Source organism: Telopea speciosissima, chromosome 3 (genome assembly GCF_018873765.1).
Source record: "Telopea speciosissima isolate NSW1024214 ecotype Mountain lineage chromosome 3, Tspe_v1, whole genome shotgun sequence".
Lineage (NCBI taxonomy): Eukaryota > Viridiplantae > Streptophyta > Magnoliopsida > Proteales > Proteaceae > Telopea > Telopea speciosissima.
Window position 1 is genome coordinate 1,472,729 of NC_057918.1, and position 120,915 is coordinate 1,593,643.

The 120,915-nt window shown below is 38.9% G+C and overlaps 7 protein-coding genes, 1 long non-coding RNA gene and 1 pseudogene across 12 annotated transcripts; 3 read left to right on the forward strand and 6 right to left on the reverse strand.

Annotated features, from left to right (window-relative positions):
- Window positions 1-536: 536 nt before the first annotated feature.
- On the reverse strand, window positions 537-33,700 carry LOC122656359 (aspartokinase 2, chloroplastic-like). 2 transcript variants are annotated; one of them, XM_043850839.1, is made up of 13 exons: window positions 33,075-33,700; window positions 32,909-32,991; window positions 32,759-32,799; window positions 26,400-26,554; window positions 18,510-18,659; window positions 18,283-18,378; window positions 17,885-18,001; window positions 9,330-9,449; window positions 9,148-9,240; window positions 8,925-9,041; window positions 1,323-1,439; window positions 836-898; window positions 537-728 (listed from the first exon to the last, which is right to left on the reverse strand). In XM_043850839.1, exons 1-13 carry the CDS (start codon window positions 33,477-33,479, stop codon window positions 582-584), a joined length of 1,704 nt encoding a protein of 567 aa, XP_043706774.1. In that variant the 5' UTR covers window positions 33,480-33,700; the 3' UTR covers window positions 537-581. The 2 variants fall into 2 exon arrangements, with proteins under 2 accessions (XP_043706774.1, XP_043706773.1); XM_043850838.1 differs by having other exon boundaries at window positions 8,919-9,041.
- A 6,879-nt stretch (window positions 33,701-40,579) lies between these two features.
- LOC122654688 (transcription factor ICE1-like) lies at window positions 40,580-44,550 on the reverse strand. Its single transcript, XM_043848898.1, has 4 exons — window positions 43,135-44,550; window positions 42,433-42,660; window positions 41,527-41,697; window positions 40,580-40,891 (listed from the first exon to the last, which is right to left on the reverse strand). Exons 1-4 carry the CDS (start codon window positions 44,302-44,304, stop codon window positions 40,808-40,810), a joined length of 1,653 nt encoding a protein of 550 aa, XP_043704833.1. The 5' UTR covers window positions 44,305-44,550; the 3' UTR covers window positions 40,580-40,807.
- Window positions 44,551-54,307: 9,757 nt separating this feature from the next.
- LOC122654687 (ATP-dependent Clp protease ATP-binding subunit ClpA homolog CD4B, chloroplastic-like) lies at window positions 54,308-70,209 on the reverse strand. 2 transcript variants are annotated; one of them, XM_043848897.1, is made up of 10 exons: window positions 70,198-70,209; window positions 63,374-63,965; window positions 62,821-62,936; window positions 62,590-62,712; window positions 62,304-62,489; window positions 61,310-61,525; window positions 59,573-59,790; window positions 56,240-56,315; window positions 56,061-56,150; window positions 54,308-55,819 (listed from the first exon to the last, which is right to left on the reverse strand). In XM_043848897.1, exons 2-10 carry the CDS (start codon window positions 63,936-63,938, stop codon window positions 54,650-54,652), a joined length of 2,760 nt encoding a protein of 919 aa, XP_043704832.1. In that variant the 5' UTR covers window positions 63,939-63,965; window positions 70,198-70,209; the 3' UTR covers window positions 54,308-54,649. The 2 variants fall into 2 exon arrangements, with proteins under 2 accessions (XP_043704832.1, XP_043704831.1); XM_043848896.1 differs by lacking the exon at window positions 70,198-70,209 and adding an exon at window positions 65,200-65,246 and having other exon boundaries at window positions 63,374-63,975.
- LOC122654689 lies at window positions 57,329-58,764 on the reverse strand. Its single transcript, XR_006331951.1, has 4 exons — window positions 58,617-58,764; window positions 58,365-58,369; window positions 58,327-58,333; window positions 57,329-57,583 (listed from the first exon to the last, which is right to left on the reverse strand). It is a non-coding gene; the product is annotated as an uncharacterized LOC122654689 (long non-coding RNA).
- A 9,143-nt stretch (window positions 70,210-79,352) lies between the features above and the next one.
- LOC122653900 (zerumbone synthase-like) lies at window positions 79,353-80,826 on the forward strand. The gene is made up of 3 exons (XM_043847855.1): window positions 79,353-79,491; window positions 79,594-79,683; window positions 79,921-80,826. The coding sequence occupies exons 1-3, from the start codon at window positions 79,472-79,474 to the stop codon at window positions 80,720-80,722; spliced, it is 912 nt and encodes a 303-aa protein (XP_043703790.1). The 5' UTR covers window positions 79,353-79,471; the 3' UTR covers window positions 80,723-80,826.
- A 1,448-nt stretch (window positions 80,827-82,274) lies between these two features.
- Window positions 82,275-98,147, reverse strand: LOC122655829 (dual specificity protein phosphatase PHS1-like). Its single transcript, XM_043850190.1, has 11 exons — window positions 97,777-98,147; window positions 97,537-97,614; window positions 97,303-97,445; window positions 95,893-96,097; window positions 95,208-95,384; window positions 94,950-95,110; window positions 93,306-94,344; window positions 84,116-84,262; window positions 83,809-84,036; window positions 83,266-83,423; window positions 82,275-82,870 (listed from the first exon to the last, which is right to left on the reverse strand). The coding sequence occupies exons 1-11, from the start codon at window positions 97,849-97,851 to the stop codon at window positions 82,504-82,506; spliced, it is 2,778 nt and encodes a 925-aa protein (XP_043706125.1). The 5' UTR covers window positions 97,852-98,147; the 3' UTR covers window positions 82,275-82,503.
- Window positions 98,148-100,052: 1,905 nt separating this feature from the next.
- LOC122653849 (chaperone protein ClpC2, chloroplastic-like) lies at window positions 100,053-102,352 on the forward strand. The gene is made up of 5 exons (XM_043847800.1): window positions 100,053-100,207; window positions 100,320-100,508; window positions 100,590-100,808; window positions 100,905-101,122; window positions 101,275-102,352. Exons 1-5 carry the CDS (start codon window positions 100,130-100,132, stop codon window positions 102,350-102,352), a joined length of 1,782 nt encoding a protein of 593 aa, XP_043703735.1. The 5' UTR covers window positions 100,053-100,129.
- A 1,165-nt stretch (window positions 102,353-103,517) lies between these two features.
- LOC122653851 lies at window positions 103,518-106,543 on the forward strand (annotated as a pseudogene).
- Window positions 106,544-106,702: 159 nt separating this feature from the next.
- Window positions 106,703-110,444, reverse strand: LOC122654610 (serine carboxypeptidase-like 45). Of its 3 annotated transcripts, none has more exons than XM_043848776.1 (10): window positions 110,134-110,444; window positions 109,738-109,839; window positions 109,515-109,610; window positions 109,159-109,251; window positions 108,990-109,069; window positions 108,431-108,712; window positions 108,164-108,288; window positions 107,474-107,566; window positions 107,255-107,372; window positions 106,703-107,021 (listed from the first exon to the last, which is right to left on the reverse strand). In XM_043848776.1, the coding sequence occupies exons 1-10, from the start codon at window positions 110,387-110,389 to the stop codon at window positions 106,872-106,874; spliced, it is 1,395 nt and encodes a 464-aa protein (XP_043704711.1). In that variant the 5' UTR covers window positions 110,390-110,444; the 3' UTR covers window positions 106,703-106,871. The 3 variants fall into 3 exon arrangements, with proteins under 3 accessions (XP_043704711.1, XP_043704712.1, XP_043704713.1); XM_043848777.1 differs by having other exon boundaries at window positions 109,159-109,247; window positions 109,511-109,610; XM_043848778.1 differs by lacking the exon at window positions 109,159-109,251.
- Window positions 110,445-120,915: the final 10,471 nt, after the last annotated feature.

A 120,915-nucleotide genomic window follows, 5' to 3' on the forward strand; every position in this document is an offset into this window, starting at 1 on the left:
CCACACTCCCGTGAGTCTATCTCTCTCCTCAAAACAAGGGGGCAGAGGTGTCTATTCATATGGGAAATAAAAAGAAAGACTCATGCCAGTGCTGGTGTAGGCCACACTAAACTATCTTCGACTGACCCGTAGCTACTAGGATCAAACTCCAAAGATTTAGAAGTAAATTGAAATTGAACATCAAAGATTTTTCCACGCAAAAAAATTATAATTCAGCATAGAAACTGAAGCATTATCTGTGACCAAAATCGTTGAACAATGAATCAATTACCAGAGTACAACTACCAACATACATAGTAAGACATCGGTCCCCAAAAACTCAAAAGATTTAGAAGTAAATTGAAATTGAACATCAAAGATTTTTCCAAGCAAAAAAATTATAATTCAGCATAGAAACTGAAGCATTATCTGTGACCAAAATCATTGAACAATGAATCAATTACCAGAGTACAACTACCAACATACATAGTAAGACATCGGTCCCCAAAAACCATATGAGAATGCTCAACTTTAAAAATAAAATTACCAGAGTACAACTACCTGCAATGATGGATCAAATTGAAATTAAAATGACAAGATTATCAATCCAACAACGGCGCAGCAGAACTATTCGTGGGTCTACTTCCTGAATCTTGTTCAGAGAGAATACCTCCCTCAAAAAAAGTCTGGTGCAGAGACCTGACACATTGTTCTGCTTCATTGTCATTTACTATTAATGAAATGTTTACCTGGTCAGCAATTAGATAGAGATAACGTGTTAGATGCAAATAAGGTTGTGTACATCTGTGCCTGTTAGTGCATGTGTGTGAGAGAGAGAATGTTGTGTAGGAGAGACCTTAGATGCCCCTTGAGAGATCATTTGGACGTTGACTCCATTGGTTCTGAGAACATGAAATGCCTGCCAAAATATGCATTTTGTAAATGAAATATGGAAGAAAAGAAACAAATAGACATCCAGAGGTCATTGGGAAGACTGTAAACAGTAACACATATTTCTTAAAATTCACCATAGTTCTCGTGTGAAACAAGTCCCCCAGAAAAATATCCAGAGGGTAACAATAAATGCTTTCTGCAGTTGTCCAATTTCACATAGATGAGAAAAATGCAGTGCACTTCAGCCCAGCAATGATACAGGGGAATTCAGTAAATGTTCAACTCAAGAAAATGAAATTTAGAGAGAAAACTTGTAGTTTAGCTGCTGAGGTGAAGCATGCCAGCAATTCAAAATAGGAAAATTTGATAAAAGACGACTTCACAAATTCTGAGAAAACTAAAATTTAAAGAACATTTCAACATCTCATCTCTATAAATAAAATTCACACCTTCTCTAGTATCAACGAAGACCGTTGGACATTCCCGATGAGAGAGATGATTGATCTGTGTTGAAGGAGATGCACAACTGCAATTTTTTCAAGCTCTTCCACGACATGGTCAAGCTCCTGCTCAAATAAGATTCAATTCCAAATAATTACTTCACACAACAAAGTATGTTAGTAAATACAAACAAACAAACAAAAGAGAAAGGAAACATCAGCCCTACAGTAAGCACTCATATAACCATAATAGCTCCATGACTAACTCAAACCCCCATAAATCCCATCATCCTATTTTATAAAGGGCCATAACAATTGTTAGAACAGAATCTTTTTCCCAACTTCAACCCAAGTTATTAACTGATAAATTAATTGGTTTTTGTTGAAGATGAATAATATACTATCTTTGTCAACAATCCCTCATCTCGTCACCTATTTGGCCTAGGTTCAGAGTAGCAAATCAATCCCCAGGCTTTGAACGTCTAGTCTAGAGGCAAAGCATTGACTATTTGACATCTAACGAGCTTTGAAAGGAAATGGTGCCATTTATTTACAGAAATGAAGCCCACACATGCCATAAATACATATAACGCAATACATGAAACACTACCAAAAGTAGAGGGGAGGAACGGGGGGGGGGGGGGGTAAAAGTGAATATTAGGGCATTTAAGTAATGACTGCAAAAAAGAAAAGATGAATAATAACAAATAAAAACCCCTCAAAGTAATTGCTGATACTAACTAGCAACTTGACTCAATATGTAGACTAGTCACTTAGATACAGCAATCCTTCGATAACACTGAGTGGTGAAACTTCTAGGTTACTGAAAATATTCCCTTCTCAACTCTCTTCTAGTCATGGAAGTACCCATCTCAACATTTGCATCTCACCTCCAAATTTATGTAGAGTTACTTTTTCTATTACATAAAGTACAGCAAATAAATCCACCTTTCAAATTGACTGGTATTTGCTGATCAGACATGCTTCTAATGGAGGGCAGATGAAGGATTTATTTTTGGGAAAATTATGTTTACCACCCCTGCAAATTAATGTATTTCAATAACCTCCCCTGTATTTTGAAAAAACCTTACATCCTTATCCCTACCGTTAGATTAGAATAGTTAAGTGATGATGTCATCGTGCAATTTTAATCTAAATGCCTATATTACCCTTAATAAAACCTCATTCCTTATTTACCCCTACTTGAAATAATTAATATTAATTTTTTTACCCCCAAAACACCATCTTCTCAAATCTCAAAATGAAAAAAAATGAAAATCAGAGGAGAACCTTCATCACTCTAACAGAGGAGAACGACAACATCTCCATCATATGGAAAATAGTCTTTTGGTTTCTACTCTGATTTCATATTTGCAATTAAAAAATATATATATAACGTAGTAGAAACCAGACCAAATTTTTGTTGGTTTTGACAATTTTTATGCGGATTATCTTCATTCTTTAGTTGTTCCTGCGTTTTGCTAGGGTTTGGGGTTAAGATTTTGTGGATCTAGTTCTTCTGCAGGGATTAAAAATTTATTTGAATAGGCCGATAATTTGGTGTATCAATTGCAGATTGATCTCTTACATCTCCTATTGGAGTTCACAGATGCAGATCTTCGTTAAGACCTTCACAGGTAAGACCATCATCTTAGAGGTCGAGAGTTTAGATACGATCGACAATGTCAAAGCCAAGATTCAAGACTAGGAGGGCATCCCCCCCAACCAGCAGAGGTTTATCTTCGCTGGGAAGCAGCTTGAGGACTGTCGCACTTTGGCAAATTACAACATTCAGAAGGAGTCGACCCTTCACTTGGTGCTCCGTCTCAGGGGAGGAATGCAGATCTTTGCAAAGACCCTCACTGGCAAGACTATTACACTGGAGGTGGAGAGCTCGGATACAATCAATAACGTCAAGGCAAAGATCAAGGACAAGGAGGGAATCCCTCCTAATTAGCAGAGATTAATCTTCGCTGGCGATTTCAAGGTCCAGAAGGTGAAAAATGAAGTTGCCGTAACCGCTCCATGCTCATCCCCAACTGTTTCTTCCGCATGGGTTGCTCCGCTGTACTCCTCTCCAACCATCATGCTAAATACCGCACTCATAAGGGCGCCGACGACTGCAGTTTAAGTTTTATTTTGGAATTAATAAATCGAATCAAGAATCAAGATTAATTGTGTTGTGTTATTATTACTGGATTTGGATGAAGAGGAAGAAGAGGAAGGAGGAGGATAAAACTGACTTTTCAAATTAATAGGGAATTCGGAAGGGCAAAACTGTCTTTTCAATTTAAAACTAACAGAGTTAACACTCAGGGGTACGGACATAATTAATTAATTTAGGGTAGTAGACGTAATAGATTCAAACTACAGGGGTGGTAAACGTAATTTTCCCTTTATTTTTGGAGTGGGGTTAAACAAGGTTGATAAAGGGGTAGTGTTAAGAAAGAAGATGCACAGCTATGGAAATCATCTTACAAAGGCTAAAAATATCAATATGTGGAATCAGAAAAAATTATTTCTGAGGATCGCACGGGGCCATCTTTGACGCAATAGAAGTAGGATGGGCTAGATATCGCTCTAGCACAAACAACCTCGAATCTACAAGGTAAGGGATAAGGACGAAAACGTCAAATTTCAATTACTTTAAAGATGAACTTTACAAACCCTGAAGAGACCTTATATAATAGGTCAAATACAATTCAAAATTCAAAAGTGCGCTAAAATTCAAAATATTGCGCCAACATTCAAATTTGAAATTCAAATTTCAAACTTCGACAAGTTATTTTGCCTTCAAAACACGCCCCGATGGCCAAAAAATGCATAAATCAGCGTCGTTGGTGCTGATACCGGAAGAGCTTCCCGAGATCTTTGATTTGATATATGATTCAACCCATCTCACTTAATACCTCCGACTACTCTGGGTGGACTTTTGCTGGTCCAACCGGCTCAAATACTCCTCTAATATGTCCTCTACATCAATCTTATTCCGACTCAAACGGAGAAATGCATTAGAGTACCGATATGTACCATGTGTGTAAATATACATATATGGTAATGTTCATCTCATACCAAAAACAATTCATTTATGGATATATTATCAGGAGCTCCGTGCATAGTCCCTTTCCCTCCAAAACAATTATTCATTTATGTGAAACAAAGGATATGGGTTATCTAAACTTTAGATTCCTAATTAAGTTATGAATTTAGAAATAGAAATCATTGGCTCTTATTCCGACTCAGATGCAGAAATGCACTAGAGTACCGATATGTACCATGTGTGTAAATATACATATATGATAATGTTCATCTCATACCAAAAACAAGTCATTTATGGATATATTATCAGGAGCTCCGTGCACAGTCCCTTTCCCTCCAAAACAATTATTCATTTATGTAAAACAAAGGATATGGGTTATCTAAACTTTAGATTCCTAATTAAGCTACGAATTTAGAAATAGAAATCACTGGCTGACATCTATTAGAGATTTCCCTGGTCTTCCATATCTTACAGGAAGCACCTCCAACGGCAAAATTACATATTGGAATCATAGTACATAGATTAGAACACTGCTCACATGCATTCCCAAAATTCAATTAGGAACCATCTGATCCAATGGCTTCCTCCCGTTTATTCATCTTGCTCAATGCTTCTTAACTACAGATAATCTGATTCTATGAAATCACCAACAGGCTCCAATGTGAAATGCTACCAACTCATGAGGAAACCTTTCAATAATCCTCACTCTTGATGCATCTAACATTATGTAGGTTTTGTATATCTCCTAGAAAGTCTATAAAAATCTTTCCCATCGTCTATATTATCAAATGATGCGAGATCGCTATTAAGGAAATACCACTTAGTCCAACCCAAAACCAAGGCATTAGGCGGAGATGATCCAAGAGTATATTATGACACATCCAAGGCCCCAGATAACCGAAGTGGGACTACACCTCTAACTACCAACATGTCAACACTCCCCCTCACGTGTAGTATACCCGTGTATATACATCTTAAGGAGGGTAACAAATAGACTCGGCTTTGATACCATCTTAAATAAAGTGGGAAAGCCCACAAAAAAACACTTGTGGATCCAACACAAAACCTTAAAGCATTAGTGGAGAAGGGCCCAAGAGATATTATGACACATCCAACACCCTAGATAACCACCCGATGTGAGACTATACCTTTATAACTCCTAACATCTCAACAATTGCTACGTGACATACAACAACGTGCATATGAACTACAAGCTGTCTTAGGTTTAGATGCCCGTGCTGTTGAGAGTATAATGCCATCTGATGCAAGTTGTGAAGACATTAAGGTAGATAAAGCTTTACGTTCCTTACTGGTAATAATGTTGAGGAGGCACTGGTAAGATGAGCTCAACCTTGCATCCTTGAGAGTGAGCGATTTGTAATGTCTAATGTCAGTAATTTTAGAAGTCAATGTCATCATGACTCTTCTACCCATAGTCTAAGGTTTGAGACTTGTGAACTTCCAACACCTTCTGTGGCACCAACAACTCAATCAGTTCTGCTCGCAGCCTCAAGAAATGGCCCAAGCTGCATCTGTGTCATCTGTCTCTAAAACTGGACCAACTAAACTCAAGCTTCGACTTGATGGGGCTCAGAAGAAGTGGGATAGACCAACTCATTCCTCTATTGCACCAACAACTTCAAATTCCACTGTCACGGATAACCGATGCGGGTCTATACCTCTATAACTCCCAACATCTCAACAATTGCTATGTGAGCTGCATAACAAAGAAATTTAGGCTGCCACAGAATCTTCCATGTCACAGCTTAGTTGTATAGCCCATAAGGATTCCACTAGTGCAAGGTTCGAAATTTCAATTTCAAGCCAGGTTTTCAACTTTTCAGTCAAAACCTGGTAAGTTTTGGCGGCAGGTTTTGACTGGCTAGTTTTGAGGACAAAATGGTATGTCCCAAAACTTATGGGGAACCCTATTTTAGGCCCTCTAAACATAGTAGAACCCTTAGATTGGAAAGAAACACACCCAAAACAGTAGTTTGGGTTCAGACCTGTTGATAGTGAACGTTGTACGTTGATGTATACTTTCTCAAATATAACCTACTCTACACAACAACAACAATAAACGCAGCCTTTTCCCAACTTAATGGGGTCGGCTACATGGATCCAAACCAAACAAAGTAAGGAAAACTGAGTTCTAACTAAAAAAGGGAAGGAAAAGACGGAAAAAAGCGGGCTGGGGGAAGAGAAGAACAATGAAAAAGGAAAATGCAAAATGAAAAAAAAAGAAATAGATAGTAAGAGGGAAGAAGCACAGCCCAACACGTCAGGAGAATCTCAGCTAAATGGGATCTGATACAAGGATCCTTGCCCTCCAATAGACTCTGTCTGAGGTCATACTTGGTACAAGGCCTAGACTATGCATTTCCTTCCTCACCACTTCTCCTATGGTCATTTTAGGCCTGCCCCTAGTTCTTTTAGCTTCCTTCAATCGGAATTATATCACTCCTCCTTACTGGGGTGTCTCAAGGCCTCCGTTGAATATGACCATACCACCTTAGCCAACTCTCTCGAAGCTTGTCACTGATTGGGGCACCTCCTAGGTCCGTTCCAGATGATCATTCCGTACTTTATCCTTCCTTGTTTTTCCACACATCCACGTTAACATCCTCATCTTTGCTACACAAAGTTGATCAATATAACATATCTTAACTGCCCAACATTTTGCCCCATACATCATAGCCGGTCTTACAACAGCCCTATAAAACTTTCCTTTGAGCTTTAAAGGAATACGTCGATCACACAGTACAACGGACGCACCTCTCCATTTCATCCAACCCACTTTAATTCTTTGTGAAACACCATCCTCTATGTCACCTTCTTTACTTATGATTGACCCCAGATATCTAAAATAGTCACTTTGCGGTATCTCTCTTTCCTCAATTGACATCATTCTTTTATGTGGCCTTGAGATTGCGGCTCCCTCACCTAGGATAGCTCGGCCTACTCCGGTTTATTGGTGCCCCCTTTTGTGTCGCTAAAACTGAATGTGGATGGTGCATGTAGAGAGAACCCTGGTGAAGATGGAGGGGGAGGGGTGATAAGGGACAGGGAGGGTGTTGTCTTGGCAGCCTTCGCTAATTTCTATGGTCCCTGCACGAACTCTATTGCTGAGCTGCGTACTTTGAGAGATGGATTGAAGTTATGTTATGATTTGGGCCTTTCTGGAGGGGTGATTAATTCTGATTCTGTCTCCACGGTGCGCATGCTCAACCTCAAGAGGTGTGGTTTATGGCAGGGCTGGTACTGGTTTAAGGAATCTTTGGAGCTGATAGACTTGGTCAGGCCTTGCATTTCTTTTGCATATAGGGAGAGCAATAGGGCGGCCGACTGGCTGGCAAATCATGCTTGCGATGAAAGGCTCTCCTCCTTGTTTTGTCCTTGTTCTGTCAAGGCAATTTGCCACAGGGAGAATTCCAACATATCCTGAGGGAAGATAGATCAGGTTTGCCTGTTCTCAGGCTATAGTGTCCAGGTTCTCTTGATTATTTATTCTTTATTGGGTTAGGGGTAAGGCGGCATGTCCCCCCCGTGTATTCTTTTTTTCTTTTTGGGTTTTAATAAAAGTCTAAGGGCTGCCCCGGGTCCCAGGTAATATTAGGGTTAAAAAAAGAAAAGTATCCCCCATAGTGTGACTAAAGTTACACATCATATACTCCGTCTTCTTTCTACTAATCTTAAAGCCTCTCGTTTCCAAGGTTGACCTCCAAAGCTCTAACTTAGCGTTAATCCCTTCTCTTGTCTCATCCACCAAAACAATATCATCAAAGAAGAGCATACACCACCGGACCTCGTCTTGGATGTTTTTGGATAGATCATCCATGTTAAGCGCAAAAAGGTAAGGGCTTAATGTAACCTATTCTACACAAAATTTAATTATAATACACACAATTCAATTAAAATTAGAAACCATTTCATAATTATCAAATGTTATACATGGTTCATTACAAACTTTCTGAAGAGTGAAGAATACAAAACAAGTACCCTCTTTGGAGTTGAAACTAGTGGAATGGTCAAATTTCGACACATTTCGATCGGAACCATGCATTTTATACAAAGGGTTTGTATCATTTCCCAAAACATGGTTGAAATTTCACCAGAACTACAAAAATTTTCAACCGAAGCTTGGTAAGACCCAGGTATCGCACTTGTTTTCCTTTCGACCTTTGTCAAAACTTAAAACTTTCTTGAAACTTCAGTCATTTCAACTGAAATTTTGAACACGTAAAATTTCGAACATTGCACTAGTGGCCACACCACTCTCTACCCATAATTTTTACCCAGAAAGCATCTATGTGACATAGCAAAATTTTCCCTCTTTCCTTTGGTTATTTTAAATTAGAGAATACAATGTTATCAGCAGAAATTACAAGGTACGATTCCCAAATGGGTAGAGTACGGATTGGCAACATCATCCTCTCAACGTCCCAAATCAGAGATGTCTAGCACAGGTATCTAGTGAAACATTTTTAAGGAACCCAGGAAGTGAAGCCATTTATTAATGTAAACAGGAAACCAATCAAATCATCACAAGAGACTGAGGTTCATACACTTGCCTGCTGAATAAGTTCCCTGCTCCAAAACTTTGATGGATCCAAAGTCAAAGAAATACTAACTTCACTAGTAGCAACAACATCAACAGATATGCCCAAATCTTCAAAGATAGAGAAGACCTGGATGTAAGGAGCCAGGCAAATTGTATTAGACTATACAGATTACAGAAGCAACTGAGGCATCAAGAGGGGAAAGAGAAATAAATTCATTAACTAAGTTTCTTACCTTCGCAAGAAAGCCAAATTGGCCAAGCATGCGGGTGCTAACTATATCCAACATAGTGACATTCCGCTTCAACACTATGCTAGTGAGTACAGCCTAGATATAAAAAAAATGACAATTAAATGCTGGTTCATATGATGTTTACCTCAGTGAATTTTACTAGTGAAAAGTCTGCAGCTACAAACCTCACTCATATCCCTTGATTTAGTGATAAGGGTTCCTGAAGCTTGAGGGTTGTAAGAATTCTTGACCCTAACTGGGATATCACCCTCCCTAGCTGGTCTCATGGACTGAGGATGCAAAACCTGCAAAGCCACAAAAAAAAAATTGTAATTTTTTTTTTTTTTTGGTGGTGGGGGGGGGTGGCACTATGTTTATACATAACCAACCATAAAATCCCATTACCACCTATTCCACAGATCCCACTGAAATAGACTGAGAATGGGACAGTGCAGGGGTTACGTATGGTTGGTTTGATTTCCAATCACCACCCCACCTAAAGACTGCCGAAAGAAATAGGATGAGATTAATTAGGTTCTAACGCAAGCACTTGAGCTGGGAAATTTAGAGCCATTTTGGACCCAAGCACTAATGCTGGTAAACAATAGATCTGCCTTGACCAATACATAGTCTTTCCTGCAAATGCAACCTCCGTCCATGAACAATGTCAGTTTGCTATCCAATCCCTGAGTAATACCATATATGTCAAGTGATAGGTATGTGCATAGTAACTGTGATAACACCTAGAAATCACAGTGGTAATATTACAAAGAGCGTCCCAGTGCACGAGGCTCCAGCAACTGCAAGGTCTGGGAGGGGCAAATGTAAGCAGCCTTACCCCCTACTTCGCAGGAAAGGCTGTTTCCAAGTTTTGAAACCGCAACCAACAGGTTGCAATAGCGCTACTTGACCATAAAATTGAAATGAATACTAGACTTTATAATAATTGGAAGACCTCGTAATGCTAACAGAAAAGCTGAGTCAACACCTAAATAATTGGGGGCAAGCAAGTTTAATACTTGATCATACTCCAATAATCCAGAACGCAGGCTCAGTCCAAAAATTGGTCCTAGTTTAGCCTCTATGGGGAAGGGGTCTGGGCTTTTAATTCCTTGGGTTTTAATCGTAATGGGCTGAATTATAAGACCTAAAAAATGGGACTAAGGGGTGTATGAAATTAGTAATTTAATTACTAGTAAGTATTAGTAGTTGGGCCCATTAGCTAATAGTTAGGAATTTGCTTTATTTAAAAATTATTACATAGCTGTCAATCAGTTATGGGGGCCAATTCTGGTCACAAGTCAAGTTAGGGGAGTTCTTTTAATTCGTTTAAGAGTGTCTAAATCTATGGTTGTTACTTGTTAGGAAGTCTATCTTGATTAGACTTCTATTTTGTTTTTTATTTAAAGCTTGTAAACCCACCCCATTTATTGAAATTGAATGGATTAAGAATTATTTTGTTTTGAAAATTGAATTAGACTCTCTCTTCTCTTTCTCCCCCCACCCCCTGATTTTGATTTCTCAGGTTCCCTCCCTTCCCTGCGATCTCTTCTGTCTCCTCTCTCTTCTTCCTCCCCCACGGTTCTATAATTTTCTCTCCCCACAATTCCTTTTCTTCCTGCTCTTTTGTCCTGTGATATTCTTCTCACCCATTCCTACGGCTACTATTGCTAGTGGGATATCTCCCCCCTCCCACCAACCCCCCTATGTTATTTTCTCTGTTTTCTCCTCCTTGTAATACTCGGTTTTCCACTTTTTTTGTGGGCTGTTGCAGGTACTCAAGCAAGGTTATTTTCTCCCATTCTGTTGGCTGTTGCAGTGCTGGAACAGACTTGATCTACCTCACATTCTGTCTTACATCTGAAACCCTATATTAGTTACTGAATACTTGTCTGATTTCAGAATTGTTATTCACTTTCAGATCCATCTTCCCTGGTAAACCAGAATTGTTTTGCCAGCTGTCATATTTGTTACTCTGTTTCTGTTCGTATTCCTGCCTTGCTTAGATCTGATATCTGCTATTCTTCTCTCTGATTTTTAGATCTGAAATTCTGTTTAGCTCTGTATCTGTTAATTACAACTGAACAACCCTATCTATTGACCTTTTGTCCTATTCATTGAATCAGTTTGTTACTATTCTGCCCTTATTTGACTATCACATGCATTAGTCTACCTAGGAACCTGTCTGTACCTGAGATTCATAACCCTTAGGTTCTCAGACTGTGTCACCCAGGAAATGTAAATATAATCAGACTATCATGATTTCTCAAGCTCATCTTGGGATGAATAAAAAACGTAAAGGAAACAAAAGAACCGTTTGGTATATTATATGGGCAGCGATTACATCACCTGCTGGTGAACTAGTTCCCCTATCAAATCACATGGTAGAAAATGGTATCCAGGAGTATTTATATAAATATGCAGTGCCTAAGTGTACTTCTGACAACACCCCTCCCTAATTACTTATTTCTGCTCATGAATACACCGGGTGAATCACCCACAGGTGGGGGAATCATTTTTTAAATTATAAATGGATTCAATGTACGATGAAATGAAGAGCCTATGTGAATCAGCATAGATTAAATGTAAATACTCAATTCATCTTCATTATTTGGTTTTAGGAGGATGGAGATACAATGAGAGATAAGGATGAGAACCCATAGCAGTAGGATCTCTTTACATTGCTTTTCCCAGCAAGTCGACGAGTTCTTTGACACTTCAGTGTTGCACTACTGCTCAGATGGCACCTCTATGAGATCGAATAAGAAAAATTGAAACCAGGTACCTCCAGGGACGACGTTTCAGGTCAAGCTGCACATTGAGGATAAGAAATGACAACCAGGCCTCAGCTGGATACAAATAAAGTGTTTGGATAACCCATCAATAAGGTTTGGTGAAAGCTGTAATTCTAGCTTGGAGGGGATTGAAAGCAGAACAGGATAGAGGAAAGATTGCACCTCAACTCTGGAGAACAGATCACATCACAATATACCCAATCATAAACCCATCTTAGCAAGCTTGGTGAGATGGGTGCCATATCTGCCATTTTCCAGCTGAGATAGCAGTGGAAAACCATGCCAAGGTTTCCTCCCTCCCTCCCTGTGCCAAGTTTAGGTCCAAAAGGATCTTGCCACAAGACAAATAAAGCTTTGATAAATGGTCAAAATGTTGACTCATCTTAAAAATTTATTTCTAGGTGTACCCTAGTGTTAAAAGGATCAGGACTGACATTTGATGCATTGGGGGTGGAGAGAGAGAGAGCATTCAAAGGAGACAGAAAAGAAGATTGTGACTTCTCACTACTCAACCAGTCCCTTATAGGAGAACAAAGACAATTCGAACAAAGTTCATAAACAGGGCTATGCCCTTATTTCAATTTATGTGTTTTGCACCTTATAGTGCAGCAATGTTCCCAAAATTTAGTCAGACATCTTGGATCAGATATTATAAGTCATTTAAAACAAACTGTAAGAACTGAAATCAGAGAACGATTAGTACCAGCAGCGCCCACCCAACTCCCAGTTGAGATTTAGGTAATGGATGTAAGGTAAGAAAGAAGAAGATAGAAGAAGATGAAGAAATGGAGAGGAAGAGAATTCGGTGGAAAAGTTGTGTTAGAGAGAATGTCTCTCACACACCTATATTACTTCACTAATGAGCATAGAACAAATTACATACTCCTCCCTAGGGAGGTAAAAGGGAAAAAAGAGAATTACAACATAAGGCAACTAGTAAACTAACTAGTCCCTAAAATATCCTTACAACATATAAACTCTAACACTCCCCCTCAAGCTGGAGAATAAATATCATGCATTCCCAGCTTGCATAATAGGGTACCAAACTGGAGAGAAGAAAGCCCCTTGGTAAAGATGTCCGCCAATTGATCACCTATCTTCACAAAAGGAGTGCAAATACAGCCAAAGTCTATTTTCTCCTTGATGAAATGCCGGTCCACTTCGATGTGCTTAGTTCTATCGTGTTGTACCGGATTGTGAGCAATGCTTATAGCTGCCTTGTTGTCACAATAGAGCCGCATAGGATCATTTGCAGCAAACCCTAACTCTTGAACTAATCGCTTCAGCCATATAAGTTCACAAACTCCATGTGCCATTGCCCTAAATTCTGCCTCTGCACTGGATCTTGCTACAACAGGTTGTTTCTTGCTTCTCCATGTAACCAAATTACCACCAACAAATGTGCAATAACCAGAAGTAGATCTTCTGTCTGAGATGGATCCAGCCCAATCAGCATCTGTAAAGCCCTCTATCCTCAGGTGATCATGCCTGGCATACAATAGTCCATTCCCTGGGGAGGACTTTAAGTATCTAAGTATACGGTATACAACATCCAAGTGCCCACTCTTGGGGGCATGCATAAACTGACTCACAACTCCCACTGCATAAGAAATATCTGGGCGAGTCATAGACAGGTAGATGAGTTTCCCCACTAATCTCTGGTACTTCCCTGCATCAACAAGAGGGGGACCACAATCTTCTCCTAGTTTGTGATTTTGCTCAATAGGAGAGCTCGCTGGTTTGCAGCCCAACATCCTTGTCTCTTTTAACAAGTCAAGAACAAACTTCCTTTGACATATGTTGATGCCTTTCTTGGACCGTGACACCTCAATTCCCAAAAAATACCTCAAGGGACCCAAATCTTTAATCTCAAATTGTTGAGCCAAGTAGGACTTCAGTCTAGCTAACTCAACACTGTCATTACCAGTCACAATAATGTCATCAACATAGACTATAAGGGCTGTAATGGTACCATTACCACGCCAAGTAAATAAGGTATGGTCAGCTTGACTTTGAGAGTATCCATTCTTCAGAATAGCCTGCCTGAACCTCTCAAACCATGCTTTTGGAAATTGCTTGAGACCATATAAAGCCTTTTTGAGGAGACACACCTTGCCTTCAGCTGAAGGGAACTTGAAGCCAGGAGGAGGCTGCATGTATACTTCCTCCTCTAAGTCACCATGGAGGAACGCATTCTTCACATCCAACTGGAATAGGGGCCAATCCCTATTGGCTGCCAATGATAAGAGAACCCGAATAGAATTGTGTTTAGCTACAGGAGCAAATGTCTCCTGATAATCAATCTCATACACTTGACTATAACCTTTGGCTACCAATCTTGCTTTGTACCTCTCAACTGCACCATCAGACCTATACTTGATTGTATAAACCCACCTGCATCCGACTGGGACTCTTCCCCTGGAAAGATCTACTAATTTCCAAGTACCATTCTTCTCAAGAGCCATCATTTCCTCAAACATGGCTTGCTTCCACTTTGGGTCAAACATAGCTTCAGTGAGATTCCTGGGAATGGAATCAGAAGAAAGAGCAATAGTGAAAGCAAGACTTGTGGGAGAGAGAGCATCATAGGAAACAAACTGGGAAATAGGGTTAGTACAAGCTCTCTTTCCTTTTCTAACAGCAATCGGAAGGTCTAAATTAGAGGGAGGAGGAGGGATATCACCTGAATGAGGTCGGTGGAGCTCAGGATGAGGATCCAAAGAGGACTCTTGGCAGGTCTTCTGTCCTGTATTATGCAAGCCTTCACCTCTTTTGTATGTAATGTGGTAATCTTTCTGATTACCAAAACCATTTTCAACAACAACAGCCCCTTCTGTTTCATTGCTAGCATCATTACCTGAATGAGTATCAGTATCAACAACAGCCCCTTCTTTGTGTTTCCCAATATCAAACAGAAACGGAGAAGTAGGCAAAGGTGGATAGAAAGGGATAGAAGCAGCCTCTTCATTTCCATTATTCTCCCCCTGAAGAGGATGATGAGAAGAAGTAAAGAAAGGAATAGATTCAAAGAAGGTAACATCTTTGGAGAGAAATGTCCTTCTGGAAGAAGGATGGTAGCACTTATACCCCTTGGTAAAGGAGGAGTATCCAAGAAAAATACATTTGAGTGCTTTGGGGTCAAGCTTGGTCCGAGCACATTTATTGACATGGACATAGCAGACACACCCAAACACCTTAGGAGGAAGAGAGAAAGCAGAAGTCTGAGGAGACAACAAGTCTATAGGGGATTTGGAGCCAAGAAGTTTAGAGGGCATGCGATTGATTAAAAAAGCGTGAAGAAGGGGCAGACCAAAAAGTCTTAGGAACATGCATGCCAAACAAGAGACTCCTAGTGATTTCCAACAGGATGGCGATTTTTCCTTTCGCCACCCCATTCTGTTGAGGGGTGTCAACACAAGCAACTTGATGGATAATGCCATGATCGTAAAAAGCGTTGAAGCCCCCATACATATACTCCCCCTTTATCAAAACGAACAATTTGAATGCGAGTATGAAACTGGGTACAAATGAGCTGATAAAAATTTTTAAAAGCATCATAAACATCACTTTTTTGTTTCATCAAGTAGGTCCAAGTGGATCTGGAATAGTCGTCAACAAAGGAAACAAAATACCGATAGCCAGACAGAGAAGTAGTGGGAGATGGTCCCCAAACATCAGAGTGCACAATATGGAAAGGAACATCAGATCTATGACCATGATAAGGATAAGGAGAACGACAATGTTTAGCAAATAAACAGGGTTCACACTTAAACACATGGGAAGAAGGAATGGAAGAAAACAGGTGGGGTAATTTTGCCCTCATAATACCAAAAGAAGGGTGACCCAAACGCTGATGCCACAACATAACAGAGTCAACATTACTATTGTCATTACACCCACATACATATGACTGAGCAGTCGTAAGACATGATGGACATGTATTAAGAAGGTAGAGCCCCTTTTCCTCACAGCCTCTGCCAATTACCCTCTTTGTCACCAAATCCTGAAAAACACAATGAGATGGAAAGAAAGTAACAGAGCAATGCAAGGATTTGGTTAGATGGCTCACAGATAGGAGATTAGTATGAAATTGAGGAACATGTAGAACAGAGTCAAGAGAGAGAGATGAAGTAACACGGACACTACCTTTACCAGAAATGGAAGAATAGGAACCATCAGCAACTCTAACCTTTTCCTGACTATAATAGGTAGAGTAAGAGTCATAACACTGAGATATGCCGGTCATATGGTCAGTGGCTCCAGAGTCAATGACCCACATAGAGGTAGTAGAAGAGCCAAATGTAGAGGCCTGTAAAGTGGAAGCTGGCAGTACACCAGTGTCTGTCTGTAGTCCATATGGAGGTCGCATAGGTGTATCCTCAGTTAACAAGGTGTACGCTCTGGCTCCCCCTCTTTTGCTGCCTGGTATACCAGGGAGATAACCATGAAGTGTCCAACATCTCTCTCGCGTATGTCCAAACTTCCCACAGTGGTCACAACAGAACTTATCTCTGTCATTTTCTTGGGTTGGACCCTGGCCTCTTCCACCAAGAGCTGACATAATGTAGGAATGAACAAAGAAAAGGAAATGATACTCAAATCCAATGGGGAGCATAATTTTCAAACACTGGTAATTGCAGTCCAGGTAGCAAACCAAGCTAATACTTCAACAATATCCAATTCCACCATATGCTTCAAAGTGTAATGGCATCATACAACAACACGAGAGACTCAAACAACACACCTCACCAACACCAAGCAGCTAAAAGTATCACATACCATCTAGGTTGGTAGCCCCCTTCTTCACTAATAGCACCTTCTATCCATTATAAAACAACCCATAATCTTGAAACAATATAACTCAGCAAATAAAACCCATCAAATAGGTTCAATACAGTAGTATATCACAAAACAGTCATTATTTCAACAACTGGCAGCAATATAGAGCATCACAGTTTGGAGTAGCAGAAAAAGAGGACTAGATATCACCAGCTGAGCCTATATAGGCTTGAAAGTAGACTCCAAGACGACTCCACAGGACCTGATTTCATCTCCAACTGACCTTGGATGAAGGAGAAACAAGAAAAACTTCCCAGAACAGGCGGAGTTACTGTAGCAGCAACATAAAAAGTGAGTTGCAGACCTTGGGCTTTCCTCCTTTGCAACCAATGTTTTGGGGGCTTGAAAGGGGACCCTAGGGCGACTCCAATGGGCCAGGTCCAAACTTCAACAAAGCCAAGATGAGGAAGAACAAGAGCTGTTTCAGAAAAAGGAACAGTAATTTCTCGGGTTACTATTCACAGAACAGTATTCTGGGTTGTCTTTCATTGATTTGGGCTTCAAACAGCCAAGTCTTTACATGAAGACCTATCTTAGTGCTTCCATAAGCTTCATCAAGAGATATGGCATGATTTCTTCAAAGTTTTCACATATCAGCCTCTTCCTTGGAACCCCTTTGTAACCTAGGGTTCCAAAGAGAGGGAAAGAAGGAAGAGAGCTTGTAGGACGACTCTCAAACCAGAAACGAAGGTTGCTCTGATACCAAGTTGAGATTTAGGTAATGGATGTAAGGTAAGAAAGAAGAAGAAGATAGAAGAAGATGAAGAAATGGAGAGGAAGAGAATTCGGTGGAAAAGTTGTGTTAGAGAGAATGTCTCTCACACACCTATATTACTTCACTAATGAGAATAGAACAAATTACATACTCCTCCCTAGGGAGGTAAAAGGGAAAAAAGAGAATTACAACATAAGGCAACTAGTAAACTAACTAGTCCCTAAAATACCCTTACAACATATAAACTCTAACACTCCCCCCCAAAAAAATATAAGGTTTTTAAGAGGCTGAACTGACTGCATCCACTTCTACAAGCAAGCATAGCCCTTTGGCAGTTCTTCCTCTACAACAATGCAATAAGAAGCAACAGCATCTGTCAGTCCAACCATACCTGAGCCCCAAAATATGCAAGTTCAGCGGCCTCATCAAAAGTCAAATACGGTACAGGCTCTGCACGGGGATAAATATTGGGATCACAAGTCAATACACCATCCACATCCTTCCAGACCTGCTAGGGATTGAAAAAGCAAACCATATCACATATCTTTATTGAAACATCACCATACAATGTATGATTAAGCAAGTTCAAAAAGAATATATTTAAGCTTCTCATTAAATTTCAACCAAATTTATCCTAAAATATAGGAAACTGTCTTAAATGTCAAAAATCAGTTTAAGCATAAAAAGAAACGGAGCAGCTTATAGAAAACAAGCAAGTGCATGTGCATGCAAATGCATGAACTCTTTGGGGTGTATGCACCCCTCTGTACTAAAGTGTCAGAACTGGACCTGAATTTCACGCAAGCCCAACGCTTTACCAATGGTTGTGGCAGTCAAATCACTTCCTCCCCTACCTAAGGTAGTCACTGCACAAGTTTTCCATCCCTGCAATCAGAAGATTAACATATATCTATCATGATCATAAGACCAGCCAATTGGTTTCAGCTTCTTATAGGTGAGAATGTAAATGATCTCAAGACTGTAAGAATATACACGAAGCATTGTGCCACAAGGACCTTTCCAAGGAAGCCAGTAACAACAGGAATAGCAGGATCACTAATCATATCATGATGTAACCTCTTTGCAACAGCTGGAAAAGTTGCTTCCAAGATATCCGCATTTGTAAAGTCGTCTGTTGTTATAAAACCAATATCAAATGCATCATACTGCAAAAGATTGTGCAGCAGTAAAATTAGCTATTATCACAATTGGCAACATCCTACACAAGATAACAAGCCAGAACTTAATGTGTTGAAAAGACAATTAGAAAGGAGAAGTTTCTGTGACGTAAGTAAGATAGAAGTATGGCCAAAAATGCACAACATAGCTGTAAAGCACATAAGTTAAACCAAGCATGGCAAAAAATGCACAACATAGCCATAAAGCACAATAGTTAAACCAACTGCAACTGAAAACATGAAATAAGAGAACTGTAATTACAAATATAACTGACTTGGCAAGAGAAAAAATGTAGTTCAAGAATCCATCACCAGGACGAGCCAATCTCGTAGTGAGCCTCAACAGATCATCAAAGGGTCCAGCGGACCATAACATTAAATTACCATTCTCTACAACCTGGTCATGTGGATCCGCGGTGGAGTTGACATGTAGATGTATTCTTCTTTCTTATTACACAATCTCCTCTGTTTTTGCATTTAAAGCACTTAAACCAGCCTGATTTCCTCCATACTCTTCTTGTAATGCACCACCAGGTAATACCCAAAACCTGCCCCTTTCTAAACCCTATCCAGCACCTTCAAGCCTACTGTAGACCCAAGCTAACCTTACCTTATTGGATTGTTCCTCTTTAATTTTCTAACGTCTTCTCTATCATAATATAATCCACTCACAGCCACTTAAAATTTTACAAACCCTAACCTTCTCATAATCCCTCACTTGGTATCTTCATCATCCTCTAATCACCAAACCTAGCCCTAAACTCTAATCCTTGTTCTAGGTGGTGTCCTGTTTCACAGTAGACAGAAACTACTCTCTCCTACTGTCCCCTATCATTACTTTCCTAGGGTGGTTTGTTGATTCATCGCCTTCTCTAGGCATCTAACCTTGTGGTAACTCTACTCCTGGGTTACAAATGTCTCCGCAAGTGCCACATGCATGAGACAGGAAGTCCTTGAAAGTTAAGTAGGCCCCTACCAATACTTTAAAACATGGTTCGAGATTTCAGTAGAAATGGTCGAAAATTTACACCAAAAAAAAAATTGCCTTTTGAGGACGAAACAATAAAGGGGTCGACTCTACAGGCATACCAGATTTTGACCAAATTTTCGGTCATTCGACTCATTTCGGCAAATTTCAAGCTTTTGTCCCCTTTCACTTGAAAACTCCAGAACTACTAGAAAACCTCAATTTTTTAGTAAAGTCATTTATTTTGCTACTACCAAGACTAGTTGCACAACTGTGGAGCATCCACCTTAACATTTGGGTGAATTTGAAGCATCATTTGAACAAATTTTCTCAAATTTCGAATTTTCCACATATAGTGCAGTTATGGACTTTGAGAAATTCTTCAGACAGAGGATGACATGGGTGCCTTATATCATAGGGTCCAAAACCAAGCTACCACTTTGAGTGTTCTTTTTCCAATCTAATGCTTCAAACATATGCAAACATGCTTAAACAATCCCTATTAATTGTCTATGATGACACTTTTCGATGATGGTGTACTATTAAAATGTATTTATTCATTCGTATTTCGTAATACATAATTCAATTGCTTTTATTGAATGCTGTGTCTTTTAGTACTAAATTATGTGTAGAACAGCTTATATAAGAGAAAGGATACCAAAACATACAACGTATGGTACCAACCTAGGGTCCAAAGCTAAACTACCATTTTGGGTACTATTTTACGATCTAAAGGATCAAATATGTGTAGATATGCTTAATTAGGGTTTCTTTGAGCCAAAATATGGCCATTTGACCACCGAAATGGCCAACCGAAAGATTTCAGTTGAATTTTGACAGAAATCCGAAATATTTTGGTTTCGGCTTGAGTCTGTACCCAGGTTGAAATTGAAATCTCTAACTATGCTTCTAAAAGCCCTAAGACCAAAGATCACTATCCAGAACTATCAGTCCACTTTGTGGATGTATATGTAATGTACACATCTCAAATTTTTGTATAAAGGCCAGAAAATTACTAGTTCGTCTTCCATAAACCTACATGATATGCTGGAAGAAGATATTATTGAGTGCAACAAGAAGAGTGCTTAGTTTGCAAATTAGGACCTAAAGTAGTTAAAAAAAAACCTTGCAGCAGCCGTGGTAGAAAACCTACCTAATTTGGAAATAGAACATTTCCAGAGATCTTCCCTATTTGTAAGCACAACATTAGACACAGATGCAACATAGCCATTGGGAAGCACATTTAACACAATTGGGAAAATTATCCTATGATGGTCAACCAGATTACAGATTAAATCATCCCGAGAAGGGTCCTAGTTAACATGTGTAAGGCTAAAAAGCCAGGAATGGATTTAACCCAAGGACCATTCCAAAAGAAAGTAGAACACCCATTTCCCACCTGAAGAAAGACCATTTGTTTTAGAGTGGGGAGCATATTGGCGATGCTATTCCAAGACCAAAAACCTTTTTTCCTCATAACTCTAGGATTGAAAATCGAAGAATTAGGGAAATATTTAGCGCTTAAAACCTTAGCCCAAAGGTCCTCAGATTAGACAAGAGCTATATTCCCAAGGAGGTAGTACACTTGTGGTACAAGAAGTAATTATTGCCTCCTCAGCTAAATGGTTTAACCTTTAAGTATCTCAATAATACATGAGGATGATCTTAGATCTATTTAAATGGGCATTAATCAAACAACAGCTACTTTGAAGATTGTTGGAACCGCTTCCTCTAAAAGGCCGACCTTGTAGGAAAGGAAGGAAACAATATGTATATCAAACAGGAGCTCTAACAAGGCGGACTATCCAAAGGAGGACATAGGTGGATAAATAATTCAACACCTACCCCTCCCAGGGGGACTCGAAATCGTGGCCCCTGCCTTCTCTGATACCATGTTGGCATAATCGTGGGTTAGAAAGAAAGAATGAGAGAAAATAATGTGTTATATTCATTGATAGGTAAACCACAAAGAGACTAAACTAGGCGATGTGGAACTAAAACCCACATAGCCCACTTACACTTAATAACATAAGAAAAATAAAACTATATAAAAAAGACCAGAATACCATACCGGATTACATATTCCAACACTCCCCCTCAAGCTGGATTATACAAATAAGTAAAAAAAGAAGATCCAGCTTGAACTAAAGAAAAAAGAACTACTAATAATGCTAACACTCCCCCTTAAGTTGGCGCATACAAGGTACTAATTCCCAACTTGAACAAAATGGGAAAAAACTAAGTTGCAACAAAATCCAGCTTGACAGATGAATGCAGCTCCCAAATAAACCTTCAAGAACTTGAAAAATAGATCTTCAAAACCTGGGCAAACTTGATCAGCATACTTTCACCAATCTTTAACAGTTGTCCAGTAATGAATCTCTAACTGATAATCTTGAAGATAAACAACTAAGGCAGCAAGCAGATGAATCAAGCAGCAGAAAAGATCAAACAGCGGAAAAAATCAACCCAACTGTAGAACCTCATATAGGCAGGCAATAGCCAAACATCTTCAATACTTTAATACTTCAATCTCCCCCTTACGACAAATTCAACCCAATAACAAAGTAAATACCCATTGGCAATGGTGAAAACTCTGATCTTCTATGTTTTGCACCAAGTGTTCCTGCAAATTCTGCTTCGACAATGTCTGCAGGTGTACTGTACATAATCCCCCCCTCACGTGTAGTACACGTGGACATAACAGTGATGATGTAAGAGATAGGGCAAAAACATAATATTTCAGAATTTTCCAAGAGGTGCTAAGGGTAATGGAAAAGGAAGAAATGACAAATTAGAGTTACCATCAACTTCCAAAGGGGTTATGGGTATATGCCAAAAGTATGTTTTGGGAGGTGGTGAAGTGAAAAGAACAATGGGATAATGAAGCATGGACAAAAACAATGCAACACAGTAATCTTCAACCTTTTTCAATCGATCAAACTAATTCCAAAACACCAATCTTCAATGATCAGATCTGAATTATAAAAAAACAGGTCTGATTTTTAGAAGGAGAAGGCACTATTCTTCAAAAACTTGATCGATCTTTACACAAGGAAGAACAAGTGTGCAAAACTCCAATTTATAAACTCCCACATGCTAAATAGAATTGACGAAGATATTTGGACAGCAATGGATGTAAGAAGCTTCAACAAAAAACTTGGATCAAATCTGAATTTATGAATAAGGCTAGGATCAAGCTCTCAAAGTAAGCCGGATATGAACCAAAAAAGCTTCACATAATTGAATAGGTCCGTAGTTGCAACCAATAACCTTGGAACACACTGTTGTAATCCTCAATAAGCTGATCTCCATGGTAGTAGATTTGAGTCTTCAATAATGAAAGAAATTCGATCTCCAATAATAGAATACTCAGTCTCAATAATAAGGCAGCAGTAACATGTCAACCAATCATGCTTACAGAAACCAATCAATAGAACCAACAAGGTAGGTAGTAAACCTCAAAAAGGCCCACCTTGTAGGAAAGGGAGGAAACAATATGTATATCAACAGGAGCTCTAACACGGCGGACTATCCAAAGGAGGACACGGGTGGATAAATAATTCAACACCTGCCCGCTCCAAGGGGGACTCGAAACCGTGACCCCTACCTGCTCTGATACCATGTTGGCAGAATCATGGGTTAGAAAGAGAGAATGAGAGAAAATAATGTGTTGTATTCATTGATAGGTAAACCCCTCTATTTATAATAGAGGAGAAATTACAAAGAGACTAAACTAGGCGATGTGGAACTAAAACCCACATAGTCCACTTACATTTAATAACATAAGAAGAATAAAACTACCCCAAAAAGACCAGAATACCCCCACGGTATTCTGGATAACATATTCCAACACTCCCCCTTAAGCTAGATTATACAAATAAGTAAAAAAAGAAGATCCAGCTTGAACTAAAGAAAAAAGAACTCCTAATAATGCTAACAAAGATGAAGGAAAAACATATAATGACCTAAGGGGAAGGAAAAACAAACAATGATCTTCAATTGATGTGTACTTTGCTTACATTTGGTAAACTAAGGGAGAGAACTACACTTCACTATGCTTAGTGAAGTAGAATGCTCACAATCAGCCACATGGTGCTATTCGTGTGAATGGGGACCACATGTGACATGCCTATCTTATTAGGAAAATTTCAGCTTAAAATGAATAGAAGTCTCAAAAAATTATTGTATTTTAGTAGGCAAAATATTACTGTCCTATGGATCTCTTACTTTTCCAAACCTCACAAGACACCTATTCTATCATAATGGATTTTATCTTCAGTAACATCTATAGGGGGTTGTCACTTAGTTCAATGTGAAGATGCTTCAACAACTTAAAAAATGGTTGAAGCTTCCCACATGATGCAAAGGATTTTCCCTACCATATAGAAAGCAGAATGAGTCTTGGCTCTAAGCTTGTGTCTTGTCAGAGTTTCATCTTGGACATCTGAAATGTCCATGCCCATAGAGAATCTCTCTAGCTTTGAGTACTCTAGTTTATGTGGTATGGAATAGAATAAGACCTACCACAGCTTAAGTTGGACCATCATCATGGATGGATATTTCAAAAGCCAGTGTTGATACTGCTCTCCCAATAGCTCGATCTGCCTGTGAATTTGGTTGTTTACTTGGTTGTTCACGAAAACACTTGTGAATGTATGAAATGCTTAACATGTGCATTCCAGTCATCTGTGCATCTGATATAGTAGCTCTAGTGATACAAAGATGTCTTAAGACATCTTGCCACATAGACATCCTAATGCTGTGAATTAAAGCAATTATTCTCTGATCACAAGTCTTACTTCAACTGAATGCTCTGCGTCACCACCCGAGGGTTTCTCAGATCATCGTCCATTGAAATACTTCCAGCAATCTGGAGGATCAAATTGCAGTTGCTCCTTTTCCATGCAGGTGAAAGAGATGATTTAACTAGTACAGTTTGCACTCAATAAGATATGTTTTAGCTCTTAGATTGAGATGTCTACCCAACCATAAGCTCCAAAAACCCATTGAGTCTATTTAGCTCCAAATCTTCTGCTTATAAGTCCAAGCATTGAAAGCTTATATACCCTTCCAAAAGATCCTCCACTCCCTATGGCAGAACCCATCCACCCAAAAAAAAATGAAACAAGTTCTCCATTAGAACACTCCTTGAAAAGTCTAGTGGAAGAAGCACTGTTTCCTCATAGCTGATGATCCCATATGGCAAGCATTTGGGAAGACAAAACCCCTTTCACCCAATTGGAAGCCTGACCAACAAAAAGAATGGCCTAGGAAGAGATCCCCTTTACCAAATTGTTGGCAAAGAGTGAGAAGTATGTATGGGTCTCTAAAGGTATTCAAATTTTACACTGAAACCAAGAGATCTCCAAACCGTCAAATTCCCTGACCCTAATTGGCTAGATTATTAATTGTTAGAATCTTGCTTTATACTAGTGCCCACTAGCAAACCAAATTAGTAAGATGGGTTTGCTGGATGAGTTCGGCCGGTGATAGACTTCATCTCTTTCAAGTTTCAACTAGTACATTGGAAGGGTCTCAAAAAGTCTACCACCTCGGCTCCCTACACCAAAGCAATTTATTGTCACGTGAGCTAGAAGTATGATAGTGGCATCCACATCCCAATTGTTGAGCTGTCTCCTAAGACAAGTTAACCATCCACTTTGGGGGCGCCATGACAAACCACACAATCACTAACTGGTTCCATATCTGTCGATTTTGTATATTCAGCGGGAGAATCTAGAGCTAAAGTTGAATATATGCAAACTACCCCTGCCAACCCAAAAAGTAATAAATAAATAAGTGTTGCTGCTTCTCACCTTAAAATTTTTTCTCATATAGGTCCCAATTCATCCCAAACTGATTTGTTCTAAGATTACATCTGAATCTGTGTTTTGCTACTCTCCTTGTGAGGATCTAACTCAAACACCAAGAACGAAAACAAAGGCATGGAGGATGATTGCACATTCAACACCCCCAGCAGGAAAAACCCTATGTTTGAAAGTTGATCCTGCAAACTGTTACCATCCCGGCACTAACAGTTTTGGATGCAAGAACTTATGGTCCATAGACCAGGGAAAGAAAATAAAGCAAAAAAAAAAACATCACATAAAGATTGCCAAAAAAAACCCACACCAGGTCAATTTTTTGGTTTTAAAACATCTCCCACCTCGGATCCAACAGATGCTTGTCCTTTTTTCCTGACGCCCCCTGCATGTGTGTGACACCTCAATTAACAGATCCACACAACAACCCAGGACTGGCTATGTAGGACCCTATAAGTTAACGAAATACAGCAGAGCATATTATAGTGTGCTTAGGACATATAAACCCAATAATGAAAAAATAAAACATAAGATATTGAGTCATATGGTGAATTGCAGTCTAATGCCATTTTACCTCTCCATTTCTAACTCACTGAGCAAACTGTGAAGTGATTCCTTTTGGAATTTCACATGCATCTATTTTATATAATTCACTGATATGACCCCAGATGAATAGGAGTAAAATGACTTTGTATCTTTTGTTCAATTGATAAACTGAGTAAATTGATGACCACAACAGTGGGGCCCTTCAAATGATAGCTATGCAGAAATCCACCATAACTTAACAATTTATGCATTCAGAACCCTAAACCACGAATCTACCAATTGTTTATCTTCAATGCAAAACTCACTTCACTAAACCATTAAACTTTATGAAGGCCATAAGAATCCAATTGCATCTATCTTAAAACAAGTAATAATCAGGAAAGAACATACTTGGCGGGCTTTAGCACCAATTTTATTTAAATATGCGGCAAATATCCTTGTGGACATGCACTCTCCAAATGACACTAAATAGTCCATTGTGCGGGGAGTCATCTCCTTCATCATAGCGATTCCCTTCAGAAGTTGCTCCATTTCTGCAAGGTGATCTGCAAATTTAACCCATGGGAAAAAAAACACAGCAGCATAAGGAACCACTATACTCAATTAATGGCTAAAAATGCGTAGGTGTGAAGGACCTAAGACAATAGAGGGTTATTTTAAAGGACTCCAATCCAAAGACTAGAAAAGATCATTTCCTGAACATAAAAAATATAACAGAGAACAATCCATCACGGAAACGAGAAAAATAGAGGCCATTAAAGGAAAAACGGATTCACAAATTCTACAGTAAATCATTAAAATGAGAACGACAGGACAGGAGATGGCTTTTAGCTATAGTCGATTATAGTGCAATTTTATTACTGCCTCTTTAAACATCCCTCTAGTCATAATGATTCCAACTTCATGCCACACAACTGTTTCATACTCGAGTTGGCATAAAACTAAGAATCAGAAGACCAATTAATTTAAGTTACCCATATTAAGGTCAAATTTGGGTACAATTCTAGGTTTGAAAACTCTCAATTTTGAGCCAATACTAGAATCTGAATTCTGGCTGGAATTCTCAGAATTGGAGAATCTCTAATTTTGAAAACTCTTAATTTCGAACCAACACTAGAACCTGAATTCTGTCTGGAATTCTCAGAATAGGAGAATCAAGTTTAGATGCACAATAGTCATACATTGGTTCTTAATCCAACGTGGGTCTCATTGACCATGGGATGGGATAGCAATTGTGCAAGCGATTCCCTAATTTGATAAAGGCCCACAGACCACATTGCAATCTTACTCCAACAGAATTATCCCAGATTGAAGATGGTCTGACAGAATTATGGGGCAATTATGGAATCATTCAGGAATCGGCCCTTGAGAATTGAACCAAACTTGCCATGCCATGACATCATGCATCAATTATAATTCTTGTCTACAATTGATAATAGAATTATCCATTGTGACATAAGTGACCTGCTAATTTGCTATTCTGAGCAGCATTGCAAATTATAATGCACCAAAACTAACACTGCTTTCCGTACTTGGTAAATTCAGATTCCCCATGAATTTGGATATGGACATTCAGGTATATTAATCTGTAAGAACCCAACATACACAACCCCCCACTTATATTTAGAAAATTTATATAATAATGATCACTGTCCTGGTATCTCTAGTCTCATATTTGATTTTTACTGTTCTTGGGAAATATGATCTTACCCATAAATAATTAAACTGTTCTTAATTTAGAGAAATGTCTGTATTCTCTAATAAGGTTGACTAATCAAATGATGTTATTTGTACATGAGACTTTTGCATTAAGTAGAGCATAAAACCAGCTTTCCACAAATCCAAGGTTGCATAAATCTGATTTATATTGAAGGAGTTATGTTCCAGTCAAACCTTATTTAGTGTGTGTGAATGCTATTAAAATCACCCTGAATGAATATAAATTTTTAGGCATCAAAACAAAAGATTATTTTGCCGCTGTATTGGTTTTTTGTGATGTTATATTATAATAAGATTTACGAAATTTTTAGATTTGAGGAAAGCCCTAGCATTTGAAAGCTGAAAAATTCGCCCCTAAAACAAAAAATTCGATTTTTGTTCTTGAACTGGAAAATTGACTTCTGGTCCTTTTGGAATTTGGATCTCTTACTATTTTTATTGGATTCAAATAGGGGATATTTTGTTTATTTATGAATAATATCTTAAGTAAATGGAATGATAATAATAAAGTCATATACTTAATGATGTTTGGCCTAAATTAGGGGTGTTTTTGGAATTACCCTAAGCCCAAGGGCATTTTAAGAACCCAAGGGGTACTTTGAGATACTTCTTTCTTGCAGGTCAGCTGTCTCCCAACCTAAAAAACGAAAGCCCTCATGCTTCTCCTCTAATAAATGAAGAAAACCCTCATTTCCTTCTTCGTTTTCTCTCCTCCTTCTCAACAGTCCTTCATCACAGTTCTATCCTCCGATCCTCCATTCCGCAGCAATGAAAAGGGATCTTCCTTCATTCCACAGCACCGAGACCTAGGATCTGGTTCCTTTGCTTCCCATTTCTGGTGCCGAAAATCAGTTTATAGACAAGTTCCAAAATCAATTTAAAGGGCTATATTACTGGGTTTGTTATTCTACTTGCAGTTGAGTTCTAATTAGACATTTTGAGCTTTTTGATGATTTTAAGTACCTAATCCACGTTCCGAAATTTGTTTATGAATAGCTAATCCATTTGTTAAAATCTAGGTTATTAAAGAGAATATTTTGTTTTATAAGTGCAGATTCTGGAAACTAGTTAGATCATGTCTATAAGACACAATTCAAGAGAATAATTTGTGCCTTTTTTTTAAGCCTGAAGTTTAATTCTATTTGTGAAACATCGTATTTGTTGGAATCATGAATTTGTTCTGTTTGATTATGGAAATCTCAATGAGAGTTTTGTCTGGACCTCATCCAATCTACCGGTTGAGGGTATATTTGGACCTCTTGCCATGTGGTGTTTGGACCTCATTTGAGACAACAGTGAGGGTATGTCTGGACCTTATCTGAGAGGTCAGTGAAGGTAAGTTGGACCCTTTGTCCAGCAATGGAATATTAGACCTCAGCAGATTTATCGGTTGAAGTTATGTTTGGAGCTCATATGAGACGTCAGTGAGGGCATGTTTGGACCTCAATTGGTTTACCATTTAGGGTATATTTGGACCCATCTGTCCAGCAGTGTGGATTTGAACCTCATCTGAGACGTCAGTAAGGGTATAACTGGACCCCAATTGATTTGTCAATTGGGGGTATATTTAATCCTCTGGCCAGGTGGTATATTTGGACCTCATTGAGTATTTTCAAATTGTTTGATTCTCTGGAAAGATATGCATAAGTGATATATCATCTACTAATTGGAATTTTTTAATCTCTGGAAAGATATGTATATGTGATAGATCATCTCCTTATTGGATTCCGAATCTTTGGAAATATGTGAATGTGTGTTAGATCTTTCCCCTTGTTGGAGTTCTCATTTTGGAAATACCCATTGAAATTGAATAATTGGAATTGTGTATAAAACCTCCCAAACTTGATTTTATTGTAGATCGACATATTTTATTTTAGGGGAAATTGCTCAGATCTACTAGTTAAGGAAATTAATTACAAGTTTAGTTGGTTTCAAATTTGTTTTACATTCACAAGTTTCAAATTTGAAAAGATTTACTTAATCCCCCAAAGTAGTTATTGCTTATGAGTACCAAGAAAAAAAAAAAAAATGATCTTCCAATCAATTCTCCCAAGTACCAAGTCCCAACCGTTCCAATATGCAAAAGAAAAAATAAAACAAAGAAGCGGGAAAGTGGGAAGAAGGGTAAGGGCACACAACACTCTCCTGAATTTATCTCTATAGCATAACTTTCTCCTAAAATAAAGGAGTTTCTTAAGATTTTATCTCACTTCTTTTTCTATTGTTTTTTTATGTCCGTTCCATTATGAAAAACAGTGGGGGAAAAAAAAAACAAATGAATTTATCTCCATAGCACAACTTTCCCCTAAAATAAAGGAGTTTCTTAGGATTTTATCTCACTTCTTTTTCTATTGTTTTTAATGTCCGTTTCATTATAGGAAGAAAAAAAAATGAATTTATCTCATATTTGACTGCTGGACTAAGTGGAAAGAAACGGGAAAGTGGGAAGAAGGCTTAAGCATTTACGGTGTGGCCTGGTTCAGTTTCGGAGTCACAAACCCCCAAACCGAAACATGATCCGATATGCTCATATCTGCTTCGATTGGTTCGGCTCAGTTTAGTCGGTCCGGATGCGAATACCTCTAAATGGATCGAATACGAATCGGATGTGGTCGGATCTGGATAATCCCTGTCCGGATACAAGTACCTCTAAATCGATACGGATGCAAATACCTCTAAATGGATTGAATATGAATCAGATTTGTCGGACCTGGATAATCCCTGTCCAGATATCTAATCGCATCGAACAGATTTTTTTTTATTTTTTTTTTCTGTTGGAGGGGTGGGAGGAGTGTTTGCTTCAAGTCCCTACTTTAAGTCACTAGCATATCACAAAATGATAGAAGAAAGTATAATTCAATTTCTGTTCATATAAATCTCCTTTATTTTAGGAGAGTGTTGTGCGCCCTTACCCTTCTTCCCACTTTCCTGCTTCTTTGGTTTTTTTTTTTTCTTTTACATCATGGAACGGTTGGAACTTGGGAGAATTGATGTTTGGGGTATTTTTGGAAGATCAGTTTTATTTTTTCTTGACTCATAAGCAATAACTACATTTGGGGGATTAGGTAAATCTTTTCAAATTAAACACTTGTGAATGTAAAATAAATTTGAAACCAACTAAACTTGTAATTAATTTCCTAACTAGTAGATCTGAGCAATTTCCCATTTATTTTATGGATTGTAATTAGTTAATTACTGATCTAGGTTTGCTCACTCCCATCGATATTGAATTTTCCAAATTAAGGGTTTCAACCTTTGAAGTGGCTAAAGCTTCTTTTCGGAGACTCCTTTTGGGGGTGTTGTTTTGATTTACGAAACTTAGGGAATTGAAAAATATTTCGTGTAATTTTGAAGGTAATGATTTTTATTTTTTTTGGGTGTGCCTGATGAGGCTATGACTGTATATTTTAAACTGGTCTCAAACATGTTATGTTGATGACTGTATATTTTAAACTGGTCTCAAACGTGTTATGTTGATCATGGTTGTATATGGATAGTATAATTAAATTTTATGCTTCCGCCATAGTTATTGATTAGGGTGCCACACCAATAGCTGTGGGCCCCACCTAGGGTAATTGAGGTGTGTCATAATCGAACTTCAAATTCAATGACATGATTATAAATCTGGTCAGGGAAAAAAGGTTGAAAGCAGATACTTTGGTTTAAGTATGATTTTTTTCTATAAAATCAGGAATAAAAATCCAGGAGTATAACCAGCAAGCAAGCGACATATAATAATCATACAGAAAATATCAACCATTAAGAGGAAAGAAACCTAGAAATCCACTAGCTACTAAGTAGCTTCAGATCATTGCAAACTAAGACATTAGCCTATTGACAAGGTACATTAACAATTTACAATGTATAAGAAGGTATAAACAGAAGAGTAAAGAAACCATCCAGTCAAGTTATCCAACTGATTATTTTCAGTTGTAAATTTTAGACCTGCCACGTAAAAGTGGAAAGAACTTCAAAACGAAAAATGTGGGGAGGTGAATCATCCATGATTTCTACTAGAGCAAACATTTAAGAAAAGGCATGAGAGGGACTGAAGGGGGGGGGGCTTTCTCTGATTTTAATAGTTTTGTTTTTGCCTGATTCTGTTGGGTTTCTTTCTCTGGTTTTAATAATCCTGAAGATATTGTGCTAAAAAAGAAACAGATGCAAAAGAGAAAAAGGAAAAGAGAGAGCTGACAGAGACCCGGGGGACCCTGACCTTATTCTGGTAGCTGCATAGGACTATAGGTTGTGCAGACAAATACTGAAGTCTCAGTGTGGCTTATGTCACTACTTACTAAACTGTAAAACATGACTAATGTCCTCGGTATACTAACCTCTCTGCAGTTTCTAGAGTTGAAGGCTGGAACTAGGGTTCAAGTCAAACTCGGAACAAGATGATTCTCTTATTATGTATAGCTTCACAGTTCAACCATGGCAACAGAACAATTTCCATCAATCCTAAGCTTTCTCTGAAAGCTGTAGGTAATGGCGGAAACTTCTCCACTCTTTCAGCAAGGGGAAAGAGACAAAAGGATTCCCCATTATTTGAACATAGTAACAAGTATTACAAATAATTAATTTACAGTTTAAGAAGGTTGCTAACTTTTCCTAATTTTTTACTTAGGTGGGCAAAGTTATGATCTGTTTTCTTTTTAGTACACTACAGACACTAAGACATCTCAAATCAGCAACTAGATCAAAGGGGATGAATAGTCAGTGATTACACAACACCCCGACATGTATTCTATCTCAGAGATTAAACAACTGAGTCCAAGAACTACCAGAGGATGCAAGACCCTCATGTATGTGTCATCACTATGAACCCAAAATTAAGGTAGCATACATAAAATGAAACATGGCTTGTCTCAAGCATAAACTGTGTACCATACAAGATCCTCCTGGCTATTGTAAAAAGGCATTAAATGGAGCAGCAAAAGAATAGACCATATTCTACAATTATATAATTCTGAATCGATTACTGATTAAATGAAAAAAAAAAAATTGCCACAAAGCACCATAAAGGTACTTACCAGAAAGAGTAGATCTATGCACTCCAAGCTCATTAACCGTTCTGAACAAGGCAAAAGCATTAAAACCAAAAGTAAAAAAATAGTTCCTAAGAAAGTGAGGGGGGTTAAGCCTTAAAGATCAGAAAAAGGAATTCAAAGAGATTTTCGTACCTAAGATGAAGTTCTTTTATAAAGCTCAACTCATCAATTTCAGAGACATTAGAGACGCCACAACTAACAGCCTTTTCACCGGCCTAAAACCCAACCATTTGATTTATCATGAGCCCCCTCCAAGAAACAAAATAAGCAGCAGCTACAATAAGAGACTCGTTCGTACCAGTAGAAGATGGTTAGTTGTCTTTCCCATTGCAGAGAGAACAATGATAGGAATTTCTTGGGGAAAGCTGAGAATGAGCTCAGCAACCTCCTTCATTCTCTCAGCGGAGGCCACCGAAGAACCGCCAAACTTCATGACGCAAGTAAACTTCCCGGCATTTCCATCAGAGCAGGGTTTCACCGTGTGCTCATTGTAAATCGCAGCTGCTAAACCTGCGTCGCAACTGATTTTCAAAGCATTCCTTCTAGACGCACCTTCAAACATTTGACATAAAAGGCCCGAAGTCGAAGCCACGAAAGCCGCAAATTTAAGGCGGCATGATGAGATAGACAAGAAATGTGAGGAGCTCCTTTCAAGTCCGGCACAAGGAATCCTAACAGCAGCACAATGCAATGATGCCGCCATGTTTGAGCAGTTCAAAGTTCAAACAATGGTGAATAACGTCAGTCACAAAAACCTCGCAGATCTGGTTAGTTCGACAAATTGAGGAAACCTAGGGTTTATCAGCAGCCATGAAAGAAAACACAAGAGACGGAGGGACACTGCTATGAAAGGAAACTACAAAGATCTCTTCTGACAAGATTCTCCGGCGAGATTATATTCGTCCTCTGGGATCAGTAGGCTACCTCAACATGAACATTTCACAACTGATTTCAAACTTCCCGCACGTGATGAATATACACCAAGAACAAAAAGAAAAGAAGATACAAAGGTTAAATGCAATTAATTATAACTACCATAAAACCTCAATGGAAACCAAAAAACAAAAAATCTTCAAAGAACCTACGGAAGTACGAGAAGGAAAAAGGTATAGACACAGAGACGAAATTCAGAAAAGAAACAGAGGGAAAACGGACTTAATTATAGAAACAGGCACTGGAAGACAGAAAAAATGGTAAAATCGGACGGAGTAGCTACCGAAGTACATAGAAACGGAGAGTACGGAGAAGCGAGGCAAGAACACAAATCTCTCGTTTCGTTTCCTTCAGGAGCTCTGCCCCTTTGTTTGAGCTAAGAGGTCTGAACGAATGCTAAAACGGGAGGCGCGGAGGACGCGTTACACAGGAGAACGAAATTGTGACAAAAAACTAAAGTATATATACACTGCATCCGTCGGGGTTTAGAAAATGGAAATGGAGGGATGGGTTTCCTTTTCAGCTTTTCTATTTTTGTGTTTGTTTTGGCGGCTATTCAGTCAGCGTGGCAGCGTGTGTAGGCGTTAGATCTCTTTTGAGTTGGACGGTTGAGATCCGATGGATGCAACCAAACAGTAACGAATTGTAGAGGAACCCTTTATTTTCGTTTCTTTTACGACGGATGTAGGGCATAACATATATAATCTCCCTCGCAGAAAGAAAAATATTATACAATCTTTTTCGTACGCCCTTTTATTTTAGCCACGTTTTTTTTAATAAGAAAATTTTAACAAAATGATTTAGTCTTACGATTTTGTACATTAAGTTGTACATCAAGGCTCCGTTTGTTTGGGTGTAAAATTTTATTAAAATTTTTTTCAAAAATTACATCTCAAATTTAGTAATGAATCTCTCTCTCTCCATGTGCGTTTTCTTAGTAATTATTTGTTGTACCCAAATGACAAAACACTTTTAATGAAATTTTCCTTTCACACATTGGCCATGGTGATAGAATACTCTCATCTAAGGTGTTAATTTGGAGTGAAGAGAATGTTCACATACGTGAGTGTACGTGAACAACTCACAACTGTTCAAATGGAATCTATTCTGTGAAAATGTTCCATCTGAACAGCCATGAGTTGTTCACGTTTCGTGAACATTCACCCCCTTGTTAATTTGGGTCCATATCTGGAATGGTCCCAAGAGCATCTCCCTAAAATCCGGTACAGAATTCACATTTATAAATGGAATAATAATGAAACCTGATTTAGGTAACCAATAATAAATAGGACAGGATGGTTTTGGGTTGGTATTCCTAAATGTATTTGCTATTTGAGGTGATATTCTCTTTTATGGAGATTTCATTTGATGAACCTTTAGTTTTGTTTTAATAAATTTATTAGTGATGGCATTAACCCCATATAGGGACTTATTTGCTTGGTCTTAAATACTAGCCCAACACATTTAAGGTTCAATGGTTGACAACCACTTTTTAGCCAATACTTTTGATCCATATTGGTATTGGGTACCAACAATATGCATTAGTCGATACTCCGATACCTCATCTATATTTTGAACCACGATCTAAACCCTTGTTTCTTAACCCACGAAGGGCATTTGTCACCAAGAACAATAGGGGTGTGGGAATATAAGGTCGCATCACCATGGGTGAAGGAAAATTTTGTCTAAGATGATAGGGTGGGAAAACACAACAATTAAAAAGATAACAATAGGATTCGTCATGAATGAAGAAAAAATAGTATCAACAGGAGAAAGTGTGTTGGTGTAATCTACATAAATTTTTATTCTCTCAAGACCAGTGCACCACACTTGAGCATCTAATGGTGGTCATGAGACTAAGAGGATGTACTTTAAAGGTGCACTGTCTAATGCATTGTCGGATGCATAAGTAACGTGCCCTGGGCAGTGCACCGCACCTAAGAAGATAAAGATCCAATCTACACCACCAGCTCAGAAACATTTGTCATAAATTTTTTAAACAAAATTATATTATGAAGTGAAAGAAAGTTCTCTGAGCAAAAGAAACATTTGTCATAAGTTATTTAAACAAAACTAATAATAGTATTATAATGAAGTGGAAGAAGGTTGTATCAGCAAGATGCATATAGGAATACACCCATACGTAGGGATGTAAATGGATAACCGAAATCCGAATCCGAATTCGCATCCGTATTCGTTTAGGGGCATCCGTATTCGTTTAGAGATATCCGAAAAATAATCCGAATACTCCGATTAAAATCCGTCCGAAAAAAAATCCGAATACTTAATAATAAAAAATTAAGTAAATAATGATTTTTAGGGTTTTTGAAGATTAAACAAGTTCTAGAATATGATGAAAAGAGAATCATGATCTAAGAGATAAGGATTGAGAGAGAATTGTATCCGCTAGGGGGAGGAAGGTCCGGGTTACACAAAGCAGATATGTAAACGGATGGTCGAAAATCTAAATCCGATCCGTATCCGATCCGAATCCGATCCGTTTACATCCCTGGCCATACGGTGTGATGAAGCAGCAAGGTCATTTCATGTGTTGAAATCTAAGTCCTTCCAGTTTTTGTTTACTTTTGTTAGATATTATTTAAAACATTTTGAATATTAATGTTGGAAGAGAAGTGGTGAACGGTGGAATTCCACGGGGATTCAATTATTCAGACAATTGCGACAAAGTTTATTGAGACTTTTGGGCCATTCCCGGTAATTCCGACATCAAAATGCCGTCAATAAGCAATGAACCACATCAATGGGCCATGGGGGGGAGAGAAAAAAAAAGATGCCAGCTTGGTTATTGCACTTAGAGATAATACCGTCTTGCCCTCATTGAAAGTACCATCTTACCCCCATGGAAAGATAGAAATTCCATCCAAGTCAATACTTGTGTACATATTTCCATTAGGGTTGTAGACGGATCGGATTCGGCTCGGATAGTGATATATTCGTATCCGCATCCGATTAGCTATCGGACGGATTCGGATAGTGCTAAACGGATACGGACACGGATACGGATCGGATATTTTATCCATTTACATGTAAATATAGCTTTTCGGATAGCTATAGCCTATCCGTATCCGCATCCGTTTAGCTTTCGGACGGATTCGGATAGTGCTAAATGGATACGGACACGGATACGAAAACGGATTTCTACTATTCATTTACACCCCTAATTTCCCATTGGCCAATGGCCAGTGCGTGTAGTCTCTAGAGGTCCAGTCCGCTTTCTCTAAAGTCCCAGTGAGGGATACAATGTTCTACCAAAAAAAAAGGGAGGGATACAATGTAAATATTGGTAGGGGCCAGTACAGGTCTGATTGAATTGACCGATTAAAACTCGAAACCTAACAAATAGTAAATGATTTGGTGTTGGATTTAGATTGATTGTTATTATACTTTTGTTCACAGTGCTTAATTGTAGCCCAAGAAACGATCGGGACTAATGGACTGCGACCAACTGTACGTTTTATAGCTTGATCAATCCATTTATGACACATTCATAGCTTGATTAGCCCAATTAATTTGTTTAAATATCAATTATAGTTCAATTAATTTAAACCTACTTATGAATAGATAATTGATCAATTAAATATAAACGTGTTCATGTCTAACCGATGAAACCCGATGAATTAAATGGTGCAATCCGATAATGGCAGACCGATTGATACACGAGACACCTATAATAGATACTCATCCCAATGCCATTTTTGTTCAAGAATGTCCCCTGTCTCCCTAACACAACATCATTCCTGCCTTCCAATGGAACAAAATTACATCTGTATGACTCAAAGGAAGATTATGACGGCAATGGGACCATAAGGCATAAGCTGACCTAATTATATTGTTATCTATCATCCTGTGTCTACGATCATTTACCAAAAAGGGTGTTGGAATGGTAATGCGTCAAAACCATGGTTTTAGGAATCAGTTGTGTATCGATGGATTTGGTAAGGATGATGAGTAAAATAGTATAAAAAATAATTTTTTATAAGAAAGACAAGGGTAAAACTGTCCTATTTTAACTGATACGGGGTGATCTAGATTGGTACTGATCAAGACTGATCCTGCACCTGATTCTATTTCCAAAAACCCTACATGGTGATGGTTGTCTTTCAAGAACGACGATGATAGAAGTTGCCCATCTATTAACCATCTTTTTCCCTCGATTCTGATAAACATTTGAATATTGTTGATAAATCTAATGTTGAAATTATTTAACTGCTAATCAGTCTGAAGTTTTTTCAGAAAACACCCTCTACACAATGCGGGAGTAAGGCGCTAAAATAAAAATTGGAAAAAGACTCACTGAGCCTAAGGTGTATATTACGTTTTTTAACATGAATCATTATCGTTTTTTTTTAAGAAATACAAAAAATGATTAAAATTTTCAATGTGAGAGGGTGTAGAGTACCATGCCCTCTCCCATATAAATTATAATATTTTGTTTAAAGCCTTCAATTTCCAACACTCTAATATGGTTGGAGTATAGATTATTTGTCCATTACATTACGAAGAATAAGAAGAAGAGATCAACGAAATATTAATTATTAAAGAGGAGAAATAAACACTTAGACGCCTTCTCCATCTCCCCCAACCGGTAATTAATGTACTGTTTTTTTTTCCAGATTTCTTAAATAACAATATTACTATCTAGCAGTTTGGCTGAGTAAGTTTCTACCTGAAAGTTGAAGTAAAATACTAAGATTGTGGGTTGGAATACATTCTTGGAAGAGATTAGGGGTGTCAACGGGCCGGTTCGGGCTTTTCGGTTTCGGTGTGACTTTTATAGAAATTGAAACCAAACCATTAAGAAATATTCGGTTTCGGTGCGGTTTGGTTTCGTGTCGATTTCGGTTTATGATAACGGGTTGATATCGGTTTGGTACCGATTTTATATAACTAGTAAGGTCCGGTTAGTGCTAATTTTTCTTCTCTTTCTCTTTTAAGTACATAAAATATTTCAAATACAATGCATCTTTGTATCCTATGTCCTATGACCTATGGATACAATTGGTTGGGTAATCACTAACAAAGGATATGAGATAAAGTGAGAAACTATCACAACACATTTAGGGGGCAATGGGGCATTAGGCATTTACTGATTTACTCATTTATCGGGTTAGGTCGATTCGGTTTGGGTTCGGGCCTAACGGTTCGGGCTACCGGTGCACCGTCGGACTAGTCCAAACCAAACCAAACCGTTTGCCTTTCTGGATCCACAAACAGAACCGAACCATTAAGAGTTCGGTCCAGTGTGATCCGGGCTCGTTCGGGCCGGTTTCATCGGTTCGAATTGGGTATTGACACCCCTAGAAGAGATCAACAACGACATATTAATTACTAAGGATGAGAAAAGAACACTTACACAGCTTCTCCGTCTCCCCCAACAGGTAATTTGCTATACCTTTTTTTTCCTATATTTCTATCTGGTAGTTTGGCTGAATAAGTTTCTACTTGAGCGTTGAAGAAAAATACTAAGGTTGTGGTTGGTATAAATTTTTGGAATGGATTTTGGATTTAGAATGTATTTTGAAACTCAATTCTTCTTTATTCTCTCACTTCAGAATTCGTTATACTTATAGATCCATAATCTAATAGAATGCATACCAAACATAGTCTTAGAAGCACAAGAATTCTAAATGCATACCTATTTATTTTTGATATACCTACAACCTGTATGACTTTATGATATACCAACTGCCAAATGGTTCCTAGATAATTATCTTTGTTCACAATCCCAAAGTTAGATGTACAAAAAATCATGAATTTTATGATTTTTGAGAAACTCATCTCATGGTCCAAATAAGATTATTGACGATGAAAATTCTCCTTGGGAAAATGAAGATGGTTAAATAGATTTCTATGGTTAGGAGAACAAGATGGTTAAATAGATTTCTATGGTTAGGAGAACACTTAGAGCCTAATATTGATGGACAGTATTGGGTTCAATTGTCTTTTGAAGAGAGAGAGAGACAATATAGGCTTAGAAGGCTAAAGGGAAAATACAATTCCAAGAAGGTCCTCCGAAAAGAAAATTTTCCACAAACCCAAATAAGGGTGGCACAAAACTACGGATGTAAATGAATAGTAGAAATCCGTTTCTGTATCCATGTCCGTACCTGTTTAGCACTATTCGAATCCGTCTGAAAGTTAAACGGATGTGGATACGGATAGACTATAGCTATCTGAAAAGCTATATTTACATGTAAACGGATAAAATATCCTATCTGTATCCGTATCCGTATCCGTTTAATACTATCCGAATCCATCCGAAAGCTAATCGGATGCATCCGACTGAAAGCTAATTGGATGCAAATGCGGATGCGGATATAGCATTATCCAAACCAAATCCGATCCGTTCGCAAAACCCATTCAGACATAACAAGGGCACAAATATTGTCACATCTACCAACCAAAGAAAAAGAGACAAACTTAAAACAAGGTAAGAGAAATCTAATATCCATCATATTAACGGTAGAGAATTCTATTTGCAAAGGGATTAAAGGATCACGAAAAATCGACAATCAAAATGAACGACGACCTGATGGAGCCCATCATCAGTTTTTAAAACTAGCCAAATAGCCTTAGCCACCTCAATAGTAGCCGAGCTTAGACAGTCATGGTCAGTAGAGACCATGTAGAGACTCCCAAGGTCATTAGTCATCACTAGGTCCCCATGACCATGGCCCTTGGCCGCTGGGACATATATGCATTAGTGAAAATATGATCATAAAAGGAACCACTAGAGGAGGAAGAACCGGTGAAGTCAGTAGGGAAAAGCAATAACTTGCCACAGCCCGTGAGGAAAATTAAATCCTTCGCAACAAAACTCATCCAGCAGAGTGTTCTTATAATTCTATCTTTTTATTAAACTCTAAAATTGCTGAAAACAAAGTGTTTTTTTGCTACAATGCCTATTAAAGGGAGAAACCCAAAAACGAAGACCAACCTCCAAGCCCATTAAATACTGGTATCCAACTTGAATTAGCTTAGTAAACACATTTAAGATCGCTTGGAGAACAACTAAGTCGGTGCTTTCCCTGCATTTGACTGTTCCAAGTAAGTACAGCAGTTGGGGTTGGGAGCGAACTACATCATTCCCTGAAAGCCAGCGGATTCCAAAAGAATCGCCTTGATGTCCTCAGGTAACACATACGGGCCTTCTTTGCATTGCTGAGGGGAAGAAATCACAAAAATAAAAATCTTAGCTTACCATCTTTAGAGTTTTAGTCTAAGGACTGCAATCTAAAGATCAAACAGGAACAGAGATTAGTTGTAATATGACAAACTAATGCACACAATTGAATTCTTTTTAAAACCTGCATATCCAAGAATTGATTCAATCATATGCTAAGAAATGTGAATGGATGCTTTTTCATTTCAAACAGGAATAGAGATCTAGTTGTACTATTACGAACTAATTCACACTTTGTATTCCTCTTAAACCCTGCATATCCAAGAATTGATTCAATCATATGCTAAGAAATGTTAATGGATGTTTCACTGAAGGAAAGCAAGGCAGTGAGAATCCATAGAATGGGTGGTTAGAATCATCCAATTGGATCAGCATGCAACTTAGAAGATATAACCTAGGAGGAAACATCAAATGATCAAACCCACATTTCTGAACATATGCACCATCAATATGGGCTTGCTTTCTCAAGCAGATCATAGGGTCTCCATTAAGGTAACTTTCATTTCCCAGTAAGGCAAATGAGGTTCGAAGTTTATGTTTCAACCTTGCAATACTTCATCACCATTCCAGCTAACCTAGCAAAACAAAAGAAAGACCACCGAAGGCAACTTACCTCAGCTCGGAAGACGTCCAGAGCAAACCCATTAAAACAGCTGATGACAGCCTGCTGAATGTCAAGCCCAAGCCTATCAAGTGCCTTCATGGTGGAGAGCAGGAGACCAGGTCTTCGGGCACAAAACATGTGAATGTTTACAGCTCTCCCTTCTCGTAACCTGACTTCGACCTAAAAAAGAGCATAGTTGGAAATATATGACTAAACAGTTCAAGAGAAGCACAAGATGATGATCAGGGTAGACAACTTAACGCACAAGATGGGTGAGTGCCAATTGATACACAAAGAAGACAACCACACTAAATAAAACAAATAATTACACAAATAAGTCCATCTTTTTAAGCCACTTGGAGGCCTGAACCATTTATCAATGTGTCAAGTTTTTGGGTCCCATTGTATGGCCCACCATATTACATTAGTACGCTAGTAAGAACCATGACTTAGTCTTCAAGGTAGATCAAAACCTACATGATCTGTGACGTGCAGGTTTGAGCCACTTGGAACTGTAGAACTCTAGGTAGAATATGTAATATAACCATAGTTGTTAAGGCGCCTAGGCAAACCAAGGTGAGTGAGGGGACTAAAAACCAAGGCGTCGCCTAAGCGACCAAGGCAACACCAGAAACCAAGGCAAGAGAAAGGCGCCTGGATGCCTAGCGTTACCTCACCTAGGCAACGCCTAGACGACGCCTTGACAACTATGTGCTGATCTACGACCACCTGATTTACAACCAGCCTACGGTCGAGCTGATCTACGACCACCCTTGCTCTAGTAAACCTTTCGAATATATAACAACTGACCAAGACAGTAAGGTATTTGATAAAAATTAATAAACCAAATCCATTGGAATAAAAGGGAGTCATTTTCCCCCCTTTCATTTTGTCCCTGAGATGATGGAAACTTACCCTTGCAGGTTGGCTATTTGGGCTTGGCAGCGAACTTGGGCAGAGTTCCTCCTTGACACGGCAGGGAAGGGTAGGTGGGGTGGGTGTCAATGGATGGAAGGTTGTTGTAGTAGGCGGCAATGATGAGCCAGACGGAGTTGATTCTAGTTCATTGTGGAGATCATTGATCCTCTGCAGTAGTTCCTTCAAATACTCAATTGCATCACCGAGGATTGAAGCTCTATCCATCTGTTAAAACAATACCAGACACTTAAATATACATCATAAACAGAAATCTTAAGGCAAAATGAAATTCCAAAAAGTTCAGAAGTCTAAGTTACAGCCAGTGAGAACAAGTTCCAGCACCTGGTAGAATATGTTCAGGCTCTTCAAAAATAATGTTAAGCCAATAACTTGACTGGAGCCTTAACCGAGTTAAGTACACTGCCTTAAGATCCTATTGTTTACCTTTAATCCCCCATAACAGCATCATTTCATCATCCATAACCCCACAAGTAATCATGTCGGAGATAAATTACACAGCTAACATAAATATCATCTTTTCCCCTCAAGAATTGTGACAAAGCTTTCAGTGCGAAAAAAAGAGGGAGAACTCTAAACTTCAAAGAGCAAACCCAGCACAGAGGAGACCATTTAGTTTGAGAGAAATTCCACTCTGGTGGCAATTTACTAGAAAGAAAATGTAAGACGGCAGATTCTAACCTTGCTAATCTTTGGAACAACCGACCTCAGCATGTAAAGCCTGTCATTGAGTTTCTTCCTGCGTCGCCTCTCGGCCATAAGATTTTTTGCCGGGAGCCCCTTCTTCTTCCCTTTTTGATCAGTAGCAGTGACAGTGCTGTTAGCATTCGAGTTGCTTCCACCGTTTTTTGCGTTCTCCTCCACTTTGTTGTTGTTGTTATTCTCTGTAGCCTCATCAGAGTCATAATTCAAACCGGACCCATCGATGCTTGCCTCCTCCATTGCATCCTCTTCGATGTAGTTTTTCCTCCTCCTCTTCTCCTGGTCTTCGTTCAACTCCCTCTTCCCCTTATTTCCTTCCGAACCCAGGAAACCCAAATTCTCACTTCTGTCAGGGGCGGCAAAATTCTGCCGCAGAGCCGCTCTCTTCTGGAAGAGAGTGGGCTGTGCGCCAACAGGAGGGAAAATTTCGAGAGGTCTCAACACCTTGGACCTGTTGAGGAACAGCGGATTACAAGAACCCTCAAAACCTCCAAACCCGGGTGGACTGAAACCGGCGCTAACAGCGCCGCCGTTCTCGGTCATCGGGAGCAAACGAGTGGACGGAAACTGTGAATTGGAGCTTAGATCGGGGATGCCCACCTGAGACTGCGGGCTTAAGCCGTTGAACTCAGTTAAAACCCCACCTCCTCTGTTCATCAAAGCAGGGGAGTTCATGTTCAGGTTCCCTTGCAAGGGCGCGATAAACCCTGGGTCACAACCCAAATCGAAACCGCTCTCAAACGGGTTGCTGCAGACGACATTGAGGAGCGAAGACAAGCAAGATTTCGGAGGCAAGAAGGACTGTACCTGAGATGGGTCGAGATTAAACACGGACGACGGAGAGCACGACGACGAGGAGTCTACTGAATGCAGCAGCAGATTCTCAGCTACAGTAGGGTTTGAAGAGAAGGTGATGTCTTTTATATCTTGGTGGTTGTGGATGCTCTGAAAATCATGGTGAGACGGGTTCCCTCCACTGTGCACATACCAGTCGTCTTCGAGCATCGATTTGAACGTAGAGAGAGGACCCAAGTCGTTCCTGTTTTCTCCACCGCCACTACTACCACCGTTGTTCCTAGTCCATAAAGCTACATCTCCATCCTCGCCCTCTTCTTCCATCCAGACTACGCCATTAAGCCTGGACAGCATTTTTGCGCTTGCCTTTCTTTTTTAGGCTCTTTCGGGGATTCCAGAGGGAGAAAAGACAACACAGAGGAACAGAAAAAAAGGAAGGAGAACGAACAAATTGCAGAGCGGAAAGGGAAATAGCTTTTCAAAGATCAGAACACCATTAGGAGAGGTGCGAGTAGATAGCTTTGAACGTTACTCTCAGCGTCTCAGACTGTGTGGGTGTGCCTGTGTCTGTGTGGTTTATGTATCTCTGAGTCTCAGTTGAGTCGCTGCTTTGGTTGTTTAACAACCGTATCGAGATACAAAATTACCCCTGTCCAGTTGTCTTAATTACTCATGTCATTTTCTATTATTTATTGGTTGTACATTTGGCTTGGGATATTTTGTTTCTCTTTTCAAAAAAAAAAAAAAATTTGTAATTTTTTTTTTGTTAGAAGAAGCCGTAATTATTCTAAGGTAAGAACCAACGTTTGCCAATACTTTTGATAAAAAGGATCAGTTTTGATTTTAATTCAAGCTAATTGGCATTGTGTCTATCTCTTTCTCCCTTCTTTAAAATGACTTTTCTGTTTTTCTTGTATGACGCCCCATCCTGCGGCCCATTGTGCCGATCATTAATCACACGCGCACAGTGAATTTGTCTCTCTTCCTTAAAAAAATTAGATAATTCTAACTTACTATACACGCTCTCTAGCTTTGCATAGTGGATTTGCACCGTGTAAATTGTTGGGCATAAGATCGCTACCTGATTGTATGAAGGCCAATGAGAATATGCATAGAGACATCATCATAAATGGGATTTTTAATATCATGGGAGTTGAAAAGTAATTTCACATTCTCCTGTGCCTGAACGCAAGAACCACATGACCAGGTGACGTTCTTTTTCCCTAAATTGTTTTATGGGAAAAAAGATGGTTTTCGAGGTTACATGGTACTTGTGCCAAACATAGGAAGGGAGAAATGACCCCTTACCTCTATGAAATGAAAAATTCTACCCTTGTTAGACATCCCTATATGCGTTCTCATTGGCCTTACACTGATGTAGTGACCACATAACCTGACAACTGGCAGCGATCCTCATTTCTCGTTTTACTTCTTACATCACAATTTAAACCTGCATACCATGGTTCAAGTCCATCATCAACCGATTCCTTTATTGACAAAGAAAATAGGTTCCATCCCAATTGAGCACAAAACTATTTATTCGAACCAACAAAATTGAAACTGATAGCAAACATTTAATCGAAACTGTTTAAAACTCATTTAATGGAATTATTTATTAATTAATTTTGATTTGGGATATTGGAAGTTGGAACCTTTTAACAAGCGATTCGATTTTGTTTCTACCAAAACCGCATATGGAAACGAATCAGAATCAAACCGATTAATACCCTTGAAGAACGTTGACTGATTGATTGGTGCTGTATCTCTTCGTACTTATGTTTAGATACAATCACACACAAGATGACTGACACATCTCCTAGAAAGACAGAAATGATCAAGGATGTACCGATCATTTGTGCCTGGCGCAGATACACGCCAACGTTGAGCACCGATTAACTTTAAAACTATTGATACGTATCGACTGATATTGCCAATATGATAGTTATACTTAGAATCATCCCAGTAGCCCACATGGTGGTGTTATGTTTTAAGAAAAAAAGATAGACCTCAAAACGGAAAAGGAGTATGGAAAAGGTGTGGGGGAAAAGCTTATTTTGGGATTTAAAAGGCAAACCATTAGGAGTCCTTTTCACATTCGCCAACGTTGCATGGGATTGATGATGGCCTTTTGGCATTTTACCGAAAATGAAACAGACGGGCTTTTGTAAGAAGATGCAAGGAGTGTTTCCAACATTTGGCAACGATAGCTTCATTATATATGGGCCCTAAGTGTCGAGGTTTAAATTTCTATCCTACCCTCTTTCCTTCTTTAAGAATAATGATCGTCTAAAAGACCCCTCTATGAATACATTTAAAACTGGATATTTTCTTGTAAGAGCAAGAGATCGATGATTGGTCAGTGGTCACATTGGTCATGCATGCATCAATATGGGTTAATGAGCATGCTTAGAGACATCAATATGAGTGGAATATATTTTATTTCACAAGGGTAGGATAGTAATTTTGTATGTTCTTTTGTCTGGTACAGGGAATATGGCACCATGCAATCAGACCGTATTTTTTTTTCATGATAAATTACACGTCACCTCCTGATTTTCAAACGAAACTTAGATCACCCCTTGGTTTTTGAAAAAACTCAAATCACCCCCTGGTTTAGACCCAATATGACAAATTAGTCCCTACCGTTAGTTTTATGCTGTTAAGTGATGATGTCAGTCAGTTAAATAAATTTAAATCCCTAAACTACCCTTGACCAATGTTGAAGATGAAGGAAGGATAATATTATAAATTTAATTCTAATATTTGAGTACAAGGGTAAAATAGTCCTTTCACGCTAATAACTAATAGCAGACTAACACCGTTACTATAGAGGGGGTGATTTGAGTTTTTCAAAAAACCAGAGGTGATCTAAGTTTCGTTTAAAAATCAGGGGGTGATGTGTAATTTATCTTTTTTTAATATATTTTGGGTAAAAGATTGTTGTCTAAGTCATGTGGCTCATACACCAATATAGGGATCAATGAGAATATGCATAAGGGCATCAAAATGGATGAAATTTTCTCTTTCATCGGAGATAGGACAGTAATTTCTCATGCTCATGTGTCTAACATAGATCCATTTGGATGTTATAACTCTTGCAAAGCAAACCTTTGCATTATTTCCATCTCCAATGTATGAGACAAATCACTAGGTTGTATGAAAAAAAAAATGATTTTATTGTAAGCCCAAAACAATGTGACCCAATATTCTGTTATTATTTTTTAACAAGAAGGTGATCGGATCAAGCGTCATAGAGGAGCGCATCAATGACATGTGATGAAATGGTTTTTTGACATAAGAAGGCAGCAAGGCTATTTCATGAATATGTTAATACCTTTTTTTGGTAGAAGAATTTGTTAATACCATTACCATCGATTTTTAGACCATTTTATCCTCTAATAGTAATAATACCATCGATACCGATATGTATCAATATCCGATTGTATCGAACAGTTACGACACCGATAACTAAATCCATGACGGCGGAGTCCTGTCGCTCATAAAAAAAAGAGTAAGGTCAGTATCGTAAATTTAAGTTGCTTATACCCGAAAGAAGAGCCATGAATATGGAAGAAGGAAGCGTTATTTATTAAAGCTAGAGAGAGAGAGAGAGAGAGAGAACGCGTTGCCGGACTGCCGGGTCTTGGAATAAATTTGACTGTGGGAAAGAGGGAAGGAAACCCAAGTCTCTCGTGAATCCTCTCCTATTCACCGCACCTAAATGCCCAATCAAACCAGCTTTCTACTTTTCTCTCTTTTCCAGCAAGGTTTCCTTCTCAACTTTCCTACTTACCAACTTACACTTGTCACTCTTCCAAGTGACCACTTCTTCTTCAATTTGAAAAACCAAAAACCAAAGCCACCCCACAAAGCCAGAACCACTGCTGATTGATGAACCAGAAGAAAATCCCATCTGTTTACACCACCATCGGCATCGCTCGGTGATGGTATGGTAGCGTGAACCAACAACCTGCCTAGATTTTTGATTCCTTTCCTTTTCCTTTTCCAACTTTTCACTTTCAGTAATCAGTACCTCTTTTGTTCTTTCTGTTTTCGTTTGTTTGTTTGTTTACCTTTTTTTGGGTGAAATTTTGTTTGTTTACCCGTCGGTTACTGTCTTACTAATAACTCTCCCCCATCCCACCCTCTCCTCAGTCTATAGACCCAGAATGGCATAATCTGTGCACGATTCAGATGACATGTTCTTTTCATTTCAAAGGAAGATTACACGTGGTATACATGCAATGTAATCATCAGAGGATACAATATTCCCAACCCAATGTAGTCATTAATTACAGGAAACGTAAAAGAGACTTAATTTAATCAGGAAAAAAAAAAATTTTATCCCCAATATCTCTATACCGTGGATGTCTCAAACAACCTCACCATTCGAGTGAATATCTAACCAAGCCTCCCTCTCCTTGTATTTCTTTTTCTTTGTTTTATGGTTCTATTAGGTATTTGGTAGTAATCTTCGCGTCCAGTTTCTATACATGTACATGCACGTAATCATCTGTTCTATTTTTGTCATTTACAAGAGGAGCAAGGGTAATTATGAGATAAAAAAAAAACAAGTAGCCGCCTCTCACATGCACCTTTATCTGCTCCATTTTCTGGGTAGGTTCATTTTCCCAAGTTTTTCTAATAGAGAAGGGGGGAATGATCATCCTACCCCTACCTGAACACATTGCCCCGATTAGGATCCACCCTCCCTCTGATAGACGAACTTGGGGAAATGGATTAGACAGAAAATGAAGCAGATAAAAATACCTCTCACATTTATGTTGACACAGATGATCGAACCTCGGGGCTTCAAATAAATTTCTTTTTTACCAAAAAAATCGAATCAATCCTCAACAGCTAAACCTCACTAGGCATCAGGGTTTTAGTGCACGTTATTAGTTGAATTTGAAAGAAAAAAAAAAGTACTTAATTGATATGTATCGATTAGGTTTCAATGTCACTCATGATCCACATTGGTACAAATCAATCGAGATAACCGATCCGATACCAATACCTAAAGCTGTGGTTGCTATGGATCGAAACTAGTCTGCATAATCAATATTAGTATTCAAAAAATGCAGAATCGGATTTGGATTGGTCTCAGCCAATTTGGATTCGGATCAGATAAGAACCAGTCATGATTCATGAGATATCGGTAAATATCAGCCCAAATATGCTCTAAACCTAGTTTTGAAAGGGGAATGAAATTAGGGATGTAAATGGATAACCGAAAATCCAAATATGATCCGTATCCGTATCCGTTTAGGGACATCCATATTCGTTTAAAGATAATCGGAAAAAAAAAAAATCTGAATACTCTGATAAAAATCGGTCCAAAAAAAAATTTCGAATACTTAATAATAAAAAATTAAGTAAATAATGATCTTGAGGGTTTTTGAAAATTCAACAGGTTCTAGAATATGAGGAAAATAGAATTATGATCTAAGAGATATTGATTAGGAGTGAATTGTATCTGCTAGGGGGAGGAAGGTCCGAGTTTGCAGAGATGTAAACGGATGGTCGAAACTCTGAATTCGATCCGCATCCAAATCCGTTTAGAGGTACATCTGTATTCGGCCAGCATCCGAGCCGAATCCAATCCGTTTACATCCCTAAATGAAATCAGGATCGGCCTAAGCTGAACCGACCCGATAGCGATTTTAAAAACCCTAATTAATAAAAAAAAAATCATTCAAGATGGTTTACTCAGGGCTGATGAGGCTTGGCCATACAATTACAAGGGCAAGATTAAAGCTAATATAAGTTACAAGCATTTTGAAAATCTATGATAAAAGTAGATATGGTCCCTCAGCCATTTGAATGCTAATAAGATACCCACGCCCCACCTCAGGCTGTGCCCAACTGCCCATGCATGCAGTCATGTAGAGCTTTGGGTAGAAAACTAATTTACAATTGCACCTATCGGCTATCGCTAAGATGGACAGGGTCTGGCCAGGTGAGGGGCCAAACTAAGGGAAGGCCCCATGCAAATACTCCAGAATTGAAGGAGGACCCACATCCTGCCCCTCTTCCTTCCTCTGTTTTTTCTCGCCAATCCTGGAGACTGGAGAGGATCCTAAGCCAGGCCAAGTACTCCAACTCTACTTTCCCTGTACCGGTGGCTGCTCACTACTCCGATCCGTATCAGAGGTTTTAATGTGACCGCGGCTATCTCCTTGATGAAGTTAGTTGGTTGGGGTTGGGGATATATCATATCATATATACTCTGGTTGGATCATTATTATGTAAACAAACAATATATAGTTGGAGTTTGGGAATTGATATGATGAGAATGAGAATCAGTCTTTATTATTCCTCTCGTAGCTCGTGACGATGGTCTTCCCCTTGGGGACCCATTCATGTTTCATAGTTTTAATTACATGAAATGGAAAGCTCATCGACCCCAAACTTATTTACCATCTCTCTTTGATTAAAGTCTCAGAGACTGTACGTACGTGGGGTTCGGATTGTATTGTCTCAATTCTAATTTGGCCCCATAAACTAAAGTTGTTATAGATAGAGGAGTAACAGTAAAAGTAAATACAAGCTTACAGAGGGAATGTTGTGGCAGGTCTATCAATTCGAAACAGAAAATAAGGACGAATAGAGCACCAAAAGTTTCAGAGTCAGTCCTTGTTGAGCTACATTAACTATCAACGTCCATTATTTACCAGCTCCTCACTGTTAAATAGAATTTATTTTTAAAAAGACAAACGGATAAGTCATAAATACAACATTCAATAAGTTCATTTTAATAATAGCGCCCCCCCCCCCTTCCTTAGGATCCAGCTCCTCTCCAGAGAGTTCAGCGCCCAGGAGACATTCAAGGGTTGGGTTGTGCCGCACATATTTTGACGTGGGCTCAGTCAGCCATTGGGTTATGTGTTGATAGCCCAATGGTTGGATGCCTCTTGGGGACTCCTTGGGCACTGGGTTCCTGGAGAGGAGCTCAATCCCCCCCTCCTCCTTCTCTTTCCCTCATTCCTTGGCGTTATTTCTAAGATTTACAAGATAATAAAAAGAAGTGCAAGAAAAATAAGTATAAACAACACAAAAGCAAACCTACTTGTTTTATAATTTTTTATTTTTTTTATTTTTTTTATCTCATAGGTCTATCTAGACAATTTTCCTTTAATTTTTTTACTAATCTAATTGAGCTATCAACAATATTAGATGAATCAATTTATTGATGCTTTCATAAAATGGTTGCTGAGGTTGGTCATTGGTTTGAGTCTTGTCGCCATCATTCTAGTTGTAGCTCAAGGTGGCATTGTTATACTTCCTATCCTTGTACGAAATTAAAAAAATAAAATAAAAAATGGTTGCTAACAAAATTATAATGTTAGATTGGATCTATGCTGGGCTAGGGCAGAGATTTCCAACCCTAGAGTTAGATTGGGTCGAGTTTGGACTACTGCTTTAGTCTGAGCTTGTCACGGCCCGATCATATATATATATATGCATTATAAAACAGTCAAAAAACAAGGCTAGTCTGGCCTAGCACTGAAATGGCAAAAATAGGGATTGTCAGGGTAATTTTGGAACGAGTTGAGCTGGCAGAGCCTATCAAGCCTGGGCTGGGCAGGGTCTAACTAGGGGTGCAACCAAACCAGTTGAGCTCGATTTTTTAAAATCGCAACCCAACCCAGAATCCCCTTAATTTAACCTAGGCCCAACCATGCCCTAGATCGAGTTAGGATAATTCAATTCAAAAATCTTGTTGTAACTAAAATTGATGGAAAAGAAATTAATCTTCTTCTTTCAATGGGAGGTAAAATCCTATCATTACAAGGTCGGCACAGACTGGGATCAAACCAAGACCCCAAGTCCAGACCCGACCTTAGACCGACAAATCTCAGCCTTGGCCGAATTCGTGAGCTGAAAAGCCCAAATCAGGTCCTATCGGTTTCTATCCAATATCCATCCAGCGGTTGCAATTGGAACAGCCACATCACGTGGAGTAAAGAAAAAAAAAGCCAAATTAATTTGTACACTTGGTGGGGTCATAGATTGAATCTCTTTCTTAGAGTTGGGGAGGACCGTCGATTTCGAAGGCCCACCAGAAGGCCAAAGCCGTTGGGACTAAAGTTTGCGAACATCTTGATATCCACCAATAGGCAATAAAAGGAATCCAATCATTGGATGATGATGTCACGTGTATCAACCAGTAGGCATTGAAAGCCTGAGTTAAATTGACAAGCCTTTTTGGCCAATTTTTTTTTTATTTTTTTTGACAAGCCTAAAATCCTTTGGGAGCGTGACAGCCTTTAAGAGGGGTACTTATGAGACTGCAACTCTTATGTCTATTTTTTTTTTTGTTTTTAATGGAAATCTTATGTCTACTTGGTAATCTCTCTCGATCTCTCTCTCTGGAAAAATGTTATTAGGCAAAACAACAAAATGAAGACAAAGCTCCTCTTCCATATAAATTGCCTACAGACACTTCATTCATGAATCACATTATTGTGAAACTTTTTCCCAAAGTTTACAACTTCTCATCCACAATATCCTTAAAATTCTGTCAGTGGTCTTTGCCCAAGATTTCAAGTTGCAGCAATTCGATTTGCTTAAACAAAAACAAAGACTTTCTTTGCCCATCCATTTAGAAGTCTAGCATTCCTTTCTGTTATGTACAATAATCTCACATCGGTTCCGCAAGGATTTGAATGTGGGCATATATAATATTGGGTTCCCTTGCCTTGTAGATGGGTTTATGATGGTGAGTTCTTCCAATCATAATATTGGTGCTTTCATTGAGAGTCCAAGCCAAACAATCTGATCTACACCACCTTATCTCTAGCCCCTAAGTGAATCAATGGCCATTTAGTACAGATGCGTTTGGACCCCATTACATGAACCATTTGGGCTTCAAAAAATTTCTAAGAAGAAGTTTTTTTTTTTTTTTTGGTAAATGAGAATATTATTGCAAAGGGGGACAAGCGAAGCACCTGGCATCCTTACAACAGAGATTAAGAAACTAGGGAGAGGAAACAGGCCAAAAAATCTGACTTGCCACAGACAATGCCTTCCGAGCTAGAGAATGCGCAACTAGGTTTGCATCTCTAGAGATATAGGAGAAGTTACAAGTGATAAAGCTTGGGATAAGCACCCAAATATCCTGCAAAGTGCTTCGGAGGAAGAGGGGGTGTGGTCTAGATGGGTCTCTAATAAGCGAGATCACTAAGAAGAAGCTTCAAAAAGCTATAGATGCATTTCTGGTTTCATCTCAGTTTGGCACATTTTTTTCATATCTACTCGAATGTATCTCTCATTTTTTGTAAAGTATCAGTGGTGAAAGTATTCCTTTACATGTAGAGAAGGAAGAATTGTTAAGGAACTTGGGTCTCATCCTCAAAAGCTAACTGTTAAGGAGAAGGTGCCCAAGTACCTATTAACCCACCCATATTCTCATTCATATCCGATTTGTGGGATTATTTTTCTGCCTTATACGTGGATATCCCAACAAAGAATACCTCATCACTAGTGATACCTGGTCGTTATAAACTCCAATCATCCCCTTTTGCACCGTGCCAAACACACCCCTCCCCAATCCCAATTAAATACGACTACTGCAATGAAAAGAGATTCCTCTTTCATCGTTGGTGAAGGAAAACTCGGTCCCCAAACAAAAATGCCTTGAACTCACGAAGAAATAACCAATGGAAACCGGCATTCTCTCTCCTTACTTAGATCATGTATGGAAATCTTGCAAGATGAGGTCTCATATTGCAGAGATTGCCTGTTGCCATCTAAAGGTAGCATCACAGCCTCAGTGGGGTATCCGTAGATATGGTGATCAATCATTCCATCTCCGAGTTCTTCAATGTCATAGTAATCAACCTCTCACATCACCAGAGTAAATAGGGAACCTTGAAGAAGCCGATTAGGGATGATTGATCTAAGCCTCACCCCCCTACCCACCAGTCCATTAGTACCCGTCAGTGTCCTCTTCTAAACTCTCCATTGGAGATCCTTAAGGAGCACAGGCGATGCTCATCTTCTCTGCACATACTTAACCCTCTTCTATACACTTGGTACCAAGGTCTTTGGTTTTTGGAGCATTTGGGAATCGATCATAACCAATATAACCTTGAACCGGGACACTGGTCAAAATAATGGTAAGTACAAATATTCCCTTGTAGGTGCAAGTGAATCCTTTCAACAGAGAATCTGAGTTGCATAAGCGCTTACACCACTATGGACCCATTCCACACAAAATATACTGAGACAAATTGTTGCAACTCTTTTTAAAACCGAAAGACTTAAATAACAGACTTGCCACATGAGATAGATCATTCAACACAACATCCAACACAACCCCATCCCCCCCCCCCCCAAAAAAAAATAATAATAATAACGGAAAAATCTATAGCAACCCTGCTTACAGCAAATCCAAGAGCATATTTGACACATCCTAAATTCATCTCTGATTTATGTGTTACTCCTGTCGAGCCCCCACTAAGAAACAGTTTAAATTACATCCTCTTAATAATACCATGAGAAGGAAAGGGGGTTGGGTTGGGTTGGGTTGGGGGGGAGGGGAGAAGAAAATAAAGGGCACTACCTGGTTTGATAAGTACAACCTTACAATTTGGGCATCTACCATTCTACTTTCACTGAGCACCAGTGGAAATCTTTTCGACCAAGAGAGTATAAATAAAGATGCAAGTACTGTTTGGAGATCAGTATTGGCAGATTACAGAGGGATTGCGGGTTCAGGAGCACCACTGCTTCCATTGAGCACAGTTACATTTCCATCAGAATCAACATCCACAATAACCGAATCTCCCTCCTTGATCTCTCCTGCAAGCATCTTCTCAGCCATACTATCCTCCAATAATCTCATTATTGCTCTTCTCAATGGCCTTGCACCATAACTTGGGCTGTAACCTTCATCTACCACTCTGTCCCTAAACCTCTCTGTCACCTGAAGCTCTATTTCCTTGGCCTTCAGCCGGTCAAAGACTTCCTTTAACATAATGTCTGCGATGTCCTTCACCTCCAATTTTGTCAGTTGTCGGAAAACAATCATCTCATCCAACCTGTTTAGGAACTCTGGTCTGAAGTACTGCTTGAGCTCCTCAGTCACTAGGCTCTTTATCCGATTGTAGCTGCTATCCTTCTCATCATAGTCAAGATCAAACCCAATTCGCCGACCTCCCTTCTCAATCACACTACTTCCCACATTGGATGTCATTATTAGGAGAGTGTTCTTAAAATCCACGGTCCGGCCCTTGCTGTCCGTCAGCCTTCCATCTTCCAGAATCTGAAGCATCATGTTGAATACATCAGGGTGAGCCTTTTCTATTTCATCAAAGAGGACCACAGTGTAGGGACGGCGACGAACAGCTTCAGTGAGCTGCCCACCTTCGGTGTAGCCAACGTAACCAGGGGGTGACCCAATAAGCTTGGAAACTGTGTGCCTCTCCATGAATTCACTCATATCCAACCGAATCATGGCCTCCTCAGAGCCGAAGTAGTAGGCAGCCAAAGCCTTCGCCAGTTCAGACTTTCCCACACCAGTTGGGCCAGAGAATATGAAGCTAGCAATAGGCCGGTTGGGGTTTTTAAGCCCAACACGAGCTCGGCGGATGGCACGACTGATAGCTTTGACAGCCTCATCCTGACCAATGACCCGCTTGTGAAGTGTCTCTTCCATCTTTAGAAGGCGGTCAGACTCATCAGTCGAGACCTTTTCAACAGGGATCCCAGTCCAAGATGAGACAATATGCTGAATATCCACCTCTGTCACAAGAGGGCCTACATCACCAGCCTCACTCTCTGCCTTGCTTTTCTCCTTGCCTTTGTCTATGATATTCGCTATCTGGGTTTTGAGGTCCATTTCTCGATCCCGCAACTCTCCTGCCTGTCAAATTCAGGAATGGTGAGCCTACTAATAAATTTCAAGGTAAGCCCAAAGAATTGAAGCTAGGAAATTATCCTATGAGTTCTGAACATAAAATGAAGAATTTTCTTGTAAATACTACAATTTTTCTTCTCCCCTTCTCTCTAATAGCTTCAATCTGTTCAAGAGACTGTATTACAAGAAACTTTCCCCCACTAAGAACATGATAGAACTGAAAATAAAAAACAAGATCTAATAGCACCTTTTCAAAGTCTTGGCTGCGAACAGACTCATTTTTCTCCTTTGTAATTTGCCTTAATTCTTTTTCAAGCTCTCTGGCTTCCTCAGGCACCTGTAGAGGAGAAAGTATTAACACTACACTCTGAACAAACAGTAGTGAACCAACAAAGGTTTTAGTAAGATCACTCTATTAACACATACTTGTGCATGACGAAGCCGAACCCGAGAACCAGCCTCATCAACTAAATCAATTGCTTTATCAGGCAGGAAGCGATCACTTAAGAGCAAGAGAAAAATCATATCAGTACATGAAACAGGACTTTAATAATCAATTTCACTCTAATACAACACAAATTTGCAAAATGAGATAATTATATGGAATAACAGCATAATATTGGAACTCCTTAGTTATGTACTGAAGGGACAAATGAATTCAAGACATTGCAGTTAATTTCTCAAGATAAACAGAGGGGACAAGGATAACAAATGTAATCACAAGGTTTCCAAGTTTAGAGGACTCAAAACCCTAAAAGTAACAAATAAAATGTAGCATGGATTTACAGGCCCAAACCCTAAAGGGAGAGTGTTTTACATAGGTTTTCTCTTGAAAAACAGATCCATTAGTGTAGTGATACATCAAAGCATGCTATCACTGTGATTTGGCCAAATAATCATGAAGCACTCTTGCAATGGGTAGAGAGAAAAATAATTGTGGGAGAGGATTGGGCACACTGCCCGCTTTCTACAAGCTAGCAGCATGCATCAATGGAGAAGGCAGGATGGGCTGGGCAGGGTGGTCATTTCACAAGGGGTGGAGATAGACACATGGCTAGGCAGCCCAGCGGCATGCCCAGCTTTTTCCCAATAAATATTTATCAAAAGAAAAAAAATAATATTGGACCACATTCACTTTTTATCATTAGCTACAGAAAGAAGGACAAACTTCACCAGTTGTGCTCAAGATGTTGGACTTCCCAAATGGTGTGACCATCCTGGCCAGAATAATGAGATGAAACTTTTACATTGAATGGAAAAGAGTTTCTTCTTTACAAGGAGGAATCAGAATAGAACAGAACATAGGCATCTCTTCTCACAAGTTCTTTCATGGCAATCACCCACAGGACTAACACATGCCAAAACATGTCACCATACCTAATCTTCAGTATCAATATACAATTAATTAAAGGCCTTTTCTCATTAATAACTAAAATGTCACCCCTTATGATGTTGACAACTTGACATAATTCGTAACTTTACTTTTTTTGCCCTTTTAGTATAACACATTTTTTCCAATGAGGGCAAATATTGTCATTTCACGTGTGTACTTGAAAAAAGTGCAAGACAATGACAACTTCTAATAATGACAAAATGATAAGTCACTTTCAAATTATTTTTGGAAACACTCTTTTACCCCTGAATTAAAGAATTTTCAGGAATAAGACAGGGGCAATCAAAAGAAAGTTACAAGTTCTAAATACACCTATAAGAGTGTCACTTAGACAGTCCCTTAATTAAATGTGCATTTCTCAGAAAAAAGTGGCAATCCTTTGTCTCCTCTTTAAGGCAATCTGAAAATCCAGATTAAGGATCTCAGATGCAAGAAGGCACAATGATCAAATCTGGGATCAGATCTTAGATAAAGGAAGCAGCTGCTTTACTAAGGGAAGAAATCAGATTGATGGAAAGAGAGAGAAGAGATGAGATTGATCTTTTTGGAAAGAAAAAGAAGAGGAGAAGAAATCAGGTTTGGCATACCAATACCATATGCTCAACACCACCAGAACTATTAAAAATAAGAAACTCATACTCTTTAATCAAAGCATCTCTAACTGATGGGGAGGTATTATATATATATATACACAAGGTTTAGTATCCTTCCATATCCGCCGATACTAGCCGATACATATCTCATCTTTGGTACCGATACAATACCTAAAAAAAGTGGTATTACTAAATGTAAGAAACCTCATACGTATATATAATCAATTGAATGCCCTTGTCTTGTCGAACTTTATTCTCCTTTTATACATGATATGTTTTACATATTACTTATTTATTGGGTTTTATGCTTCAAAACTGTATTTTGCACATATCCTAAGCATTTCCATATGTTTCTTGACCATTTCCATACATATCTAGCGTATCTCGCATCTCTCAGATTATTATACGATACGTCTCTTAAAACCTCCCTTCCGATACGATACCCACTACTGATACTTTAAACCTTTATATATATAAAGATCTCCTCAAATTCCTAGATAACCTCATAAAAGGACACCTAATCATACTTACATACTCAATAAAGTAAATAAACTCAAAACAGAACTCTTTCTAGCTATCAAGTATTCTAATCTAACTCAAACACTCAATTTAACTACTAATAGTGCATTAACTTTATCCCCACTTTGTAGGCTAATAAAGTAGGCTCATTACAATGAAACTCTTGAAAATAAAAGGCCCAGCCTATAATATAACTACCCAAAGGTCAATTTCAGCCCACTGGACTGCCACCAGCACCTTATGGATCTCCCAAGCTTGCGCATAGGCCTTGGTATAATGTCTAATGCAACTGCATCACTCTCATTGTATGAAGATTCAAGAACAGAATCATCTAAATATGGATACCACCAAGCTAAACCATCTTTTCACTATATTCATCACACTCCCAAATGTACAATGTATTAGAAAATGCATTAATAACCAGACATACCCCATTACATATTTGACATACACGTCTAGGGGGAGGGGAATGGGTGAGGGGATTCAACTTGTGGAATTCATATATACCACAATACTCAACTCAAACCTTATCCCAAATAAATGGGTCAGATACACGGACCTTGTTTTGTCATTCAACTCTATTCAGAGCCACAAAAGTTGTCAACCCTCATCCATGCATATCTATTCTCACCACTCCTCCCAAAGTAATTTAAGAATTGCCCCTTGCTCTTTTATTTACTCTAATTTGAATTGTATCACACCTTAGTCCTTACCAGTGCACTCAGAACAACATAAACATACGACCTCAAACCACACTTTCAATTTATCGTGTATCACAGCTACTTATAAATCAGCTCTAATATGTACATTCATTATTTATCTTGTTTAAGAAGTTAATGTAAGGGGCACTCCGATGGTCCAGTATGAGTGGGTTCATCAAGCTATGTCAATCTTGGGTGGAACACATCCATAGGTCACCAGACCTAGATAATATGCAGGTTGGTGATAGTCAAGCTGTTCTCCAGGAAAGGGCAAGGAGTGTTTCCTAGTTCGAGATGTAATTGCCATCTTATCATCAAGTATGTCTACATCGATCCATATGCACTGCTTACTTTCACAATAAGTAGCAGACTGGCAGCTCATAGATCCCACCAGTTGAAAGGAACATTTACAACAAAACAAACTTCAGATTATTCTTTTATTTTTTCAAAAATCCTATATTTAAGTCGTACACAGCTAGATAGACATTCGGCAATCAATGCCTAGAGCAGGGTAGAGCATTTGAGAAGGATAAAATGAAGATAATTAAATAACCTGATGTACTGATATGACAGCTGTGCAGCAGCAACTAGAGCTTCATCTGTGTAACGTAGCTTGTGGTGAATTTCATAACGCTCTCGAAGTCCTTTTAAAATCTGTATGGTTTCATCAACGGTAGGCTCTGGCACTTTCACTGGCTGGAATCTCCTTTCCAAAGCTGGGTCTTTCTCAATATGCTTTCTGTATTCATCTAATGTTGTGGCACCAATACACTGCATGAATTAAAATACATTATAAGCTTCCTGACCATTCTGATTTGTTTGATAAAGTAGTTGATAACAACCTAAATTGACAGTGCTGATCCAAAATCAGAGAAAATTTTATCACTAGGGGAAAAAACTGAAAGGCGTCTAACAAAATTTCAAACTAACAAGTTGACAACTGACAAGTTAAGAAGACACCCAAGGAGAATCATCATATATGATCGAAGACTTTATCAATACAAAGTATACAGTGGATCTTGACCACATTTTGAGCAGCAGAAAGAATCAATTCATTAATGTTCATGAGTTACATGAGTTGTTAAATATCAGTACAAGACATATCCAAGGAGATAAAATTATTTATCAATAAAGTATACAGTAGATCTTAACTGCATCTAGAGCACTGGAAAGAATCAATTCCCTAGCATTCATGAGTTTCATCATTATAGAACAAAATGGATACATCACAAAAAGACTTCTAGAGACAAGGAAGGATAACAATTTCCTGGAGATTCATTTTATATGTATATTTCCTCCAAAAAATATCTGCTCAAATAAATTTTTTACTATAGACACAATAAATCAAATAGAAATTTGCATGTGGCAAACAATAAGACGTCTTCAGCAGGTGTGATGGAAAAGGAAAATGGAATACTTAAATGAAGCGGAAAGCATACAGTAGAAACAAATATATCACTCATCGGTAAATTAATAGAATTCTTATAAGGAGATAAGATATGCAATTTTAACGCCGAGTAAAGACGAGGTCAGTGTTAAAGTGAGATTTCATAATTCTGCCACAACACAGAATTGTACCCCCACAGTACAAAACCTAGAAGAGAAAAGTTGTCTTGCTTTGGAAAATATAAATATTTGCTAAAGGAAAAATACTACAGAAACTAAATGGCGACTTTTTCGTCTTGTAAAACTTTCCAAAATGGAACATTAGAACAAATTTATCCCTTTCAAAGCACATATAAGGAACCAGACACACAATAAATGTGGTTAACAAAAAAATGAACCACACCTATCCCCAATCACTTGCACTGGTATTACTGTACAAGACACAACCCACTTATAGCAATAATACTCTAAGAAAAAAGAGTTCCACCCCTATAATGGATTAGCTTCCATTTCACCTCCCTTCAGATCGTGCCTAGAGCACAAAGATTTAATCTCAAGTGGAACTACTGAACTAGTGACATTTGCAATCTTAAATTCAACTAAATGAACCATTGACAAACCAAATGAATCACAAGGCACTCGGAGAAAATGTGGTGCACTGGGTAGACCATGCAGGCTGCAACTAAGAGTCGAGAACAATATCCTGGCACAGTACCAGAGAATTAAAAAAGGGGGGAAAAAAGGTAAGACCACATTCGATGTTTGTTTCCCAAGCAAGCAGCAGCTCATTATGTCGGAGAACAGGGCTTACATGAAATCACTAACAATTGGTCTACAAGGACAAAGAAGCAAATAAGCCATTTAAGGATGATATGATTTCATGCATAAAGCGTGACACAGTTACCTGCAGTTCACCTCTTGCAAGAGCTGGTTTCAAGATGTTTGCAGCATCAATTGCCCCTTCTGCAGCTCCTGCCCCGATTAAAGTGTGAACCTCATCGATAAAGAGTATAATCTCATCACTTTGTTTAATTTCTTCCATCAGCTTCTTTAACCTTTCCTCAAACTCTCCACGGTATTTCGTACCAGCAACAAGAAGGCCCATATCCAGGGTAATCACCTGAATGGCACAAAAAAAAAAAAAAGTTGGCGTAATAATCTTATGAATGTAGATGACACAAGTCCATCTTATTAGAAGTCAATTAACCATCTACATATGGCCATCTACTTTACTAACCACTTCAAATTTTTTATGACCTCCGTAAAGAAGGTAAGGGATCAAAACAGAAAGATATATGGATGTAACTGCAAAGATTGCATGATGCAAAAAACAGTTATAAAAATCTTTCTATAGAACCCTTTGTGGGTCGGGGTAATTGTAAAGCATCTTGAGGGTACAGGCTGCTTATTTGGCCATTGTTACTGCAATTTACATTTCCCATTAAACAAAAGGAAGATAACTACTCATCAAACCCCACCATCAATAGATCAGTTTGAGGTCCCTAACGGATTATGACTGACACAGGAATGGTTTGCACTTCTTACAGAATAGAAGAGATGAGATTAAGCAAAATAGGTTGCAGTAACTTACATTCACATTGCATACCCTACATATAAAGGTTTCACATTTTCAAGAAAGACCAATACCAAATATATGTTTTCAATTAGCATCAAAACCCTTAAATATCATCTTTCCTCAGCACCTCTCTTCCAAATTGTTTCACAAGATCACTTGCTCATAATTGCATATTCCCATTTACGTAACTTAGAGTTATATTACAATATTCTTATATTCTCAAAACTTGCCACATTTGACACGTAGTATCCATGCCAGTGCCAACATATGCAATTCTGTCCAAGCTAATTTTTTATACCTAGATTATTTTACAAAACCTCACCTTCTTCCCTTCAATTGTTTCTGGAACATCACCATTAGCAATCCGTTGAGCAAGCCCTTCAGCAATTGCTGTTTTCCCAACACCAGGTTCACCAATAAGACACGGGTTGTTTTTTGTACGTCTACCCAAAATTTGGGTTACACGTTCTATTTGCGGTTGCCTTCCAACAACAGGATCAAGTTTCCCCTACAAAATTTTTGGAAAATTAAAAAGGAAATTTAGCTTAAAGGAAACCATTATGGAACACATCAAAAAGATGTCATAAATGATAAAAACAAAAACGCACCTCCTCTGCCATCTTTGTCAAGTTAGTTCCATACTCTTCAAGTGTTGGCATCTTATTGCCACTGCTTCCACCGCCAACCCCAGCACCTACAGCTTCTGTGCTCTCACCAACCATACGAATAACCTACATACACCAAATTTGGATACTGATGAAATAAGAATATGCTGAAGATGGATGCCCTGAACTATATTCAAATGCATACACAACAAGGTAAAAAGTTATATCGCTTGCCTGCGTACGGATGTTACTTGGGTCTGCACCTAGGTTCTCGAGCACGCGAGCTGCAACACCTTCACCCTCTCGAAGCAATCCCAAAAGCAAGTGTTCGGATCCAATATAATTATGACCTGAGATACATAACCATTAAGGTTCTAACTTATTCATAAAGGAAATTAACAGTAATAAAGAAAGAACTTATAAGTCACAGCTCTGTAAATAAAGGAAATTATGTGCCCATAAACAAGTTATTTTCTCCTTCAAGGCAATCTCATTACTGATGAAATAAGTACCTTCCATCATGGGTAAGAAAATAGACTGGAAGAAAGAAAATAAATCAATGAACCTTGGCGCAATAGTAAGGCCGGTCCATTAGGTCGCAGGTTCGAGTCGTGAAACAGCCTCTCCGAAGCGGGGTAAGGTTGCTTACATTATGACCCTCCCATCCAGAGAAGGGTTGATTCAAAGGGTTGCTGACAAACCATAAAATGGATAGGAATAGGTAACCAATACCTAAAGACATGTTACATAAATTTCAGTTTCTTTATAATGAAGTTCAATAAGTTACCAAGTTGTCGTGCTTCCTCCAAGGAAAGTTCTAATACACGCTTTGCACGAGGAGTAAATGGTATCTCCACCGCAACAAATCCACTACCCCTACCAATAATCTTCTCCACTTCCACACGTGCATCCTTCAAATTGATGCCCATGGATTTCAAAACCTTAGCTGCAATACCAGTACCTTCACCAATAAGACCCAACAGAATTTGCTCGGTCCCAACAAAATTGTGTCCAAGCCGTCTTGCTTCTTCTTGGGCAAGCATAATAACTTTAATAGCCTTTTCTGTGAAGCGCTCAAACATTGCTACAGCTACTCCTCGACTGGCCTTCCCTCGTGGAACAGAGATAGCAGCAGCCATCTTGGAATAGAAATTACAGTTAGACCTTCCTATGTTGTATAAAGCATTGGATCCCCGCAAGCCTGAAAAACTCCGCAGCCTATTGGAAGGGGCTTGCACATTACACATCATTTTCACAGTCCTTTTAGTCTTCCAAGATCCTCGAAGTTTGCCATTACTTTCTCCATAAACTGCAGCCGGAAAGTTTGTTGACTGAAGTAGAGCCCTAGCCATAACTTCCACTAACAATAAGACGACCTACTAGTACTACCTGCACACAAGAACACCAATAATGGTGATACTTGAGTAACAGTAAACACAAATGATGACAAGTACCAAAAAAATATCAAATTAGACTCTCTGTCCATACAAGTTAGCGTAATATATCTGGAAGAAAGATGCATCATGATATCATTGAGTCTCACAGAAAAATTCTATTTCCAGTTTCGCTTCCACCATATGAAAGAGGTTGCATATAGAGGTACATGCAAGCATTTCGTTAATAAGGCATATAAATCAACTTTTAGACATTGACAAACAATACTTAAGCTCCCATCAAGAAGAGAAACAAGCAAGCATAAAACTGCCACACCCTTGAAGGCATCCCTTCATGAGTAAATATTTCCACAGGTTCTGGCTTTGCATCATGCTACTTATTGCCTGAAGAAATTTAAATGCATGGCCAAAAGCCAAAAATTAATCATGTGCCAAATCCCACAAGCTTTCCTTCTGAATTCAAGTGTCCCTTGAATCGAAAAGGGAAAAACCAGACAAAATTGGCAAAAAGGATGCAAAGAACAAGTCTGGAGATTAAAATCTTTAAACAGAAATCCATCCTAGGAAACAGCAACAACAAGACTTCAACAGCAATGTGAATTTCGGATTTCCAACCCAAGAGGCAACAGAATGACACTCGAGAGTCAGCAGAACCAACGATGGACACTGCCCAAATAGTAAGTCCTAAGTAGCAACTTAAGACATGAAAGGCCTACCCAAAGTTGAAACAAGCATCACTATCACAATCAATATTTTAACTCAATAAGGCTGTGCTACAGAAATCCAGAGCCTATCCACACAAGATGGAGAGGAAATTCTTGGGACCCGATCATTGCATCTCTTGGCGGGAGCATAAGTTAGCTGAGTTAGTCCAATACCATGCTTGTCAAGTAAAATTTCATTTGTCCAAGAAGTAGTACTTCAGAAATGATTAGCTTCGAAAGGAAGAAACATAATAATAACGAATCTGATCTCAAATACACAATCCGGAACCAACCAATTGAGCAAATAAAACATAACAAACCGATCTAATAAACATACCTTTATGCAACCAAAGTGACATCTTGAAACCAAGAAAATAAAAATTAAATTCATGATATGCTAGGGAAACAAAATTCGAGCTACATACGAAGAAAATCATGAAAACTACTTTATCTTATAAATTAAGAAGCCCTAGAAATAAAGAATTGAAAAGATAAACCAAACAAATATAACTCACCTTGAAAACCCTAAATCAAACTCCTCAAAGAATAAACCTATCAGAAGAAGAGGAGACTACTCCTTCTCATCTATAAAGATCAAGATAAAGATGAAGACAGAGAACAAGATATGGAGACCGCCTTGTTGGAGGTAGTGAAGGGTGGACGGAGAAGGATAGAGAGTTGTGGAAGATTATTTACCGTAATTTTGGGGAGGGGATTCATGCACGGCACCTCACCCATACACGAGATTCTTCAAATAAGGGGGAGGGTTTTGGTAATTTCCACCCACATTGGTCTCCATCACACGGGGCTATTTTTTTTTTTATTATTTTATTTTAAACCAACGAGAGGAAGATATTTCTTCTTTGTTCTTCCCTAATTTCCCCTACGGGGTCAGGTTCGTACAATGACAAAGTCCAATCTAATTCCGCCACGTAGTAGAATGAAGCGTCCAGTCACTTTATGTTAAAAGACTTAGGACATCCCTTTCACCGTTCAATCCGAACCTTCGATGGGCTTCGCTTGTAAGCTCCTCCACGCAACTCGCTGGATCTAGTGGATAAAAATTACATCCTTAATTCCTTATAAGTTATTATGTCTCTCATACCCCCCAAAAAAAATTTTATTATGTCTCAACCGACACAAAATAGGCATTACAACCCCCTCCCAAAAAAAAAAAAAAACATATAATAGGCAATAAATCTATGAAAATGCTGACAAAGCATATTGTGTACGACTAAGTTTTTCTCCACTCCTATTTCCCTATTGGCTAGGGGTGTCAATTGATTGGGTCGATCGATTTTCTCGATTTTCATTGGATTTGAGTCTAATCGATCCCCGTCCATTTAAGAAAAAAAATTCTCTCCAATTCCCTATGTGCAACGGTGCAATTTGGGATTGAAAACTTCACATTTGACAGGCGCAACATCAAACAATGTTGAACTCGAGAAGGAAGGAAAAAAAAATTGATTCAATCGACCTTGGATCATTGGATGTCGTGCCTACCAGGTATCGACCTCTCAAATCGGAACTGCACCACACTCGATGATCAAGGAATTGGAGAGGATTTTAATCCTCAATTTAAGGTCTCCTATCGTTGCCACTCGTGTCTATAATTGAGCCTCATAGGCCGAATTTTTATCGTATGCGGTTCCCTGACCGGTGCGGTTCGTTCCCTAGTGCCTCTCACAAGAGGAGGGTGGACCCCACCCGGGCAGAGTATTCGGTCAGGTGCCCCGGGTGGATCCCACCCCCTCTTGTGAGAGGCACTAGGGAACTGCTCCGATCAGGGAACCGTAGACGATAACGATCCTCATAGGCCACTCCATAGATGGGTTTCTATTCGGTTGGTTATCAATTCATTATCAGTTTCAAGGTAATCAAAACTTTTGGGATTGGTGTGTGGTTTGTGTCATTACACTTTCATCACAAAAAAACAGAAAAACCAAAGAAAACAAATTTCCAGGTAATCAAGCATTAAACGGGTTAATGTCTCAAAGTTCATCTCCAAGGCTAACCATAGAGCACATCTAATTGCAAGGACCTCCCTTATAATAGCCGAGCCAAAGTGAAGGGGTATGGAACGGGCTTTAATGAGAGCATCAGAGTGGCTTCTACCAATCACTCCCACCCCTCCTTTAGTAGCACCTTTAGGAAGAGCTGCATCACAATTCAGTTTAACCACACCCACTGGAGGGGGTTCCCAAAGCCGACTAGGGGGAGGGACATTCAGTCTAGCCCCAAAAGGGCTAACTTGTCGTTGCTCAGCCGAGGTGAATTCCAAGAAAGCTTTCTCAGCTACAAGGATGACATCTGAGGGCGACCACACCTTACCGCTGAAGACCTGATCATTTCTCGCCTGCCACAGGTACCAACACAAAAAGGAAGCTCTGGTGGAATCGGACTGCTCTAATGCGATTGGTTTTCTTGTTGGTGGGAAAGCATCGGGTTGGGAAGCGAAAGACCTGGTTGCAGATGTATTCAGTCTTTCGGCTTCTTTCTCTTCGGTTTCCTTTTCCCTTGTTCCTAGGGCTATGAATGTGATCTCAGATGCCCTAGCTAGGAAGGCCCTGTCTATTGTGTGTGTGATAGACTGGCCACATTCCACGCAATGGCTTCAGCATCTCTGTGGGGCTGAAGCTGCTGGTTGTACACACCCCTTTGTTCAATAAATTTCCCATTTACCAAAAAAAAGGGGTTAATGTCTAATTGGGCTTCAAACAAGCATTGTATAGACTATAATCAGGCTAACGAGCTTAAAGAGTCTAATCAGGCCATAAATTGTCTTAATCGAACGACCATCGAGCAACTACCTTCCATCAAGAACGTATGATTATTTATTACTCAGCAAACGGTGGCTCGAAAGCTGTAGTGCACTAGCATGCAACTTATAAGCGCACTCACGTGCAACAATGGTCTACATACGATAAGCTAACACTCATGGAGCAATCAAACAAGTGCGCCAACACACCACGCTAGCAACCAGAAAAGTCTTACCCTTCAATGGGGCCAGTCTCAAGCTTCAACCGGTCAGTTCAGGTTGTTGAGTCTACATATGTGGGACAACTTTTGACACCCCTAGATTATGTGATCATGCGATTGGACTCTCATGTTGTCATTAACTCCCACCTTCTATTGTGCAAGATCAAAATTCCCTTCCATGTCAATTCGATGGTACTAATGGTCATGTAATTACAACGGTGAATTGAGAAATCGTAACCTTTTTTATTGATTCTTATCATATTCTCAATAATTTTTTCAAAAAAAAATAAAATGAAAATGATCTACCATTATGTCACTACAATGGTGAATTGAGAAATGTTTTGTTGAAACTGAAAACAATAGGTTTTTACCCTCTTTTTAATGAGAAAGTGTGTTACACTCAAAGGGCGAAAAAAGTTAGACCACAAATTATTATTATTTTTTTTTACCAACTTTAGTGGTAATTAGATTTTTTTTTTCAAAAAATAAAAGGGGAGAGTTTTCATGCACTGCCGCATAAAAGGGGGAGGGTTACAATGCATCAATAGGGGGCTTTTAGTTATTTCAGCCCCCTATTGTATCATCTCATGATTGTTGTTTGACCATGCACCACACATTTTGCCAAAATAAAATAGGGGAAAAAGGAACTTGTCCGGGAGCATGGCTCCTATGCCCAGACATAGGCCCTTGCGAAATGACTACTTGTCACCCATGAAAAGTGGAGATCCCACCCCTATTAATGTTTCCACACACGCTCCTATGGCTCTATGCTAGCATAGGTAAACCACCCGTACAATATATTATCTTTTCAAGTTTTATATTTTGTTTGACAAGACCATCTCCTTTTTGGTAGCAACAATGAGTTTTAAATGAACTCAAGAACTTATCAAATAATAATCACATCCTTCTTTTCTTTCCATCTTTGTAAAGAGTCTTTAATTAATTAAAGGGAAACAGTTTTTTGTCGGGGAGTGTGGCCTACGCAAGTACTCCCATGTGTCTTTCTCTCTTTTCCTTAAAACAAGGGGACAGAGGTGTCTTTTCACATGGAAAGGAGAGAGATAGACTTATGGGAGTGCTGGCATAGTCCTCACTCCCGGACAAAGATCTTTTCCCCTTAATTAAATATAGTCCAGATTGCTCAAAGATATGTGTTTTCTTTTATATTTTTATTTATCATTGCCTAGTACTCATGTATTGCTTTCACCACAAGGCCGGGGGTCAATGAGACTACGCACAAGGACATTGACATGGATGCAATTTTTTTTATTTCACATAGAGTAGGGTAATAATTTGAGGTGCTCATGTGTCTTGGCGCAAGAGTCACGCAACCAACTACCGTACTTTTTCCTTTAAATTAAACTCATACTTGACATAAGAATGGTAAAGGCTAAAGTGACATTGAAAGTTAAGCCCCATCTAATTAGCCATGTGGCAAACAGAACAGATAGACTTGCTCTCAATCCTCCAATTTCATGGACATATAAATGTCAAAATCTAAATCTTTTGGGGTGGCTAAGAGCCGGTTTTATTGTCTGGGTTTTTTTTTGGTAATCATGCAAACTACACACCAATCCCAAATGGCTAACCAACTTTAGGGACTGCGGAATGGCAGATTTTACAGCCTTAACTTGTTTTTATCATAGCATTAATTTACAGAATTGATTTATCGAAAAAAAAAAGTTACATAATTGAAAAATATTGCTTTAGACATACATGTAAAATTTCTAAAATGCACCTTATTGTCTAGAAGTCTTAATGGTAGAGGGTTTCCTAAAAGCACCGTGGCCCATGTGCAATGGAAGCGTGCATGGAAGCATCAACATGTGTGGGATTTCCGTATTTTGTGGGGTTTGGGATGGTCATTCACACCCCTTATGTCTAGGCATAGGGCCACGTTGTTTTTCAGGTTTCTTTTTTCCCAAACCAAAATATAAGCCTTAGCTTTTATTGAAGGGTCTAGGGGTCACTACGCCTAGTGAAGTATAATGATTCAATATTTGCCACTTGACAGTATTTTTATGAGTTAGTCCATGTGATAGAAGACCCCACATACTGGGCAAATTTTAGTCCATAGTAAGCAATGAAAATTGCTCAAACTCCGATTCAAAGTTGTAGTAGAATTACCAAAATACCACCAATTGGAGATGAATATAAAATACAAAATGACATCTTTGTAATGTTAGTTATTTCCTCTACAAAATTAAAGTTGAAATTGTATCAATGAGATGCTTACCTAGTCCTCTATCACATGGACTAACCTATGTACTGCCATGTGATAAATAATGAAACATTATACTTCAATATGCATAGTGATAGAAAAGAAAACCCTTTACTAAATTTAGAAAAATAGTTTGTTTTGAAGCAAAACTACTTAATATTTTAAAATAGAGATATGTTTTGTACATGGTCATGCATGTCGTACAACTATGCACACAACCATTGAATGGGGATGAGGGAGTGAACCGTAGACTTTCATCTCCCATCCAACGATTGTGTATTTTTTTTTTGTTTGTTTTAGTAAAGAATCCAACGAATGTGTATATGACATTTACTAAAAAAAAAGTATATGATCGTGCATATTGGCTTCAAAATATTCTGTATAAAAATAAGTGGTACGTTTTTTGTTGATCTCGAAGATTTTATTTTTGATCCGGTGGTACATTTTTAAAGTATTTAATAGGGAAAATGGGAAATATCAAATAAAAGTTTGCTACTTTTCTTTTATTGTGTCATTTTGAAGTACTTGGAATTACCTTTCTACCACCTCGAAAATCATAGTAATTGGAATTTCGAAGCACTAATTGAACCAAGAACGGCATAATTGACCGAACCCTTTTGGGAGTTATGGGCTCCCAAGGACCCAAACGTTTTTGGACCGAGTTGCACTTGGACAAAATTTGGACCAGGTTAGACTTAATTGAGCCAAGAACGGCATTCTCACTCTGCTCAAGCCATAATTCCGTAAATAGTGACTTGCCCATTGCTGACGAAGTCTTTTTGTCCACGGAGGTTGTCTACTACTATAAATACAAATCTTTCTTAATAATTGAATTAGCTTTAAACTATCTATCGCAAATGCTCAATCTTTAGTTATGGCATGGTTTTAGGTATCGGTTTTAGATTGACTGATCCGTATGGATATCTGCTGAGGCCGATATCGATTCTTGATCGCTCCTGTGTCAATTTAATGGTATGGATAAGATAAGAAGAATATTTTCTATATGTTTTTTTATAAGAAAATCAAGGGCAACACCATCCGTTACCATGCCGATACACTAATTCATATACAATCTCATATCGGTTTCCGAGGTGATCGATCCCAAATTCAATTTGTGAACTTAAACCATGGGTTAAGGAAATAGATTTGCACTTCCACATCCATGGGTTGAGGATGTTCTTCATCACCACAAAAACCTTTAGCTCATTCTAGCCTATATGGAGCAAGGTCTTTATCAAATAAAGGTTATGTGCGCTAAGAATAAAAACTTTTTGAGATAGGAATGAAAATTTAAGGGAAATTGCCATACATAGAAAGGCCTTTGACTGAATTTAAACTATGAAATTTGACATGTGATCAATATAATCAAACCATAATTTCACTATTTTTTTTTTTGGGATAAATAATCTCACTACTCTTAATGATTATTTATGTTATATAGTTACACATGTTTGGAGGGGGTGGGGGAGGAGTACAAGATCATCATCTAGGTAATTCATCGTCCAATTAAGGATAAAGCGGGAATAATGATATATAGGGAGAAAGTTCTCTATCCGGGAGTGTGGCCTATGCTAGCACTCCCATGAGTGTATCTCTCTCCTCCCTATATGAAAAGACATCTCTACCCCCTTGTTTTGAGGAGGAAAGAGATAGACACATGGGAGTGCTGGCATAGGCTACACTCCCGGACAAAAAACTATTTCCCATTTTTTTTTGGTTGAAACGAGAATAATGATATGATTACATATATGAGAGCACAATGATATGATCACATATATGAGCACACATAAAACACACATTTATGTCAGGCACACAAAATATAGATTTACGTGATTTACCCAAGGTGGACTACGTCAATGATAAGATGAGCTTCTACTATTCCGATGAAAAGAATTACAAACCCTTGATCCCTATATATAGGGTATTTTGTATTACTATATAAAGAAACTCTAATCCCAACAAAAGGTCAAAATTGTCCATAATATAAACGACTCCTAGAACAGTAAACTGGACGAGGATATCATTGATTCAAAATGGTTGGACGTTCAAAAAAATTTAGAGGCTGAATTCCTTTTGCCGGACATATCAGAACACAGCCCAATCAAGCCCAATATTTTAAGAGTACTGCAATTTGGGCCGAAGCCCTTCAGATTCTTTGACTCCTGGATTGCTGCAAAGTTGAAAAATGTCGAGAAAAGGCTTTGGAAATGGAATAAGATGAACCGTTATCCCCTCCAATCCCTCACATGGGGGCAGAAATGACCACTCTAACCTCTATCCGAAAACACTGCCCAAGGTAGGATCCACTCCCCCTATTAGAGGAATTGGAGATGCCCGCGAATTGGAGGTGATAATTAGTGCCTTTGGTGATGTTTTTGAGAATGTCAAGGTATCTGAAAGAGACCATCAAATTCAAGAGTCTCTTGCTATGGAATCTACCAGTGAGCATCTAGGGCTAGACGAGAGAAATGGGGCTATCAAACCTTCTTGCAGCTTTGAAGGTGGAAGACTCTATCCTAACATAGGAATCCAAAATGAAATGGCTATTAACTTGGGTGCTGTAACAACCGTTTATTTTCACAAATCAATGAATTGTAGACAAAATGTCAAATCATATTATCAAAATCAACAAGTTAGATCATTTAGTTTTTGAAGATCCCAACACTATCAAGGATCAAGCCCAGCCCAAGCCCAAGTCCAACCTGATATTGGGTACAAGATACCTAGCCTAAGCTCAAACTAATCAAAATTGTTTGGGCCCACAACCAATCTAGAGTTTTTTTTTTCTTTATATGTTGGGTAAAATCATAATAAAGATGTCTATTTGCATTGATATGGATACATACCATCATTGAATTATGATTCCCAACTCCCAAGTGCCAACCTTTAATTGTGCCTACATTATTGGAATATAAAGTTAATTGAAACAACCTAATATAAGCGATAAGGTTAAGGGGTTCTGCACATCCGATTAGGTTGGGCTGGCCTAAAAGCTCAAACACTATTTATTGGGCCTAGGCTATTACCTTGGCTAGACTAGACTGGAGTTGGGCCTTCACCTTTATGAAATATGTTTCCTCTCTTCTCTCTTGTGTACTATATCAAATATAGTGTCAAAACTCACCTCGCGTTTCTTTATTAATTTCCTTGAATTATCTGTCCATATGTAGAATCAGGTATGTCAAAACTATACGTGAAAAAATAAATATATTGAGATATTAAAAGTTACATTCCTCCACTTAATTCAGATTTTGAGTTAACTAACCCTCAAACATAAAGCAAGAGCACCACTTCTATTAGAAGGGTTTGCTCACCAAGGGTTGAGCTGTATTCATAAAAATAAAAAATAAAAAAAACTACGTGTGAGATGCATGGAAGAATGCAAGCTAAGAGATGACAAAATTGTCCAAACAGAATTGCAGGCAACGTGTGAATTGTCTATAATATGTAAGATATATATAAACAATAGAGATGGAGTGATGATGGTGGAAGGAATGGTAAGGGTCAACTAATACATGTGTAGAGAGAGAGAGAGAGAGAGAGAGAGAGAGAAAAGATGATAATATAAAACACAGAAAAGCATAAACAGTGGATATTGTTTGTGTATAGATTAAAAGAAACAAGACCCTCCAGCTCGTGCACATTAGAGTTGTCTCAGCCTTGTCTCCTCATTCTCAATAAGATGACAACCTTCTTATTCTTCTTCTTCTAATATTACTAATAGTAATAATAACTCAGTTTTAAATTTTAATTATTTTAAGATATAAATTACTTACTTTAATATTATTTGTTTCTTTATCTCCCAATGTGCTTGGCTTATATTTTTTTAATGTTAAAAGAGTTCACGTAATGATTCTAATTAATTGTTAGCTTAGCTAGGTAGCATAGGCAACCAACTAAGTCCTTCAATTCCTACCTAATAAACTTATGGGAAGCAGTTTTCTGTCCGGGAGTGTGGCCTACGCCAGCACTCTCATGTGTCTATCTCTCTCCTCCTTAAAACAAGGGGGTAGAGATGTCTTTTCACATGGAAAGGAGAGAGATAGACTCATGGGAATGTTGGCATAGGTCACACTCCCGGACAGAGATCTTTTTCCCTAAACTTATATAAGCATTCGTGTGGTGGTTCTTCGCCCTTAATTATGTGGCTTATTTGGTTTTTTAAATATATATATATATATTTGGGTAGTTGAGCTAAAGACCAACACTCCTCCTGTACAAGGTTCAAGTCAGTGGAATCGGCAATGGAATCGATCTCCATATATTTCTGATTTTGATTCAACTGAAATCACCCAAAATCCACCTAAACCATAGATATGACCCCATTTTTTGTCAATAAGAATCAGATCAGCCGATTCCTATCCAATTTGATCGGTATATCAACAGTCGAATTGCGATCCAATTTGACTGGAATCAAGGATCCAATTCCGGTTCCTCAAAACAATACTCCCATTGTTGAGGAGGGGCAGAGAGGAATCCTGATTGATCCAGTTGATTCCGGTCCATATCAGATAAAAATTGGCTTGGATCGGTCATAGAATCAGTGTTTTAATGCCTTGTAGGGCTTTCTTGATTGGATCACATGAGCAGGATTAGATCAGAATCAAGATCATTTTAACCGATTTCAATTCAAAATGGCCGATCCAATCTTAATTCTTGAAACTCTAAGCATAGGGCATGGACCTAGACCCATGGATTGAGGTATTGGTATCACATTGGCCGAATCATATGGTATCGGTCAAAGTTGATATCGACATTTAGCCGATCCTAGATCAGGTATTAGTATCAGATCAAAGGTAAAATAAAAAAAATCATAAAAAACTTTAACTTTAATACAAAGCAAAGATAAAATTGAATGATCCAAACCAATACCGATTGATCCAAATCGATATCCACAGAGATCAATACCAATATCTCAATCCCTGTCTGGACCTGGATTAGTGGGCTTACCAATCACCATCACCACCATCTAATCCAGAGTTCCTTGGAAACAACGATTAATTAAGTAATTATATACCTTTTAAAACATAATAAAGCAACCAAATTGAGATTGACATAAGTATGAATGAATACCCTTTTTCTTCTTTATATCAGCACAACTTCACTTTCACTTTGTTTATGACAGTTTTACTTTTAGTTAAACAGGTTATTACCCAAAAAATTAAGCAAGAGACTCACAATACCATTAAATATTCCAAAAGCCCACAAGAGATTAAAGCCGCACAAGGTGCAGTAATCACAGGATCAATGATCTCTCGCGTGGTTATCTTTTGGGGTGGGGTGTTAATTAGTCCACAATGACTTTCTTAGTTAGTGGAGATAATTAGGAATTAGTAGATAGGGATTAGGGACCATGTGGTAGAGGGAGCGGATGGTGGGAGCAGGATTTTAAAATCGAAATTGGGGGTTGAATCGGTTCTTGCCAATTTCAATCAAAATTGGTTCAAAAAATCTTAGAGTCAAATCATCATTATTCATCAAAACCCTCTCTTAGCTCTTAGGGCTTAGGCTTTAGTAGTAGTAGAGTTGCACAACCCAACTTTATTGTGGATGGAAAACTTTGCAACTGAGATATTAAATGAGAAATCTTTCACCTTTTTGAATTACTTTATGTGATGTGGTTCTATGAATGGCCTATCATCAAGGAATAGTTTTTTTTTTCGTATATGTGGCTCAAAATATTTGTCATGTGGCTTATATGATTGAATTAGGGTCTTAAAATTGACATTTGTTTAATTTAGATAATGTTTTGTCTATCAAATTGTATGAATTGCAACATCATCTTTTCACAATAATTTCTAGATGGACCACCTAAGAACCTCTTCTTATTCGATCTTTGTCAAAAAAAAAAACTTTTTAAATTATTTTGTTGGATAAATAGCAAAAGATGTGTACATGATCATTTAAATTTGGGGAATACTAGCACAATCAGGGTTTGAAAAATCGGATACGATCACCCTTGGCCGATCTTGGTTCAATCTGATATAGATCTGACTGATCTTGTATAGAAAATAGGGTTTAAGGGTTTTTTAGTTGATTTTCATCAATTATGAATCGATTATTGCTGAATTCTCATCCGGTCTTACATGAAATCAATCGGGACCTATCCAAATCCTGATTCTGAGTTTTTAAACCCTCAGCATAGGGTGTGGGAGGTGCGTTGCCACTGTACTTGGACACAGGAGTACCGTACTGCACGCATCTAGGTAGTATTTTTGAACAAAAATTTAAAAAACATGAAATTGATTGGAGCCCGATCAACCATAGCAAACCGATAACTCATATAAAAAAAGAGATCGAAAGGACTCTGCAGCTTGCATACAGACATAGGATCCCAAAAAATTATCACCCCATGATCTCTTGGTCCTTCACTGTTTCATGGACCACGCAATCAGGCAGTGTTGTCTTGCCCATACAAAAAAATATATATGTAAAAAAATAGCCAGGTTGTGGAAGTATGATCTACCAAACCTCAAAAAGGGTGAAAAAAAAACCCCCCTCCCCCAACCCCCACCCCCCCCCCCCCCCCCCCCCCCCCCCCACCCCATTTCCACAAAAACAAAAAAGGAAAAAAAAAAAAAAAAAAACCCCACCCCCAAAAACAAAAAAAAAAAAAACACACAACACCCCCCCCCCCCACCCCCCCAACCCACCAAAAAAAAAAAAAAAAAAAAAAAAAAAAAAAAAAAAAAAAAAAAAAAAAAAAAAAAAAAAAAAAAAAAAAAAAAAAAAAAAAAAAAAAAAAAAAAAAAAAAAAAAAAAAAAAAAAAAAAAAAAAAAAAAAAAAAAAAAAAAAAAAAAAAAAAAAAAAAAAAAAAAAAAAAAAAAAAAAAAAAAAAAAAAAAAAAAAAAAAAAAAAAAAAAAAAAAAAAAAAAAAAAAAAAAAAAAAAAAAAAAAAAAAAAAAAAAAAAAAAAACCACAAAAAAAAAAAAAAAAAAAAAAAAAAAAAAAAAAAAAAAAAAAAAAAAAAAAAAAAAAAAAAAAAAAAAAAAAAAAAAAAAAAAAAAAAAAAAAAAAAAAAAAAAAAAAAAAAAAAAAAAAAAAAAAAAAAAAAAAAAAAAAAAAAAAAAAAACAAAAAAAAAAAACAATGCGTCGTTAGTCAACAAACTATTTACCTTTATAATTTTTTAGGTTTGGTTGACAAAACGAAAATGACTCCTTTCTAATTGAAAGTAAGAAGTTCAAAGTTGAAATCGATGGCCTCACATCAAAACGTTTTTACTTTTTAAAATGACAAGGGAGATTCCTCAGCAGGGCTGTTGCCAATCTGGATTATGGCCTCTTTTTGAATTTCCTCCAACCTCCCTCCAACCTCCAATATTTTATTACCTAAAAAAAAAAAAAAAACTGATAAAATAATTGAGAATATAAGAATAAGACATTGATGCTTTATAAGAGCAGCATTGACAATAATTAGATGGTTTCCTTAAAAAAGTTAAAAAAAATTAATTAGATAGTGTTTAATTTTTGGGTTGCTGGCTGATGACCCAAGTCGGTTTTATTTTCCCCCATTGGGTAGGAAAATTCTCTCCTATTCCCTAAAGCTCGGCACTGCTAGGTGGAGATGCCAACATGTGGCAGCTCGGACATCTAACGGTCCGAGTTCAACAAAATCAATGAGCTTGGACAGTTGGATGTCAGAGCTGCCACGTTTCGATATCTCCACCTAACATTGTCGCACTGCCGAGCTGTAGGAATTGGAGAGGATAATAATCCAATTGGGTAGGGGTGTCAAAAATTAGACTGGATCAATTAAATTGGTCGACACATATTGGACCAAATAAAGATCGATCGATTGAACTCTTACTGGTTCGATATTAATTTTTGGTTTTTAAAAACCGTTAATTTTGGACCAAAACTGGATTCAAGTCCCTGAACCGACCATTTGACAAGGGGAGGGGAGGGTCTGTTTGGTAAGACACAATTCGAGATATAAGTTCGTTTTGTTTTTTGGTGAAAGAGAATTTTATTCCAAAAATCAGGAAACACTCCTTGAATCCGAAGCAGAAACATCAGAAAACAAGGGATCGGAATTGGGCCAAACCATCCTTCCCGAAACGGATAGGGCCCTCCTGACAAGGCTGTCTGCTACAGAATTAGTAGTCCTTGGAAAAGAAAAAACACAATCATCAAAGTAAGAGGAGATATGTCTAACGTCCTCCACAATTGGAAGTAAACTAAGCCCAGGGAGCTTCGTCGGATCCAAAAGGTAAGAGATAACGCCAAGGTTATCGCTTTCAACTGAAATGGTTTCTGAAACGGCTTCCAAGAGCCCTTCTCTGATCGCCAATGCCTCACCAACCTGAATATCGCCAAAGGGAATTGGATTGGAAACTGCAATACAGCTCCTCCTAAAGTGGTCTTTGATCACGAAATCGATGCCACTGCGTTTCGACCATGGGTTGAGAGAAGCATCACAGTTAAGTTTGAAAGCGCCCGGAAGAGGGGCAGACCAAGAAACAGTCGATGGCGAATGGGCAGGGGCATGAGGAAGGCGTTGAGAACATGAGGCTTCCAAAAACTCAGAACTTGCCCTCTGAGCAGCACAAATCACCTCCTCCCCAGACCACACCTTACCACCGAATAACAGATCATTCCTCGAGGTCCAAAGATACCACAACACAAAGCAACAAAGTGCCGTTACCTCCTTGAAAAAAGACTTGCCCCGCTTCTAAAGGCAGAAGTTATTACCATCCCGACTCGTCAGGGAATGCAAATTACAATAAAACTAGACAGTTCTCGCAAACGTGCATTGGAGGAGAATATGGTCAACAATTTTTTCATGATCTCCACATCTACAATACATGGTATCAACCGAAATCTGACACGGATATAAAGCAGCAGCCGAAGCCATGCCACCCGCACAAGTCCTCCAAAGCAATGACCTAATCGGAAGGTATTGCTCGACCAAATCGCCTTCCAAACCGACTTTGGCACCAGGTCCAAGAATGAGTTTTCGCATAAGAGGGTTTGGCGAGATCGTTTTGTTTTATATCGTAGTCATAGACTCGTAGCACATACCTGATAACACAGTAATATGGTGGATGGTGTTTCTGTATCACGCAATTAATGAGGACCAACTAGCACTGCTCTGTCATGTGTCAGTGTCATTGTGTCATTGTGTCATTGTATCATTGTATAATTGTATTCATTGTGTCACGTCATAATAATCGTATTAACCTAATAATCTAATCTAATCTAATCTTAAAAATTGTTTTTTTCTTACCCAAAAAAGAAAAAAAAAAAAAAAAAAAAAAAAAAAGAAAAAAATGACCCCATGGTCAGCGAAACTTCTCTTCTGGTCCTTCGCATGGGAATGCGTGTTGCAGCGAAGAAGATTTATGAATCTCCAATGTCCATACTCCTCATCCTTCTATAAATACCCATATTTGATCAAGAGAGACAAGGAAAAAAAGGGCAAAAGAAAATTTGAGGGTTGAGTTTCTCTCTTATTTTTAAATTGCTTCTCCGTGGAACACTCGCCCGGAAGGTGGTCGGTGGCTCAGAGAAACAGAGGATCAAAGCTCACAACTTTGCACCCCGGATCTGAAAAACTTGTTTATTTGCTCTTTTCTGCTAATAGAGATGCTGAGTTCTGTTTCCAGGTAACTACTACATCTTCTATACAATCTCAAAACCTCTGCTCTCTTCTTCTTCAGTTCTCTGCAATGAATCAGAAGTAATCTCCATTTGTTCATGTGAATCAGGATTCGTTTATTTAGAGATTTGAAGTTGACCGCTGCAAAATTATTGGAGAAACGCGTGGGATTTACCTCGACAGGACGAGCTGGAGGACGGTACGTTTTCTTGTTCTTCATTCATCCATACTCCATAGTCGATTGGATTGAGTTTCAAATTTCAGAATCATACAAAAGAATCGCAGATTTGTGGTTTGGTTTCATCTCTGGAATAAATAAATAAAAATTCTCATTCGTCTTCTTTTGGAACTTGGAAAGGGCAAAATTATCGTCTCTGTTTCCACAGAACAGACTCTTCTCTCTTTCTGTGTGTAAATTGTGAAATGCTTAATGCAGGTTGGAAGGCAAGGTTGCGCTCATAACCGGAGGTGCAAGTGGGCTTGGCAAGGCGACGGCCCACGAATTCATCCAAGAGGGAGCTACAGTCATCATTGCCGACATGGATACCCAACTAGGCCCAATCACGGCCCATGATCTAGGCCCCCAAGCCCACTTCGTCACTTGCGATGTCACCATAGAAGCCCAGGTGGCAGCTGCCGTGGACTTGGCTGTGGCCCGTCATGGTAGGCTTGATGTCATGTACAACAATGCCGGAATAGCTGGTCAGTCAATACCACCGAGCATCGCTGATCTCGACCTCGATCATTTCGATCGTGTTATGGCGGTTAACGTCCGTGGGTCCATCGCCGGGATTAAACATGCCGCACGGGTGATGGTACCGACCAACTCAGGCTCCATTCTCTGCACAGCCAGCATCAGTGGGCTCTTGGGTGGGCTGGGCCCCCATCCATACACAGTGTCCAAGTTTGCAATCCCTGGGATAGTCAAGTCTGCTGCCAGTGAGCTGTGCAGGCATGGGGTACGCATCAACTGCATTTCACCCTTCGTGGTTCCCACTCCACTTGTCATGGCTCAGTTGGGAGCGATCTACACAAGCGCAGGACAAGAACGGATAATGGAGATTGTGGATGGGCTTGGAGAGCTCAAGGGGTCAAGATGTGATGAGATGGACGTGGCTCGGGCTGCTGTGTATTTAGCTTCTGATGATGCAAAGTATGTTTCAGGTCATAACCTTGTTGTTGATGGAGGATTCACTTGCTTTAAGCATCTGGGTTTCCCATTACCTGATCAACTATAGGATCTGTGTTCACCTACTTTGCCTTGCAAACCAGATTGTTCTCTGGCTTTTCTTTGTTTCTATTTTGGACTTTGTATAGGTGGGAAAGGGAAGGATTGAAATTTGAAAGTGGAATTAATTCAAGAATTACTGAGTTTCTTTGGTACATAGGTATCAAATAGTGTCTCAGCATTGTGTGCCTAAGTTATTAAACTTTGTTTCCATTTGCTTGGATGTTTATGAGGGGGTATTTCATATCTTAAACCATAGTTATCAAGGCGGGAAGGTGGCTATGGCGTTTTAGAGGGTAAAAAATAAAGTCGACAATACCATAGCGGTAAGGTGCCCAAAGCGACCAAGGAGCAACATGGTGACGCCTTGATAACTATATAGACTTAAATAAGTATAAGTATTGAATAGTTGGGCCAAAACTTTTTGAACAAATTATCCAATATATCTCAACATTGCATACAGTAAGGGTTGCTCCATTGCAACCGGGTGGTCGCGGGTTGAAATAGCTTCTCATGAAACAGGAGTAAGGCTGCTGCGTACATAGCTGCCCCTCCCTAGATCCCACAGTGACAGGAGCTTGTGCACTGGGTACGCCCTTTAGACCACAATGACCACCACCCAAACAGAATTTATTACAAAGCTAGTGTTACAGTGGATTTTTCTTTGGTCCAAACAATCTTGCCAAAGCTAGTCCTTCAGTAAGTAGCCTCTCTCCCTTTGGCCCCTTTAGATTAGAAATGAAGTGGAGTGAGATACTCATTGGGTAAAATGAAATGCAAAAAGAATATGAAACTTTTTCAATTGAGTGTTTAGTTGGTCCCTAACAAAATATTGATTTTTCAATTTATTTTTATTTTTTATTTTTATGAATAATAGTGATTTGCTTCACTTTCTTTTCTCACCAAACTGGCATTCAAAGATTTCTAGTACTACCCCCCTTTCCTTCCCAAACCCCCCAAAAAAGATAAAAAGTCCTTGCACATTAAGTTCCGGAGAAGAGAAAACAAGAGGCCCATCTCCCATTTTCGCTCTGCCTCGTCTACCGATTTGGTGCTCTGCTGAGGACTTGAAAGTTCAAGTAAATAACTGGAAAGTTGGAAAGTAGACCTTGTGGAAGTGATGTTGCCCGCTGCTTGGTTTGATTTTTGAGATTGCTTGGTCTGTATATTTCAGGGAGTTGATGTAGCCGAAAACATTGAGGCTGTAGGTACACTACAAGGCAAATTACAATCTCAAATCATTATTACCTTACATAAAAGAAAGAGTGAAAATGCATACAGTTTTGTGTATCTTAATTTTCAGTGATCAAATTTGTCCTTTCAAGTTTCAAAATGTATGAAAATACAGTTAATATTTAGAGTTACCAGAACAGAATTGCCTCTGTCCATACTGGTATAGTTCATAAGCATTCAAGTATACTCTCAAAGAAAAAAATTTACATAACCCGTCATTCTATGCCACTTGAAGCATGGACTCCAACAAATTTACAATATGTGATTCAAGCCCATGTGCGAAGCTCGTACCAATTACAAGAACTTTCAGCTTCCCACTCCAACCCCCCCAAAAAAGCTGGTTCCCAAGTCCAAAGCCTGAGTTTTGGGGTTGATCTTCTAGCAAACTTTATCATGGTTGTTCATAAACCTCATGAAATAACTTCAGATTGATAGCTTTTGATATCAACGATGATAATGAGACTGCTGACTTGTGCTGATTCAACTATAATTCCGTTCAACCGTCAATGCAGCAGCCGATATAATTTTCTTTAGATTTTCAAATTGTGATCAGCCAAATTATTCACCAGATCCATCAACCATTGAATGGGTCTGCTGAGTTGGACCGACACTCCCTCCACGGTTCAACTTGAGTATACCCAAAGCCTTCTGTATTTCCATCGTCATAGCACTGTCCACACTCCCAGAGGAGAGCTTCTTGTGTGCCTTCTGCAGATGAAGCTTGAGTGAGGAGCTGCTTAGGCCTACATTCTTCCTACAGATTGGGCACACCTTCATCATTGGTCTCCGCTGCTGCCATTCCATTGAAACCTTCCCGTGCACTTTCTTATCAAGATCCAAAAGCATCTTTGCAAAACCATCATTTGGCTGGGCTCGACGGTGAGCCTTTTTTAGGAGATTCCATGCTTCTAATAGAGTGAAGTTCCTGCATAATCGAAAGATGTTTCAGAATGATGTTTTTCTCAAATGTAAAATTCATAAACTCTACTAGTCTAACATCAAACATCTCAGTTAAGCAATTGGTTGACGATGGAGATAGGGAAATGCCATAACATGATAAATCTGTGGTGGGTAGGAATCTACCAGTAAACAAACCGATCAGGGAAAAATTTTAGAAGTGGACAATGGGTACATAGTACAACCCGTCGGATTGTAAATTAATTCTTCACTATGGTAAATTTTAGGCTACATTATCTTCATTGGCTAATGTTAGGTTCTAAATCACAGTAAGTAGTTTTGTGTGTAAAAAGCATAAGCATTGCACACCCTCATTGTCTATTTGTCACCATCTCAAATTTCTAATTCAGCATCTATACTTACTTCTTCAGCATTAAATAAGCAAGAACCACCGTGGCACTTCTACTTTTCCCTTCAAAACAGTGAACCAGAACCCTCCCACCTGACTGCTCCACATGATCAATAAAATGAGAAGCTTCTTCAAAGATGCTGCTGATATTTGTATCATCATTATCACTTATCTGCACAAAATGGACAGTTTGCTTCATCAGTAGCAAGTAGGACCCAAACAGATTGGAGTGGCAATTAAGTGACGAACTTGCTAAACGAGGTTAAGACTTAAGAGCTACATATCTAAAATGTTTGTTTCATCTAAGCAGATTGGGGAGATAATTCAAGGGAAGTCTTAGACATGCCTCATGAAAGTATGCTTTGGTATACTAAAATATGTTGAAGAAGATGTGATGCTTTCTTCATACACAATTTGAGCTACCAACCGACCAGTGAAGCAAAAAGGTTCAAGAATACTGGGGTTGATTTGGTCAGATTTATATAAAAATAAGCCAAGAGCAATCTCAAGCAGACAAAATCTTAATAACAGTAAATGAAGGGGAGAAAAGCTCTTACAGAGAAATTTTTGTATTTAAAAAGGTCATGATACTGAGAATCTGATTGTCCAATTTCATTTGAGCACAAGCAAAGTATATGTGTAATGCCCAAATGTTGTAGTGTATATGCAGATCTTGCAGCCAAAGCTCCACCAATGAACAGGTTACATGTGATTAAAGATGGCTTCTCTGTGTTGGAAGCATCGGATATCATCATTATCCTCTCAAGGATGTGGTCCAGTCTGACCTGTAAAAGAATCCATTTATGTTACATTTTGTTTCTTGGAGTCCTACTAAAACAGGATTGATAGGATGGAGATTATTACCTTCAACTCATAAGCATCAACAACACTATTAGTATCACTCCCCTCAAAAAACCCAGTATTGAAATTGTTGTCCTGGCATAATTTAACAGCATCTGTTCTAAGCAATTCATTCCACTGTTCCAAATCTTTGTTCAATTCTGTGTCAACCTGAGTGGCAAAAATGAACACACTTTGGTTACTTGAGGACTTCATTTATAGAGGGGGACAACGCTGATGATTGAAAAAGCTATAGTTGACATAGACTATATGATCAGCTGCAAAATATACAGAAAAAAAGAGCAAATTACATGCACCTGCCCTGTAGTTTGGTCCAATAACAGGCAACCCCCCTGTTGTTTGAACAATTATGTTTGTACCCACGAAGGCTTACGGTGTTAGTGAGGTGTTAGTTTTGAAATGTAAAAGACAGTTTTACCCTTATTATATCTTGAACTAAAATGATAAAATCGAAATACCATTTTTACCCTTAATACATCCTCAAACCTAAAATCCCCAAAACGATTTTCAAATAGGGTGTCAATGGTTAAGGGTTTTGCTACATACCATCTCTGGCGTAGGTGGAGAAGACAACTTTCCGGTGGACCTCCCTTTGCCCAGCAACTCTCTGCCGAAGGTTAGTCTCTCCACCGCCCTTTTTTCCACAAATCTCAAATCCACACACCCCTGCGAATCCAGCAACTTGTTTCTGGGTCTCAGGTTTGTTTAAATTCTGAATTGAGGTCTAGGGTTGTCTTGCGCTCATGTTGTGGTACTGAGTTTTGCATTTTAACTGTTATATTCAGCCTTTATTCTTGGATTTCTGCTTATGTTGTGGTTGTCTATGTGAAATCGCATCAGTGTGTTCAGGAGCAAATCAATTTGGACTTACTCAAATTGGGGGACTACACTTATGACATACCAAGCACATAATTCTGTTAAGAGAATCCATTTTTTAGGAATTATTGGGTGTGTTATAGCGAGGATGTGATGTCTGATGCTTAAGGATAGGTTTGGTCCTGTAGGTATAAATAATGCTTCAAGTTCCCTGTTGTTCACCCTTTGAGTAAGGAGTCTGGATCCCCACCATTGCAGGTCGTGGTTTGCTTTGATATCATACTGATGTTGCATAGAGCCTGGAATGGTTCATGGTGGCCCTAGAATTCTCAAAATGAAATCTCAGTCAGTTGTTGGGGAATGTCCTTGCCGTATGAAATTTAACCCATGATAATTGATGAATCCACTTTTGTTTTGAGAAAAATACAAAAAAAAGGCCAAAAGTTTGTTGCTGTTTTTGCAGAGAAACAGCCAAAACTTTAACCCCAATACAAATTAGATCAAATCATGTAAAAGCCTTGGAGAAGTGCATAATCTGCTCATCCTTCACTTAAAAGAAATCCAAATGTTCAAAATTTCTTTTCAGGTACAGCCTCTCAAATTCCTCTTCTTTGTGCTGTAATCTCCCTACAATCATCGGTATTGCAGCTTGCATTCCGCCGGATTGGAGATATTAGAGCCGCGGCAGAGCCGTCGGAGTTGGTTGCGGTCAGCTTCGCATCTCGAAGATCGCCGGAGTGGAGGTAGAGAGCGGAGAGTGGAGCTCCTCCCTCGCAGATCACTGGAGAGGACAGTGGTTGATCGCAAAACACCAGAGAAGAAAGAGGTGAGATAGATGAAGGAAGATGAGGTTGGAATGATGGTTGAGGAGACGGGTTTGGGTTTTGTAACATAAGGGTAAAAGGGTAAAAGTACATTAATGAAGGGTAATATGTCCATTTATGAATGTTTTGCTTCTACTAACGGTTTCAACTTAACGGACTGTGCTTACTTGTAAGCCCCACAATAGTCCAGGGGGAGGTCCATGTAATTGATCAAATAACGGGGGGTTGCTTGTTATTGGACCAAACTACAGGGGAGTGCATGTAATTTGCTCAAACAAAAAAAAATGATTCATAGGTCTGTTTTCTTATAACTATATGAAACTGTGTTCATAGAAAGGATAAAGCTGAAATCCTGCAAAGCATGGAAGACACAAGTTTCTCACACAGTTGAACTACACCTAGTTTTAATAAGAAATTAGTTTACAACTCCATGGATTCATAGGTAAAAGTTTCATTGCATTATTATTTTTGAGTCATATTCTGAATGCTAGGCACTTATCTATTTTAACAGAGAGCAAAGTTAGGAAACCAAAGGTACCTAATGGAATCCGGCATATGTAGCATGTTATCCAATATGGGACCCATCATTACATCACTCAAGGAGAATTTTCAATCAATCTCCAAATTGACATGTCCACAAATCATAAAATAGGAAAAACATAGGAGACCCTCCTCACCAAAATTGACACATGGATGACTGTAAATCTGTCTATGTGAAAAAATAGTTTAAAGAGCCCAATACCTAACAACATACAGTTCATTCATATATTTTGAACACTGTCACACATGAATAACAGGCCTACGGCCATAGTCATCAAGTATTCCACCACTTAAAACAAACACGACATAATAAAGTAGTACTTAATTGATGTGTTCCACTGTTCTATTTCTTTTAAATTTTCTATTGAAAATTATAAAATAAAGGATGGGATTAGGGAAAAAATAATGGAGTTTTTTTTATGTCATAGAGCCATTATTGTAGTTAACACTAAGTGCCCAATTGATCTCCCCCCCCCCCCACCACATTGTACAATACTGATTATTGTTTGATAAAGAAATATTTTAATAAAATGTGCACAACATAGATGGAGGATGTTGAGATAGTTGAGTGGCAAGTAGGAAGGATAGAACTAGAAATTAATACATTAGGAAATTTTCAACAATGACAAGCAAACAAATTCACCAAGACGAAGTGATATGAATGCAGAAAAGTCACCTACAAGGCTTATTTGATTGGAAATAAGCCTTGGGTGGGGTTATGTAGGTTGGACCTTTAATCCCATGGGTATTCTTCTTAATGAGCCAATTTAATGAGCCTAAAATATGGGTAGATAGTAGGAAAACGGGATTTACTTCATTAGCTTAGTTAGAGTCCTGTTTTGAGTCAGTTTCTTTCATTATTTTAGTTTCCTAGTGTTGTAATATGGGTTTTAGTCCCACATTGCTTTAGATGTATTCTCTTCATATTTTTTCAGTATTATAAATAAAGCTAGGCTGTGATCACTTTGATCAAGCCAGTATTCACGGAATTCCACATGGCATCAGAGCCAACAATATTCCGGGGATATGGGAATTAATTTTTTTTTCCTTTTTTCTTTTTTCTCTCTCTCCTCTCCTTCGTGTTTCTACCCTAAGGCCAGCCACCACCGCCAGCCCTCTGCCACCACCGGCAGCCTTCCGCCAGCCCTCCGCCGGCCCCTCCTTTTTCCCGCTAGGCCTTCCCACCCCTTCCGCCACCACCGCCAGCCTTCCCAATGCCACCCCCCTTCTTCCGCCTCCACCGCCAGGCCCCCCCTCTAGCCTTCCTTTCTTTTTCGCGAGAGGGTCTCCCTCCCCTTGCCGTTATTTTTTTTGCCACCCTTGGTGGTGAGTTGACTCCCGCCAAGGGTCCTTTTTTTTCCCTTCGTATGATTTAATTATTTTTGGAGGCCTTGTTTCTTGAGTTCTGCGATTTTTTCCAGCCACCATGCCTGACGGTTTGGAGATCACCTCTGCTTCTTCTGGATCTGATGGTTCGTCGCAACATGATTTTATTCCGTTTCCTGTGAACACCATCAAGTTAAATGGAAGCAATTATCTTATGTGGTCTCGCTCCTGTTTATTTGCGATTGGTTCCTGTGGCTTGTCTGGCTACATCATGGGCTCCACGGTCAGGCCTACAGAGGCTGGTTCTGCACAGGATCGCTAGATGAATTTTAATTTCTTGGTCATGTCATATTTGGTTAATTCCATGGACCAAGACATTGCTGGGCGGTACCTTCTTCTTAACTCGGCTGTGAAAATATGGAAGACAGCCAATGATACTTATTCTCAAGTTGGGAATGCTGCCCAATGCTAGGAACTCCATAAAAAAATTCATTCTACCAAACAGATGGAGTTGACACTTTCTCAGTATTACAATACCATGTGTACGATGTGGCAACAGTTGGATTTTCTGGGCACCTTCACTGCCACCACTGATGTTGATGCCATGGCCTATCGCAAGTGGGAAGATGGTTTGCACGTCTTTGATTTCTTGGCAGGGCTAAATATTGAGTTTGATCATATCCGGTCAAATATTTTGAATCGGGAACCTCTCCCCATTCTTGAACAGGCTTATGCGATCCTTTCGGCTGAAGACAGTTGACGAACAACCATGGTTCACCCAGTTACTCAGGAGAGATTGGCTCTTATTTTTGGGTCACAGTCTGCCTGTGGGGGCTCTTCTCGTTCTGCTAGCACTGATCGGTCATCTGGTGATCGACCTCCCATTAAATGCGATTACTGTGGGAAGGAATGGCATACGAAGGACCGCTGTTGGAAACTTCATGGTCGCCCTGCAGACACTCGCGGCCGTGGTAGGGGTTGTTCCAATTGGTCCAATAATTCCCATGCTTATCAGGCAACTACTGAGGATTAGCCTGATCATTCTGTGTCACAGGTTATGGAGGATTTGCAAAATTTACGTGATATGGTGACTCGTTTGGACTCATCTTCTTCAACATCTGTATCTCCTTCCATGGCTGCCTCAGCTCTATCTCTGCCTACTAATCTCACTATACCTTCTTCCACAGGTATTTCATTTGGTGGGAATTGCACCTCGGTCATGCCCGATTCTTGGGTAATTAACTCAGGGGCAACCGACCATATGACCGGTTCTTCCTCCTGTTATTCTACTTATTTTCCTTTATCTAGTCATAGTAAGGTTCGAGTTGCTGATGGGTCTCTTTCTCCTATCTCGGGAAAGGGATCCGTACAGTGTTCTTCATCTCTTACCCATAAGCAATCATACCTTTATGGAACCGGCCAAACCAAGCCCTAGGTGACTATTTCAGACCATACAGGGCCTTCTTTAGTTTACATACCTTTCCCTGAGTTTTTGAAGAAGTAAAACCAGGAGGTATCTCCATGTAGACATTTTCTTCCAGATCTCCACGCAAGAAGGCATTCTTCACATCAAGTTGCTGGAGTTCCCATCCTCGATTCGCAGCACAAGAGATAATAACCCGTCTAGTATTCATCTTTGCTACAGGAGCAAAGGTCTCTTGGTAGTCAATACCTTGGGTTTGAGTAAACCCTTTGGCAACAAGCCTCGCCTTGTATCTCTCCACTGAGCCATTAGCCTTATGCTTTACTACAAAGACCCATTTGTAACCAACATGTCTTTTTCCAGGTGGAGGACTCACCAAATCCCAGGTCTGATTTTTTTCAAGGGCATGCATCTCTTCATTCATCTCATCCTTCCATTTCTGTTTGGCTATAGTCTCCTGCCAGTTGTTAGGGACGGAAACAGAGGATAAAGAAGCTATGAAGGCATGGAAAGCAGGAGTTAGTGAGTTATATGACACAAAGTTGGAAATAGGGTGCAATGTATAACTTCTCTTTGATTTCCGAACAGCAATGGGTAAATTAAGACTGGGATCAATAGGGGGCTTACCAGAAATCTGACTAGGAGCAAGAGCAGATGCCGATTGAGTAGGATCAGTGGTGGTAGTCTCTTTGTATAGAGGGCCGTCTAGAGGAAAATCAGTTCCCCTAGTGTACACAATTTTTTCTTGTTGTAGATGTCCCACTTCCTGTTCTTGACTAGTAACCCCTTCTTCGAATTCAACAGAGGTATCCTCTATAGTAGGTATTTCAATGTCTAGTGGAGCAATCAGCGGGACCTCTTCACCACTTATAATCTCCCCCTGCAGAGGTTCCGGCTGTTTAAAGTAAGCTTCAGACTCTCGGAATACTACATCCATAGTGACAAACACTTTCTTGGTAGGAGGATGATAGCATTTATAACCTTTCTGGGTAGCAGAATAACCAAGAAATATGCATCGCAGTCCCTTGGGATCAAATTTGCCGTGTACATGATGATTCCTGGCAAACACGACACAACCAAAGACTTTGGGAGTCGCAATAAAGGTTGATTTCCTACAGAGCACATCCAAGGGGCAGCGACCATCCAAAACACGGGAGGGAAGTCGATTGATAAGATATGTGGCTGTAAGAACAACATCACCCCAAAAGCGAGGAGGAACAGCCATAGTGAACATAAGAGAACGAGCAACCTCCAGAAGATGGCAATTCTTGCATTCAGCCACTCCATTTTGAGCGGGAGTGTTAACGCAAGAGGTTTGGTGAATGATCCCATGGCTGTCCAAATAAGACCGAAAGGCACCGTCCATGTACTCCTTTCCATTATCGGACCTGAGAATCTTGACCTTGGCATCGAACTGTGTCTCGACCATCTTATGAAATAAAGTGAAACAGGTAAAGACGTCACTCTTACTATGCATCAAATATACCCAAGTCGTCCGACTGAAACAATCAATGAAAGTAACAAACCACCGAAATCCAGAGCTAGACACACAACGGGCAGGGTCCCATACATCAGAATGTATCAATCCAAAAGGATGCAAGCTTCTATTGTCAGAAATGGGAAAAATGCTTCGAGTTTGCTTTGCCAAATTGCAAGCATCACAAGAAAAATTATGTTTATTACATCTCTTCACCAAACTAGGAAATAAAGTGGACAAAACACTAAACGGTGGATGGCCCAAACGACGATGCCAATTATTCAATTCAAAGAGTGCAAAATCAAAATCAGAAGATGCAGGCTGAGATGTCAAAGCTGCCCGGGAACATTCAAGCACGTACAGACCACCAACCACCTTACCACATGCAATCGTATTGTCCGTTTTCAAGTCCTGAAATAAACAATGGGTTGGAAAAAAAGTTAGTTTGCAGTTTAAATCCTTAGTTATGCTACTAATGGAAAGCAAATTAGTAGTAAACTTCAGAACATGTAACACAGAGGAAAGGGTATGTAAACTGAAGAAGGCCCTGTATGGTCTGAAACAGTCACCTAGGGCTTGGTTTGGCCGGTTCCATAAGGCTATGATTGCTTATGGGTACAAGCAGAGCAATGCTGATCATACGTTGTTTGTGAAGAAGGTAGGACAGCAAGTGACAATGCTGATTGTCTATGTTGATGATACAGTGATCACATGCAGTGATGCACAAGAAATATAGAAGTTGAAGGCTTATTTGGGCACCGAGTTTGAAGTCAAGGAATTGGGCAGATTAAGGTATTTCTTAGGGATTGAGGTTGCCTATTCAGCTAAGGGCATATCTCTCTCTCAAAGGAAATATACCTTAGATTTCTTACAAGAGACAGTGATGCTTGGGTGTAAATCAGCAGATACCCCCCTAGAGCCCAACACACATTTGAAGAGTAAGGACGGCGACCCGGTGGACAAGGGCAGTTATCAGAGGTTAGTTGGCCGATTGATCTACCTCTCACTTACTCGGCCGGATATCACATTTTGCTGTAAGCCTTGTCGAGTCAATACATGCATGATCCTCACTCTTCTCACTTGGAAGCAGCCTATAGAATTCTCCGTTACCTCAAGTCATCTCCTGGAAAAGGAATCTTGTTCTCTCCTCATAGCCACCTCCGGATAGAAGCATATACTAATGCAGATTGGACTGGCAGTCCTGATGATAGGAAATCCACATTCGGGTATTGCACATTTGTTGGAGGAAACCTAACTACTTGGAGAAGCAAAAAGCAAGCTGTTGTAGCTCGATCTAGTGCTGAAGCTGAGTTCCGAGCTATGGCCCAGGGTATTTGTGAACTTCTTTGGCTCAAGGGGCTGCTTCAAGATTTGGGGATGGTTACTGATCTTCCTATGCGACTCTACTGTGATAGCAAGTCCGCAATCAGCATTGCACACAATACGGTTCAACATGATCGTACCAAACATGTTGAGATTGACCGGCATTTTATCAAAGAAAAGTTGGAACAAGGGATAATCTGTATCCCATTTATTCAGTCTAGTGATCAGTTGGCTGATATCCTCACCAAAGGAATTAGTCCTAAGTTATTTTTTCCTATAATTAGCAAGTTGGGCATGTTTGATATGTATGCACCAACTTGAGGGGGAGTGTTGTAATATGGGTTTTAGTCCCACATTGCTTAGATGTATTCTCTTCATATGATTTCAGTATTATAAATAAAGCTGGGCTGTGATCACTTTGATCAAGCCAGTATTCACGGAATTTCACACCTAGTAAGTCTATGTCACCTTATTAGTTAAGGATTGGGTTAGGCCTTTCCTTTTAGTGTTTGAGTCTGTTTTTGAGTCTTCTATATAAGTTTGTAAAGGACTACAACTTTGTACATGAATTTGAACTAATGAGATTGAGAAAGGGGAAAAAAAAAACATAGCTTTGTGCTTTGCTCTGTGAGAGAGTATGGTGAGATGCCATTGGTGAGAGACCAAAATACAGTGAGAGGCTGGGTGAGAGACTACTCTGCTTCGTTTGTTTTTTTTTTTTTATTGTTCTGGAGTTTCCTGCAAATCTGAGAACCAATCGAAGTATTTACTGTTGTTGGACCTGAAGTTTGCAATCCTATTGTGGACTGGTTATCAATTATGACTGGTTTGCATTAGATATGGTGCAAAGTGAAGGTGTAAAAAGGACAAGGGGAAGGCCTTAAATGAAATGGATTGAAGTGGTGACAGAGGACGTGAGTGCCACCGACAAATTAAGTAACTGCTAGGGCTTCAATAAAGTAGAAAAGCAGAACAGGATCCAGATAGTACAATCACTTTAAATAAGTCTTAGTTATATCACCATCGGCTATAACAAATACATATTGTATTCTATTTTCTTAGTATATCATAAGCCTTTTTCCTTTTAATTTTTAACTAATGTCATATGATTTTCATTACAAAATTATAAAATATATTAGACTGATGAAAATAACAGAATTTTTACATGGATGAAAAAATGTATCTGTAACGATGCAAGAACCTGTAATCAGTACCTACAAGAGGGAATGAAAAGAAGAGAAGAAGAAGGAGACACTAACTCAACACTAACAATGACTATGAGACATCTCCTCACGGTACAATATTTAACAGTATCAATGCGAATGAAATGCCTATCAAATTTCCTACAAAATACTGTAATAATTATATCACAGCCAAAATATTGTCTTTAAAGTGAAAATGCAATATTTTGTCCAACTTAGCCAAAACTTAAAACCACGTTATATCTTCTTTAACATCACATACCTTAGCGAATTTATTGAAGTCACGAAGTTTTGCAGTCAGGCGCAGGCTACGAAGAGGTTCTGCATTCCCTTTACAGAACTTTCCATGCCAGCCTTCCCGTGAGATGGGAGAAGCAGACTCAATCGATGTCCTTAGAGGTGTTCTCTGTGATTCCGAATCACTCAACTCTGTGGGCATTTCATTACTGACATGTTCCTTACCTCCAGGGGACTCATGAACCACCGAATCATCCTTGTCGAAATCTCCCGATGAACTTTTATTCATAATAGCCATAAATGCTCGCAACAGGCTATCCAACTTTTGATGAAGTGTGAGAAGGAATATATGGAATCCCTGCATATCCCTGAGTGCTGCACGAAACCCTCTTCGGAATCCATGGACAACTGCACCGCTGTCAGAGTAAGATGAATCAGAAGGTGCATCAGCCTCTTCTAATGAAGGAGATCCTAGTTTTCCTCCTGTTATATCATATAGGAGGCTAGAGCAGTACTCAGTACTATTGAGAAGAAGCTCAACTAGCTTAGGATAGTTTGCTTGGTCATTTGCACGTTTTCCTGCAGGAGGTCTGCGAGGAATACCAGAATCAATTGCGATTATATGAAAATCACTGAGCTTTACTTCAGCAGATATCTGGCTTGTTAGGCTCATGCTGCTAGAATTTGGTGAGTCCATAAGATCAGAAACATCAGAGCTTTGAGATATTAACTCATGGTTATGAGTGTTCAATTTGATATCTGCTGATTTGGCCCTTCTTTCCTTCGGAAGAGCCCTGATTATTCTTGGCCTGTATCGACGATTTACAGAATCAAAGGCCTCCTCCCATATATCTACATCTAGATTTGAAAAAGTCGCCCGGTCAGTAAATAGTAAATTTGCAAAATTTCCCCGCCAACCAAGCTGACGACAAGGGAGCCTATCTTCATTTCTGATGACCAGGTCCAACATCAAGATCCTGCCAAGGGCTCTAGCTGTTATTTCAGCGGCTTCCGGTGAATCAAATGCATCTGAACTTTCAAGCAGAGGAGATCCATGCACATAACTGCAAAAATATATCAAAGCGTTAAAGCACTAAATAATACCTGTCAAAATATTCACTACAATGCAGCAGTATATTGTGCCTTCCCAGCATGAAATTTCACAGTACCATCTGCCTCAACAGCTCATGTCATATGAGGTGACTGGAGAAGTCAATGGTCAGGTCTCGACCACAAGATCTGGCTAACAAAAGGTTTCTGATTACATGCTCTCTACCCATACGCCAGTCATCTGGCATATACGCTGAAGAGCTTGATGGGCAGTGAACCATGTCTGGGAGAAGTTTAACCCCAAAATCAGCCAATTTGACAATTTTAACAATATTAAGAGGCTGATATCCATGTTTCCTTCCTGACTTCCTCCATGGGGTGCACATATAGAGGGCTGAACCATTCAGTCATTTTGTCCCACCTTGGAGATCTCTTAGCCAGAGGTAAAATCTACACCAAGTTAAGAGATGACTAATCCAAGTGGGTGCCAGCTGATTGAGTGGTCCATCCACCCTCCTTACATATTTGCTCAATGCAAGGCAGATGGGGAAGGACACACAAATTTTGTATGCTTATCAAATAAAATCTTGTCCACTATAAGATCAGGTTCTGTTTGCACTTCATTAGAAGGAGGCACCGGCTCAATTCAAGGGCTTCCAACAGCTCTGAACAAGTAACTTCACCAACTTCATCTCTCTCTGATATTGTCGTCTCCCTTGCTTTTTCCGCTGCATCCTTTATCCGTTGCCATTCTGGGCTACAATTGTGGATGACTCTAGCCTGCAACAGCCAAATGAATTGTTTTAGAAATAGTGTTCAGAGCTGTGCTCCTATATGGTGAAGATCGGAAAAAAACTGCTGAAGTAGAAGACAGAACTTGTGGAGTGCAGACTCCTAGACATTTAGCAAATTCATAACCGAGGCGTTCGGATTGTGTTGCCATCCTTGAAGAGGATATCTTTATGACAGCTGCTGCTTCTTTTGTGAGAAAATCATCATTATCAGGTCTGCTGAATAGAGCAAAGAAAACAACACCCCCAGAATTCACAGTGACCTGTATCCAATTAAACAGAAGCAAATCTAGCTAACTCTTAGATTTGAGTTGTCAACAAGGGAAACAAAATTGGTGGGGGAGGCTTGAAGAACTTAAACAAAATATGAAGATAAAAATGTACATTGGCACAAATACAAATGACTAATGATCGGAAAAGTTTTGCATTCTTCTAGAATGCCTCAGTTGGACTATGTGCTAAGCAGTGGCCCTCCAAGTGACAGTGAAATACTGGTCATAATTATGCATGTGATCTTTCCCTAGGGTGCAACGTTCATAGAGTCCTTTTATTGGATGTATAACATTACCAGGTGGGGCCTGTGAATTGGACTATCTAGAGTGATCCACAGGGGCGCCATATGGGTAACAAGGGGCAATCCGTAAAGGTGGTGGTAGCTGGCAGAATTAAATCAGCTCATCCGATCTTTTTAAGTTTCTTCTTATTGAGTTTCCTACAAAGAGAAATGAGACACAGGCTTTGCATAACCTGAAGCTAAGGAAGACCACATACCTCAAGAGCTTTATTCATTTCATCCTCAGATTGTTCAGTGCTACTACTATGTTCAGTATGGTGTAGTGAAGAAAGCATGTCCCAAGAAAATTCACTGGATTCAATGTCCAGCATAGCAGCCTTTCCAAGTCTTTCCCACAAACTGATCTCTGGGCCTTGATTGGAAGGCAGTGGACTTATAGGGTCAGCAACTATTTCCCCTGCACTGTAGAAGGAAGAGCCAGATGACATCTAGGAAACAAGTATACTTCATTTCCTTTGGGGGGGGGGGGGGGAATTGCACCCTCTCAAACACATTTCAAACACAAACTGTTTTAATTACCATAGAGCTGTATATGGTGTGTAACTTTGGTTACACTAGGACGGATAACGAGGTGGTAAAAATTGATGAAGAAAGAGATTCCACAAAGTGATTATTTTAGGTATCTGGGCTCAATCATAAATAAAGAAGGTGATATAGAGGATATGTTTCATAGATAATTAAAATAGTATGGATGAAGTGCAAAGGTGTGTCCAGGGTGTGTTCGACGTATTTCTTTAAAACTTAAAGGAAAATTTTATAGGACAGTTATACGATCGACTATGATGTATGGTACGGAATGTTGGGCAGTTAAGAAGCATCATATAGATAAACTTAGTGTAGTGGAGATGAGGATGTTGAGATAGATGAGTGGCAAACCTAGGAAGGAAAAAGTAAGGAATGATCCTATTAGAGCTGATTTGGGAGTAGCTCTGATACATGATAAGCTACAAGAAAGTCTTTTGAGGTGGCATGACAATGTTCAACAGAGGCCTTTGGATGCCTGAGTATGGAGGACTGATTTGATTCAGATTGAAAGAACTAAAAGAGCCAATGGCAAACCTAAAATGACCTTATGAGAAGTGGTGAGGAAAGACATGTATAGCTTAGGCCTTGTATCAAGTATGATCTCAAATAAAGCTGATTGAAGGGCAAGAATCCATGTAGCTGACCCCATTCAGTTGGGATAAGGCTGAGTTGTTGTTGTTTAGTTGTAGAGCTGTAAGGTTAGAATGTAAGCGTGGAAAGGAACCACAAGTAGGATGTTCCAGCAACATCTCACCTGTTTGACCTATTAAGATTATGGGAAAAATTATCTTCCTGTATTCAGTGTTGTACCAGTGTAAAGCAATCTGAGTACATCGATGATTACCAACCCAAGAGAGAGGGGAAATGTTGACCCAAAAGAAGATTTGAGAGCAGCCCATATAATTTTTCTTCCAGTGGGCTATAGGGGCAACCAGGAATTTACGACTTACCTCAAGGTAAGCATATTCCAGTCGCCCTCAAAATGCAAATGACATATGACATAACCAACCAAATGTAAAAACTTAACCGAATCAACAAAGACGATCGAACCTAAAGTGTCGGTGTAGAGGGAAAACACAAACCTCGATGGCATAGTTTCAAATCTAGAAGGGCGGCTGGGAAAGCCAGAAGAGCGGTATCTCCCGCTGCGTTTACGAACAGACTCCAACCATTGAGTGAATCGATAAGCCGGACCCGCTGCTATGTCACCCAGCAGAAACAACACCTGAAACCCAAGAAAAATGAAAATCGGGGTTTTGCGAGAAAGAAAAAATAGGGTTTCGGCTTAGTTTTTCCCTTCAACTGTAAGTACTCACACGAGACTTGACAGTAAGTGGAGTTGGAAGCTCGGTGTTGGCCGGCGAGTGGTTAGGGTCAGTCTCTTCCTTTCTATCCTGATAGTGCACAGGATATATACCGTTAATAATATATTTTTAAAAAAAAAAAAAGCGCATTTCAGATTGAAAGCTTCTAAGATCGAACAACATGAGAAGGAGATAGAGATGAAGAACCCTAGTGTGATGTTATGGTTTGATTCAAGGCAGGGATCGAGATACCTGGATGCAGTTGTTCTGGTCTTCTTCCGGGGTTCGAGTGATTATTGCAGCTTTTTCCTTTTCCTCCTCGGCCATTTTCTCCCTTTACCTCTTTGGCTATCTTTTTTAGTTTGATTGAAGTTGATCAGGGGAAGGAAGGGCGTCAAAATTCAAATAAAAAAATTACAAAACAAAATTTGAAAATGCTGTGCACGGAACGTTGTGACGGTGTGTGTGTCACCTCTGTCAGGTCAGCTCTCCTTTTGCGGGCAGTGGAAAAAAGGTCCCCCCGCCCTTTGGTCGCCCCCACCCGCTTTTCCCGGTTGGTGGCGGTGGTTGATGATGATGATGATGGCTTTTCCTTTATGGGAGTTTGGAAAGGAAACACCCAGAGTCCCACACCCTTGCTGTCCTAGTGTCCTATGCAGAATTGCAGGCGAAGTGAGAAGATCTCAGAAGAAGAGCTTAGGTTCGGCGTTTAACAAAGCAGACGAAGTTTTTTCTTCACGAGTGAAGGTGAAAGTGACAAAAAAAAAACGGATTTCGACCGTTATTTACAGTTACTGTAGTAGAACAGAGTCAGCCACGTGGACATTGCTGGCGTTGAACAGTTGAAAGAGTGATCTTAAAATCGGATCGCAAATCCCAACTGAATCGGTAGGGTTAGGGTTTTTCATGCCAATTCCGATAGATCCACATCCCGATTCCGGATATTGAAACGTTGAATTGAATCCCTTACTTTTATACTGTCTCCTACCGGATCAATCGGGATCCTTTCCAATGAGGGTATCTACCAATGAACACTCACGTTACCCAGCCCAGCCATTGGTTGTCTCATCCGACACTCATTGGAGTGAAGAGAGGATCTGAATCCCTCTCTGCTTATGAGTCTAGAATCTAGATCATCATGCTTCAAGTACGTGAAATCGGCAATTGAATTGGTCTCAATTTCGATTCCATATCCAATTCAACAAAAATCTATAAAAAATAATTGAAATTTGTCGGAGTCAGCCTAAACTATAGAAATCCAATATGAATCAGCGGATTCAGATCGTTAAGAATTTCGGATCAGGCTCCATCAATTTCAATTAGAATTGTTCGATTTGATCGATCCAATTTCAATTTTTTTAACCCAGGTTTAACATAACCTTCGATTCTAAAATGGAAAATTTAAAATAGAAGAACATACTAAAATGAAAAAAAAAATACTGAAAAATTAAACGACATCGAACATCAAGAGGGAAGACAGAAAAAAAGAATTTCAAATTTTAGTACTCAAGCAAACAATATAATTTTTCTGTCAAATAAAAAATAAGAGGAGGGTTCCTACAATGCCAGTGTAGAGTTTCAGGCCTTAGAAGGAATGTATTATGAAAAAACACTGAAAATAGGTGTGGTATGTAAAACATTTTACAGAGGTGGTGTTACATTAATCTAGGTCATATGAAGGATACCGCATGCAATTTCGATTTTAAACCGGCATTGTCAAATCTTTTACCCTTAAATATTATTCGTAAAATATTGATTTATTTGTTGGTTTTGGTTCCATATTTATAGTTGTTCTAAAATCAATGCTTTTTATGGTAACTATAAATTCTTTCAACCGGTGATTTTAGTTTGTGTGTATGGTTTTAAGTATCGGTATTGTTATCAATATCAGTACTTATATCGGACTGGCCAAAATCAATACCAATATTAATACCGATATGGATCAGTCATATATTATCGAATTGGAATTTTTTCGCTTAAAATTCTGATCTCTTGGTTTCTTGGACCATTTTATCCTCCCATAGACCCATACCATCGATTAGTGGAACACGAATCATTATCCTTTCAGGTTCTCTACCCGGTACAGTTGTCCGGTTCCTCTCATAGGGGGCGGAAATGACGACCTAAACCCCTGCCCAAACATACTGTCCGAGTGAGGTTAAATCGTCATTTTAACCCCCTATGAAACGAACCGGACACTTGAACCAGGCAGCGAACCTGAGAAGGAAAAAATTCGTAACTTTGTAAGCTTGTTTTGTTGGCAGACTAACTCGTCGAAGCAGAACTGAAAGGTCTGGAAGAATATCTCGTGGGGTGAAGACTGAAGTGGGAAAAAGTTCAGGACTGGGGAAGTGTAAAGAGAAGAAAGGCGAAGAGAAAATATTTAAAGCTTTAATACGAGATCCCATTGGTTTCTGTATCTATTCCCATGAAAATCCGTATATTGAGATCGCTTAGATACCTGTGTTCTATTTCCTATATATATATATATATGTACGAATAGGTTCCGTCCCTGCCCCTCTACCTAAGTAGAGCAACTACTACTTACAGTGGCCAGTGACTTCCAAAGCTGAAGCTTAGAGATCACTCCATTGAGTACAACTCAATGGAGAAGCTTAAAACTCCGTTTAAGATGGATACCCTGCTCAAGTACGGCAGTGACCTAACCCAAATGGCCCTTGAGGTAATGGACGACCTTCTCCTTCTTCCATCCAATACCAATTAAGTAAATAACCATAGGACCTGAAAAACTCTGTTTTTAATAATGGTATTTTCATTTTTTTTCGGTTGTGAAGCACAAATTTGACCCTGTTATAGGAAGGGAAAATGAGATGGAGAACGTCATGCGAATCTTATGCAAAAGGAAGAAGAACAATCCCTGTCTCATTGGAGAGCCTGGTGTTGGCAAGACAGTGGTTGCTGAAGGCCTAGCACAAAAAATTGTCAATGAAGTTAATTTACCACCTAGACTTGAGAAGAAGAAGGTTAATTTGTAATATTGGCTTTTGATCTTGTTGAGTTTGTCACATATAATAGATGCTTTGATACATTCCATTGCAATTCAGGTGATTTCATTGGATATGGCGCGTTTGATTGGCGGTGCAAGTAACCGAGGTGAATTCGAGGAGAGGTTAACCAATGTGGTAGATGAAGTAAAACAAAGTGAAGGTGAAATAATACTATTCATTGATGAAATACACACTCTGGTTGGAACAGGATCAGGAGGTACTGCACTTGATGCTGCTAATATACTTAAACCAGCTCTTGCTAGAGGTGAACTTAAGGCAAGTTCTAGTAATTGCAGTAGCTGTTAGGATCTCCCCCTCTAATTAAACCCACAAGATCCACTTACTCTGTCCTATTTGTTCGATCAATTGCAGTGTATTGGTGCCACAACACATAATGAATACAGGAAACACATTGAGGAAGACTCGGCTCTGGAAAGGCGTTTTCAGCCCGTACTAGTTCCTGAACCATCGGTTGAGGACGCAATTTTAATCTTACAAGGCCTACGTAAACTTCATGAGAACTTCCACAATGTTCGTTACACTGATGAAGCTCTGGTTGCTGCTGTAAGATTGTCAAAGCAGGACATCAGGTATCGAAAAAATCCCAATTTGATTCTTAATTAAAATCTTCATCCACTTTGTAATTGTGTTTGATCTTTTATAAGTTTGATGTTAACTAGATTACAATTACCAATATTACTTGTGTTTCATTTCGAAATTGATTCATGAATTCCAATTTCAGTGGCCGCTTCCTACCTGATAAGGCAATAGATTTGATAGACGAAGCAGGAGCCCATGTTCAACTTCATCAAGCTAATAGACATGTATCAACTCAAGTACCACTAGTTACAGAAATGGATATGAGGCGAATTGTGTCTGCTTGGGCTGGAATGCCTCTGGAAAAAATATCACAGGAAGAGTCTGGCCGCCTACTTAACATGGAGAAAATCCTCCATGAGCATGTCATAGGTCAGGATGAGGCTGTGGTAGCAATTAGTCAGGCCATTCGCCGAGCCCGAGTTGGTGTTAGGAACCCTGATCGTCCCATTGCCAGCTTCATATTCAGTGGACCAACTGGAGTTGGTAAAACTGAACTAGCCAAGGTTTTGGCAAGTGAATACTTCGGTACAAAAGAAGCAATGATCAGACTAGATATGAGTGAATACATGGAGAGACACAGTGTGGCCAAGTTAATTGGTTCACCTCCTGGCTATATAGGCCATGAAGATGGTGGCCAGCTGACCAAAGCTGTTCGTCGCCGGTGCCACACAGTTATACTCTTTGATGAGATTGAAAAGGCTCACCCTGATGTGTTCAATATATTACTCCAAATTTTAGAAGATGGGAGATTGACAGATTGTAAGGGTAGGACTCTGGATTTTAAAAATACTATACTTATTATGACATCCAATATTGGTTGTAGTTTGATCATAAAGCAGGGGGTTCATAAGAGCAAGGTTGCAGAGGAACTAGGAAAATATTTCAGGCCTGAGTTCCTGAACAGGTTAGATGAAGTCATAGTCTTCAGGTCCCTGACCAAATTGGAGATAAAGGAAATTGCAAACAAAATGCTGGATGAGGTGTGTAAGCGTCTTGAGGCAAAGAAGATCTTTCTTCAGGTAACTGAAGCATTCAAAGATAAGCTAGTTGAACAAGGTTACCGTCCACAGTATGGTGCGAGACCATTGAGAAGGGCAATAACAAGACTTTTGGAAGACAAGTTAGCAGATAAGATCCTCTCTGGAGATATTAAAGAGGGAGACTCGATACTTGTGAGTGGTGTAAATGGCGAACTGAAAAAGATCCATTATAGGATGTAGCTTGAACGCCTTGAAGAGAATGGTTGGATAATGTTTGTTAATTGGGAAATTAAGAAAGATATTTCTGTCTTGATATCAATCTATTCAAATTTCTTTAGTCTAGCTTGCAGTTCAAACCTAAACAAGATTTCCAATTTATCTTCCGCTGAAGCTTGACTTAACAACAGAGATATGACTTAATACACAACTTATCAGTAGATCAGAATACTTCTGGTAGACAAATACCTTCCAAAAATGCCTTGAGCAGGCCAAGTGATCTCTCTGGCTGAGAGAATGGCTTGTTTGAAGGTTATTTTGAAAACTATTTCCATTGTCATATGATCTATTCTGTGACCAAGCTTCTTATGTGTAAAGACCCAACAGGTTAACAATTCAAAGCCTCACAAAACTGATCTCACTATGCCCCCCCCCCCCCCCCCAACCGGATTGCAATTCCAGTAGGTCCCTAAAGTAAACTTGGGCCCTAAAAACCCAAACCCTCTAAAAATTTCTGCCTTTCTGGGCTAGGCCTGTGTTTTTGGCCATGGGCCGGCTCGGGACAAGAAATCCTAGCCCCAGATCGGACAATGCCATGCTTTTGGCCGAGGCATCGAGAGTTCAGATCTGCTACCCACATGGAGTCAGAGTAAGTGGGACACATGCCTCCATGGGGATGTGGGACCCATGCCCCATGGAGGGGTTCAGATCTGTCCCCACCCATCCCCATGTGGGTAGTGGATCCGGATCAGGCATCGGTTCCTAGGGCTGGAAACACGTAATTTAGAGTTCAGGTAGATTCTGGTGGATTCCAAACGACCGAAACAATAATTGGGGGAAATAGGGAACGGGGACACGCCCCAAGGTAGTTTGAACTCATGAACTCTTATATGAAGAATTGATCTTTTGCCAACTGTGCTGACGCCTTGGGGTTGAGGAGGGAAAATTAATAGGATAAGAGATTCGATAATAAATATTAGAGGAGGGAGAGTTATAGTAGGATATATTCTCATTCGAGTGGCGGAATGGAGGAGAAGTGAGAGAGAGTTGGGTAGGAGAGAAATACAAGAGTGAGAAAGAGGGAAGAGGGAAGAGTTTATTTCCTTATAAATAGGATAAGAGGGAGCTAAAGCGTAGATAGGAAGGAGAAAGACTGAGAGAACCGGAGAGAGATTCGATGGATCCAAAGATGGTGTTGGAGGAAGGGCAACTACAATTTACATCAATGGGCATGCAGGGACTTCCAACGGTGATTACACCGAATGCCATTATACAGCCCTTTAAGATGAATAACCTTTCTTTACCCCAAAAAAAAAAGAAAACAGATTAATAACCTTCTCAAGTACGGTCACGGCCCAACCCAGATGGCCCATGAGGTAATCAATCATTCACGTTGCGCCTGTAATTGCCTTTCTTCTTCTTCCTCTTCCGGCACTCATTTCTCTGACTGCGTTGCTTAGCATAAGAGTCCTGCACAGGGTTTAAACAATCGGTGTATTGGCTGATACCGATCCCAATTTTTGGCGATGCCGATTCCAGAAAAAAAAAAAAACTCCCGAATCATTGGAATATTCCTGAGATCTACCGATTCTAGGTTTTTCCAGGCCGATTCAGACTCGATTTGAATCGGAATGATAAAGACCGATTTCCAGTTTTAAAACCCTGTTCCTGCAACACTAACCCACAAACCAAAGCATCTCAAGTGTGTGTTTCACCAATACACTTGTGGTGCTTGTCAAGCTCCAAGCAGTGAGTGATGAGCGCGATATGATATAGTAGACATTCTGATACAGTAGATGATGCCCGAAAGAAGTGCATTATGGGTAGAATATTGACCCTTTAAGGTCCCATTTATTTTGTTCTATAGAGACTAGAGAGGGAGGTGGTCATGTGTGTAAGGTTGTATTAATTGAAGCCTCAATGAGCTCCTTCACTTGTCTTTTTAATTAATCATGGCTTGTTGGTTGTGAAGGGCAAATTGGATCCAGTTATAGGAAGGCAAGATGAGATAGAATACGTCATGAGAATCTTGTGCAAAAGTAAGAAGAACAATCCCTGTCTCATTGGAGAGCCTGGTGTTGGCAAGACCATTGTTGCAGAAGGGCTCGCACAAAAAATTGTGAATGAAGAAGCTAATTTACCACTCAGACTTCAGAAAAAGAAGGTTTGTAATATTGTCTTCTATATATATTGATCTTTCTTTCTTTCTTTCTTTCTTTCTTTCTTTCTTTCTGAGGTTCTCACCTGGGGAACTTAATTATGACTCCATTACTCTTCTTTGATGAATGAATGAACTTGGTTGGTTGATACCTACCACCACCTATACTAGATGCTGTGATTCCAAGTTATGCCTTTAATCCTTGTCCTTCTATTGCAATTCAGGTGATTTCATTGGATATGGGCCGTTTGATTGGTGGAACACTTAACCGAGAAAAATTGACAAAAGTGGTTGATCAAGTAAAACAAAGTAAAGGTGAAATAATACTCTTCATTGATGAAATACACACTCTAGCAGCATTTGATGTTGCTAATATCTTGAAACCAGCTCTTGCTAGAGGTGAAATTAAGGCAAGTTCTAGTTAGTTGCAGTAGCTCTTAAAAGCACAAGCACAGACACATACATATATACCTGCAGATCAACAACTTACACTGGTCTATTATTATTTGATAAATTGCAGTTGATTGGTGCCACAACACATGATGAATACAGGAAATACATTGAGAAAGACCCAGCTCAGGAAAGGCATATTCAGCCTGTGCTAGTGTCTGAACCATCGGTTGACAATACAATATTAATACTACAAGGTCTACGACAACGTTTTGAGAATTTTCACAATGTTCATTATACTGAAGAAGCTCTGGTTGCTGCTGTGCGAATGTCAAAGCAGTACGTCAGGTCCGTAAAAACCCAAGCACTTGACTTGGGTATCCCTGCTCCTAGCTACTTCATCCTCTCTCAATTTGACCATCCAATTCTAATGCAATCCCCCACTTTAACATTGTCTAATATTGTTTCTTAATTGTGTTTGAGATCTTGTATCAGTCCTGATGATGATTATAACTAGATTACAGCAATTATATTTCTTGTTTTATTCTGAAAATTTGTTTGTATGTTGTCATTTCAGTGGCCGCTTCCTACCTGATAAGGCAATAGATTTGATAGACGAAGCAGGAGCTCATGTTCAGCTTCATCAAGCTAATGAACATGTATCAACTCAAGTACCATTAGTGACGGAGTTGGATATAAAACGCATTGTATCTTCTTGGACTGGAATCCCTCTAGAAAAAATATCACAGGATGAGTCTGGCCGCCTCCTTAACATGGAGAAAATCCTCCACGAGCATGTCATAGGTCAAGATGAAGCTGTGGAAGCAATCAGCCAGGCCATCCGCTGAGCCCGGGTTGGCATTAGGAACCCTGAGCGTCCCATTGCCAGTTTCATATTCAGTGGACCAACTGGAGTTGGTAAAACTGAACTTGCCAAGGTTTTGGCAAGTGAATACTTTGGTACAAAAGAAGCAATGATCAGATTAGATATGAGTGAATACATGGAGAGGCACAGTGTGGCCAAGTTAATTGGCTCACCTCCTGGCTATAAGCACCATGACGCTGGTGGCCAGCTGACCGAAGCTGTTCACCGCCGGTGCCACACAATTGTACTCTTTGATGAGATTGAAAAGGCTCACCCTGATGTGTTCAACATATTGCTTCAGGTTTTAGATGATGGAAGATTGACAGATGGTAAGGGTCGGACTGTAGATTTTAAAAATACTGTAATTATTATGACATCCAACATTGGTTGCAGTGTGATCAATAAGGGAGGTCATCAAACTGCACCCGATGAAGATAAGAGCAAGGTGGCACAGGAACTAGCAAAGTATTTCCAGCCTGAGTTCCTGAACAGGTTGGATGAAGTCATGGTCTTCAGGCAGCTGACAAAATTGGATATAAAGAAAATTGCAGCCAAAATGCTGGATGAAGTGTGCAAGTGTCTCGAGGCAAAGAAGATCATGGTTCAGGTAACAGAAAATTTCAAAAATAAGCTGGTTGAAGAAGGGTACTGCCCAAAATATGGTGCAAGACCACTGAGGAGGGCAATAACAAGGCTTCTGGAAGACAAATTGGCAGATAAGATTCTCTCTGGAGAGATTAAAGAGGGGGACTCAATACTTGTCAGTGATGCTAATGACGAACTGATTTACACCTGCGAATGATTTGTTCAGAAAAAACGCAAGCAACTCTAATGCTACTATGCAATGAGGACTCTTTTTCTGGACAGGCAAGTGAATCTTATGGTTAGGCTCATGTTTTTTTTTGGGAGGGGGGTGGGGGTGTTTGTTTATGTTCGGTTTGGGTTCATTAAGAAGGGGAAATTTATTAAAAGTAATTCTTTCTTGATATCAATCTTTACAAATTTCTTCCAGCTTGCAGTTCAACAACATCGACAAAACCCAAAAGACAACTAACTACTTCCACTGAAGCTTGACTTAATACCAGAGATTAATTACATTTATATGAGTTCCTACACAATTTATCAGTAGGTCAGAATACTTCTGGTAGAGGTCTGCCATCCAAAAATGCCTTGAATAGCACAAGTGATCTCTCTGGTTGTGAGAATGGAGCTTCATGAGAAGCTCCTCTGATGGTTGCAAATGAAAGGACATTACCATACACCTGAGTCCATCCCCCAACCTGAATTAAGAGAACCCATAAAAGCAACTTCAGCAAGTTTACTAGAATCTCATTATTCTTCCAAAAAAATTTAATTCAATGTTGAAATTTGAATCGCAATGAATGTAATTATCTTTTTATGCTCTGCTGTGAGTCCAAAGAACTAACTCTTTTTTGGTTAATGTTTATTTTTGCTTCTGGGGCAAGACAAGAAGTGCATAAAGAGAGTAGCAAAATATTTGAACAAGACTTACTTGCTTCCTTTCAAACCAAACTCGGTAAGGTACTGTAGTGTTCAGGCCTAACTTCTCTGCTAGGCCATGGACCAGTGTCCGGCTCCCGGTCAATGGAATAACAGAATCTTGATCGCCACTGCGATCGAAGAAAGATGCATAATTAATATTGGAAATAAGAAACAAACTTTGTTGTAAGCTTATTAAGACCGTGAAGGAAATTTAAAGAGCAGTGATTACCTGTAAACTAAGACAGGAATTCCTGCCTTAATTAGAGAGCCCAATATAGGAATTGTAGGTATCTCCAGGTTAAGCATCTCATAATCAAGAATACTGTGACCATAAAACAAATACAATGCTTAAAACAACTCTTGGAGAAATTACACTCCACAAGAAAATTCAAATTAGAAAAGATAAGAAAACCTTGAAGAGCTCCTAGACTTGCATTAATAATTGCATTCGTCTTCCTTCACCAATAAATTTGCTTCTCTTGAATGCTTGAAATTTTAATAATTACATTCATCTTCCTTCACCAATACATTCACTTCTCTAGAATGCTTGAAATTTCCTCTAATAAGAAAGAAAACCTGATGGTACCCTTGGATCATATGTTTATTATATGATTTGGGCAAGTACAATGAGGCCAAACTAGATTGTTGGATCCAGCGGTCTCCTTTAAGAAAGTGTGCAATCCTCTGATCCTAGAAATTCTATAAATTGCATAGTTGCCCACCCTTGTTAAATATCATTCAAAAGTTTTCTAAATACTTCCATCAAGAGAATTACAATCGGAAGGATTGCCAGATTCATACACATTTCCTTCCAGAAGGCTGCCCATATTTAAGGCAGTCTGGATCAATGGCACATGTAGATAAATGGAATAAGATTCATTGAGTTGTTCTCATTCTTTATTTGAGTTAAGAGAGTTACTTGCTGCAAACAGCCCATCTTTTGACACCTACAAGACGTGCATGAAGAGCCTTCTGCACATCTCGTCTGTTTAAATAATTTACTGTTTCGTCTTCGATGCAGACATCTATCCTCTCTGTAACTTGCTGCAGATCACAGTAAGGGAAAAAAGATAAAAGGAAAATGATAAGAGCACAGGTAGCGGACTTAGATACAAGAGAGTAATGGAGGTGGAGAAAGCAAGGTCACCAATAATGGAAGTAAAAGACTACCATGGATTCAACTCACTTGGGGACTAAGAACTTTGGATTGTGCGAGCACTGATGACATGCAGACATCAAGTGTAACATCATACTTGTCCACAAATCTACTCGTTTCTCTACTCACCTGGCTCATAACTCTCGAGCAAATAGGCGAAATAGACCCTCTATAGTACTCACTCACATACCGAGAGTAGTTACAGGCAGAAGAGAAAATTCTGTATGTGGAATCTGATATCAACCCATGAGACCAGAAGAATTCAGCTCTTGAATTGAAGTCTGTTGCGAATTCTAGAACTGGATTTCCCAGCTGCCACAGTAGAAATGTGATTCAGTTCCAAATTGGAGGGGATACAAATCATAACAAGGAAGTGAGGAACCAGTAAAGGGGAAAGAAAGAAGAAGACAGAGACAGGGATGGGTGTTAACCAAAAAAAAAAACTCCTACAATTGATATTAGCTAGGATAAAGGTGTCTAAAAAATAATGTTCAGCGCAAATTATATAAGAATAATTTTGTTTTTGAAAACCAAATGTTATTTTACTTCGAAGGAATATGGAAGTTACAGATATATACTAAATACTCACAGCAATTCCTTTCAAATTGAACAACCTCTCCTTCTTGTTGAACTGAATCATGAGCTCTGCAAGTTGAGGAACATAGTGACCTGGAGCAAAATAAAAAGCTTCAGGGTTTTGGCTCCCATAGCTGCTGTAATGAGAAAACATGTTCAAGAAGTTTTTAAAGAAAAATTACCAGCATAGCTTTCCCCTGTTATGAACAGATCTCTTTGCCTATATTCTGGGAACTTGACAAACCAGCGTTGCAAGAACACAAGATTATCTCTGGCTTAAGAAAACAAAATGCCAACAAAGTTTCAGTAAGACAAGAGAAAATAGATTTGCAAGAACACATTTTCAAGATCCAGCTGCCCCATCAAAGTGTAGAAAGAAGTATAGGAAACTTAGACGAATCGTCATTACAGATCGTATTTATGAACTTTCTTTATTGGGAAAGAGAGATTAATTCTGAAGAGAATTCCATTGAACTTTCGTAACCCTTGAATGAGAAAGAAAAAGTAAATGCCTCGACTTGAAGTTAATGAGACATGCCTGTTACCATATCATTCACGGCCTCGTACGACGATGTATCAGTTGAATAAGAAAAGCCAACCCCTATAGGTGTTTCCAGGTATAACATATTTGCTTCTGCAACTCAGACGAACACCAAAAAAAAAGGATCAATGTTCCAGTTCATAATCAAAACCACCCATTTATCGGCACAAAACAAAACATAAGCAGCAAAAAAGAAAGAAATTTTGATGGGGGAACGAACCTCTGTTCCAGCTATACTCATTTCTCACCAAAATCTCTCCACTTGGCCTGAAAGGCCCATTTTCGGAGAATGCACCAACTCCAAGAGAAGAACAACCAGGCCCTGCAAGAGAAAATCAAACACTTTTACAACCAGAAGAGAGATGGATTGGGGTTGGGGAGGAGAAGTGAATCAAACAAATTTAAAAAAAAAAAATTTCAATCAGCATTTTCCCCCCTTCTTCGAGAGGTCTAAAAAGTCACTTTTTCACCTCCTCTCTATCTCTCTTAATAATAACGATTCCAATACAGAAACAGGACAATATATCTTATTATTGTATTCCTTCTACATTTCTTTTTAAGTTCTTCTCCACCCAGAACCCAGAAAACAAATTCGAGAGAGGAAGAAATTCCAAACCTCCATTTAGCCAGAGAACAAGAGGCTTTGAAGCTGGATCTGTTTCTGCTTCGGCAAAGTAGTAGAAAAGAGCTCGGTGTTTCCTGTCGTCCACTATAACATAACCTGAAAATTGCTGGAAACTGACATGGGGTTGCCCAGGTAACATAGTGATTTTGTCAGGCAGAGATAGAGAAGACTCTACCACCTCCATTGAAAAACAAAGTTGGATCAGAGCTACAGTAGTAACAATGGCTTTCCACGGTAGAGAATGCATGATTTTCGGATGGAGGAGATGACTGGAATTTGGAAAATCGATAGAGAGAGTGAGGTAGGTAGGTAGAGTGCTACACTGCTACTGGGGAAGGGGAAGGTGGCTTTAAATAAGGAGCAAATATCGTTAATCCTACTTTTACCTATTTATTATTGTAAAGACATTTTCTTTTGCAACAGTAACGGAAGAAAGATTGAGATTTGAAAATGTCATGTGACTAGGGAGTGAATACGCTGACTTAAGATGAGTCAGCATACGGAAGATGGAATCCCGAGAAAAGTTTTTAAAACAAGGAATCGGGATCTGAATCAGATCCATCCGATTCCCATTCGATTTCATTTTCGGATATCATCAATTCAGGCATTGGCCTGCCAGATCTTATATCAGTGGAACAATTCTAATTGGGACAAGATCAGACTCGACAGGTTCACCCGATCTGAATCGGCCACTTTGGTCTCTAGAACAAGTTTCAGTTGATTCAGAACCGGATAGTCAAATTGTCTTAAACTTGATCAGAATCATCCTTGAATCGGCCAAATTTGTCAGAATTAATCTGACTAGGCCTAACTCAGTACGTAAAGAATCAGGGTTAATCAGAATCAATTTTGCTCCACTCCAAATCAAATCAGCCGATTCTATCGATTCCAATTCGATTTTAAAACATTGCTTTAGAACCTTCAATTCCAACTTAGGAATCATAGTTTTGCACAAACTATATTCTTGTCTGTTTTATTAAATCAGTAATGAACAAATAAATATGTTTCCTTTTCGTCCGTATATGTGGATACAGCCTGTTTCCATAAAAGTGGCTTTTCTGGCATAGTTTTTTGTAATTGGACAGAACTTTCTGGTTTTGGTTCAACCGGTTTATATCATTTATGACTCAGTTTCAAAAAGAGGAAAGTAATAAATAAATTATGGAATTTTCAATAATAATAAAATACAAAAAAATGGTGAAGCTAACCAGATGGTTTCCAGATTCTAGTTTTTCAAGAGAACAATTTTGTTGAGTGGAACTGAACCAAAAAAGGGGTGGGTCAATTTTGAGCCGGTTCAATCTTCGATTTAATCCACTTTTCAAAACTAGGTTTACAGTAATACTTAGATAAAGACAATTATATATCAAGAAACCCAAAGAAACAGGTACAATACCAAAATTTTACAGAATTTGATAATCTTGAAGAAAATTAATTTTGGAATCAAATTTATAAGTCACCAATCTCAAGCAGGGTTTTTGTAATTGGTATTGGTATCGGTCGACGTCGATAATAATCTGGATCGGATGGATTCACCTCTGTTTCCTTTGAAAAAAATATATTTTGACCTCTATCCATGCCAATCCACCGATATGACATTCCAAAATGCATACCAAACACAATTTTACCCTTCCTTGAAGAATTTGAGATTTGTTTTGTTTTGTCTTGTTTGACCTTATGATGATGGGAAAGCTGTTTTATTAATTCTCAAGTCATACTCTATCCATCCTCAACTTCTTATTTCAAACACAAATTATAACACACAAGAAACAATTTTGGTACAGAAAACATGACCTGTAAAAAGTATAGGTCACCCAAGATGGGCCATTAGCTCCCCATCTGAGAAAAAAGCCTCATAAAACAGAAAGCATTTTGAAAAAGTTGGTTTCTTTCTTTACAGCCTTCCCCCACTTTAGTGTCTGCCACAATGCACTCATATATATGTAGATATGCACACACATGTGATATACTTCAGAATAGAAATACAATAACCACCCAAACTGCTTATTTTGTTTCCTTATAAACAAGGTTTAGAGAAAGGAGACATATCTTAAAATTGTTTAATTTGTAATCTGTAAATATGGTTTTTTTTTTTTCAAATATTTCTTTATGAATTCTTTGATTTTTTTTTATTTTTTTTTTCAAATATTGATTGAGTTTCTTTCATTCCCTTACAACAATCCTTTCGTAGTTTCATCTTAATAGAATGACTCTTATTTGAAAAATAAAAATCTTGTAGAAATATTTTAGATTTGTGAAATTTTTATTGCAATTTTTTTTTAAAAACATTTTCTCATTGATCCTGTGTTTTCTTATATAAATAATTTATTTATAGTATTTAAAATTTTAATTATAACATAGAAACTATTTTTTAGTCAAACAAAATGCATAATTGCCATCACAATAATCATTTTATTACAAAATATTTCTTTTTTCCCCCAACAAATCCTCCACTTATTTCAAAAGAAACCTGAAAAACTATTTGTGGGGGTTTTTAGTATTAACTAGTTTCCTCTTGAATGAAAAATCAAACAAAAAAAAACTTTGGCTCACTATAAATAAGATTATCAAGCATATGAAACAAATAAAAACCAAATAGTTTTTGGTTATAAATGTTCCCAAACACCTACCAATTTTCAATCATGTGGGTTAATAATTTGGCAAGTTTACTTTTAAAGAGCTTTGGAACCTCCCAAGTCCTAATTCTATAGCATATGACAGAAAAATGTATAAGTTTTTCCTCTAATTAACTTTCCAACAAATCCTATTGACTTCACTTCTTGAAATTTTCAAATTTGTATTTAAAGTCTATAATGACATATAAAAATGTTAGATTAATTAAGAGAGGGGGAGGGACTAGTTGTAGGCTTTTCTAGTGCAAACCATTTGCACCTTTATCCATTAAAAAAATGGCACTAAAGAAGCTAAAAAACTCTTTTTTTTTTTAATCTTCTTTAGAAAAAGTAACTTTTCCTTTTAGAAATATAAATTGACTTGCCGCTGCTGCTGTAGCTGTAGCTGTAGCATCAAGCAATAGCTCCTTGGAGCTTCTTGTGTGTGTTGATATTGGCGACTTATATGTGTGGGAGTATTTGAGAATGGGATCTTAGGCTCCTTGTTTCATGGAAATATGGGACCATCTACCTTGCATTGGATCCCAAAGAAGACCAATAAGTGATCATAGAGGGCAAAGCTATCAATATTGTAATACTAGCTAATACATACACACAGAAGAAAACACTTCTAAGCAAGACTTGGAATCGGATCAACTGAATCAGTCAAGATTCATAATGGATTCAAGAATTGGGATTTGATTCGGTCAAGGCCAATCCTGATGCCGGTCAATCCAGCTCGGTCGATCTCCTTCGAAAAATCTATTTAGGGTAGAATCTGGTTCGAAACCGGCCAGAACCGATTTGGACCCTGATTTCAAATTTTGAATCATTGAATAAACCCAATCCAAATCCAGATTCCGAGTTTAATAACCTTGGTTCGAATTAAAAACTGTGGTTAAACACTTATTAAACTAGAAGAAAATCTAAATTAACAAACTTGGTGGATGAGATGAGCAGCTTATGGCTTAGGTTGCTCCACAGAGCACACTGAGGGCAGAATGGTATGGGCAACTGAAGTTGCAGTCTTGGATTAATGATGAACTACAGAAAGCAAGACAGTATTATATAATTCGACATTCCATTTTGTGTGTATCTTTTTCATTTCGGGAAATTCGAAATGTGGTCCCTTTCTCTGGCCTTTCATTGTTGGGCCTGTTCATGTTTCCATCCATATCTATAAAGTAAAAAAAACTATAATGGCAATCTCTCTTGTCTCTAACCATTTCACACTCCAGGCCCAGACACAAGAGTCCACCACCCACTGCCCTAGTCATCATCATAATCATTCATTTACCAACATGGTTATCTATTTTTATGACTCTTTGATTTGGATTAGATTAAAAATTAGAAAGAATCTGGTTAGGAATTGAGTTGAGAAGCTGGTGTTGATTGAGCCTTGAGAGGCAAGGTTATAGGTATTTGTATCGGTCTAGTATTGGATGAAATTTTAAAATAAAATACCATTTTTTAGCGATACCATCGATTCGTATCAACATCGATCTCCAATTATATTGATATTTCAATAAACTGCTATAAAGTCAGAGTACTATTTTCCTCTCACATGGGATTTTTTTTTATTTTTTATTTTTATCATTCTCTCTCCTACTTTGATCATATATATCCTATGCAGACAATATCATTTTCTACACTACCATTGATGTGGTGTGCAGATTTTTTCCCATACTGTCGTCATGGGGAACCTCTTCCCATTAGCTTTTTATATTAGTGTTGCTCATAATTCTACCACATGGTGGCTAAGATGGGACTGAAAATTCGTGGATATATAAATCTCAATGTTTCATAATTACATGTTTAGTTTCAACTCAATTGGAGTTTATCACGTTACAAAATAAAATTCAAGACTTACGGTGGATGACAGGATATAGACAGAAAGGTATTGAGAATAAATGGGAGCGTAAATAATTGAATTTAAAACTAAAATTTGACACGTGATCAAGCTAGAAAATTTCTAAAGTATCCAACAATTAGATTAATTAGTTAGAGCATGATTACAATTATATAGTAACCATAGATTATTCCTTCTACTTTCCCACTCTTGGTGAGGGTTTCCTCTTTCTAATGTTCTTTCTTTAGTCTTTTTATTATGAGCAAGCATTGTATCTAGTGATTATATTACTTTCTAGTAAGGGGTGAAGAATGAAAAAGCCCATTAACTTTTCCATCAAAGAAAAGGTTTTCCCCTTTATTTGTTGGTCTTTTGTAGGAGGAAATAGGAATAGGATGGTATGTGCAATATTATTAATTAGGGTGTAAAGGGAGATTTCCCTTTTCAATAGTCTTCTTCTGCTTACATAAACAGACAAAATTGGGCTATCTGGCCTGGTCCCTTGCTGCCCCCTGGAAAGGACTGAAGGTCGATGTGGTCAGTCAGAACCCTCCACCTTCCCATATATAACAAACAGCCTTTACATGTCTAAAGATATTACCCGGCCACTTCACATGAAAGTTGAAACTGGGGATTTAAATCACTGTTAGGCTCTCTTTTACTTTTATCTATCTGGGTTTCCTTCTTTTCTTGAAAACTGTTTCTAGCTCTACTTCTTATGTTGCTCTTGCTGTTAAAGGTAATAGATTCGGTCAAGCAGAGAATGATTTGGAGTTGCAGGAGAATTCCTGGTTATGACAATTCATATATAAATAGACTTGGATTTCACATTTGATATTGACAATTGCTTACTTTAGCGCATGCAGCCATGAAGGTTGGAGACTTTGGAGCTCTGTTTCAACCCAATTGTATTTTTGTCTTTGTAGAGACAAAAAGGAAAATTAAAGAATCTCATTTCCCAGAAGCCACCTTGGACCTTATCAAAAATCAGTAGATGAGTGTTTTTGACCTTTCCTACCTTTTAGTGGACCCATGGCTGAGTTCGGTTCAGCTCCCCATTCCTCACTCCACAGTCCCCAGCTTTCCCGGTATTGGTATTGGTATCGGGTCGATATGTATCAATATTGTTGGTATTTAATATTGATACGGATTGAGAGTATTGGCTAAGAAGTGGTTCATTTTTTAAATTTATGACACGTACCAATACAGGCTGATCAATATCATTGGTAACAGTATTGTCGATGACTAATATTGCTATTGATACTGATACCTGTAACCCTAGTCCCAATCCTCACCATTCTTCAAGTAAGTGGAATCGATACGAAATTGACATCCACCAATTCGATTCTAGCATTGGGAGTCTATCAAAATCTTAGTATGCATTCTTGGAATGCATTCTAAGTCGATTTCACATTCTCAATTGACAAAAACAACTATTTTTATCATTTGAGAATTGTGAAATCGACATAGAATGCATACCAAACGCTGCCTTAATAAAAGTTAGATTTAAATTTTCATTAAAGTAGAAACTGAATCTAACCAATTCCAATTTGATTTGACGGGGAATAGGTGATTTGATTCCAATACTTTGAACCATGGTTATAAATATCGATATCAGGATCTGTGTTGGTCTCAGCCGATACTGCTATGATACCAATGCGTATTGGCTGGCTTTACCCACAATTTCAATATTTGGAACCAATTTGCCACTAATAAAAAACCGTTTCACCGATACAAAATAAGGCAATGATCGATATTGGGCATCGGCCGATACTAATGCAGATCGACTGATACTCCCAATCCGATATAGATATTTATAACCATGCTTAAAACTATGGTCCCCACTGACTCACGGAGGAAGAGAAAGAATCACTCATCGCAATTCGCAAGCACAACCAATGTCTGAAATTCTATCCACCAAAAACAGAGAAAGTCCGCAATTCTGAGCATTGAGAATCCTACTGGGAGAATGAAAGAATATGCGATAGTAAGGATTCTGTCATTTTAAGTAAAGAGTAGTAGCTCTACTGTGTTAACATGTGCGCTCCCAACTCTGGACTGTGGGTAGTGAAGAGAAAGTACTCCAGAACAATACCATTTAAAAATATGGGCGTGTGGCCCCTGCATCAGTGCAGGTCAATGAGTGCACAGGGGCATCGACTAAGGGATTTTTCATTTTGTAAAGGGTGAGATGGTCATTTTAAGGGGATTGTGTCTACTGCAGATTACAGGTTCTGTTATCCTAAAAATATTTACTCAGAATTATGCACCGAATCAGTCTCCATCAATTACAATTCGAATCTACAGAGAAATCGAATAAGAATTGGCTGAACTCATCCTCACTCAGTCAAAACTTGTTTTTCATGTTTTTAATAATCGGGTGAAATCAGGCTTGGGATCAGTGTCAACTGATTCAAACTCAGATTTGAACGATTCATGCGATTTGATTCCAATTTTTAAAACCTAAGTCACGATTATTGGATGGATATGTCAAGGTCCTGATCATTGGATAGACATGTCAAGGTCCAGATTATCCATGTGTCAAATTTCAATCTCAAATTCAATTATTTATGTTACTAGATAAAGTTAAGTTGGGGCAATTACTAGCACTCCCCTTTACCAAAACAAAAAAAAAAAATTACTAGCACTCCCCTACACTTGGCCTGTATTTACATTTAGACTTTTACTCTTACTTCTCCCCTCGCATTTTTAAATACCTAAATTACCTCTTTGGGTCTCTATCTAGGTAAACTTGTCGCCCCTAACCGGCTGCCTCATCACCCATTGTCCTCCTTGCCCCACTTGCTCTCAAAATCTGTCGTCTCTTGCAAAATACCATCGACAATTTTGCTTTCTATGAAGCCCACACTGAGTATCAAGTGGGAATCCTCTCCCTACGTGGTAACCACACCACCCCATCTCACACCGTCCACACCGTCTACACACTCCATGGACGGTGTCAGATGGGGGTGAGGTGGTTACCACGTGAGGAGGGGATCCGAACCCGTACTACTTAGTGGATTTTGAGTTTGGTTCCTCTGCACGTATCAACAGGTGAACTTACATGTGAGAGCCAGTCACCTGTCCTATTTTTGCCATTTACAAGGGGAGGAGGGGTTTTTATGGAAACAAAATTAAAATGTGATTAACTTTGAGGTATACGTTCACCTGTTGGTATGTTCAGATGATCTATTCTCATCGATTTTGGTTGTGAAGAAAGATATTTCATTGATTTGATTAAGTTATACATCAAGGAAGGATTTCTGGGAGAAGTATTTTAGGGGAGATTGGGTAGTGATGGTAATTCCCCTTCTCTGATGGTTATGCTTCTTTTTTATCGTTATGCCCTATCTACCCAGGTCATATGCATAGAGGAACCGGATCCTCTATGCATAGAGGAACCGAATCCTCTTCAATGAGGAGATCCCCAATGAGTGCTCAATGAAGCATCCAATGACTGGACTGGTTAGCACACATCTCGACGTATACTCAATCAATTTGCCCAACCAACACAATCGTTGGATGCTTGTTGGGTGATGCCCAAATTGGAGAGGCTTTTTCTATCCACCAAGGTCGATAGAGATATCTGACCAATCCTATATCAGTGAAATGATTGTTATTAAAAATAAATTTGTCCCAAAAAAAAAATATTTTTTAATAAAATTAAAAAGAAAACGTTGGACATGAGTTGATACTATTCATATACCAATATTAAAGACCATGGTTCCTACTACTGTCATAAATGCAAAAACAAAAACTTTGCATCACTGCATGCGCGTGCAATCAGCCGCGTGACTTCAAATATTACACAAGGACCTACTGCCGTATGCAACAATCCAACTAAATTGGATTATATATTATTTGTCCTTCTTTTACGTAAATTGGCGAACACTACACAGCCCCGAAGACCTCAACTGAACTTAACAAAAGACCAAACTTTACCCCCACCAACACCCTCCCCCACTCTACGCAAGTGACCTTTTTCTCTCTCTCTCTCTTTCTCTCTCTCTCTCTCTCACACACACACACACGCGCGCGCACACAAAAGAAAAAGAAAGATAACAGCGCACTAGGCCTGAGGCCTCTGAGGAAGTAGAGGCTAGAGCATTACCTGTAAAAGTCTGTTTCCTTTCACTTGGCTTCTCTCAAGATTCAAACTATGAGAAGGACTAGTGACAGTCTCTCGGGCCTCGACTGTCTTGTGCATCTTCCACTTCTCTGGGAATATTTGGAGGAAGCGTCCCAACTCCCAACCAACACGTTAACGCTACTTTCAAAGTTTCAAGAATGGACCCCTCCTCCCTCCTCCCTCCGTAGATGATTAAAGGGTATGCCTAAAAGCCAAAAAAAAAAAAACAAAAAAAGAAAGATCCTCTCAAATGTATTGCTCTGTCAATTGTACCATATACAGGCTGTGATTAGTTTGTTCATAATCAGAAGCCAAGGAAGAGCACTTTGACAAGATACCGTCCCTTCTTTAATCAGAAGCCAATGGTTTTTTTAGTGGTGATTAAAGATTTCAAAACTGTCTCTACCGATACAATTTTGACCTTTGATACATCGTGTGACTTGAGTCAACCACTGTAGTAATAATGTAGAGTAAGACTATATAACGAGAATGATTTGTGTGTTGTGTTGTGTTGATGTGGTAGGAGAGTCAATTAAATTGAAGTTGATGTTCCAGGACGATGATGGCAATTAATTGATACATGCCCACTAGACACTCTCTCCTAGACTCACTCAGTAGTAGTTTATACCTTTGATGCTATGTTTATTATTGTTTCCATTCATGCATATGATTTAGGTTTTATTTCCATTCATGTTTTGACATATATTTTCTTTGCATTTAGATTTAGGATTTCAACTTGTATGGCATATTTGCATATCATATTCACCATTCATATCATGATCATTCATGCATGTTTCATTTCCCTTTATCGGATTTTGCAGTTAGTATAGGAATTTTAATGTTGATGCTCCTATTATAAAGCAAATCTTGTTTGTCAAAAAGAAATCATTCGTAGAAACAGAATATCCAATTGGATGGCCAAAGCTGAAGTAGCATATAGTATGGTAACATGGGGTGGGAAAAAAACCTAGGTGAAAAAAAATGGTGATTGTGTTTCTACACCCATACTGTGGGTTCATCCACCATTCTAGAGTCCTAAAACAGTACATCACCCCTGTTGCGCAATACCTTCTCCTGCCCCTCCGAAAACCGTGATCAAGGGATTCTCCTTCACCATAGCAAAGAAAACTCAGTACAAAAAAAATTTGTCCCTACTGCAATATGATGAGAGGTCTGGATGCTTATCCATGCAAATTAGGTGCTCTAAGCATGAATGGGATCCCCTCTAGCAATCGCATCACCCGATGAGTATCCAATGGCAGGACTGATTGGGCATGTACCAGGATGTGTGCCAGCTAGCCCAGCCATTGGGATGCCTCATTGGGAGATCTCCTCATTGAAGAGGATCCGGTTCCTTTATGCATATGCCTTTTTTTGTCTAATTTTGCTAGTGGAGTAGCTACTTTGAGGGGTTTCTATTAAAAATTTGCACAATTTCACTCTCCCGTCCAATGGCCTGTTCTCCCCAATTGGAATAGATGGATCAAGGAAAACGATCCTTTTTTATTTTAATATCAACAAATATTGGAAAGGAAAAGATGCTTAGCGCAGATGAACCTATTCATGAAATAAGATCTGGCTATGACAACCATTATGCATCTTGAGCTTCCACTTCCAAATACATACCCAACATCCCCTTACAACACTTTTCATCTACCGTGTGGTAAGAGTAGTTAAGAGTCCATATTTGCTGAGCATAATGTTGACACGTTAAATTTTAATCAGAACCTAATGCACCAGGAGACAATCAACAAGTGAAATTTGATCAACATTAGGATGGCCACCGAAAAGGTTCAAGCATGTTATGTCGAATGGCTATAAATGGGAAAATTATCTCCTGCAGTTTGCTGACCGGCCCAGTTCCCCAGTTCCTCTAATAGGGGGATGGTGGACCCCATCAAAGCAGAATATTTGGGCATGGATAGAGAAGTCATTTCAGCCCCCCTTTATTAGAGGAACTAAGGAACTGAGCCGGGCAGCCAACTGGAGGTGATAAAGATCCCTATAAATGGCTCAATCCAATGGCAGACCAGCCATATCACCCTACATGGCAAGAATGAACAGTGCACCGAATAGAGAAAAAGAGGTATCCTTCAAAAGTGTGTACCCAGAGAAACTTTTGCTAACGACAGAATGAGCTGGCTACGTTTGATCGAAGCCATTCAGACATGTCAACCAAACCG

Coding starts and splice junctions, on each gene's coding strand:
- LOC122654610 (XM_043848776.1), bottom strand. CDS start 110,389: ATGCATTCTCTACCGTGGAAAGCCATTGTTACTACTGTAGCTCTGATC. Junction 108,713..108,989: donor TCAATTTGAAAGGAATTGCT/GTGAGTATTTAG, acceptor CTACTGTGGCAG/CTGGGAAATCCAGTTCTAGA. Junction 108,289..108,430: donor CCAAAGTTCTTAGTCCCCAA/GTGAGTTGAATC, acceptor TGTGATCTGCAG/CAAGTTACAGAGAGGATAGA.
- LOC122654688 (XM_043848898.1), bottom strand. CDS start 44,304: ATGCTGTCCAGGCTTAATGGCGTAGTCTGGATGGAAGAAGAGGGCGAG. Junction 42,661..43,134: donor TTGTTCCAAAGATTAGCAAG/GTTAGAATCTGC, acceptor TTGTTTTAACAG/ATGGATAGAGCTTCAATCCT. Junction 41,698..42,432: donor CAAATAGCCAACCTGCAAGG/GTAAGTTTCCAT, acceptor GCTCTTTTTTAG/GTCGAAGTCAGGTTACGAGA.
- LOC122653849 (XM_043847800.1), top strand. CDS start 100,130: ATGGAGAAGCTTAAAACTCCGTTTAAGATGGATACCCTGCTCAAGTAC. Junction 100,809..100,904: donor TTGCTAGAGGTGAACTTAAG/GCAAGTTCTAGT, acceptor GATCAATTGCAG/TGTATTGGTGCCACAACACA. Junction 101,123..101,274: donor TTGTCAAAGCAGGACATCAG/GTATCGAAAAAA, acceptor TTCCAATTTCAG/TGGCCGCTTCCTACCTGATA.
- LOC122654687 (XM_043848897.1), bottom strand. CDS start 63,938: ATGGCTAGGGCTCTACTTCAGTCAACAAACTTTCCGGCTGCAGTTTAT. Junction 61,526..62,303: donor AAACAATTGAAGGGAAGAAG/GTGAGGTTTTGT, acceptor TGTGCCATTCAG/GTGATTACCCTGGATATGGG. Junction 55,820..56,060: donor GCAGCCAAGACTTTGAAAAG/GTGCTATTAGAT, acceptor TGAATTTGACAG/GCAGGAGAGTTGCGGGATCG.
- LOC122656359 (XM_043850838.1), bottom strand. CDS start 33,479: ATGGCGGCATCATTGCATTGTGCTGCTGTTAGGATTCCTTGTGCCGGA. Junction 9,450..17,884: donor TTGCATATTTTGGGGCTCAG/GTATGGTTGGAC, acceptor GTGGCTTTGCAG/GTTTTGCATCCTCAGTCCAT. Junction 9,241..9,329: donor AATCAAGGGATATGAGTGAG/GTTTGTAGCTGC, acceptor TTTTATATCTAG/GCTGTACTCACTAGCATAGT.
- LOC122653900 (XM_043847855.1), top strand. CDS start 79,472: ATGCTGAGTTCTGTTTCCAG. Junction 79,492..79,593: donor ATGCTGAGTTCTGTTTCCAG/GTAACTACTACA, acceptor CATGTGAATCAG/GATTCGTTTATTTAGAGATT. Junction 79,684..79,920: donor ACAGGACGAGCTGGAGGACG/GTACGTTTTCTT, acceptor TGCTTAATGCAG/GTTGGAAGGCAAGGTTGCGC.
- LOC122655829 (XM_043850190.1), bottom strand. CDS start 97,851: ATGGCCGAGGAGGAAAAGGAAAAAGCTGCAATAATCACTCGAACCCCG. Junction 96,098..97,302: donor TTTGAAACTATGCCATCGAG/GTTTGTGTTTTC, acceptor TTCCTTCTACAG/TGCAGGGGAAATAGTTGCTG. Junction 83,424..83,808: donor TTAAATACAAAAATTTCTCT/GTAAGAGCTTTT, acceptor CATTTTGTGCAG/ATAAGTGATAATGATGATAC.